The sequence below is a fragment of the Notolepis coatsorum genome, assembly GCF_963971535.1.
Source record: "Notolepis coatsorum genome assembly, chromosome: 20".
Taxonomy (NCBI): domain Eukaryota; kingdom Metazoa; phylum Chordata; class Actinopteri; order Aulopiformes; family Paralepididae; genus Notolepis; species Notolepis coatsorum.
In genome coordinates this window covers 55,358,049-55,502,227 of record NC_140184.1, presented here as the reverse complement: position 1 = coordinate 55,502,227, position 144,179 = coordinate 55,358,049, and the positions used below count along the sequence as shown (strand labels likewise).

Sequence of the window (144,179 nt, the reverse complement as noted above, 5' to 3'; positions counted from 1 at the left end):
TTATTGATAAAACCCTGTTAGACTCTGTCCGCTCAGTTGACTATTTAGCCATTGTAATTTCGGACCATGCGCCTATACAAATGGACATCTCCTTTACTCTGAATAGAAAAGATCGCCCGCCCTGGAGATTCGATACCTTGCTACTTTCCGACAAGGGGTTTTGCGACAAAATTTCAAAGTCAATTGATGACTTCTTACTCATCAATAGATCGGATTCAATATCTCACTCACTGTTGTGGGAGACTTTAAAAGTGGTTCTGCGTGGTGAAATTATTTCCCATGTAGCCCATGCGAACAAAACCCAGAGAAAGCGGTTGCAAGACCTTACAGATTCTATTCTCCAGCTTGATGGTGAGTACGCCGCAGACCCTTCACCTGAATTGTATAAAGAGAAGCTTGATTTGCAGTCTGAATTCGATCTATTATCCACAAAGAAAGCTGAAGGTCTGCTGCTCCACTCCCGCGGCCTGTCATATGAATATTGTAAGATCCTGATCAAACTGGCCAGTATCACGTCTTCGTCTGTTTGGCTCTCCATCCAATTCCTCTGCGTTGTGTCATTTTAATGGTCCTGACGTCTCTGACACTGGCTGATAAGATCCTTATCTCCCCCGTTAGTGCAATCCATAAACCATAATAATTCTCCACCTCCGTAAGAATTCGACACTCCGACAACGTGAAATACCTTACAAGGAAAAGCGTGGTTTTATTGCTATAAACAGAACCTCATAATCAGATGTTATCAGATGTTATCAAATTGTATCGTCCTTGAAGAGTCTATTCTAATGATCTTTTGGTGTGTTCGTCCATCGTCCTTTTGTTATTCAGTCCAATAGTGTTCAGGCCTGTTCGTTAGCCGAGACCATCCTCGTGGTAGCCGAAGCTAATGCTGATGTGGCATTCTTTCCCCCCCCCCCCCCCCCCCTCTCAATGAGAGGAGAGAGTGTCCTCTGTGTGATCTCAGTCCTACTCGCTCTTGGTCAGATTCTGGTCTGCCCTACACCCGGAAACACCGTTCTATTATAGATCTTCGCCGTAGCAACGACAGCCCACCCCCTGGTTGTCATGCGACGTGCTGTCATGACAACTGCATAACCTTTAACACCATTAAACTTTCATTAAGATGAATCTCTCTCCCTCCTGCTCTGGGCCTACAGTACACTCTAATCTCAGATGTTCTTACAAGGAATGTCAACAAACACCCTCGCTGGCAGTGTATTCAATCCACTGGTCACCGTTCTATCACCGTCTTCCATGCACATTTCTCACCGCTTTAGCTGTGGTCTAGTCTCCCCCCAATCTATACATCACATACATTGAAAAAGCACCCCAAATCTCTCATTCCCCCCTTTGATTCTTAATCAACCTTCAGAATCATAAGACTACTTGGTTTTTCAATTAATTATACACAAAAATAGACTCATAACAATTAGGGCCCCGCCGTCTGCTGTTTTTCCTTTTGTTTTCCATTACCCGCATCACACCCAAACCAGAAAGGATAAACAACGGTCATGGAGGAGAGAGAGAGAGAGAGACAGAGAAAAACACAGATTGCAACTTTTCAGACGACACACCTAAAACCCTTCGGCCCCCCTATTAGGTACCCCACGTCCAAATCAGAGCGCTCCCTTCCCTCTTACAGTACACCTCCCATCTTGGGCCGGTCCCGTCTTCTAGGGCAAGGGCCCCTTTCAGTGACGGCTCCTTTCCTGAGCTGGTCCCCCCTCCAGGGCGCGGTCCCCTAGGCAAAAATGTCTCCCCTGGTCTGCTACTGCTCAGTGCCTCTGGCTGTCCTCTCCACATCTGCTCCTCCACCGCCGCCGTCTCCTCTCTCTCGTCGTGGACGTGCCTGGCCCCTGCGGCTTCCTCCTCCTCCAGTCTGTCTCCTGGTCATCTCCATCGCTGTCGGTGTCATTCCCCCCTTGAAAGCAGAAACACAACACCGGCAGTCGTCTGTACATTCGACTTCCCTTGTTTTGCTATTAGTCTACCACCTTCTCCACACCTATTCTCTATCTTACAGGGCGGTTCCCCGTTTGTTGTCTTCCGGCGTGACACTTGCAGTTTCCGATACCCACTCCGCGCAACTCTTCATCCCAGTTTGACCCCCAGCGCGCGCCAGTTCTTCTGGTGACGTGTCTTCTGAAGACCCTGCCTATCTATTAGGTGTGAGAAGGCCCCACTGGAATTCAAACTCCCTCTTTATTCCATAATTGACCCATACAAATAACTGCACCTCCTCTGTCTGTGCAATTCTTATGTAATCCATTGTATGATTAAACTCTATTTAATCAACCTGTATATCAATATTATTATTATAATAGATCCACTCTCTGTGCTGCAGTAGATTGACTATTGAATCACTCCCCCACTCCGCCACTAGATGGTAGTACAGACTTATATCTAAATATTCCCCTATGGGTAATGAAAACTCCCCAGCACTACCCCTCTCCGCCACTAGGTGGCGACCTACTCCTCCTCCATGGTGTTTAGTTGACGTGTCATTTCCTGGTTCTTTATCTGTTGTTAACTCCTCGTGGCTCCTTTGCGGCCATCTTGACTCGGTGCAAATGGCTACTCTCTCAACAAACGAACGCTGCCCTTCCTTCCAAGGCCTAAAAACACCGCTGTTTTTCCTCTCTTTCCTATCCATTATCAGGGGACGCTTTCTCAGACTAATACTCTTGCCTGATCGGACATAATACACACTGGTACAATCTCCTTTCGACTTTCCTTCTGTTATGAAAACAGTCCCGCCATCAACAATTTTTCGATCTGGTTCAAGCGTCCCCCCCCCCCTTTCCTCATCTCGCATTTACCCTCCTTAAACCAAAACTGTGCAGCCTGCCTCGTTTGCTTTTCATTCTCTGTAGATAACACCCTCGATTTTCACCATGGCTCTCTGCTCATATTATTACAGCTGGCATTCTCTCTGTGTCGAACTAGAAATGTTTACGTTTACGGATGCACATCTGTTCGTTTTTATTTGGCTTAAAAGATCAAAACAACCATGTGTGCACAGTGAACTCACATCTTTCTCCGGAGCGATGTTTCTCCTACAGCGCTAGTCCGCCTCCTGACTGCTCGACTCGCCGCTCTCTCCCAGGGCTGGCCGGCCTTGCTCGATCATGATTCTCCCAAACACGATGACTGTTGTCCACTGTCGTCCCATTATTGAAAAAGTATTTTTCCGTTGTTCTTATCTCTCGGCAACCAACTGCTCCCGTTGTTTTAATCTCTTGCAAATCCGGCTGTCATCGGCACCAACTGTAAGATCCTGATCAAACTGGCCAGTATCACGTCTTCGTCTGTTTGGCTCTCCATCCAATTCCTCTGCGTTGTGTCATTTTAATGGTCCTGACGTCTCTGACACTGGCTGATAAGATCCTTATCTCCCCCGTTAGTGCAATCCATAAACCATAATAATTCTCCACCTCCGTAAGAATTCGACACTCCGACAACGTGAAATACCTTACAAGGAAAAGCGTGGTTTTATTGCTATAAACAGAACCTCATAATCAGATGTTATCAGATGTTATCAAATTGTATCGTCCTTGAAGAGTCTATTCTAATGATCTTTCGGTGTGTTGGTCCATCGTCCTTTTGTTATTCAGTCCAATAGTGTTCAGGCCTGTTCGTTAGCCGAGACCATCCTCGTGGTAGCCGAAGCTAATGCTGATGTGGCATTCTTCCCCCCCCCCCCCCTCTCAATGAGAGGAGAGAGTGTCCTCTGTGTGATCTCAGGCAGAGGTTACACCTTTCGTATCATCTTCGTATTGTTTTCTTATGCGTATCGCCGCGACGTCGTGCGCCTGAGTCACACTTTCGTTTTTTTTTCGTTTTTGTCAGCCAAGCACACTGATGTAGTACACTGCCAAAGCAGTAGGTGGCAGTAGGTGGCAAACATGAAGGCAATTTCAACCAATCAGAACGAATGTGCCAATACACTTCCTGGTGGAAGCTCCAGCAAAGAAATGTCAATAAGGCAGGCGCCTATGCCGCGCCACCATCTTGCTTGCTCACTCAATGCAGCAATTCTTTTTTCAGCAAAGCCTAATAAAAGTGCAATAAACAAAACGGATACATTCACTGTGTGTTCTGCCTGTCATTTGTTGATGAAACAAAACTAACATCAACACAAGTGACCACCAAGAGCAGATAGTTTAGTCTAAAAACGATCGGTAGCATTGTTAGCTGCATGCTAACGTCAATGGAGTATGCCATTATAACTATAGCATTGTGGCTAGAAGCTAACGTTAGCTCACGCTACTTAGCCAGCACGAAACTGATGATATCGCGAGCTATCAGTAGTTAGATAACATTAGAGACAACGCTGTGTGTATTAAACAAAGGTGAATAGATGACTGGGCCATTTTGTTTAATGCTTGTTAAGTTGAAAGAGGAACTCTGAGCTAACAGGGTCTGAATCCTGATAGCTCACGTTAGCCAGTTCATGCAATCGGTAATGCTAGCAGAATGAATGGATGTAAACTTTATTTAACATATTGCATATGGGTACAATACAATACGGCTCAATACAAACAATTGTTAAGGGAATGCAGACTGTTGTAGCTTGGACTGGGGTCCTTATAACAATAACTTGACAACACATGGTAGCTGAAGCTATTTGGGACACGGAGCTCTGTCCCAAACACACACACTGTACACAGGAAGGGCACGCAGATGGTATCTACTGCGCATGGGCGTTTTCGCAACAACTGCTCCGTGCTGACTACACGCTGTATTCCTGGCGTTTTTTTTGCGTATCTCCAAACGCAAACACAATTTTGCGTTTCAGCCGTATCCACAAAAAAACGCCAAAAAACGCGTTTCTGTGTAGATAGGACATGATACGTCGTCAAAAACGTATAAAAAAACGCCAGGAATACACTAGTCTAACCTCAGCCTCAGTCCTACTCGCTCTTGGTCAGATTCTGGTCTGCCCTACAACCGGAAACACCGTTCTATTCTAGATCTTCGCCGTAGCAACGACAGCCCACCCCCTGGTTGTCATGAGACGTGCTGTCATGACAACTGCATAACCTTTAACACCATTAAACTTTCATTAAGATGAATCTCTCTCCCTCCTGCTCTGGGCCTACAGTACACTCTAATCTCAGATGTTCTTACAAGGAATGTCAACAAACACCCTCGCTGGCAGTGTATTCAATCCACTGGTCACCGTTCTATCACCGTCTTCCATGCACATTTCTCACCGTTTTAGCTGTGGTCTAGTCTCCCCCCAATCTATACATCACATACATTGAAAAAGCACCCCAAATCTCTCAATATGGAGACAAGAACAGTCGGCTGCTTGCACATCAGCTCAAGCGCAGAGCAGCCTCCAGGCTGATCCCACAGATAAGGGATCGCTCCAATAACATGGTCTCGAAACCCCAAGACATTAACAAGGCCTTTGAAGTGTTTTACTCCACTCTCTACACATCCGAATCCCCTCCCGACAGAATATTTATGGATACTTTTTTAAATTACCTAGAATTCCCGTCTATAGACCCGGAGCTGGCTAAGGATTTAGACAGACCATTGAACATTGAGGAGATCAAGGAGGCTATCAATGCTATGCAGAGTGGCAAGGCACCGGGTCCAGATGGCTATGAGGCAGGTTTTTATAAAAAGTGTTGTGACGGGGGAGCTCCAGTAGCTCACCGCGTACCTCGAGCGCTATTTCGGCGCCGGGGACAACCGTGCTCGTCACGGATCTGGGGTTAGCGAGTTCGATTCCCGGACTGCAGCCGTATCTTTCTCAGAGTGTCTTCCCCCCATCTGTACCCATTCAAACCTGTTTCTGTCGGTCATTCTTGACCAAAAAAAAAAGAGCCAGCGGAATGGCCAAAGTTAAAAAAAAAAAAAAAAAAAGTGTTGTGACAAACTCGCCCCGCTTCTGATGGAAATGTTTAACGAGTCCCTGAAAAATGGGACACTGCCACATACACTCACCCAAGCAACCATTTCCCTCCTACTTAAAAAGGACAAAGACCCCACAGATTGTGGATCGTATCGCCCAATTTCGCTGATTAACAACGATGGAAAGGTCATTGCCAAGGTGATGGCTAGGCGTCTGGAGAACATCTTACCTCTGATTATTTCTGAGGACCAGACTGGCTTCATTAAGGGTCGCCACTCCTTTTCTAACATTCGCAGACTCTTGAATATTATACACACTTCAGGTCCTTCTCTCCCTCCTGAGGTAATTATATCTCTGGACGCGGAGAAGGCCTTTGACCGCGTGGAGTGGGAATACTTGTTCACGACTCTGCAGAAATTTGGGTTCGGGGACACATTTATTTCATGGGTCCGGCTACTCTACTCCACCCCCTTGGCCTGTGTTACTACCAACTCTATAAACTCCCCTTATTTCCCACTCTCCAGAGGGACACGCCAGGGTTGCCCTTTGTCTCCGTTATTGTTTGCCGTCGCCGCTGAACCTCTATCCATTGCACTCAAGTCCTCGCCCCACTTCCGTGGTATCACCCGTCACGGAGCCGAACACAGGGTCTCCCTTTACGCTGACGACCTTCTGCTCTATTTGACGCATCCTATTACCTCCATCCCTCACATAAAATCTATGTTGAGACAGTTTGGCTCTTTCTCAGGCTATAAGCTGAATTTTCATAAAAGTGAATGTTTCCCCATTAACAACTCAGCCTTACAAATGACACAATCTTCAATTCCCTTTCGTCTGTCACAATCAGGCTTTAAATATCTGGGCATAAAGATCACCCACACCTTAAACTCTATTTTTGAAGCTAACTTCCCCCCATTAATCACTAACATGAAAGCTGACTTTCAACGTTGGAGCAGCCTGCCCCTCTCACTCTCCGGTAAAGTACAATGTGTTAAAATGAATATCCTGCCCAAATTCCTGTATGTCTTTCAATGTCTCCCTCTATTTCTACCCAAATCCTTTTTTCTCACAATAGACCAAGCAATATCTGCCTTTATCTGGGGGGGAAAGATCCCTAGAATAGGCAAAGCCATCCTACAAGGACCTAGGGGGTCAGGTGGACTTGCGCTCCCTAATTTCATGCACTATTACTGGTCTGCCAACATCCATAAAATTATTCTTTGGTTGAAAGCCCCAGAAACTGACTGGTGTAGCTTAGAAGCGCAATCGTGCCGTTCATCCTCCCTGGCAGCTCTGGTCTACTCTTCTTTCCCTCTCTCTCCTTCCCGGCACTCCTCAAACCCTGTTGTTCTGTCCACTTTAAAGATTTGGATACAGTTTCGTCGCCACTTTAAACTCTGTTCAGCATCAGTCTTGGGGCCTATTAGTAATAACCACCTGTTTGTTCCCTCCACTCTGGACTCGTCTTTTACACGCTGGAACAGACTCGGAATAAATAGTTTCAAGGATCTATATGACGGTGACACTTTCTCCAGTTTTAGCTCCTTGTGTCTCCAATTTGGTCTTCCACGCTCCGATCTATTTCGTTATCTTCAGATACGTCATTTTGTACGTTCACAATTTGACTCATTTCCTAGCCCCCCTCAACGATCAGATTGGGAGAGACTCTTGGGTCTATCACCAAACCAAAAAGGGCTTATATCTGAAATGTATCAAAATACTATGTGCTTGACCAAAGACAAAAGCGCTAAGACGAGGTCCAGGTGGGAGGAGGAGCTGGGGGTGGAGCTGACGGAGGGGTGGTGGGGGGGAGCACTGGATAGGGTGAATTCCTCCTCCACTTGTGCCAGACTCAGCCTAATACAACTAAAGGTGGTACACAGAGTACACTACAGCAAAGCAAGACTAGCTGAAATCTACCCAGACTCCAATCCCAATTGTGACCGCTGTAATAGTCCACAAGCTGATCTCTCTCACATGTTTTGGTCCTGCCCGGGGCTTAGACCATTATGGTCCTCGATATTCAATGTGCTCTCGATAGTACTAGATACCACAATACAGCCCTGTCCACTGTTGGCCATTTTCGGAGTACCGGCTGAGCCTCTCCCTATTAAGCCAAACGATACTGACATGTTGGCGTTTGCCACGCTCTTGGCCAGACGGAGAATACTCCTAGCCTGGAAACTGTCTACACCTCCCCCCTTCTCCGCCTGGCTAAAATATATGGTCTCGTTTCTAAAACTAGAGAAGATTAAGTATGCACTTAGAGGAGTTAACGAAAGATTCTTTAAAAAGTGGCAGCCGTTCATTTCTTACTTTAACAGCCTATCTGTTCTCCCTCCTGACTGAGTGGCTTCCTTCTTTGAGTGATCCTCCCATCTAACCAGGCCCAACAGTACTATGTAATACCACCAGATAACTATGTAGATACTCTATAATTGATTAATGTACCATATCTGACTCAGACTATTTTCCTTTTGTTTATTATTTTTTTATTATATTATTAAATTTTTCTTTGTTATATTTGTATTTTGTATTATTTAATTTAATGTAATTGTATTATTGTCAGTAGCAATTGTTATTATTGTCTGTATTTTAACCTTTTCTCTTGTTGCATGTTATGTATGTAACCCTACCTGTTGATCCGTGGGGTGGGTGGGTGGGTGGGTGGGTTTGGGGGTGGGATGGGTGGGGTAGATTATAAAAAAAAAAGGGAAAAAGGGTGAATGAATAATTCTGACTTTGTGATTGTACAAACTTGCTTCACCAATAAAAACGTTTGTTTAAAAAAAAAAAAAAAAAAAACAGTTGCTATCGCTATCAGCTCTATCTTTAATTTTTCAAAATGTTCAGTTGCTATTGCATGCACTCATCTGTGTTTCACTACACACGAGTGCATCCTTACCAACTGTTAGTCTGCAACACTACTATCACCGACATCTAAGAAGGGAGATCCCCCCTTGAATGGCCCTTCTAAGGTTTCTCTCCTCCACACTGCCTGTGGAGCATTTTTTCCCTATTGTTAGGTTTTAGTGAGTTTTTCCTTACCTTCGCGTGGGGTATGTCTGGGAGTGCTTGCATTCTATTATTTATTTGCATTTATTTAAAATTTGTTGGACCTTATGGTGTTCTTGTTTTGTTCTTGACTTATTGTTATGTTTCTTCTTGACTTGTTTAAAGAAGACGTGTCTGGCCCATGGGGACATTAACGTGTGTTGTCGGGCCTTACAAATAAATTTGATTCGATTTAGAAAGAAAGAAATTTAGTGTATTTCTGTGAGAATGCGCGTGGCGCACGCCTCCCGCGCCGCCTCGAATCCAACCAAAGCGGAAAAGATAGCTTGCCGCCCGCGAGGCGCGCGCCCGCTTGCGGCCAGTGTGCACAGCTCCGCCCGTTAACATGGGAGCGGAAGTGAGGCGGCAGTCGCCCGTCCGTCCGTCCGTGTTGAATCGCGTCAGACGTTGCCATTTCTTGCCTGTACTATTATTCTGAAATCAAATCTATATCATAGGTATTATGTTCCATCATGAATGCATGAAAGGGGGGGAAGGGTCGTTTCTGATTATGTGATTGTCAGTAACAGCATTCGTATTGAACACTAAAACGCTTATCAGCCCGATCGGTATAAAGGCATTGCAGGATCAAGCTAAAATTTACGTCAGATCGGCCTTACCTGTGATCGGGAGTATTCCAAAAATAATATTCCAATTGTTTGATCGCCATCTGGTACATCCAATGTCCATTTGGTCCACGGCATAATCCACCACAACATATGGATCTGGGATATTTGACGCGCTTCAATGGAACCGGGAGAACCGCTCGCCTCGCCCGACAAGGAAAAGTGAAACCGGAGACATTTGGCCATTCCACAGGCCAAGATACAAGGTTACAAAGGGTGCTCGATACCGCCGTCTAGCTGGAAGCGGCCGGTATTGCACTTTGGCGACCTCAGACTTATTCCCTATGGTAACAAAAAGGTCCCTGGATGAATAATGAATAAAAATATTGAATAAAAGGAAAAACGATCAAATAACGAGTATACTTGTTGTTGGCGTTCAAGTGTCGGCTCCCAATAACAAGTGAACGACCACATCAAACAAGAGGTGGACGCGGGAAAATACTGCGGCATGGTCATGCTGGACCTCCAAAAGGCTTTCGACACTGTCAATCACTCCATTCTGATTGACAAGCTAAACGCAATTGGTTTTATCAGTGAGCTGGATGCAATCCTACCTGGAGGGGAGAGAACAGATGGTAGAGGTAAACGGTACCCTATCCCCCCCCCCCTCCCAGTGAACTGTGGTGTTCTACAAGGAAGCATACTAGGACCGTTACTGTTCCTAATTTATGCAAATTACATGTCATCATCTTGTGACTGCAACTTGTTCCTGTTCGCTGACGACTCAGCCCTGCTGGTCTCTGACAAGAACAAGTTACAGGTTGAAAAAACCCTCAGCTCAGAACTCTGCAGAATCTGCACCTGGCTCGCTGATAACAAACTAGTATTATTACACCTGGGTAAAACAGAGTCCATTCTCTTTGGATCAAAAACAAACTCAGCAAGACCAACGGCTGTTACAGTGGGAGACAATATTGTCACAAGGAAAGGAAATTACATACCTGGGTTCCATCCTAGAGGCAAATCTTTCCTGTGACAAGATGGCATCCAATGTAATCAAAAAAGTCAACCAACGAACAAGATTCTTGTACCGGATCTCCTCTCTGGTAAACAATAATACCCTGAAGACTCTAACAGGAGCACTCATTCAAGGGTACTACGACTATGCTTGCACCTCATGGTACCAAAGCACCTCAAGGCACTAAAAACAAGATTACAAACATCACAAAACAAACTGGTCAGACTACTGCTTGACCTTACTCCTAGAACCCACCTCACCCCTGCCCATTTTGACAGCCTTGGATGGCTTAGAGTAGACGGCAGAGTACAGCAACTTGCAATGGGCCTGGTCTACAAGATACACGACTACACCAGTAAGGTACCCATGTACATGTCAAAATACTTCCCAAAGGTCAGTGAATACCACGACCACAACACCCGAGGGAGTTCCACAAATCATGTCCAACCCAGATTCAGCTCAAACAAGGGACTAAACACATTCCGCAATTATGCCACATCAATGTGGAACGCCCTACCCACAGCTGTAAAAAAATTTGAATCACTACCCACCTTCAAAACCGCTCTCAAAGAGCACCTACGGGAGGCTGCAATTCGAAACTGGCCACCGTAATGTCTGAACCCCTCTCCCACCCACCCACCCCCTCCTAATGTACAGTTCCCTCCCCCTCGTATGTATATATTTACTGTTAGGATCTGTTTAACAGTACTGTATATTTGCATATCTTGTATGTCACAAATGTAACAGTACTGTATATCTGTATGTTGTGTATGTCATAAATGTCATTATGAATTGAAAATGGGGGACCCTGATGTAAACAAGACGAAAGTCCTTCTCTGGTCTGCATCCCCTTAACAATTGTGTGTATTGAGCCGTACTGTACTGTACCCATTCTGCAATCTGTTTATTCAAGTTTTCATTCATTCAATCAATCAATCAATCAATCGCCCTCAGCAGAATCAACAACCCCACACTCACCATTGATCGCACTACTTTGATCCCAGGCACGCCAACCTTGGCGTGATCCTTGACCCCACCCTCTCCCTTGAGCCTCATATCCACCAAATCATCAAAACATCTTTCTACCACCGTCGCAATATTGCAAAGATCAGGCCCTCTCTCGCTCGCACGCTCTGCTGTTGAAACACTGATCCACGCCTTCATCTCCTCCTGTTTTGACTACTGCAACTCACTCCATCAATAGACTCCAACTGGTCCAGAACGCATCTGCCTGACTTGTAACTCACACCACATCCTGGCACCACATCACCTCGGTCCTAAAAGACCTCCACTGGCTACCTGTCTTTCACCGGATCAACTCCAAAATCCTGGTCTTCACCTACAAAGCCCTTCACTAACTGCACCCCCCCCCCCCCCCCCCTATATAAATCCTATTTAAAGGTATATAAATATTATTATTATTATTGTCGTTATTACAAACCGCTCTTGCTGCTGGTGACGTAAAACACATAATTTTCTGATTTTCATGGAATGTGTTTAGAACAAATTAAGTGGGTTTAGGTGGAACCACCATTAAATAAATCAATTGGTGGTTACTAAGTGCCTTTGGATCCTGCATTTGACTTGATGAAGTTGGACCTATCATATTAAATGGCAAAGTAAAAAAAAAAATTGTCTGTGGCATTCTTGACAGTCACAGAACAACCCAGAAATAGCATCTATGTGAACATAGAAAGGACATCTAATGGGTTTAGGCGAGAATATGTAAAACGCGGCAAGGGAATGGGGACAGGGTCAATTCCAGTAGTTCCAGTCACCTCTGTGTCAATTGGACTGATTGAAATGTGGCCTAATCAGCTCAAATGAAGGTTATGGTTACATAATCTTTCCAACAATACCAAAACAAAATGCATAGAGGTTCATAGTGATCCTAAAAATGCAGATTATAACATGTCATGTTGGCCCCTATTACTTCAAGTCTGGTGGGACTTTCTTTTTCCATCCATGACCAAGTCCAACAGTCCAATAACCCACTTTTGGGTCGTGATCTACTGCTTTAGAACCAGCCTTTTCCAGACTACATGTGGTTGTGGTGAGTGTTCTGTTGACATGTTTACATGTTTGCTATGCATCTTTCTCCAGTCTGACAGACAAGCGCACCCAGCGGCCAGCCAGTCTGGGTCTGCTGTCTCCTCTGATCCAGTGGCTCGTTTGATCTGGTACCGCCTGTCAGGGTCCAGCCCCAAATGAACTGACTGTTTCTGTCAAAGCAGGGTCTACCGCAACCCGAGCTGGCTGTACCAGAGCTCTGGACACAGTATGAGGGGTTGGGGAGGAGGTGGGGGGGGGGTGAGAGGTGGCCCGCCTGTGCCAGAGCATTCATTAATCATCGTTACGCTGAGGGATGAAAAAGAAAAGGGCTGGGCACAGAACGGCTCAGTACTGGCTCAGGCACGAGCTCTGTGTTCCTCCATACGGTATCCTCCTAGACCTACTGTAGTGAGCTCCAGATGTGAGGACTGACGAGGGAGTGCACATGCACACACACGCAAACACATATATGGGCGGGCACGCACACACACATGGGCGGGCACGCACACACACATGGGCGGGCACGCACATGTGGTTGGGGTGTCTCTCACATAGTGCTCACTCACACACACACACACACACGCACGCACACACGAGGGACCTACAAACGTCCTAATCAAAAGCAGGATCTGGCCCTCAAAAGAAGCCCAGAGAGGACAAGTGTATTTGTTTTTGACTTGATACAAAGTAGGGCATTGTTGTAATGAACCACAGGATTTGTGGATAAGGGAGCTTGGTTGTCAGGTTCCCCTGACAGAGGTGGCTCTGGTCAGTCTGCCTATTTTGGATTCGATGGCTAGACCCTGCAGTCTGACCAGTGCTGATACCGATCCACAGCGTCTCTTAGGTTGATGTGTTTGTAGATTAGAGCTGAGCAGGGGCTCAGGGGAGGAGGAGTCACCAGAGCCCAGTATTACCTCTTGTCAGCAGAGCAGGAGAGCCCATGGATTCACTGTTGGAGTCATTCCACTCACACACCAACGCAGCTCTCACGCACGCCAGCTGAGGTCTGCTCCCCCACTCAAATTGAATTTAACTCTGTCTGAAGACTAAATAGGATGTGAACTGGCTCTGACCTCCGGGAGGTCAAGGTGTCTCAACAACAAATTCACCATTTACAGTAACAATGAGTTATGAGACAAGCCGGCAGGCGCTTTAACTCATGGAAACCACAAGAGGGCGTCGGTCAAGTATTTTCAATGAATCATGGTTCAACAGTTCCCACAGCCAGACTGAGGAAATGACATCCCAATGACATGGTGAGATAACGAGATGTGTAAAGTATGTTTTAGGTTTGTGAAAATATCTAAAGGGAGCCATATTTACCTGCAATAGCTCTTGTTTTTATGTCTTAACCCTTGTTCATTGCATTCAAGACAATAGGTGCTGATGTGCAATAAAACGGTCTACCGGTCACTTTTCATACCGTATGTATGACATCATAGATACATGTGTTTTTTGCCATTCTTTTCACAATATATTCTTTTCAGGTGTGATTATACAACTCTATGGGTGTGGTTGTTACATTCCTTCTCATAGTGAGATTGCACTGCTGAGAGGGTTACTGCAGCATTAGTGTGCTACATACGTACACTCTGCTTTTTTCTCCTACTATCCATAGCAACACCACCAATCGTGCCCCAGTCAAGCCTGTTTTCTAAAGTGGCCATTAGGCAGTGTACACATGATACATACACCCAGACACACGACAGGAGCTGGACCTGCCCCAGACTCGGCATGTGTGTCTGGACTCTAATTCTATGATGACATTCCCAAAATAGAACCCATTCATGCCGTGTCACACCGACCCTTTTGTCTATATCTGATTCACTCCTTCTCTCAAGTGTCTCCCTCTCTTCAGCTTTTATGGAAGAATATTAGGGCTATAATAATGAATAAATTAAAGAATATATATATATATATATCAACATTATGATTTTTTATTCTAAACGTTTACATTTTATTCTCAACATTTTGACTTTATTCTCAAATTGCATTATAAACATAATGTTCTTTCTCTATGTTTTATTTCTTTAATACTCTTTCTTTAAAGTTTTTTTTCCTTCTGTTTTTAGCCTGATGTGTAGCATGGTGGTGAGGGCCTACAGGCTACAAGCCTGGCTTGAGGGATTTCACACTGTGTCGGAGCCACCGAGGTGAGGACAGGACGGATCAGTGGTCTCCCTCAGCGTGAGAAGACCCAGGCACACTCACCTAGATGATGACACAGCTTGGCAAGGAGCCACAGCTTCTGCCTGTTGAATTACACAGCGGGGTGAGGTGAGATGCCAACCGGCTGCGCCCGCCGCCCCCTGGTGTTTGCCAGATGAACACTCACTTTAATCTGGGTGATGGGCAGAAGGGGAGTGCAGGGAAATCAATATTCATGGTCCTGGGCAGGGCTAAAGCACAGGGAGAAGTGACTCAGCCTGGGGGGGATAAGGTGTCAGGGCATTAAAGAGAACTGTTCATCTTGTAACTTAAATAGAAAAAGACCACCAGACTCATGGTGTGAAGTCAGGTAGATAGTGACAAGCAGTAAATGTCAGAGCGAGTGAGTCATGGCGGATCCCTGCAGTGCAGTGTGGAAGATGTTTAGGACCCTAATATGCTGTTTGACTTTTATTGCATCCCCCATATAAACGTTTCATTTTCGAATTCTTTCGTTTGCATGTCCAAGTTAAAGGGCAACGCCGTTTTGGCAGGAAAACGCGTTTTCCTAGCGGAAACGCTCAAAGGGTGTTTTTGTTTTGAGAACTCCCCGACAACAGTGCCATGTAATTTGCGCAATCCAGATACGGAGCCGTTCATGCTCAACGCCCATGCGCAGTAGACACCGACACCAAATTCTCCCCTGGCTGGACCTCGACTCCGTCCATTAGTCCAAACATCAGAACTATTTCTGGGAGTCACTTGCAATATTGCGCTATAATTAATATAATTTGCTGTCTCCCGACACCAACCGGCCATATGGGGAGGCTATACAGGATATCAGCTGCGTCCTCCTCAGATTGCTTATTCATGTGCTTTATAACGGAGCAGATGGATAACCATTTGACTCCATCCTCCCAGACACCGTCAGAGATTGATTTTGTACTTGCTTTTAATTTCGCCATAATTAATTAGATCATTACAACTGTTTTCCATTGATCTTCCCTGTTTAAACCCAAAACCAAGAGGTGAATTATATCCACAGTGGTAGGGCTAACTCTAATGTAAGGGTGTGATGCTGTCCACACGCATGGTTATTTCATGTGTTGTCAAGTTATTGTTATAAGGAGCCCAGTCCAAACTACAACAGTCTGCATCCCCTTAAAAATGGTTTGTATTGAGCCGTATTGTATTGCACATCAGAGATAACAGATCAGTAAGGAGGAAGTGAGGGCAGCTTTGAAGAGGATGAAGAGTGGGAAGGCGGTAGGCCCAGATGACATACCAGCGGAGGCCTGGAGATGCCTAGGCGAGATGGCAGTGGTTTTTCTAACAAGATTGTTCAACAACATCTTGGAAAACGAGAAAATGCCAGAGGAGTGGAGGAAAAGTGTGCTAGTGCCGATTTTTAAGAATAAGGGAGACGCACAGAGTTGCAGCAACTACAGGGGAATAAAGCTGATCAGCCACAGCATGAATCTATGGGAAAGGATAGTGTGTGTGTGTGAACGGGAAGGAAGACGGAGGGGTGGTGATGATGCAAGGAGTAGAGGTACCAAAAGTGGACGAGTTTAAGTACTTGGGGTCAACAGTCCAAAGTAATGGGGACTGTGGTAGGGAGGTGAAGAAGAGAGTGCAGGCCGGGTGGTGTGGGTGGAGAAGGATGACAGGGGTGATCTCTGATAGAAAGGTACCAGCAAGAGTAAAGGGAAAGGTATACAGCACGGTAGTGAGACCAGCTATGCTGTATGGACTAGAGACTGTGGCACTGACCAATAAGCAGGTGGCGGAGCTGGAGGTGGCAGAGATGAAGATGTTAAGGTTCTCTCTGGGAGTAACAAGGTTGGACAAAATCGAAAATGTCTACATCAGAGGAACGGCCCATGTTGAGCAGTTCGGGCAGAAAGTGAGAGAAGCAAGACTGAGATGGTTTGGACATGTGCGGAGGAGGGAGGTGGGTTATATCGGGAGGAGGATGCTGAAGATGGAGCTGCCAGGAAAGAGGAGGAGGGGAAGGCCCAAGAGGAGGTTTAGGGACACAGTGAAGGAGGACATGCAGGCAGTGGGAGTGACGGAGGACGACGCAGATGACAGAAACAGATGGAAACGGATGATCCGCTATGGCGACCCCTGACGGGAAAAGCCGAAAGAAAAAGAAGAAGTATTGTACCCATTCTGCAATCTGTTAAATAACGTTTTCATCCATTTCTACTAGCGTTAACGTTACTATGTTAATGTACGATAGCCTCGATGCTAACTATATACATGGAAAACGCCAATCACATTAGCATGTAGCTAACAACATCAGAGATAATTTTGTGAGACTAAACTCTCCGCTCTTGGTGGTAAATTGTGTTGATGTTGGCTTTGTTTCATCAACAAATGAGGCAGAACACAGTGAATGTATCCGTTTTTGTTTATTGCACTTTGTTTCTTGCTGAAAAATAAATGCTATGTTGCTAAATGACTCACGCGAGGTATTTAAAGATGGTGGCTTTCTGATTTTGAGCAGGAAGTGTAGTGACACGTTCAACCTTTCTGATTGGTTGAAAATGGCCTTCATGTTTGAACTACATCGCCACCTACTGCTTTGGCATTGTACTACATGTATATACATCACTCGGTGCTCACGAGACAAACAACGTCTAACTTACCTGCCAATACACAGCGTTCTGAAAAGCTAAATTAAACGAAATCGTTTTGGCTATAATGTAACCGCAGCCTGAGAACTGTGGGGGGGGGGGGGCAGCAGTGTTGCTGTGCCTTCTTGCCCCTCTCTGTATTTGCCCGGGCAACAATAGCCCGTACCTGTGCACATCCCTGCCACCAACTGTGGTATATATATAAGCTAAACCATGATGAACAGTCCCAGCCTGCTTTGGCCAGGTTGTGGTGTCTGTCTCAGCCATAATATACTCTGGTTACTCTGATTCACCTATCAGTCAATCCCACAATGTCTGATTGGCCCATCAGTCCCATCTAGCTGAGAGGACACAATGCTTAACACCACCCAGGCCCAGTCAGAAAATTCCTGAACTTGAATTTACACCGGTTTCTGATAGATTATTAGTTACTGGATATTTCAAAGTACCTCATATTTGGTACAATTTTGAAGCTAACAACTAGGGCTTTCCAATGATAGAAGATATGTGTATGATTATCATCATTATTTTAATTATTATTATTCATATTGTGGCAGATATCATCCCCTGTCACTTGGTTACATGGAGGAAGGGAGATACTATTGTCACAGGCAGAGGAGAGTTAAGTGAGTTGATTAGGACTGATGGAATACACCTGTGCACCACGTGATCACCCACATCCCACGCACACACACACACACAAGACACAGATAAGTTAACATAAAGCCTTAGGAGAGAGAGAGAAGAGTTGAGTGGAGGTGAGGAAGGAGCAGAGATCGTGGAGAGAGTGTGAGATACTGAGTTTGTGAGGTGAGAGGTAGCTTGAAGGAGAGGTTAGAGCGAGAAGGTGTTCGTGTTACTGGACCCTGGACTGACTGAGATACCCCCTTGTGAAACGGACCCTGGACCGGACGACAAACGACAAACCCAAACCCTGACACTGGTAACGTCGAACCGTCCGACTACATGCCAGCTGGACCAGCTACCCTCCCCACTCCTCCAGACCATAGCACCAGACATCCTCCCGTTCCTAACTGCAACCATCAACTCCTCACTCAACTCTGTAACGTGTTGGTCTTTTACTCTCTCCTAGGAGTAAAAGCTCCTAGCGCCACCCTGGAGTATTTCACCCTCTCTATTCTTCCAGGTTGTCCTGATTGCTGATTGACGCCTGCTGTGTGTTTGACTCTCTTTATAATGGCCTTGTGTTTATTCTCTTATTTGTCAGTTCTTCATCTAACGTTACCGTGAGTAGCTGTCTACGGCGAGTCGTGTCGCTCCAGGCCTGGAGGATGCGGCTGCCGTGTTTTTGATTATTGCTTAATTATTATTTAGTTTGTTTTTTCTTTTGTATAATACCAGTATCGCTCTTGATGTTTCAAAAATAAAAGGAAACACTGTTTTTGGTGAGAAGAGCAACTACCGTCTCCGCGCCTTTCTTCTTTACTGCATTTGGGTTCAACACACCTACCTGAGTCGTAACAAACTCGGGGGTGGTCCCCACCTCCCTGAAACAAGCCAGGGTCACGCCGCTCATAAAAAAACCCAACCCTGAACCCCACCGTCATAGGCAACTATCGTCCTGTCTCTCTTCTCTCCTTCCTTTCTAAAACACTTGAACGTGCTGTATCCAACCAACTTACTGCTTATCTCTTACAGAATGACCTCCTAGACCTTAATCAGTCTGGCTTCCGGACTGGCCACTCCACAGAAACGGCCCTCATTGTGGTCACAGAGGCACTTCACTTAGCAAAAGCGAAAGGCCTCTCCTCTGTCCTGATTCTCCTAGATCAGTGGTCACCAACCTTTTTAAGCCCAAGATCACTTTTTTTCTTTTTTTGGTGAAGGCAAGATCTACCTATTGAAGCGTTGAGAGAAAAAGACAGCCAAGATTGTACTTTAAACTAAATTACTTTTATTTGCCTGTATTCTAATTACATGCAATGCTTTGGTCCAACATTAAAACGTCAAAGTAGAACTGTAATATGTACTTTCTCAGTCAGTGCTAAGTGCAGTCATCTTATGCAGCATCACTTTTCACATCAAAACAAAAGTAGAACTGTAATGTGGACTTTCTCATATTATTAACATTGACAAACATATTTACAATTAGCATTTTATAAAAAAGAACTGTAATGTGTACTTTCTCAGTCAGTGCTAAGTGCAGTCATCTTATGCAGCATCACTTTTCACATCAAAATAAAAGTAGAACTGTAATGTGGACTTTCTCATATTATTAACATTGACAAACATATTTACAATTAGCATTTTATAAAGTAGAACTGTAATGTGTACTTTCTCAGTCAGTACTAAGTGCAGTCATCTTATGCAGCATCACTTTTCACATCAAAACAAAAGTAGAACTGTAATGTGGACCTTCTCCTATTAATTAACATCAGATATCCACGTCTCTGAGCGGATCTCGGCCTGTCTGTCTGACATCTCCGCCTAGATGACGACCAACCACCTCAAACTGAACCTAAGCAAAACAGAATTGCTCCACCTGCTGGCCAAATCCTCCACCCTGACCGACCCTTCCATCACCGTCGAGAATGCAGCTGTGACCGCGTCCCCGACTGCCAAGAACCTTGGTGTTGTCCTCGACGACCAGTTGAACTTCTCTGCTCACATCGCAGCAACAACCAGAACCTGCAGATTCCTCCTGAGCAACGTCAGAAGGATCCACCCCTTCCTGACAAAAGAAGCCACCCAACTCCTCGTCCAATCAACAGTCATCTACCGCCTCGACTACTGCAACGCACTGCTTGCTGGCCTCTCGGACACTGCCACTGGAGAATTATCCGACGTTTTCCCCAATATGTTTATCATTATTATTATCATAAGTAACATTTATTGTATACATTTATTGCATGAGTTAGTTATTATCTGGTGCCGCCTAGTGGACGCACTTTGGAGCATGTATTGCGACTCTGGGCAGGTAAGCTGTCTCTGCGCCGGCGTGTCGCACTATTTAAGTGACACTCTTAGCCCTAGGCTGTAAGGTGAAAAGCCCTGTGGGCGAACTCTGACTGGCCAACGGTACGTTGCATTGGATGCGCCGTTAATATCCGCATTTATCTCTTGTTTCATATATCTAGTTACTAATTAATGCTGTTTGTTTCCTTTCCTTTGTATAGGTAAATAATCGGACTGAATGTACATTGCTGACTATAGACTCTGTATCGTCTACTGACGTTTGAATGAACACTGCTGACTAAACGCTGATTGCCTACTGACTAACGTCTGACTAACTGTTACCTGGCTACTGCTGGCTAAACGTCTGGCTACACTATCAAGTACCGGCGGTTGCTAAATTGCAACCTAACTGTAACTGAGGGGTACAATTCCCTGACTGTATTGATAAGTATGGTATCATTAAACCACTACCGCTTTATGTACTTTAATTACTGGCCATACAGTACATGATATATAAATATGATGAACACTTCCCACAATGAACCGGTTCCACACAAAGGTATAATCAAGTATTTATTGCAGCAAAAGGTACATAATATACTTTTCTATTATACTTTGGATGCGCTTATAAGGCAAAGGAATGTGCGTAGGCAAATCAATAATGAATGTCCATTATCTGGTTATGCAGGAGGTAATTATACAACCTGAATCTTAGGGAATTATATCTATGGTACACTAGTAATATATAGCGGGAGATACTGGAAGGGTCCCCCCGGTTGTAAGCCAGCAGGGGTAGAGGATCTGTCGGTAGTAGAGAGTCTGGTCAACGATGACTAAGGAGACTCCAAGTACAGGAGACGGTGCAATAGTCTCTTGATCCACAGACGAATACAGCTGTTCTCCGTAGACTGTAGCTCCACAGTGAAGAAAGCTAGCCGGCCTCAGGCTCTCTGAGGCGCAGACTCGACTTGGCTCCTCACAGGGTAAATCCCACACGTGTAGGCGTCGGCGATTCTCCGCTCCATAAATCACAGGACCAAAACAAATATAATCCAGCCGCAAAGGGCTATGTAGTCGTCGGGTAGATTAATCCAGTGTACATGTCCACACGGTTCTCGTCTAGGTCTCCTCGGGTGAAAGCGCCATGAAAGCAGCCCAGCCTGGATAAGCACTCTAGCTGGTACGAGGAAGCGTTGGTGATGCTGGTCACTGTAGAACTTTAGCCGCACGATACACTATACACAAATAGACTATTACTGACTTAATAGAAATATGTCGCACTCGACGGTATAGTGCCAAACTCTGACAATTCAGTTATTAATTCGCACGCGGTCTCAATGCTCTATTTGGGGCCAAACAGGCCATACTTCACCGCACGGAGTATCGTGGGTGAGGCTTCAACTTATTGGGTAACTCTACTTCTGTATTCACCTGCGCCATATTTATATGCACAGCGAACAATCTAGTGCCAACCTCATTTCTGTCTCGTATCCCTGGGCAAGGCCGGGCATGTACAGACATGTCTTGTCGGTGGCCTTGAACCTGACTCTGGAGGCATGGCTCTGGCGCCTGTGGACCGCTGTCCAATAGGAGAATGAAATATTATGGTCTGGTCTAGGCTAAAGGGATATTCCGTGTATATGTACAAGGAATATACAAGGGATATAAAACGATATACAAATACTATGCAATATATATCAATCAATAAATATATATATTCGGTTTAATCTGATCCTTTGTAACAGCCGCCTCCTAATTAGTCCCACCTAATTAGCTAAGCAGAGACAGATTAACCGCACTGTCCACTACTCAATGTCTGTTGTGAGGGGTCGGGCAGTTCACAAAGTCATGGGGTCATGGTCGTCATCGATAGTATCGGGGAGCCTTGGCAGTTCTATTAGCCTCGCCACGGGTCGGGTGTAGATCCGTCCTTGGACGAGCACTTCGGCTGCTCGGACCTTTCCGTCGGCACCGGTGATCACTTTGCTTACGCGGCCAGCCGGCCACATAGCTCGGGGTAGTGACTGGTCGATAATCATGACGACTGTTCCTTCTGTCAAATTGTCTCTCTCTTTCACCCATTTCTGGCGGGTCTGTAGAGACGGTAGATAGTGGAGTAGGAAGCTGTTCCAAAACTTGTCAGCCAATACTTGACTGTACCTCCACATTCTTCGGCCGTTCGCTTCTTCAGGCCTGTACATTGTCTGTGGTAGCGCGGGGTCCAGCCGCTCCATCAAGAGTGTGTTGGGGGTGACTGGGTCGACATCTGCTACATCACTTGAGACGTAACCGAGGGGCTTTGAGTTCAATACTCCCTCGATCTCCGTGAGGACTGTCATTAGGACTTCTTCCGCCACGGTCTGGGCCCCAAGCACGGCCCTGTCTTTATTGAACGTACTTCTCGTTCCCAAGTTCCACCGAAGTGAGGTGCGTTCGGGGGATTAAACTGGAAGTCAATCTGGGATGGAGCGAGGTGGGTCTTAAGTTCTGGGCCCATAGCTTGGAAGCTCTCTCTCAGCTCTCTTTCTCCGCCTTTGAAGTTTGTCCCGTGATCAGACAATAATATAGACGGTTTGCCTTTCCGCGATGTGAATCTTCGGAAGGCCATAAGGAATGAGTCTGTGCTCATGGTTGGAAGGAGTTCTATATGCATCGCTCGGGTGGTCATGCATTTGAATACAATACCCCACCGCTTCTCGGTTCCTCTTCCTTTCTTTATATACAGCGGGCCGAAACAGTCCATACCGGTGGAGTGAAAAGGCTTGTCGCCGAGTCGGAGGCGACAGGGAGGTAGGTCAGCCATCCGGGGTATACTGGGCTGCGCTCGCCACTTACGACAGTCTAGACAGGTTCGCTGGAAGCGCCGCACTGCTTCTCTCCCTTGCAGTATCCAATAACGACGTCTGATCTCCGCGAAGACTCTCTCTGCCCCGGCGTGATGCACATCCTCGTCGTATTTCTTTATGATCAGCTTTGTGACCTTGTGTCGGCTGTTTAAGACTATCGGGTACTTGACGTCATCCGGTAAGTCTGGAGCTCTCCGCAGATGACCACCCACTCTGATGAGACCATGGGCGTCGCTCTCGGGGGCTAGGTGGAGCAGTCTGCTGTCTGATGGGACGGGCTTTGCTCCCTGTAGACAGTCTAGCTCATCGGGGAACGAGTCTCTCAGCTGCTGTAATGTCAGTAGTGAGCTGAACCTCTGGGTGGTGCCACAGGAATGTCTTTAGCTGCGCACTCTCTAGGGTGAGGCAATCGTCTATGTCGGGGTCTGTGGAGACGAGTGTGTTCAATCCACAGAACATAGATTTCTTGTTTTCGGCCTCCTCTTTACTCGCTTCCCGTGGGGTGGGTGTAGGCCACTCTTCTTCCGGGAGCTTGAGGAACTCTGGCCCGTCACTGTATAGGTTGTGACGGGTGAGGTCATCCAGGGACATTCCCCGGGTGATGACGTCAGCTGGGTTGTGTTTTGTGTCCACATACCTCCAGCTTGCTACTTCTGTTAAATCTTGAATCTCTGTGACTCTGACTCCCACGAAGACCTTGTATCTGCACGAATCAGACCGGATCCATGTGAGTACTGTCGTGGAGTCTGACCACAAGATTGTTCTTTGCACCGGAATGGTGAGTTCACGTTGGATTAACGTGGCGAGTTGCGCTCCTGCTAGGGCTGCGCAGAGCTCTAGACGCGGGATAGATTGTTGCTTTCGTGGGGCTATTCTTGAGCGAGCCAGGATTAAAGCAGTATGTATTTCTCCTCCCTCCTCTCGGGCACGCAAGTAGGCCACCGAACCGTAGGCTACTTCGGAGGCGTCGCTGAAGACGTGCAGGTCCATCTGGCACGTCTCCGACCTCACTGTGGGTGGGAAGTAGCTGCGGCGTATGTTGACACCTGGGAGTGAGCTGAGTTCCGTCTCCCACTCTCTCCATGTGGATGCAAGGTGTTCGGGTATGGGGTCGTCCCAGCCCTGGTCCTTGTCCCATAACGCTCTTACAATCATCTTTGCCCTGGTGGTGTAAGGTAGAATACATCCCAACGGGTCATATTGTCTGGCGAGTGTTCTGTATACACTCCGTCTGGTGGTCGGTAGTGCAGTCGACCTTCCCTGCTCCTTGGTCAGGGGTGTGTGTTTATAATGGAGCGAGTCTGTTTTGAAGCGCCAGACTAGTCCTAATGTCATTTCTTGGGCTTCTCCTGGGATGGTCGCCATCCAGGTCTCGCTGCTTGCTGCCTTGTCCTCGGGGGAGAGGCTGCGCAATACTTGCGGGTCGCTGCTGGCCCACTGCCTGAGATCAAAGCCGCCTTTGATCAGGGAGGCGCGGAGCTTGAGTAGAAGGGCCTCGGCTTCTTCTGGCGTCGAGATGCTTTGCAGACAGTTGTCCACGTAGAAACTATTTCCTACACTTTGTCGGACCTCTTCATCAGCTGCTGGGTCCTCTGCGACGTGCTTTTGCAGTGCAAACGTAGCACAGCATGGGCTGCATGTGGTTCCGAAAGGGAGGACTTCCCATTGATAGATGGCTGGTTGCTCATCCCCGATCCTCTCTCTCCATAGGAACCGCAGCAGGGGCTTGTCCTCCTCCACTAGTCTCACCTGCAGGAACATCCCTTTGATGGCCACCTTGTCTTGGCGGAAACGTAGTAACACGCCTAGTAGAGAGGGGCCGAGTGTTGGGCCGGGCAAGAGCTCTTTATTCAGATTTTGTGATCCGATCTGGTAGCTGCAGTTGAACACAATACGATCCTTGCCGTTGTGGTGGACTTTGTGGTGCGGCACGTACCATGATTCGGTCGTCTGATCGGCCTCTTTAATGTCAATTTTCTTTGTGTCCCGCTGTGATTAGCTTGTTAATCTCAGCGCGGTACACCGTCTCTTGAGCGGGGTCTCTGGCTAGGCGCCGCTCTGTGTTCAATAGATACCGCTCCGTCGCTTCTTTTGGGGCGTGGAAGGTAGACATACCCTCTCGCCTCAGGAGTGGAGTTGCGTATCTCATCACTCCGTTGACTTTGACTCTCTTTGTCCCCTGCTCGAGGAGGGCTATAGCGTAAATGTCTTCCTTGGAACGAATGTCTTTCTTTTCGTTCTTAAAGGGCATTGTCTCTAGTGTCCATAGCCTCTCGACATGCTGTAGGAGGGTGGTGTCTTCTTCTGTCACTCTGGAGTGGAGGCAGTTAGTGGCTGCTGTTCGGTTAAGAGACTTAGCGAGGGGGCCTTGTAATGTCCATCCTAGGCGGGTCTCGACTGCTGCAGGACAGCCTCTGGGCCCTGTGTGGACCCGGTCTATCGGGACGATGAGGTCTGCATGGTCGGAGCCTATCAGCAGGGTCGGGGTGGCACCGTCTATGAGCGGTATAGGTAGTTGACGCAGGTGCACATATTTATCCATCAGCTTGGCGATGGGGTAGGTGTACTGCGACAGGCCTATTTCTTGGCTGGTGAAAGCATTAGTAATCCTATACCGTCTCTCTGGCTGCCCGCTTGCTGCGATAGTGAAGGAGACATTCTCGCTCTTTATCGTCTTTAGATCTCTTCTTATTGTCCGAATCGTCATCTGGTTTTCGCTCCCCCGCAGCCCCAGCTGGGCCGCAGCGGACGCGAGGAGAAGGGTCTTCTCTGACCCGTCGTCAAGGACGGCGTAAGTGTCCATGACCTTGTCTTGGTAACTCAGTGTTACGCGGACCACCTTTAAGAGCACCCGGGCGCCCCCGCTGCTGGTGGGGTCAATGTACATAACACTTGCCTTTGTGCTGCTTGAGGGTGCAGGCTTTCTTCTGTTACTGTCGTGTAGGACATCTAGGTGGGCTCCGTCACACCGACTACACCTCTTCTTTAAGCGGCAATCGGCTGCCATGTGACTGCGCGCACATCGGTAACAGCGTCGGTTGGACTTTATCCATTGACTCACCTCGTCGGCGGTCATCTTCCTGAACGTGTCACATTGTGACAACCAGTGTTCCTTTTCGCAGTACGGGCACACCATCTTCCACTTCTCTTTCATCGAGGGGGTACTGTGGTTCTTGCTGCTCGGTACTGATTCTGATTGGTGCATGACGGTCACCAATCTTCGGCCATCGTTTGCTCTCCTAGGTCCCTCTCTGGAGCTTGGGGTGCTCCGCATGAACGTATCCAACCGTAGGCTGTTGACTTCTCTCGCCAGGAAGTCGGCTAGGTCTAGGAGGGATGGCTCGGGACCGTTAGGATCACGGTGGTCTCTTTGCCGCCTGAAGCGCTCTTGTCGGGCGGGCGGAAGCTTCTCTAAAATCCTCTCGACATTAGAGTTCGCGTACAGTTCGTGCATACCCTTTTCTCTTTGCGCCCCCAGCATCCCTACCAGGGATTGTACCTTGATAGACAGGTCATCTAGTGAGCGATTGTCTGTGGCTGGGGGTAGGCGGTCAATATGCCTTATCTCTTGTATTACGTAGTCCCATATGCGTCCATATCTTTGGTCGAGTGCTGCTAGAGCCGCTGTGTATGGGGTAGTAGAGGTGGCATAGGCCAGCGCTATATTGTGCGCTCGGGGCACCTTGAGGTGCTTCAGTAGGATAGCATACTTGTACGGTTCATCAGCTACATCGGACATCATTGTCTCTAAGCACATTCGTAGCTCCGTGTACTGTGCTCTGTTCTCGTGGGTGAAGTCCGGAAACGTCGGTGTGCCAATGTATGATGCCATGGATGGCTGGCACATCGGTGAGCGTTGGAAGAGAGGCCTCCTAGGCGAGTCTCCTCTTACGCCTCTTGGTGGGCTGGTACCTGCTGGGTACCATGGCCCGCGTATCCAGGTGCTGTTCCTCGGGGCTGGTCGTGCGTCAAGCTCACCCGTGAATTGAGTCGGGGGTCTGTAGCGCAGAGCCGCGGGGGTAGAGCCTGGGCTGTACTGGACCTCCTGGTCCTGTGGAGTACTGTGCTGCTGTCGGGCTTGACTCTCCTCCTCTCCCTCTTCTTCTTCCTCTGGCAGGTCCTCTAGATCCTGTAGTCGTCTATTTAGCCTCTCCGCGGTGTAGACCGTTTCTTCCTTGTAGCTGGGTCTCACTTGGACCGGTCGGGAAGGGGTTCGGAGGGGGGTATAGGCTCTCTCTGGTGGTCGGGCTCAGGGTCGCTTGATCGGGTAGGGGAGGGTGCCCTTGACCCTTGTCTTGACGAGGCCCTGGAACCCCGTGCGGAGGGAGGGGGTGTTGCCCTGGTGATCAGCTGCTCCATTATCTGCGCTTGTAATCGGTCGCGCTCGGCTTCGCGCTTGGTGAGAGCGAGGTCGCGCTCTGCTTCTCTTTGGGCACCGGCAGCGGCGCGCTGGGCTTCGGCGGCGGCGCGCTGGGCTTCGGCCCGGTCCCTTACCATATTCTCTTCCGTCTGAAGGCGTCTAATCTCTAGACGTATGCGATCTTCGTCGCTCCGTTGCTGCGCCTGAAGGCGTTCTCTTTCCATGGAAGAATGTTCGCGCTCACTAAGCGTCTGTGCTTGGAGTCGATCGCGCTCTGTTGAGGCTGCTAGGCTGGCGAGGAATGCCTGTGCCAGCATCTTGTCCGCCTCGCTGGGGGAAGACGCTGGTTGAGGTGATCCGCTCGTGGCAGTACTCGTTGGAGATCTGTTCTCCTGTGGCGAGTCCTGGAGATCCATCTCCGGGGTGCTCTCCTCTTCTTGTAGCGGGTAGAGTTCCATCCCTGGAGAGCTGTCTTTATCCTGGAGCTCTCCGGGGACTACTTCTTCGGTCTTGGCGGGGGGTAAAGTCATGTCGGGTCCCTCCTGGTCCCTACCGTGAGCTTGGTCAGTTACGTTTGAACCCACTAGGGCCTCTATTGGCGGGGTAGCCTGGTCGATAGGGTCGGACATAATTTTACTATCTACTTTTTCCGCGTTTACCGTCTGTAGAAAGCTAGGTAGTATATTGGCAACGTAATCCTCTAAGTACTGAGGTGTCTGCCGTCTACGCTGCGGGCGATCTACTTTAGGAGAACCGTTTTGTGGAGTGTTCATCATAGGCCATGTCAATATTAATACCACTATATTAATATTACACTAGTTACCCTCCGGCTCGAAGGACCAATTGTAACTGAGGGGTACAATTCCCTGACTGTATTGATAAGTATGGTATCATTAAACCACTACCGCTTTATGTACTTTAATTACTGGCCATACAGTACATGATATATAAATATGATGAACACTTCCCACAATGAACCGGTTCCACACAAAGGTATAATCAAGTATTTATTGCAGCAAAAGGTACATAATATACTTCTCTATTATACTTTGGATGCGCTTATAAGGCAAAGGAATGTGCGTAGGCAAATCAATAATGAATGTCCATTCTCTGGTTACGCAGGAGGTAATTATACAACCTGAATCTTGGGGAATTATATCTATGGTACACTAGTAATATATAGCGGGAGATACTGGAAGGGTCCCCCCGGTTGTAAGCCAGCAGGGGTAGAGGATCTGTCGGTAGTAGAGAGTCTGGTCAACGATGACTAAGGAGACTCCAAGTACAGGAGACGGTGCAATAGTCTCTTGATCCACAGACGAATACAGCTGTTCTCCGTAGACTGTAGCTCCACAGTGAAGAAAGCTAGCCGGCCTCAGGCTCTCTGAGGCGCAGACTCGACTTGGCTCCTCACAGGGTAAATCCCACACGTGTAGGCGTCGGCGATTCTCCGCTCCATAAATCACAGGACCAAAACAAATATAATCCAGCCGCAAAGGGCTATGTAGTCGTCGGGTAGATTAATCCAGTGTACATGTCCACATGGTTCTCGTCTAGGTCTCCTCGGGTGAAAGCGCCATGAAAGCAGCCCAGCCTGGATAAGCACTCTAGCTGGTACGAGGAAGCGTTGGTGATGCTGGTCACTGTAGAACTTTAGCCGCACGATACACTATACACAAATAGACTATTACTGACTTAATAGAAATATGTCGCACTCGACGGTATAGCGCCAAACTCTGACAATTCAGTTATTAATTCGCACGCGGTCTCAATGCTCTATTTGGGGCCAAACAGGCCATACTTCACCGCACGGAGTATCGTGGGTGAGGCTTCAACTTATTGGGTAACTCTACTTCTGTATTCACCTGTGCCATATTTATATGCACGGCGAACAATCTAGTGCCAACCTCATTTCTGTCTCGTATCCCTGGGCAAGGCCGGGCATGTACAGACATGTCTTGTCGGTGGCCTTGAACCTGACTCTGGAGGCATGGCTCTGGCGCCTGTGGACCGCTGTCCAATAGGAGAATGAAATATTATGGTCTGGTCTAGGCTAAAGGGATATTCCGTGTATATGTACAAGGAATATACAAGGGATATCAAACGATATACAAATACTATGCAATATATATCAATCAATAAATATTAAGGCTGTCAAAGTTAGCGCGATATTATCGCGTTAACTTTGACTTCCTTTAATGGCACTATTTTTTTTGTCGCGAGATTAACGAGCGGGCTGTGATTGGACCTCGGGCCCCCGTGGTTTGGGAAATCCGGAAGCAATGCACTAACGTTGAAGCCGCGGCAAATAATATTATCAACAAACCCCTGTTAGCACAATGCCTAGACAGGACACTATTTTGAATGGCAAGTTTAGCTTCAAAGCCATGCCAGATGGCTCTCTCGACTGGACAAAGGTAATTTGTATCTACTGTCGATGTGAGTTGAGTTACCACCGGAGTACGTCTAGTTTAAGATACCACTTGTATGCCAAACACAGTGCCATTGCAGATAGCCCCACCCCCGTTCCTCCTCGCTTGAGGCAAACAACGATGGGTGATAATATGCTGGGGAAACAGCTGGACAGCGCTACAAGCCGCAAGCTAACAACAGCGGTCGCTAAATGGGTGGCTACGGCTTGCAGGCCGATTAACATTGTGGAGGATGTCGGTCTGCGTGAAGTCATACGCATCGCATCCAACGACTGGACTTATGAATTGCCTTGTAGAGCCACTACTACCAAGAAGATTGGCGGCTTGTATGAAAACGAGAGAGCCAAATTGGCGGAGGCATTGGGGGTGACGAGCACAGTTGCGCTCACTGGAGATTATTGGACTTCACTCGCTAATCACAGTTACCTCGGGGTCACAGCGCATTATTTTGACGAGCAGTGGGGACTTCAGTCACATGCGTTGACTGTTATGAAGACAGAGGAGAGGCACTTTGCCAACACATGCGCGGAGCACTTCATGCAGGTAGCCCGAGAATGGAACCTTGAAGATAAAGTCAGCACACTGACCACCGACAGTGCACGCAACATGATCGCAGCGTCCAGCCGACTCCCGTTTGAACACATGCCTTGCGCAGCACACCTCCTCCAACGAGCCATCACAGTGTCTCTACAAAACAGCCCATTTGATAATGCATTGACAAAATGCAGAAAGGTAGTGGGCCATTTCAGACACAGCGCACCAAATGCAGCAGAGCTTGAGCAGCAGCAGGTTGCAAATGGAAAATCTAAAGAGGCACTCACACCAGACGTTTCAACTAGATGGAACAGCACCCTGGAGATGATCAGGCGGATTCTGAGGAATCAAGAACCACTGAGAGAGGTCCTGGCCCTACATGCAACCAAGGTCACAATGCCAACAGCAGCTGAGCTGGACAAATTGCAGAAGTTGGAGACAGTACTGGAACCCTGCAGGTGAATTATTGATACTCTCATTGATACTATGTTTCTGACTCAAAGTGTGTGTGTGTGTGTGAGAGAGAGCGCTGGGAGAGTGTGTGTGTGTGTGAGAGAGAGCGCTGGGAGAGTGTGTGTGTGTGAGAGAGAGCGCTGGGAGAGTGTGTGTGTGTGAGAGAGAGCGCTGGGAGAGAGTGTGTGTGAGAGATAAAGAAGGGGCAAGCTAGAAAGAGAGTGTGTGAGAGAGAGAGAAAGAGGGGGGTGTGAGAGAGATGAAGAAGGGGCAAGAGAGAGAGCTGGGAGACTGTGTCAAGTCAGCTTTATTTTTATAGCACATTTACAATTACTAAAAGCCAACCAAAGTGCTTTACACGTAGGACATGATAAACACATACAATGCAGTAACAAGTAAAATACACTAAACTTACAGAAAAGGGTATTGAACAAAGTGTGTGTGTGAGGGGGGGGGGGGGGGGGGGGGGTCCTCAGCCCTTGTGTGGGTGATGTAACAAGTTCCTAACTTTTTTCTTTCCACTATTATTGCAGGTACATAACAGAACTTCTCGGAGGAGAGAAGTTTGTATCCTGCTCAGTGGTGCTGCCAGCCTTGTGCCATCTGTCACAAGTCATGGATGTCTCTGAGGATGACCCAGCATATATGGTGAAATTCAAGGAGACCTTCACAGCAGACTTGAAGCAACGCAAGGCCAAAACAAACTTGACATGGCTGAGGGTTGCGACAGCTCTGGACCCTAGGTTTAAGGACCTCAAGTCTTTGAGCAAAGCTGAGAGGGCTGAGGTGTGGCGTTCGATCAGTGCCTTGCTCAGGGGGTGGCCTGCACAGCAGGAACAACCAACGACGTCTGAGCCACCTAAGGGGACAAAAAGATTAGCTCTGCTTGCTCCACCGTCTTCATCGGATGAAGAGGAAGAGGACTGCATTGAGAAATGTGTGGAGCGCTACAGGGCGGAGCCAACTATTGACACAGAGGACTGTCCACAGCAGTGGTGGTCCAACCATGAAGGGGCACACAGCATGATGGCCTGCCTTGCACGCAAGTACTTGGCAACACCTGCCACCTCCGTGCCATGCGAGAGGTTGTTTTCACTGTCTGGGCATATTGTTTCAAAGAAGAGAGCCTCCCTGTCTTCTGAAAATGTCAACAGGCTTGTCTGTTTGAGCAACTGGCTCAGTGCAAAGAAATAATTACACACACACACACACACACACACACACACACACACACACACACTTGAATACTTTATTTGGTTCCACAAATTATATTACATAAACAGGGAATCAAATGTATCGGGGCCAAGCAGCACTGAACACTTAAGGGTACACATAGCACCTCCTTCTCCACGCGGCTAAGCTGCCAATAATAGCTGAGACAGAGCAATATTTGGCAATTTGTTTGTCTTTTGTCTTTGATATTGCAGCAATTCTCAGTCGGGGCTTGTTTAGTGTGGTAACGAGGCACATGTTTACCAAAAGCGTCCAGTGCATCTTATATCCCCACTTCACACACACATACACTTAAACACACATACACTTAAACACACATACACACCCACTAACACACACCCACTAACACACACTCACTAACACACACACACACACACACACACACATACACTTAAACACACATACAAACACACATACACACCCACTAACACACACACACATACACACACACATACACATAAACACACACACACACATACACACACACACACACACACACACACACACACACACACACACACACACACACACACACACACACACACACACATAGTATAACTGATATTAATTGTATCTGTTAAAAGAGCAGAAGAAAGCTGAGCTGGTGTTTATTTGATCTGTTAAAAGAGCAGAAGAAAGCTGAGCTGGTGTTTATTTGATCTGTTAAAAGAGCAGAAGAAAGCTGAGCTGGTGTTTATTTGATCTGTTAAAAGAGCAGAAGAAAGCTGAGCTGGTGTTTATTTGATCTGTTAAAAGAGCAGAAGAAAGCTGAGCTGGTGTTTATTTGATCTGTTAAAAGAGCAGAAGGAAGCTGAGCTGGTGTTTATTTGATCTGTTAAAAGAGCAGAAGGAAGCTGAGCTGGTGTTTATTTGATCTGTTAAAAGAGCAGAAGGAAGCTGAGCTGGTGTTTATTTGATCTGTTAAAAGAGCAGAAGGAAGCTGAGCTGGTGTTTATTTGATCTGTTAAAAGAGCAGAAGAAAGCTGAGCTGGTGTTTATTTGATCTGTTAAAAGAACAGAAGAGAATGAGGCTGTGTTGTTCAGCCTGACTCTGCTGAATACAACAGAACAGCTGTTTATAGGCTATAGCCTAACTGCACTATATCATTTGAGTCCTGTATTACACTGTTTAATGCACACTTTATTCATTGTTTTATATTAAGTTATTTTGTGCATCACTCTGTTTTGACGTGTAAAGTTCAACATTACTGTGTTAGTAATCATTACTATGTAATGTTAGTTAGTAAATTGGTATGCCCATCTGTTATTTTTTTGTTGGGCTTTTTATTTATTCTTTTAGTTTATGATCTTGCATTTGTTTTACAATGCAGTTTGCACATAATAAGTTACTTGAAGATTCTGGACAGTATTTCTATTGTGGCAATAAATAAACAATGCATTTTTTGCATAAAGCAAGCATTTGTCGACTCATGTTGATATAAGAGTATTAAAACTTGAAAAATATCAGTTTATGGTAAAAAAAAAAACGCGATTAAATTGCGATTAATCGCGAGTTAACTTTGGACAATCATGCGATTAATCGAGTTAAATATTTTAATCGTTTGACAGCACTAATAAATATATATATATTCGGTTTAATCTGATCCTTTGTAACACTAACTATCAACGAACTATTATCAGCATCGACTTGGTTGAACATTACCAAATACCATATCGACCTTTACTGACATTATCCACTAATGCTTGAATGTAAGCTGCCACTAACTATCAGCTACAAGCTAACCGCTTGTGTGAGGATTCGCCTGTTCCCTGAGCTTTTCCCTGTCTACTCTCTTCACCAGCCCCCACCCTTGTGAGAACTTTTGCCTGCCTCCTACTCTTCACCAGCCCCCACCCTTGGACATTCTGTTCCTCTACCCTCACGCACCTGTTGGGAGTTTGCAATCTGCTGGAGAGTACTTAGGTTGCAGACTCCCCTCCAGTCCTTGTCGGGTCGTTCTGTGTTCTGGATTCTGTGTTCTGGATTCTGTGTTCTGGATTCTGTGTTCTGGATTCTGTGTTCTGGATTCTGTGTTCTGGATTCTGTGTTCTGGACTCTGTATCTGTATCTGTGTTCACTCTGTGTTCATGGAGTTCTGTACGTTACCATCCTGTACGTTACCATCACCTGCCGCGTCTCCGGCGTGAGACGACGTGCCAGCCATCTCCACCTGTCGCCGTTTGCCTGGAGTGGGACACCGTCTTCGCTCTCTAATTCTCTACGGGAGGTTTTCCAGTGTTCCCACTCCAGACGTCAAGCCGGCTCGTCATCGCTCCCGATTCCACGGGAGGAAGGCGTCTCTTCGTGATCCTCGTTCCTGGGGTGAGGCTCGTCGTCGCTCCCTAGTATTCCACGGGAGGACGGCGTGTGCCCATCCCGTTCCCCTTGGACCCAGGCTCGTCGTCGCTCCCTAGTATTCCACGGGAGGACGGCGTGTTCCCATCCCGGTCCCCTGGGACCCCTTTGTTCTGCGCTGCCCGTCTGCAGCATCCGAAGAGGAGGAGGAGGATCCCCGTGCCAGGCCTCCGCCGTCGGGACCCTGTCCCCGTGCCAGGCCTCCGCCGTCGGGCCCCTGTTCCCGTGCCAGGCCTCCGCCGTCGGAACCCTGTCCTCATCCCTGTAAGCAGCTCTGGCCCTCGCCCTGTCCAAGGCCTTAACCCTGTTCTCTGTCCCTGTCTCCAGCCCGCCTCTCCGGGCCTCTGTCCCTGTCCCCCTCTCCAGTGCCCCTGTTCCTGGCCCTGACACTTAGCCCTGGTCCTTAGCCTTAGTCCCTTAGCCTGTTTGCCTCTTAAAGGCACAGTGCCGCATTTTCCATATTTCCTTGACTCTAGTGTTTTTGTGTTTTCCCTTAAAGGGACTGTGCCGCTTTTTGTTCTATAATAAATATTTGCCCTGTTTTTGGCTTACTCTCATACCTGTCTTGTGTTGTGCGATTGGGGTCGGTTACAAACCATAACAGTACGACCCGACCAGTCGACGACCCCAGCCAGCACAGACAGTGTATGTGAGTTAGCCCCTGTTAGTTCCCTCTAGTTCCCTCTAACCCACTCTAGCTCCCTCTAGTTCCCTCTAGTTCCCCTGTTAGTTCCCCTGTTGACTCCCCTGTTGACTCCCCTGTTAGCCTCGTTAGCTCCCCTGTTAGCTACCCTGTTCCCCACAGCTAGGACTGTCCTTCCAGCTAGCTTGTTCTCCTTTGCTAGTCCAGCCCTGTCTGCTAGCCTAGCTCCGGCAGCTAGCGCAGCCTCTATGCTAATGTAGCAGTACAGCTAGCATAGGCCCTGTAGCTAGCAATGCTCTGGCAGCTACCCAGCCCCTCTGCTAGCCCCACTTTAGGTGTAGCTTCCCCTGCCAGCATGGCCAATTTTTTTTTGTTTGTTGCTTTGTCATGTCCCCTGCACCGCTGTCTGCCTTTTTCGGTCGCCCGGTGGCTCCCGTGGGGGGGGGGGGTACTGTGAGGATTCGCCTGTTCCCTGAGCTTTTCCCTGTCTACTCTCTTCACCAGCCCCCACCCTTGTGAGAACTTTTGCCTGCCTCCTACTCTTCACCAGCCCCCACCCTTGGACATTCTGTTCCTCTACCCTCACGCACCTGTTGGGAGTTTGCAATCTGCTGGAGAGTACTTAGGTTGCAGACTCCCCTCCAGTCCTTGTCGGGTCGTTCTGTGTTCTGGATTCTGTGTTCTGGATTCTGTGTTCTGGATTCTGTGTTCTGGATTCTGTGTTCTGGACTCTGTATCTGTATCTGTGTTCACTCTGTGTTCATGGAGTTCTGTACGTTACCATCCTGTACGTTACCATCACCTGCCGCGTCTCCGGCGTGAGACGACGTGCCAGCCATCTCCACCTGTCGCCGTTTGCCTGGAGTGGGACACCGTCTTCGCTCTCTAATTCTCTACGGGAGGTTTTCCAGTGTTCCCACTCCAGATGTCAAGCCGGCTCGTCATCGCTCCCGATTCCACGGGAGGAAGGCGTCTCTTCGTGATCCTTGTTCCTGGGGTGAGGCTCGTCGTCGCTCCCTAGTATTCCACGGGAGGACGGCGTGTGCCCATCCCGTTCCCCTTGGACCCAGGCTCGTCGTCGCTCCTTAGTATTCCACGGGAGGACGGCGTGTTCCCATCCCGGTCCCCTGGGACCCCCTTTGTTCTGCGCTGCCCGTCTGCAGCATCCGAAGAGGAGGAGGAGGATCCCCGTGCCAGGCCTCCGCCGTCGGGACCCTGTCCCCGTGCCAGGCCTCCGCCGTCGGGCCCCTGTTCCCGTGCCAGGCCTCCGCCGTCGGAACCCTGTCCTCATCCCTGTAAGCAGCTCTGGCCCTCGCCCTGTCCAAGGCCTTAACCCTGTTCTCTGTCCCTGTCTCCAGCCCGCCTCTCGGGGCCTCTGTCCCTGTCCCCCTCTCCAGTGCCCCTGTTCCTGGCCCTGACACTTAGCCCTGGTCCTTAGCCTTAGTCCCTTAGCCTGTTCGCCTCTTAAAGGCACAGTGCCGCATTTTCCATATTTCCTTGACTCTAGTGTTTTTGTGTTTTCCCTTAAAGGGACTGTGCCGCCTTTTGTTCTATAATAAATATTTGCCCTGTTTTGGCTTACTCTCATACCTGTCTTGTGTTGTGCGATTGGGGTCGGTTACAAACCATAACAGCTTGTTTAATTGGCCACCTGGTGATTATTGCAACGAGTAGTAATTGGATGCTGGACATTGAAGTCCAAATAAAGGAACATTCTTACAAAGTCCGAATTGTTTCACTGGTTTGATTATAAGTAATTCGCCCACACCCTTCCAAGGGGGACATCTAGTTGACTCATTGACTGAGATTGCTAGATAATTGGACAATTATTTACCGCACGCGCCCCGCTACGAGACGGGATGGACGGAACGCAGAAGAAGGTGCCCGTGTGAGATACCACCTCAACGTCAAGGTGGAACCAGGACGGAGTGGATACACGCGACGGGGCACATTGGAGAGGACGCAGTCAGCTCAAAGGAAGTGAAACGTTGATGTTGACTGCTTACTGGGTTGGAATCGCCGTATTCCGCCCACATGCTAACACCGCTAGCCTACCAATGCTCAATGCTAAACGCTGTTAGCCAACCAATGCTAACACCGCTAGCCAACCAATGCTAAACGCTAGCCATTAGCCAACCAATGTTAACACTGTTAGCCAACCAATGCTAACACTGCTAGCTGCCAATGCTAACACTGTTAGCCAAAGAAGGCTAACACTGCTAGCCGCCAATGTCAATGCTGTTAGCCAACCAATGCTAACACCGCTAGCCAACCAATGCTCAATGCTAAACGCTGTTAGCCAAAGAATGCGAACGCTGCTAGCCATCCAATGCTAGCTAAAGAACATTATCATTGACACGCCTATGCCTTCGCTGTGTTGAACCAAGCAATTACGTTGTTGCTCCAAACGCTGTGAACATTATCATTGACACACCTATGCCTTGGCTGTGTTGAACCTAGCAATTACATTGTTGCTCCGAACGCTGTGAACATTATCATTGACACACCTATGCCTTGGCTGTGTTGAACCAAGCAATTACGTTGTTGCTCCAAACGCTGTGAACATTATCATTGACACACCTAAGCCTTGGCTGTGTTAAACCAAGCAATTACGTTGTTGCTCCAAACGCTGTGAACATTATCATTGACACACCTATGCCTTGGCTGTGTTGAACAAAGCAATTACATTGTTGCTCTTGATTAGTTGCACCAGGTGTGCTTGAGACAGGGGATTGAATAATCTTGAGACAGTGGGTTAAATAATCTTGAGACAAGGGGTTAAATAATCTTGAGACAGGGGGTTGAATAATTTTGTGACTGCAGTAGTGAAAGGTAGCATTTTGTGTTGAATTTTGATTAAAAAAACCATTGTAATTTTCATTTAATTTAACTATTTAAACTGTTCTTGTCTACTTTGTTTATTGCAAACAGCTGACAATTTAAATTGTTTGCCAAAAAGCCCAATATGCAATGGGGGTTGAATAATTTTGATTGCAACTGTATTTGACAGTAAATGTGTATGTACAAGTAGTTCAATAATGTCCTTTTTCAGGCGGCTGGGTGGCATAGCGGAGATTGCGCTCGTCATCAATGCAAGAGACTCCGGTCTCGAATCCCGGTGTCAGCATTGCCTTCGGCTTGGGCCAGTCGTCATACTATCTCTATTGGCAGAGGTGGCGGGTGGAAGTCGATGGGTGGGGATTGGACGTTGTGGACAGCGACTCCTACAGGTCGGTTGGGTGACGCCTGCACAGCAGAGACAGGAAGTATCAGGGGCGCGTCTATTCTAAACCCAAACGGTTCATGCGTTTTGCTAATCTAATGTACAAAATAAACTGGAATACTATAGCTTTACTAGTTAATTTTCATATGGGAGGGAAGTCTTCCATTTTCAATGTTAGTCCCAAAAAATGTGATTTTGATTACCATGATTTGTTATGGCTAGTACGCCTGAACCTAAGCGCAGAGAAACAGAGACAACTTGAAGCTGTGTACTCCTGGGCAGGTGCACTTGGCAGGGAAAGGTTGGTGAAAAGAGGGAAAGTGGACCTATGAGGACGCTCACCTCCAACCCGGTGGAGTAGCCTCTGAAAGGGGGACAAGATTTCCGTTAGCACTTTGAACTGCCTCCCGATGGAGTGGCCTCCAGAAAGGGGAAAAGATCACATTGGCCCCTGACAGGAGGCCACAGTGGGGGAGTAGACTACGGCCCAATAGGGATATATGCTAAAGATAGTGGAACAGAGACCCCATTCCAGAGGGAAGCAAAATAAAACGGATATCCCAATAGCGAAAATTAGGTTTGAAGGAACATCTGATTATTATATGATATAACAGTGTATTGTAACTTGTGTATTGTAATCAGTGTATTGTATTTTAACTTACACATACTTACACACACACTCGCTCTCACTCACACACACACACACACACACACACACACACGTGCATATACACACACACACACACTCATACTTACTTTTTACTCTCACATACTCTAACAAGGTCCTTACATTAATCTTGTTTTCCAACTTGCTATATGTAATATAATTATGGTTGTTATTATTATAGGTGGAGGTTTCTTATAAGCATTCTGGGCTTTTCTGCACTGTATATATTTTTTTACTTTACAGTTGTCGTTATTGTGTTGTTGTTTTTATACTGTGCAAAAAACTAAACTAAACTGAGGTGATCAAGCAATCCTCCAGGAATGTGACATTACTAGCATAAGGGTGGGGAGGGGGGGGGGGGGATTGTTTCCAGCAAAGGACACAGACCAGATCTAGGAATGACAAGGAGAGTATAATTAGGCAGGGGAAACCTAGGTGGAAAATTCAGAGAATACTCAGAATGACATACAAGCATTACTTACTTGTACTTACCTGTAATTACATTCCGGATATGACCTGGGGGAAGAAAAGTTACGGCAAGCTTAAGAATAAAATTGTTAATAATATACAGAGAAATAGAAAGCACGGTAACGTGGGAGAATGGCCGGGGAGGAGCTGTGTGGTGAATTTGGTGGATTGGTTTGGTTCTGACTCATATGCGGAATCAAGGGTACAGAGAGAGGGGCCGGCCAGAGGGATAGGAAGACAGTGATGGTGCACGTGATGAAATGGGAAGAACTGGTTGAAGATTAGGCATGTACCCAGAACCGGCACTCAAAATGCCTTGGCGGAAAAGAGGTACAGTATCTAAAGACTAGGTAGGAGTGAAGGACATGCCAGACGGCTAGGCTGGAGTGCGGATCATGACAGTACCCCCCTCAATGGGCACCACCTGGCACAAACCTGGGAAGGTAGTTGAGAGGCGGGTGGCCTGGGGGGAAAAGACCAAAGACAGAACCAGGGATGTCCGGTGGTCAACCTGGGGGCAAAGCAGAGGCCGAACTGGGGATGTCTGGTGGCCATCCTGCATGCAAGGCGGATGGGCGCAACCCTTCAGGAGGTTGACCATGAAGGCAGGACCGCGCCCTAGAAGTTGGTGACTAGGGCAGGGTGCCCCTGGAAGATGGCGATGAGGGCTAGACCGCCCTGCAAAATGGTGATGAGACTGGAGGTCTGGCATGCAGGGGATGAAAGGAAGTTTTTTAGGCAGCTCAGGGAGGCTTGGGCACTTGGTTCTATGGTCCTTTTGCTTATATATACTGAGGCTGGCATCTACTGCTAGTGAATTCAGAAGTACTCCTCCAAACAGAGGTGTTTGGATTTGGGCTATAGGGCTGGAGGGACAGCAACCTTAGTGGGCTGGTGAGCCACAGCAGGCGAGACTTAATTTGGGGGAATTGTCCTCTGGGCTGTGATTAGGGCTATAAGAGCTGAGGGGCTGTCAGATGACAGGGTGAGAAAGCCTGGGAGGTTGCTTGAGGGGTAGGCACCAGGATTTCCTCAGAAGCAGGGGGTTCAGATGGTTTATTGGGAGTGGGAGGAGCAGGGATTACCGCCTCAGGGTTTTTTACGGGACCGGGGGCAGAAGCAGGGGGCTCTCTAGAAGCAAGGGCAATAACAGGGGACTCCTCATGATCAACAGGAGCAGGGTGCTCCTCAAGAACAACAGGAGCAGGGTGCTCCTCATGATCAACAGGAGCAGGGTGCTCCTCAAGAACAATAGGAGCAGGGTGCTCCTCATGAACAACAGGAGCAGGGTGCTCCTCATGAACAACAGGAGCAGGGTGCTCCTCATGAACAACAGGAGCAGGGTGCTCCTCATGATCAACAGGAGCAGGGTGCTCCTCAAGAACAATAGGAGCAGGCTCCTCTGGAACAGCAGAAGTGAGAGCTCCTTAGGAACAGCAGGCACAGGGTGCTCTACTGCAATAACAGGAGCTCGGCTCCAAACATCTTTTCCTCAAATAGCCAACTGGGGTCCAGACAGGGCATTGTCAGGGTAGTTGTGCTTGGCAGTAAATCTGTAGAGAATCAGTAGCACTGGGAAGCAGACTAGCCAGCTCAGGACAGGCAGACTCATAAGATAAGATGTCATATGTTATAGTCCGTGCAGGTTTTGGTGGTTAAGAGTCAGACACAGTTAGTGGTCAGACATTCCTAATAGTTCTCTCAAGTTCTCCAGCCATTAGTTATCCATGCCCACGGATGTGGAGCCTGATGGCCGCTGGTATGAAGGACTGGTCGAGGTGGTTAGTGGAGGCGGGGGGGGGGGGGGGGGTCTGCGGCTGGGCTCCTCATCTTGGCTAGCTCCTCATAGAGGGGGTGGGAGGGGTTCTCCAGAATAGTGGCCAGCTTCCTACCTCTTGTTTGACCAGCTTGACAGCTACTGCAGTAGAGGCCATCGAAGCAATACTGGCTTTAGATATGATACTAGTAGCAGTATTAGTAATTGAGGCTGTGATAGCAGTAGGGGCTGTGCTAGCAGTAGGGGCTGTGCTAGTAGTTGTGGGTGTGCTATCAGTAGAAGCCATGCTAGCTGTTGTGAAGGGCGGGGGCAGAGAGAGTCTTCGCTGAGATCCGACGACGCTTCTGGATACTCCAAGGGAGAGAAGCAGTACGTCGCTTCCAACGGACTTGCCTAACCTGTCGCAAGTGGCGAGCACAGCCCAGTATACCAATGATGGCCGATCTGCCTCCCTGCCGCCTCCGACTCGGCGAGAGGGCCTTCCACTCCACGGGCGTGGACTGCTTCGGCCCATTCAACGTCAAGAAAGGAAGAGGGACAGAGAAGAGGTGGGGCATTGTGTACAAGTGTATGACCACCCGAGCTGTTCATATAGAAATCCTTCAGACCATGAGTACGGACTCATTCCTCATGTCCTTCCGGAGATTTCAAGCCCGGAGAGGAACCCCGTCTGTGTTGTTGTCCGACCAAGGGACAAACTTCAAAGGAGGAGACAGAGAATTGAGAGAGAGCTTCCTGGCTATGGGTGAAGGACTTAAGACCCGCCTCGCTCCCGCTCAGATCACATTCCAGTTCAACCCCCCGAACGCCCCTCATTTCGGGGGAACCTGGGAAAGAGAAGTCCGTTCTATAAAGACTGCTATGTACACCGTGCTTGGGGCCCAGACCGTGGTGGAGGAAGTCCTGATGACAGTCCTCACGGAGATCGAGGGCGTCTTGAACTCTAAGCCCCTCGGTTACGTCTCAAGTGATGTAGCGGACGTCGACCCAGTCACCCCAAACTATCTCTTGATGGGGCGGCTGGACCCTGCCCTTCCACAGGCGGTGTACAGACATGATGAGATGAACGGCCGGAGAATGTGGAGATACAGCCAAGTATTGGCCGACCAGTTTTGGACCCGTTTCCTCCTCCACTATCTACCATCCCTCCAAGCCCGTCAGAAGTGGGTAAAGGACAGGGACAACCTGAAGGTGGACACAGTCATCATGATAATAGACCAGTCACTACCCCGAGCTACGTGGCCGGCCGGCTGCGTGAGCAGAGTGATTACTGGTGCCGATGGGAAGGTCAGAGCGGCAGAAGTCATAGTCCAAGGGCGGACTTACACCCGACCTGTGGCGAAGCTGATAGAGTTGCCGGAGCTCCCTGACTCCCCTGATGACGACCATGACCCACTGACTTTGTAGATTGCCCTACTCCTCACAACAAGTATGGAGCAGTCCATTAATCTGTCTCCCTTTACTAATTAGGTGCGGACTAATTAGGAGGCGGCTGTTGTGAAGGGCCAGATTAACACTGAGAATCTACGTTTTATTGTTTTATATAACTTGTATATTATTTATATATATAAGCTATTGTGGTGGACACTAGATGGAGGTGTCTCACTTCAGAATGGACACTGATTGAGTGACAGGAGGGAGTTGACTTAAGGGTGTGGCTGTACCTTGGTTCTGTTGGATTTGTTTGAAAGTAAAGTTCAGAGACTCGATACTCCGTCTGCTCGTCTCATTGATTCACTTCCACACTATATCCCTTTAAGCCTCCGTTTGAATCATAGTAATATTCGCTTTCCTCATTGGATAATGCCCTTGACGTTCGCGGCGCCAAGTACTGCGCCCCTGAGTCAGGTTCAAAGGCGAGTCTGGACATGTTGGGACATGCCTGGTGCCGGCGCATTGATTCCAGACGAGAGCTGAGGCTTGGCACTAGAAAGCCTTTTAAGTATATATATCGTGGAAGGCGCAGCAGCAGTAGTGTGAACCTAACGTGCGAAGTGAACAAGTGAAAGTGTCAGATCTAATGCAGTAACGTCAAGTTCGACCTAGCTTAATGTGAAGTAAAGAGTCGTCATTTAGTGTGAATCGTATTACAGCAGTTCGTTCGGTGTGCAGCATTCACAAGCAGTTCATTCGTTTAGTAGCTAGTGTAAACCTTAGCAAGTGTGTGTGGACTTAGTAATTAGTGCCAGCACACGAGGAGGGCCTAGTCGCAGAACTACTGGACATGTGCATATTGGAACCTACCGCGGCGATATTGTCGAACCAGTATTGGTTGGATTATAGTGATTGTGGAACGTACTACCGTGGAGAAGAGCATCGTTAATACCCACTGTCGTTTGGATTTAACTACCTTGAAGATCTTACCTCGGGCTAGCTTCGAGGACCGAAGCTGGCTGGCTATCATCATTGCTATCGAGCATTGGATTACAGCTATTACCTTGCTACTGAGCGCTTGGATTATAAGGACCGGATCCGTATGAGAACCCCTTTTCTTCAAGTGAACAGACTGAGTATCCAAACCAGAGCTTACAACTCTGGGAGGATATCCCCTGTCTCCAGCGGTACCATCGTTTGCCCCCCTATAGTGCCATCCCACGCCAGGCGGCGTTTGGTCTAGTATACCCAGCTTAGGAATTATTCATTCCAACTGACTTTGCTACTCACTGACTTTATCATATTCTCCGCCATAAAAGCGCGACTAAGTAATTCCCATTTTGTACATTGCTGCATAATAATAAATACTATAAATGATATTTCCTTGTCACCGTGCCGTCTATTCTGAGTGTCTGCCATATAATAACTGTACTGTCTGGCAAGTAATAATAATAATAATTAGCAGTGGTTTAATCTATCACAATCTTTAATACAGTCAGGGTTTTGTAACCCCTCAGTTAGAGGCTATGCTAGCAGTAGAGGTTATGTTAGCAGTTGAAGCTGTGCTAGCAGTTGAGGCAGTGCTAGCAGTAGAGGCCATGGTAGCAGCAGAGGCCCTGCTAGCAGTACAAGCAGTGCTAGCAATTTAGGCTAGAGTGGGGGGTTTCTCAGAAACAGGGGCAGAAGCAAGAGTCACTATGCATTGCCATGAGTAGTGTTTTCTGGGGCAGTTGTGTTGGCAGGAGCTGTAGTAGTAGCAACTTTAGCAAGGGTTGTAGAACTTCCACTAGATTCTCTCATAAACAGGTTTTACAGAAGCAGTTTCACTAGGAGGATTTTTGCTAATGGGTTTAGTAGGGCTAGTTTGGCTAATAGATCTAGCAGGAGTAGCTGAACTTAAAGAAGTAGCCATACCTGGAGCATCTTTGCTAGGAGTAGCCCGACATGAGAGGGCAGGGGAACCTTTAGCATTGTTGCTAGGATTAGTGGAAATTGAAGCATCCTTACTAGGCACAGTTGACTGGGGCCCAGACAAGGTGTCAGCAAGGGCGACAGACAGAGGCCCAGGCAGGGCATTGGCAGGAACGGCCAATGGAAGATCTGACTGAGTGTCAGAGGCGGCTGCCGGTTGAGGGTCTGACTGGAGATCAGCCATAGTGCTGGGATGCCGAGAGAGCCACTGTCATTGGGAGCCACAGGGACCATATCTCCACCTGGAGTGAAAATGGCAATGCCAGTCCTTTCATAGGGAGACCGCTGGGCCACAGATTTGGGCTCTTCAGTATTTCCATACAGGGCTCCTGGGATTCAGGGAGACGAAAACTAGGACAGGCGAGTAGGGAATTGTATGGCTCAGGACAGGCAGGAAGTGTTCTTGTTCTGGACAGGCAGGTAGCATATAGCAGGCTGGTGGATTAGCATGCTGCTGGTAGTAGTTGGTAGTTGACTAGTCACTTGGGGCTGCTGGTTGGACTGGTAGCTAGTATACTGCAGATTAACTGGCTGGGTAGCAGGCTGAAGACTAGGAGACTGGTGGTTAATATGTTGTGGGTTAGCTGGCTGGGAAGAAGGCTGCAAACAGTTGGAAAGGCAGCATGTGCTCCAGGAGATAATCTTACTTGAAGTCCAGTTGATTTGTGGGTTGTGAGTTTCGAGCCAGGGATGGCCCAGCACCACCGGAGTGAGAATACTGTAGATTATATGAAAACGGATCTCCTCCTGATGATTAGCAGGCAGTAGAAGAGGCACAGGAACAGTTTTGTATTCTACCCAGACTGGTGGCATACCATAGACTAGAGGACTTGGGCTTCCAGCGGTGGATTGAGGTGCTGGGTTTCAATTCCCATTTGCATGACCACATTATGATGTATGAAACTTTTCTCCACTCCAGAAATAATGCAGGCAGAGGTGCAGTGACTGGGTGTGCCACATAAGGGTGCACTGACTGGGTTCGCCACATGAGGGTGGCATCGAGTAGAGGCAGAAGAGAAGGGGAAGAAGAAGACATGGCTGCTTGGTTTGTAGATGCAGGTCTCCCTTCAACAAGCAAAGCAGGTAGGCAATACCTCTAGAGAGGATTGCGACTTGCGAGGTGGAGCGTCGACACACCACTTTCGGTCAGAATGTATTGTCAGTGCAGGGAAGTATGTTGTGGAACAGTTTACCTACCACCATTCGAGAATGTCCAACTTTTACTACTTTTAAACTCAAAGTAAAAAGTTTCCACTCACTCTACACACACGATTGTGTGGCCAAGTTCAGCTCCAACTCCATTGTGAAGTTCGCAGACGACACGGTGGTGGTGGGGCTGATCTCGGACAACGACGAGAAGGCCTACCGGGAGGAGGTTGAGGTACTGGAACGCTGGTGCCAGGACAACAGCCTGCTCCTGAACATTGGTAAAACCAAGGAGCTGATCGTGGATTATAGGAGAGGACAGCAGGAGACACACACACCGCTGATGATTAACGGGGCTACCGTGGACAGGGTGAGCAGCTTTAAGTACCTGGGGGTCCACATCTCAGAGGATCTGACATGGTCAACACACATAGACACAGTAGTAAAGAAAGCGAAGCAGCGCCTCTACCACCTGAGACAGTTAAGGAAGTTCAGAGTATCGGGAAGATACTCCAGTCCTTCTACTCAGGAGCTGTAGAGAGCATCTTGACCGGAAACATCACTGCCTGGTATGGAAACAGCACGGCACAGGACAAGAAGGCCGAGCGTACCACGGGTATTGCGCTACCTCCCCTGCAGGCTCTATACAACAAGAGGTGCAAATCCAGAGCCTGCAGGATAATGAAAGACCCCCACCACCCCAATAACAGCCTGTTCCAGCTGCTGAGGTCAGGCAGACGCCTGCGAACCCCAGCCACTAGGACGGAGAGGCTTAGGCTCAGCTTCTTCCCCCAGGCCATCAGAGCCTTGAACAATGAACATTGAGTGCCACAGAACACTGAACTACTGAACACAGAGCACTGAACTATCCACACACAAGCACACATAAGCACACACACGACACGCACGCTGTGCACGCTCACACACTAGCAGCCACTTTAACACTTTAACAAGAGCGGGCACACATTCATGCCGCACACACGCACACTTATGGCCAAGAGGAAAGGCCACTTTAAACTAGTATAACAACAGGAACAGTGTATTGCACTACTAAAGCTACCTAGCATGTCCTATATGCTCTGTAAATAACTATGTACAGATACCGAGATGTCACACCATGTTACCTGTTACCTGTTTATTGCACAATGTTGTTTTTTATTGGATTATATTATATGTTGTACCACTGTATTGCACATCGTCGCGGGCAAGACCACCCGCATTTCATTGTATACTTGTATGCCGTGACAAATAAAACTCTTGACTTGACTTCCAGAAAGAATAAAAATAAAACACCAAGTTTCAGAGCACCAAGCATGTGACCATATAGGACATTTATGGTATTGGTCCTTTTAGCTTTGTAGCCACGTAGGGTATTTGTAAATTATTGTTGTTTTGTTTTAACATGTTTTTATATTGCTCTGTTTTTGTATTTTATTTGTTTTATGTTTGGGGACTGAGGATGAAAATGAGCATCCCTTGCTAAATCCAGTGTATTTATATGTATTGTCCATTAATACATGTCCCTTCCAAATAAACGAATAAATTAAATGAATATGGGAACTCTTTTGAGGCCTTTCACACCGGCCAGGCTCCGTGCTGGAGCCGGTTCCCGAACGTAATCTCGCACCGGCCAGCGCGTTCACACCGGGATTAATTGGTTCAGAACGTGACATTTGTGACATATACGATATGCAAATATACAGTACTGTTACCCATAGATCCTAACAGAGAATATATACATATGATGGGGAGGAGACTGTACATTAGGGGGTGGGTGGGTGGGAACAAAATTGTAAAGTGCTTTGGATAAAAAAGCTATATAAATGCACCATTTATATATATATATATATATATATATTGTTTTTTTTATTATGTTTCGTGTTACGGGACTTGAGGGACCCGCTTGAAAATAAGATGTTCTGTCTCAAGGGGATTGTCCTGTGAATGGAATAAATACATTCACACAAATGGCTTCTTCTGAAAGGCAAGAAAACAACGCCCTTGGCATCTCCATGCTGACTGTGTGCAGAGTGACACCACCAGTATACCTGTAAAGGAGAGGGGCAACCTACTGTAGATTTAGAATAGTGCCGGTATCTTCCTGCAAGTCAGACAAAAGAGTGACGTTACCACTGTTATATAAAATGTTAAAAGCATAGTTTATCTTTTGAAGAAGCCTGGTTTACCATGAATTCAGAAACCATGAAATTCATTATATCTAATAAACTGTAGCATTAGTGTTTTAAATTACATATGGTTCTTAAAAACTGTCTAAAGGACTGAACTAGAAAGTGACTTCTGGAACCCTAGTGTCAGGAGGAGAGGAACAACGGAGCAGAGGAAAAGGACAAAATCTCTGTCAGAAGTAATGAATTGGATAATCAAGTGTGAAAAGTGGGCCATCAAAGTGGGCCTGAGAAAGGTAACACCAAGCTCTGGGGCAATTAATTACGAATTGATATAAATTGATGCAGCCTGAATGCAGGATCACATATGGACTTTGACATGTGCATTTGTTCTGTCTCTCTTTCATCCACCATTCAAAACCATACTAATCTGTGACAACACCTTTTGCCTTCTGTTGCGAAGAAATTCCATTGAATGCACACGTAGTTCGGCTCAAGATTAATCACTGTTCTAAAATCATCCGCTACCCAACCTTCACTTCATAATCCCTTCACTTATCCTGGCACACGCCGTCCGTGTCCTAACTATTCCCAAGCAAGTTTAACTCAAATCCCTGTCCCCATTGTTTTCATTGGCCAACTGTGGATCTCGCCGTCTCAAAAACATATTACACATATTTATGTGGATATGGAGGCAATTTATTCCCGTCATATCATGGCACATCCCATCCTCGCAATTCAACTCGCAACAATGACTGTACTGTACTGACCACACATATTTAATCTAAAAAAAAGGGGGATCAATTTGGGGATAATGAGATGTCCGGAAAGCGAGCCAGGCTTTTTGTCAAACATACTGTCAGATCATCTGTTTGTTAACCATAGGTAAAGTTATTGACAGAAAGGCTTACTAGCATAATGTTAGCTTTCAATCAAGTGGCAGGTGGTTGTCAAGCAGTTGCTAAGGTGGCGCAGAGGGACTATAATGAAAGTCAGCAGTGAGCAAAGCATGAATAACATATTTATTTATATTTTAATGTTGAAAATATGAATAAATGGCACATATCTTTTGTCTTTGGCAAATGGCCATGGTATAAGCCGAATAATCAATGAAAACCATTTAACGCACACTTACTCGTTGATTATCCCAATGACATGATACCAATTTTTACTATAATTAACATATCATTTATTTCAAAGTCACATGACACCCGTGGAAAACGTGGACAGTTACTCACCACCAGCAGCCATTTCATTTGCCAATAAATATGTTTAATAACAGAATACCAAAATGCACAGAAAAGTACCCTGACAAATAATAAGTTAAACTGGAGATAATTGGAGAAAATGTCTCTGATTGAGCTCTGGTTGACCAGACTAAGGTTACTAGAGTAGTACAGTAGGCATCATAGAAGTCCCCTATTATGTATTAATCCCAAAGTATGTCTAACTGTCTCTGTCTATCCTGCATCTATCCATTTATTACTCCGGTTATGACCTATTTAATGTTGTAAATATATATAAAATGCTGTGTTAACCCTTTCACTGCCACACTACCAAACGGATAACCCTTTCACTGCGACAATACAGAAGGTTAACCCTTTCACTGCCACACGACAGCAGGTTAACCCTTTCACTACCACACTACAGAAGGTTAACAGTACTATACTATACTATATAAAGGGTTAACCTTCTGTAGTGTGGTAGTGAAAGGGTTCAAGTGGAACACCACTTTGAAAAATGAGCTACTCTCTCCCAAAACCAGAAACCAGAGAAGTATGAATCAAACTTGTGATGCTTTCCATTCTGAAACAGAAAATGTACCTATGAACTTCCCCTGGGTGTCTCAGTGTTTATATATCTATGGTCCCAGTGTCATCTATAAAATCTTTCCCAATGTCTTTCATGACTTTATACTTGATGACATCACAAGTTTGAGTTTTAGCACGTATTTTTGGGATTTGGGAGTGAGTTGCAAATTTTCACTAATATTTGTGTCTTAGACCAGAGGATTGTATGTAACATGTATGCATGTATGTATATAACATGTATGCATTCTGACATTGGACATAGTTCCCCTTTAACTGTACTGTCCCGGGACCATAAAGAAAAACACCATTGAATGCATGCTGATCTAGCTCTATTTTTCCTCCCATGTCATAAAGTAGTACCACCACAGGACTACAGGGTTTATATGTGTGTCACTTGTTCAGTGGTCTTTGGTTAAGCGCTCCATTGTGACAGGTCTTTATGAATACAGGATCAGTAATGCATTGTGTATTCAGCGATAGAGTACAGTATCTAGGGAGCCACAGTGGATGGGTAGTGAGTGCATGATGGAATATACAGTAAACGTTTGGTATAGAAGATCACGGTCATGCGAGTTCCATGGACCACAGTTTCACAAGAAGAACACAAACACAGATGGCACACAGCCAGCATGATAGACATTAGTGCTCATAGATGTCGCTGTGGACCAAATGCTGGCACAGTACATCACAACCAACCACGCATGAGTAGAAGGGGCGCCAGACATCAGACATCAGAGCAAAACAATTTAGACTTTTATCTGCACGACACAAACAGCACCACAACATGATAACACGTGTTCATGCAACCAGTAGGATACAGTTTTATGGTCTCATCGTGGATCAGGATGTGAAAATCATTGAATAGACAATGCGGTGATGTACAGCAATATCGATTCCTCACGCGTTCCTCCGTGAATGATTAGTTCCAGTGGAAGGTATTATGTACTCTGTTCCTTCCTCTCTTTCAGCCCATTGCTGTGACCCCGCCCCTCAAACCTGTGACAGTAGGGGACAGCAAATCAGTCCCACCGGCTGTCAATCAGTCCTACAGGACATCCGGTTGGATGGTGTGCCAGCGCGCTGTCTCCACCTGCCCCCGACTGCACATGTCTCTCCAGTGTCCTTGTCCTGCCTCCAGGGCCTCGGTGCCAATCAGCACTCTGCCTAGCAAGCTGCTTTTGGTGTAGAGGCGCCCCTATTGGACAGATGGAGATGTCATTTATTCACCTGGGAGAATAGCTATTTCTTTTTTATCCACTTTTTCTCCTTACTTTTTCTATTTTTCTCCCATCCCAATTTCGTATTTCCAATTCTCCCCTCCCCTGTCTTGAACGTTGCTCAACTAAGCCTGCCACTGGTCGGTCGTAGGGAGGATAGAAGCCTTGCATCACGTGTCCCCTCCGGTACACGAGGAGGCAGCCTGTTGCATCTTTTCACCAGACAGCGCGGATTCTCAGTGGCGAGGTGTAACGCGTGGGAGGCTCACACTACCCCCGCTACTTCCTGTCTCTGCTGTGCAGGCGTCCCCCAACCGACCTGTAGTAGTCGCTGTCCACAACGTCCAATCCCCACCCATCGACTTCCACCCGCTACCTCTGCCAATTGAGATAGTATGACGACTGGCCCAAGCCGGAGGCAATGCTGACACCGGGATTCGAGACCGGAGTCTCTTGCATTGGTGACAAGCGCAATCTCCGCTGCGCCACCTAGCCGCCCGAGAATAGCTCTTTTTGAAGAGAATGATTTAATCACTCATTCAGTCAATTAGTTCACTCACTCATGATCATACACAACAAACCCATTTGTAGCATGGAATACTGACACAGGTTTTACTAATGTGGTAAATACATGGTATAATACATTGTGCAGTGAACACATGCTAAGATGGCGAGAGGCGAGAGGTCCGCCCGGAGGATGCTGGGTGAGTCTCCTCAGTCTACTGGTATTATGTATGACTGACTGGGGTGGGCCTACAGGTTTACATGTGTTTGTGTACAGTATGCTTGGTTCTTCTGTTCACAAACGTGAGATTAAAACATGTGCATATGAAAATTAACTATAGTAAAACTATAGTGTTCTTGTTTTGTTTTTAGTTTTTTTTGCACAAATTGCTAATTAATAAATTAACATAGCATTTATATGGTAAAACTATAGTGATCCATCATACATTTCTATAATAATCCACTACAGAAACGGTGAATCATGAAAGAAAACACAGGAATCTCTATTTCTGTGATAAATATATAGTGTGTAGCAGGTTCATGCCATTAGCCATCAGGGCATGGATTGACTGCTGCCAATAGTTGGAGAACTAACGGTTGGAGAACTTGAGAACTGTTAAGACTGTCTGTCTGACTCTTAACTACTAAACACTGCACGGACTCTGGCGGAATAATGTTGGAAACACTTGACACTTAACTTGATCCTTAAAACATATTTATTTATGAGTATTATCAACTTGAGCATGTATAGTCATGTACTTTTGAACTGCAAACAGAACTGTGAACATTCCAAAGACTCCAAACAATCCTCTCATGGCTTGATGTTATCTGAGTTTGTGTATGTACACATAGGTCCAAACGCAAACTGTGAAACTGCCCACGTCTGCCCACATCTGCTGCTTAACAACACAAGTTGCACATTCCTTTCACCAGATATGGAATTCCAAATGCATTTCAAACATAATTTGCCAAGTGGCTTATCTTCTCTGAGCCCATTGGTACCAAGTGGTGACTGGATGGTCCCTCAGCCACTTAGCTCTCTGTGAGCATTAGATTGTTTTGTTGTCAAAGAAGAAGCACATGTGGTTTTGAAATGTTGCCAAATGATCACTGGAAATCTGAATGAGCACCGTCTCAAATGTATCACTTCAGCCACAGTTGGTTGCAAAAATTGGAAATATTCAAATGATTTGGCTGCTGAATCAAGTCTCCTGTGGCAGAGTGATTGGGCAAATTAATTAACCAATTTCAATAGTGAATTAATTAATTCATTAATTTATTCATTCTGTCACTCATCAATGTATCCAGTCAAAGCTCCTACCTGCATGACAATGAACTCTAGGACCAATGGCAGCTGAGTGATGTCACCAGTGGGCAGGTCAAACAGGAAGGGGGCGTTCCACACAGGGTTGTTCCCACCCGCCCCTTTGGTCTCCTTGGTGCCAATCACCTTGCCACCTTGGCGCAGGTTGATGACAACATAGTGGTCTGTAGGAAAATAAAATGTTGCACTGAATGTCTGTTTGTTTGTAATATAATGTTTTTTCATAAAAGTAAACAAACAAACAAATAAATAAATATGCAACAGTTACATCCTCAATCCACAACCCCCCCCCCCCCCCCCCCCCCCCACTACCATATCAGTTTGAGGGGGGGGGGGGGGGGGTGCAAAAATATTGCGTGGAGGAATAATAGATTAGGTAAATGTAAAACAAACTTTTTATTACACCGTAGTAACTCAACATACAGGCCTATAGATTGGTTTGTTGTTTATCAACTTCATTGGTAGGTAATGAACAGTGTTGGTAAGCCATGGCTAATCCATAATTGTTATTACTGGGAGCAGTATCTGTCCATTTCTACAGACCAGGAAAAGTTTTGTGCAATTTAACAAATGTTTTTTATTTGTTTGTTTAATATCCACCATAGGTTTCTAGGTTGTGCACACTCTGTTATGACATTGCAGAGAAACCCATCTTTTGTATGCCAATATTCATAAACAATATGCTAACACACCTTTTAGAGCATCCAAACATACACAATTATTTTAGCTGCCACGTGATATTTTCTATTTTTTATTTATTTTACCTTTATTTTAGCAGGATAGTCTCTTGAGATAGAGATCTCAAAGAACACAAAGAACACAAAGAAACAGAACAGGGGAACAAGGAAAATAGGAGATATTGTCACTACAAAACCTAAAATGATGCATTTGAAATGTTGAGCCCAAATACACATGAGCTCTTTATAGAATAAAACATGCACTGTGATTTAAAAGTTGACCATATGCACGTACATATTCACATTATTGTGGGGTTAGGGTGATTTCCTATTTGATATTTGGAAGATGGGTTGAGCCTTCAGTATGAGTACAGCTGAAAACAGGACAAAGGGACCTTGAACTGGGGCATATCGTGACGTCTGTTTGAGAGATTGTGAATAGCGAGAGAAAATGGATTAGTTAGTATGCCGGGCCGGTGAAGATGAAGACTGTGGCTCCCCTCTGAGGAGTCGTGGTGCTGGACTTATACTCCTCCTTCATTCACCACACAAGAACTCCATGGCCACAAGGAAGCTACCACTATACTGTAGAACTTAATAGAGTATACTCACATTACCTGAAATAAACTACACACGCTGAGCTGTTGTGGCTCTTTCAAACATCCCCAGAACTGGCTTGAACCCCTCCTCTCTTTTGACCCTTTACATACTTGCTTGGGATTCTGCATGAATCCTTCTAAATAAAATGGGTAATTGGTTTTAAATATTCAAATAATAAAATAAAATAAAGTAAAAAAAAAAAAAAAAAAAAGCAATAAAGCAGGTGTTTGTCAGACTCCCTGGTTGCTGCCTCCTAGCCAGGGTGTGATCTTCAGAGATGTATTTCAGACGTGGTGATCATGTGTGAGAGGGGGGAAATGACAGGCTTGATCAGTTCCTAATCTGATTATACCATGCAAGACAATTGGGGAGCCAATGCTCTGAAGATGACCGGGACACTACTGGAGATGGTTCTGAGCCCAGTGTGTGTGATGTTATACAGTACTAGCAATGGAACATGTGTCTGCAGTCAGTGTACCGCACACAGTCTGACAGAGCCTGGACAAAGTTGCAAACGTGTGTGTGTGTGTGTGCGTATGTGTATGGAATCCATACACACAAAAATGTAAAGATGCATTGTGTAAGATGTTTGATTATTTGAGGTGTGGACCATGTTCAAGTTCAAGTTCTTTAATAGTTGTCATACAGAAGTACAGAATACTTTCATACAAAATGCTTCTTACTGTTACGCTCCAGAGACTGTGCTAGACAAGATAGTATCAAATAACATAATATAGCATGTAAATTAGAAGAAGAAAAATGAGGTCACAGTGTTCGGTATAGACATATGTACAATGTTCTGAGTTACCATATAATATACAATACTATGCAGTGTACTAATGTACAGTACTATCTAGTGCAAAGCAGAAATGGGATGAGGTACAATTTTAGGTACAATTTACAGTAAGGTGTACGAGTTGTAGTGCAATCCTTCATCAATAAATATAAAGTGTGGGGAGTGGGTGCTACAGTGTGTTTGTTTAAAGTGGGTGTGTGCTATAAAGTGTGTGGAGTGGGTGCTACAGTGTGTTTGTTTAAAGTGAGTGTGTGCGTGTGGATGTGTGTGCTATGTGCGTTTGGTGGTTGTTGTTGTGTAGTGTTCATTCATTGTTCGTTTAGCAGCCTGATGGCCTGGGGATAGAAGCTTCTTCTGAGTCTTGTTGACTCAACCAAGTACAATTACAGTATGTTGGTATAAGCATGTACATTAGTGGTTGATTCTATTAGGTCCTCATTGCCCAGCCATGTCGAATAAGGACATTGTAGACTCAACCACCAAATTGCGTGTTTATTCCAATGTAATTATGTCTGCGGTGGCGTAGCCCTGGAGGACATATTGTTTTCAGTTGTGCGCATGTGTGTGAGTCCTCGCACTATCTCGCAAACAATATAGGGCTGATCAGAAAGTTGCAGAAGTGCAAAGATGAGCGTGTGGGAATATGTTTCACATTAGGCAACAGGAAGAATTTTTGGGAGAATTAATTTCACATTTAATTGAACATTCTCCATTGACCTACATGTACATACAGTTCTGTAGAGAGTGTTGTGGGATTTTTATGGTTCACCGAGACTAGTTCAAGTTTCAAGTTTCTTTATTAGTTGTCATATAGAAATACAGGATTATTTTATATGAAATGCTTCTTTCCGTATTGCTCCTGAGAGTGTGCTATATAAAAGGATACGTATAAAAAGTATAATATAAGTAAAGAATAGAAAGTCAAGTACGTAAACAAGTGTAAACAAAACAAAAAATTTCAATATACATATATACAACAATATACAATATACAGTGCAGAGTAGAGAAGGTAGCTGAGTTCCCATACAGTAAAATACAGTACAATGTGATCAAGTCAAGTCAAGTCAAGAGTTTTATTTGTCACGGCATACGAGTATACAATGAAATGCGGGTGGTCTTGCCCGCAACGATGTGCAATACAGTGGTACAACATATAATAGAATCCAATACAAAAAACATTGTGCAATAACAGGTAACATGGTGTGACATCTCGGTATTTGTACATAGTTATTTACAGAGCATATAGGACATGCTAGGTAGCTTTGGTAGTGCAATACACTGTTACTGTTGCTAATACTAATTTAAAGTGGCCTTTCCTTTTGGCAATAAGTGTGGGTGTGTGCGGCATGAGTGTGTGCCCGCTCATGTTAAAGTGTTAAAGTGGCTGCTAGTGTGTGTGCTCATGTGTGCTTATATGTGGATAGTTCAGTGTTCTGTGGTACTCAATGTTCATTGTTCAGGACTCTGATGGCCTGGGGGAAGAAGCTAAGCCTAAGCCTCTCTGTCCTAGTAGCTGGGGTTCGCAGGCGTCTGCCTGACCTCAGCAGCTGAAACAGGCTGTTATTGGGGTGGTGGGGGTCTTTCATTATTCTGCAGGCTCTGGATTTGCACCTCTTGTTGTATAGAACCTGCAGGGGAGGTAGTGCAATACCCGTGGTACGCTCGGCTGAGCGCACCACTCTCTGTAGGGCCTTCTTGTCCTGTGCCGTGCTGTTTCCATACCAGGCAGTGATGTTTCCGGTCAAGATGCTCTCTACAGCTCCTGAGTAGATGAGGTGAGGTGCAATGAGGTAAAATATACAGATATACCAGTATACCAATAAATATAAAATGTGTAAATATAAAGTGTGTTAAGTGTCTAAAGTGGGTCAAGTGGGTGCTACAGTGAGTTGTTTATTAAAGTGAGTGTGTACGTGTGGATGTGTGTGCTGTGAGTGTATTTGATGGTTTGTTACAAGTGTGCTTTTCATTGATTGTCATTGAGCATCCTGATGGCCTGGGCCCAGGAGTTCAAAAGTGATCTGATCAGATTTTGACTATCGGATTGGATTAAATCCTGCAAATGGGTAGTTCAAAACCAAAAAACAGGATTGGGATCACTTTGGAATCCGATCAGATCAGGTAATCGAATCCTAGCTTTAATCTGGATCAAATCTTCAAAATGCGTAGTTCAAAACTTTAACATAGGATTGGGATCATTTTGATTAAAAAAAATCAGGATTACCTTGATCCCAGTAGAAGGGTGGATTTAGAGTGGATTACCAGAACAAAATATAGTATACAATTAATTTCAAAATACATTTCAATATAAAAAGCTGGTAGTTTGTAAATTAAAAGAATACATTGTTTGTAGGCTCAGTGGTTGCAACATTTTTATTAACTTTTTTCTGTCACATTTACAGTGGCCTCTAGCCTACCTCTCAGAACAGTGCATTCAACCAAATAATAAGTTTATCATCACAAAATTATCTCAACAAATATTATATCAATCATAAATAACATTTTGAATCATCAAACAATTATCTACAAATAATAGGTCATCATATATCAACTTCAAAAGTAGTTGTTGACAATGGCATCTCTCATTGTACGACCAGTGAGTCTCTCATTGTGAGGATTGAGGATTGGTCCGTTGCCGCCGCACGCTTCAAGGTCTTCAAGGTACCAATTACCGTTGCGCACCTGAAGTGAGTTCTAATCAGCTCGCTGGAGCCCTTCATATACTCTGGGTTTCCTAACGTTCATTGTCGGGTCGTTTTGGATTTCCACTGGTTGCTGCTTGTTCCCCCTGTGTTGTACCTCGTCTTTTTCTCTCCAGGACGTCTGTTGGAAGTCGCCGCTGTTGCTTGCTCTGCCATCCTTTGGATCTCTGCCTCGTAGACCGCTTTGTGCAATTGCGCCTTGGTGAGTTTTGGAACGTACCTTTTTTTGGATACTCTGTTTTTCTCGCAAATTCCGGGACTCGGGACCTTTCTGTTTTTTGTGTGTTTTGTTAACACTGAAGAGGAGCCGCTTGTTGTTGTTACTGACTCAGCTAATCAATACTGGACTGCCTGTTATCCCGTTCGCTCGTCTCTTGACATTATCTCTCTCTCTGTTTTCCCGAGTGGATCGACAAGTAGCTGCAGAGCAGCAGAGGCAGAGGCGCAACGCCACGGTGCCATCTCTGCTCAGAAGACGAGCTGCAGAGCCGCAGACAACTCTGCCAAGAACATTTCTCCCCTTGTGCTTTTGTTGTCTTTCGCTCATTGCTATTTTGTAAATAAATACGCCCTGGTTTTTGGCTAACTCTGAACTACCTGTCTGTGCCGTGCTGTTGGGGTCGGTTTCAAACCATAACACTCATTTAGAGAAACATCCGCAGGTGGGCCTGGATCATCAACAGGGGCAAGGGGCTCTGGAGGATCATCAGTGTCATCACAAAGAGGGACACTGCGGCAGACTTCAGATTCAGCTCCTCAAAGCACGCCTTGAAGATGCTGCTCTACAGCTGCCTTTCAATGAATGAATGAAGAGGATCTGTGAAATTGTTGTTGTTGTTGCCCTATTAGATTTATTGTTTTTGATTAAAATGTGGCTTTTTATTATAATTTAAATCAAGTGCTGTTATATACTTTATTATATTCTTCTTAATGAATGGCTCTAAATTGTTATACTGTCTGTCTTCCTTATGTTGATCTTTATATCCAATAGGTGGCGATATGTAGGCTTAAACGTGCAATATGCAACTTTTCTTGAGTATCAATTTAGGTTATATAGTCCTATATTCTTGAAGAGTATGACTTCTAGATGGATAATGTGCTCTTTTAATTGTTCATACATTTGTAGGGCCATAAAAATGGACACTCAAAAAGTTACATATTGCAACCTTTAAAGCCCCCCAAATATTATATATAATTTGAAGGTTAGAAAATCTTAATCTTTCTCAGTAATGTTCCAGTGCTTTAAAGCACTGATAATCAGGATCTGGTCATCTTGAAAAGTCTGAATCTGGATCAGGGTGATCCTATCCTGAATTGCTTTGAAATGCCGGGACAAAATCTGGCTGAGTTGTCTGATCCTGGATCACAAAATATGGAATTTCTAAATCTGATCGGATCTGATTGTGATAAAAGGTTTTGAACTCTTGGGCCCTGGGGATAGAAGCTCCTTCTGAGTCTCTCTGTACTGGCCATGAGACTCCGGTATCGCTTGCCTGACTGCAGCAGTTCAAAGAGGCAGTTGTTTGGGTGGCTAGAGTCTTTGATTATTCTCTTAGCCTTACCCAACGCTTGTTGTAAATGTCTTGGAGAGTGGGAAGCCCACCTCCAATTGTGCGTTCGGCTGAGCGGGCCACTCTCTGTAGTCTGCTGCTGTCTTGTGCGGTGCTATTCCCAAACCAGGAGGTGATATTGCCTGTCAGGATGCTCTCTATTGTGCATGAGTAGAAGTTCTTAAGGATCTTCTGACTCACGTTGAACCTCCTTAGGAAGTAAGTAGGGGCGTTGTTGTGCTTTCTTCACTACACTGTCAATGTGTGTGGTCCATGTCAAGTCCTCGGATATGTGGGCTCCGAGGTACTTAAAACGGTTCACTCTCTCGACCGGTGCCCCGTCAATGCTGAGGGGGCTGTAGTCCCTGACCCCCGACCTCCTAAAGTCCACAATCATCTCTTTTGTTTTGCTGACGTTCAGGGAGAGGCTGTTCTCCTGGCACCATCCCGCCAGAACCTCTATCTCTTCCAGGTTGGCCCTCTCGTCGTTTGCAGAGATCAGGCCCACCACTACTGTGTCGTTAGCAAATTTGATGATTGTGTTGTTGTTCCGCTGTGCCACACAGTCGTGTGTGTACAGCGAGTAGAGGAGGGGACTCAGAACACAGCCCTGGGGGGCCCCTATGTTGAGAGTGATGGATGAGGAGGTGCAGTTGCCTGCTCTCACCACCTGGGGTCTGCCCGTCAGACTACTTCAGCCCTTCTGTTGTTTTTAATTTAGATATTTAGTAAATATTCCTCCCTAGATTTTTATGACGATTGTGGCTTGTTATTCAGTCAAGTTAATATTACATCATGGTAAAGGGGTCTTGGTAGCCAGCTAAGCTAACTGTAGGGTGTTCAGCTTGTCTTAGGTTAGCGCATTTAAGACTATTTTCAGTAATTTCTCAGCAACTTGAGCATTTTGAGAAATCATAACATGATGTGCAGACTTCTTGTTTGAGAAATGGCTAAAATATGTGACATGCAGACTTCCAATTGTAAACACAACATTCATTTTGTACATTTTGTGTATTATCTTTGTCTACATAACATATTATCAATATAACCTTTCAGCTCTTCTCTTGTTGGCATTTTAGATTAGATTAGATTAGATTGTATTGTCATTGCACAGCACTAACTAAGTACAATAACGTATGTACAGGATTATTATATACAGTGCTACAAGTATGGTAGTAAACCATACTAGCCAGTGGTATACCTAATAAGAGTACTGTAGGTATGGAAAATTTGGACTAGAAAACAAGGACCACTTCAGATATCTACAGATTAGAGATTACTATAATAAAGAAATAAGAGGGGACAAGGAAGGAGAACAGAATGGAATAATTAGGATGATAGTAAGGGCATACGAAGGAGGGAAAGGAAGGGTAATATCAGCACTGTACCGGGCTATAATGACCAGCAAGGGGCACACGACCGATTATATAAGGGAGAAATGGGAGAGAGAACTAGAGATAGGAATAACAGGGAAGGAATGGGGGAACATATGCGAGGTGCAACATTCAACAACAGGATCGAGGATATGGAAAGAGTTTGGATGGAAAAACATAACCAGATTCTTTATAACCCCAGAGCTGAAGGGAAAATATGCACCAACACAAAGAGCATGCTGGAGGATGTGTGGGAAGGAGGGGGAAAATCACACGCACATATTCTGGGGATGTCAGAAGCTGAAGGGGTATTGGGAGGAGATAGGGGAGGCAATGATCAGAATATTAGGATACGGGTTACCACAAACAGGACTGGTGCTTTACTTAGGAGACCTGACACACGAGGGAAAACAAGGGGGGGACAAATATTTAATAAAGATAATGTTGATAGCGGCCAGAAAAGCAATAACAAGACTGTGGTACAAAGAAGACACACCGACAATAGCACAATGGGTAGGAATAGTGGATAGATAATAGAGGAGATACAGGATATGGAGAGGATAACACACATGCTGAGGTTACAGGAAGAGAAATTTGGAGAAAGATGGGGAAAGTGGGAGGATTACAAGGGGAACGAAAACGACATCACAGAGGAAGAACCAAATGCATCACAAGAGGGTGAAGGGTAAAGGAGGAAAGAGGTTCAAGGAGGGTCTCTGAACCCATGTCACACACTTTTGACTTAGTTAGTATTTTCTGATTTTTTTTTTCTTTTTTTTGGGGCATTACAATTGTATTACATTTTTTGTACTTTATTATTTATGTCTGTTTAACAATGTTGTATTAATAATCAAGGAAGATGTGGTTTGTAAATGGGTGAATCAAAAGGCAAAGAGAAATTTAGTATAAAAGAAATAGAAAGGGCGAAGGATAAGAGAAGAAGGAAATTCAAGGAGGGTCACTGGACCCATACCATACATATTTGCCTTAGTCAGTATCTAATCCTTTTGAGTAGGTATTAAATTTGTCTATACCTGTTCAAGGGCGGTATACAATCAGTCTTTGTATTAAGTGCCTGGAAAAACAACTGTAGTGGAAACATATAACCAACAATGCTATTCATGTAACCATGTATGTTCACTGCATTCTTTCATATTGTGTTATGGGATCCATTTTTGTGTAAGTGTTGTTTGTCTATAAATGTTAATAAAAATGTAAGTTAAAAAAAAAAAAAAAAAAAAAGAGTAGGTATGGAATACATACAGATATAGATACAAGTATAGTTATATGGATAGACTATAGATTGAGGTAGGTAAAGTAAGTACAGAGAGGTAGGTAGTTATGAGTACAATGTTAGGCAGTGTAGGCAGTAGATTGAGTAAAGGCAAGTTCAGAGTTTATACAGTATGGAGAGAGAGTGAGAGAGTGAGAGAGAGAGAGAGAGAGAGAGAGAGAGAGAGAGAGAGAGAGAGAGAGAGAAGAAAGAGAGGGGGAAAGAGCAAGAGAGAGAGAGAAAGAGAGAGAGAGAGAAAGAGAGAGAGAGAAAAAGAGAGAGAGAGAGAGAGATTGTGGCTTGTTATTCAGTCAAACTAACGTTTTGAAAGCGGCGGTGATTGACACATCCTGGAGACACAGCAACGGAAGACATACAATATGTGTAGATGCAACACCCTCTTCATGCATTCGGGGAACTCTTTTAGAACAAATAACACTATTTTCCATTTGCACTTGACGACGGTTGAAAAAACATATTTGCTGTGTAATATACACATGCCCAAAACATGAACTTGGTGTTAGACTCCTACTAGCTGGACCTAGAAATTATATGTATCTGTGTTTCTCTATCTTTAGTAATCTGTTGTCTATGTCTATGGCCAGGACTGGGTTCTGAGAGTGTCTAGGAGACTGTAGGTGGAAGGGCTTGTTATGACTGAGTCTCTGTCTGAAGTTGTGCCCACAGCTCTATCAGTTTGAGCTCCAGGGGCTATGGAGGCGACCTCTGACCTTTCTGATGAAACACATATGTAGGGGACTGTGTATGTGTAACTAGGAGGGATATGCACAACTGCATTGTAAGAATTGACAATAAAGTTTGTTGCAATAGCGACTCCTACTGGTCGGTGGGGTGCCTGTTCAGCAGGGCGGGGATCTGGGGGAGATAGTGTAAACCTCTGTGTGCGTTACGCTCTCCCAGTGAAACTCCTAGCTGTCAGGTGAAAAGAAGCAGCTGGCGACTCCACATGTTTCGGAGGAGGCATGTACTGTAGTAGTCTACATGCTCCCCAGACCCAAACAGTAGGGCTGAGCAACGACCTGGAGGGAATTGGCATACCGACTAAATTGGGGGATGGGAGAAATAGTAGAAAGGTGAAAACAAAACAAAAAGGATTGTGAAAATGAATTGAAGATGTGGCAAACAGTTTCAGACTGTCCCTTTGTTTAAGAGAGTAAGGTAGGAATTAAAGGGATATTTCACTTAGTAGAACTAGTCAAGTTTCATCAGTCTTACTTCTATTCTAAGTGCATCTACAAGGAAGCTAGTGGCCGCTACTGTCCCCTCAACACTACCAGCCCAGTTGTCCAGTTCCTCATTCACTTCCATACATTTTGGGAACATTGTCTAAATATTGTACTTCTGAAGTATAAACAAACTGCTGCTGTGCAGACTTCAATAAAACAGACAATTCTGAATCAACGGTACATGTTTGTTTTGGCATTTGATGTGTGTTCTGTAACACAGAATAATATTTATGTATAGTTTGCTTATACTTCAGAAGTATGACATAATAATATTATAGACATACATAGTCCTCAAAACGAATACTGTCACCTGGGAGGACTGGTGGTGTTGACAGCAGACAACAGGGAGAGCAGTGGTCGCTAGCTTACTTGTGGAGGACTTTAGATAGAGGTAAGACTGCTGAAGTTCTATTAAAGCGAAATATCCCTTTAACACTTTCTATGCCACTCACGAGTTTTCTCGGAATTATTAATATCTCATTGAAAGCCACTCACGAGATTTCTCGGATTTTTTTTTTTTTTTTTTTTTTTAGCGATCTGAAATCATATTGCATCACGCGAGCCTACCCTAGTCTACCCGAGCGCCGCTGGCGATCAGATGTGGAAAAAAGCGCCCCCTATCGTCTCCCAGATGACATAAGGGATTTTGGAATGGACTCAATGAAAATGGATGGGGAAAAAAATCCTGTACTCCACATTTTCCAGTCCACCCATGCAGCCGGAGTACCAGGGTTCATTCAGGGGGCTCTGAGCCCCGCGGAATCATGTGTACTACTGTATCACGTTGGATCTATACACTTATCGATTTTTTCGAATGGTGATCAGGAATTGGAATACACCAGTTGGATACCATCTGATGTCAGGTATGGAATCTATGTTATCAGTGTTAGGATAATCAGACTTATTTTGATGAAGATATAAGCTGTTTTGTGAAATGGGCTCTTTCGGTTTTACTGAAAAAATCTAAGAGGAAATGAACACGGCGATTATCCGTGCGCGGCTCGAATGGGCGTGCGTGTACGTATAATATTGATCATCTAGCGTTTATTTGAAAACGATTCATAAATAGGCCGACAAATATCAACTTCTGGAATATTCCAGTAAAAGGCGATTATCATAGAATGCCCCAGAATGGACTGTTTTTTACCTCAAAACGGGTGCTTTTCAAAATGCTCTCAAACGGAAATGAAGCGATAAAAAACCAATCTGCCTTGACAGCACTGACTGGAAAAGGATTCTTTGATAAGCGACGGGCAGATTAGACACATAGCCATAATTTAAAACATAGATTAGGCGATATTAACGATAACATTGGCGCCGATGGTGGCATTCAAGCGCTAACTCTGGCGTCACCTCGTGGCATAGAAAGTGTTAAGAGCTAAAAGAGGAAGGAATTGTTCCACAGCCGTTACAGTAGAAATGGTTTTGAAAGCTGTAGTGAAGATAAGATAAGTGTGGCTCTACGTAGACGTGTGAGGCGTGCGTGTGAGCTTGGCCAGGTTCTCTTACCTGGGGCCCTTGGCATGCGTGTGAGCTTGGCCAGGTTCTCTTACCTGGGGCCCTTGGCATGCATGTGAGCTTGGCCAGGTTCTCTTACCTGGGGCCCCTGGCATGCGTGTGAGCTTGGCCAGGTTCTCTTACCTGGGGCCCTTGGCATGCATGTGAGTTTGGCCAGGTTCTCTTACCTGGGGCCCCTGGCATGCGTGTGAGCTTGGCCAGGTTCTCAGCTTTGCGGACCATCACTTTGATGCGCTGCGCCAGTGTCTGGTACTGGAGCAGAATGAACAGCTGGCCCAGGGCCCGTGGAGAAGACACTGAGCTCTTCCTGTGGCCCAGTGTCTCTTGGGAACTCATGCTCTGAGAGAAAGAAGCAAGAAAGAAATAAGAAAATAAGAAAAAGGGGGGGGGTTCAAGTTAAAGAGGAACCAAAGTGTTCTTTCACCAAACAGATGTCCGCTGTCTCCTGGGGGGACTGAAAACCAAGTGCAACCGAGGGTAGAATAGGGTGAAAATCATTTAGCAACATGCTGCTCAACACTGGAAAGGTCCACGCAAATCTTTCATTGAAATGTCATCTTCCCTGAAATTTCCATGAGATTCATGCGATGAAAGGCATAATGAATCTCATTAGCTGTTTGCTTAGGACCCAGAGAGTCATGAGACCTGCTGGATGCATGCTGTGTGCAGCTGCAGGGCTGGCAGTGCATGTTGGAGGTCAGTGGAGTGTGAGAGGCATTTCATCTAAGCCTCAGTTCACTGCCTCTGTCTGTCGCTAGCACTTGGCCTGAGGGACCATCACTCAACCTGGTGGAAATGTTACTTTGTAAGCATCTCAAAACACTTTATTTGTATTAGATTAGATTAGATTATTTAATGACCACCCAGCCAGGCTGGTGGAATTTGTTTTCAGTGCAGCATTGTTACAGCATTGTTCCAACATAGAACATAGAACATATAACATCACTTACAATACGTACATACTACATGCAGTTAAATACATAAATACATAATTACAAGACCACAATATCAAAGTGTATGTCCATGTCCATAGCAACAGAGGTAGGGGGGGTTGCAGGGGGGTTGCTACAGGGAGTTCAGTGTCCGTATGGCAGTGGGGAAGAAGCTGTTTTTAAAGCGGGATGTTTTGGTGGTCAGGGATCTGTAGCGCCTCCCGGAGGGCAGCAGCTGGAAGATGTGGTGTGCTGGGTGAGTGGGGTCAGCGATAATTTTTCTAGCTCTTCTTATTGTGCTTTGGCCGTGGAGTGATTCGAGAGATGGGAGGGGGGTGCGGATTATTTTGGAGGATTTATTGATTATTTATTTGGAGTTTGTTTTTGGAGTGTGTGTCCAGACTGCTGTACCAAACTGTTATGGAGAAGGTGAGGATGCTTTGAATGATGGCCTCTATCTTCTTGTGAAATAGATTTTTCAGACAATTGGAAATGAGACGATCCTATTGAGGGTACAATAATGAGTAAAATGTTTTGTTGGAGATTAGATTCAAGTTTCAAGTTCAAATTTCTTTATTAGTTGTCATACAGAAATACAGAATACTTTTGCATGAAATGCTTCTTTCTGTTTTGCTCCTGAGAGTGTGCTAGATAAAATAACAAGATAGTGTAAAATAGTATAATATAAGTATAAAATAGAAAGTCAAGTATGTAAACAAGTGTAAACAAAACTAAGAAATTCAATATACATATATACAGTATATGTACAGTCTATACTTCTGTACAGTCTATACAGTCAGCTACTATACAGTACAGTGTAGAATGGTGAGGTATAGCTTAGCTTGTGGTGCCACCTTGTGGTGGTGAGGTGCAATGAGGTGCATGGGATTGATGCCAATAAATATAAAGTGTGTGTTAGTGTCTAAAGTGGGTAAAGTGGGTGCTACAGTGTGTTGTTTATTTAAAGTGAGTGTGTGCATGTGGATGTGTGTGTTGTGGGTGTATTTGATGTTCTGTTATTGTTCATTGAGCATCCTGATTCATTGTATTAACTAAATGTTTTATTACCGGAACATTATCCAGTGCAGTTATAAAAAAAAATATATATATATTGTGGCAGATCTCCCTCTCTCCGTGTGTATCCCCTGACCGTCTGATAACCTGGCTACGAACTTTATTGAGCATCTCTGAGTATGTGTGACTCAAACGGTCCTCCCTGCCTGGACCACTCACGTGATAGAGTAGGTGTCTGGGGGGGCGGGGGGAAGTCAGTGGAAAGAAACACATTGAAATATTTTTCCTCATTGATGTTGTGTCAATACGTCATTTTTATATTTTTTATTTAGTTTAAGGCTATTAATAAACAACAACATACCAATGTTCTTGTTCTTGTTCAAAAAGATGTTTTGGAAAATTAAACCAAAATTGTCCTTGTTGTTTTTGTTTGAAAATCTGAAAGGTCTTGAATTTGTGATTTGTGGCTTTCTGCTAATAAGAATAAGGGAATCCTTACTGTACTAATAGTCATAGATTTTTTTTTAATCCTCTTTTTCTCCGCCTGATTTTCTATTTTCCTCCCATCCCAATTTAGTCGTTATGCCAATTTCCCCCTCCCCTACCTGGTCGTTGTGCGCATGTGCCCCCTACTGGTCGGTCAAAGGAGCCCTGAGGTCTACCACATGCTTCCTCCGACACATGCGGAGACAGCTAGCGGCTCTCTTTTCACCTGACAGCGCGGACTCTCATTGGTGAAGTGTAACGCGTGGGAGGTCACACTGCCTTCACCACTTCCTGTCTTTTGCTGTGCAGGCGCCCTGACCTGACCTGTAGGAGTCGCTGTCCACAACGCCAGATTACCACCCCATCGATTTCCCTCCCGCTAACTCAGCCAAACGAGTTAGTATGATGGCTGGCCCAAGCCGGAGGCAATGCTGACACCCGGATTCGAGACCGTTAATAGTCATAGTCATAAAAATTATGTTAAAGGAATATGGGACATATTAAATAGTATTATTAGAAATAAACCAACCAACCTAGCTTACCCTGACTATTTTACAGAAAAGGACATAAAGATTACTCTTATAAATGAGGTAGTGGATGGGTTTAACAACTTTTTTGTTGATGTGGGACCAAAACTAGCCAATGAAATAGTCAACACTGGGAAGAGTTTTGCGGTGGACGATTGTGGAGAAAGAAACCCTGCTTCAATATCTCTGGGATCTGTGGAGAAAGAGGACATTATTGAGATGGTAAACAAATACATGAATAAAACCTCCACAGATGGGGATGACATTGATATCTCTGGTAAAAAATATTATTCAAGGAATTGTGGAGCCACTATCTCATATATTCAAATTGTCGTTCAAAATGGGAGCATTCCCTCAAAAAATTACCATTTATAAATTACCAGTTATACCATTATTTAAAGCTGGAGACAAGCATTTGTTTACCAATTATAGACCGGTATCCCTGCTATCACAGTTCTCAAAGATACTCGAAAAACTATATGTTGCAAGATTAGACACTTTCATTGAAAAACATAATCTCCTAATGGACAGCCAGTATGGTTTTAGAACAGCTAGATCTACCTCCATGGCATTAATGGAGCTTGTAGAGGAAATAACGGATGGTATAGAGCAGGGGTGGGCAATTATTTTTCCCAGGGGGCCGAATGAGCAACTGAAAATATGTTGGGGGGCCGGGCCAAAATTCCAAACTCAATTATGAATAATATACATTTTATTTCTATATAAAAAGCAGTAAATGGCATTGTTTTGACCCCTGGTAAGAGTGTATGTTATTATTTGGCAATTAAAAGGTGAGGTTAGCTTTCAAAAATATCATTTATTCAAATAGAATTTATTTCCAAAATGATAAACAAAATGTGAAACATTAATAACAAATGGCATTTTGAGTTTCATATACTATTGAAACAAGGATTTTCTTAGCTTTCTAAAGACATCACATCATCTTATAGCAAAAATAAACAAGACATGTCACTGAACTGTGTAAAGAAAAGTGTCCCAGTTTTGTAGCCTTTTTTACTTTACATGCCTATATTAAACATTTAATGTTTTCAGAACTGTGCAAAAAAAAGAAAAAAAAATATCAAGTGTCCCATTTCACTTGTTATATTTCCACATTTTAGTGTTCTTCAGTTCTTTTTTTTCCATTCAGTGTGAGAAATCCAGTCTCTGTTGAGCTTTAACAAGTCCATCAAAGTCAGGTTGCATGTCTGAGGTGGAGATGTGAAGCACAGCTGACAGATCATCAGTGAGAAAGGATCTGTACCCTGGACTTGGTAAACGTCATGACTGAGAATGTCTGTTCACATAATGTAGGTGGATCCAAAGAGAACCAACATCTTCTGAGCATGTCTCCTAAGCGTATATTGTGCGTGTGAACATTGACATGAAAAGAAAAAAGTAAAAAAAAAAGAAAAGAAATGATCATGTAATCTTTCACGGGCCGGTCAGAATCATCCCGCGGGCCGTATCCGGCCCGTGGGCCGTACAATGCCCAGGTCTGGTATAGAGAGAAAGAAATATGTATTATGAATATTCATTGACCTAAAAAAAGCTTTTGATACAGTTGATCATGAGATTTTACTGAAAAAGTTGGACAGGTTTGGTGTCAGAGGGGTTGCTCTAGACTGGCTGAAAAGCTATATTAGTAACAGGCAGCAATTTGTTCTGATGGGTCAGCACAAGTCACAATGCTTAAACATTACCTGTGGTGTTCCACAGCAGTCAATATTGGGACCCAAATTGTTCATTTTATACATAAATGATATATGTAAAGTATCTGACATACTGAAACTTGTTGTCTTTGCGGATGACACAAACATTTTATGTTCGGGGGATGACCTTCAGCAGCTTTTAGAAGTGGCAAACATAGAAATGGACAAATTAAAAGGTTGGTTCAAAACAAATAAGTTATCACTCAATTTGAAAAAACCAACTTCATGATATTTGGAAATTGTAAAATAAACACTGATCCTCAAGTAATATTTTTATATAGGCCTATACTTTTTTTTTTTTTTTTTTTTTTTTACCACATGGTGTTGCTGGCACATTATCACTGTGGCGCTGTGCCCCTATACCATTGTTTAGGGTCACCCTTGCCTTATTGCTGCTACTTCCAGCTGGACACATGATATGTCGCCCACCTTTTTCCCAGTCTGTTTACGGAGGAGATACAGGTAGGTTACATTTTTTTGTTTCTGACAAGTTGTGAATGAATACAAGATAAGATAGATTTTCGTGTTTCTTCACTGTATTGCAGATTATTGTGAGTAGCGCTGTATTTTGTGAGTTTATTCATCTACATTTTTACAGATGCTATGCTTATTTATTAGCTCAGCTAGCTACTGTAGCTAGCTATCAACGTTTAGACTTTGTTCCTATTCCTTTTCCTTTGTGAAATTAAGTAGTTGTAGAAGTAGAGTATTAATACTATTAGAAGTATTAACTTACTATACTGTAGAAAGAAGTCTTAATTGTGTCATGCAGCACACTCAACACACACATTAGGATGAAGGAACACACTGAATAGGTGTTTTAGGCTAATCATTAACCTTTTAAGTCTTAGCCATATTTTCAGAAAATTCACCTAAAAGTACATACCCAAGTAAATGCAAGATTGCTCCACTTCTACAAGGTCCATTTACATGTTCTTGGTATCTAGGGACATCTATGGATCTCAGGGAATGTATTCCCAGTGGCAGATATATTGTGTCTGTTACTATGTTTGAGTAAATTGTAATGAATCAAAGGAGAATATAAAAAATATTATATATTTTCTTTTTTTCATCTTTGACGGTGAATAACACCATGCTAACATTGACCAGATGTGAATAATTGCCACTGAACTCATTCAGCACCTTTTTTAGATCAAGTGTACAAAAGATCCAAGCAAATTAATAAAGGGCAGATGATTTACAGGGTTTCTGTAGATACAGTACTGAATTTTGCCATCCGGACACATTTTAAATATGAATATAGAATATTAGGCCTATAAATTACCTTATTATGGCCAAGTCATACATCTACTGTATGTATCGGGCCAAATCTCCTCTTTCCAATGGAGTTAAATCTGAGGGCAGCAAATACTGTGAATGAAATCTACTGTAAAATCATTGGTAAACAAACGTAGTGCTGAAAATATACAATTTGACTGCTGTTTTGCTAGGGTTAGGGTCTTTACTCTTGGCTACATTTGAAGAAAAAAAAATGCTACATTAATTAATACGGACTGTATTGATCTATTTATGATGTGAAATAAATCTTGGCCTGGTACAGGGCCCCATCGGGCTTAAGGGTTTAAGAGGTTAATAGTAATAGAGTATTAGTACTATAGTACTAGTTCTACAATTTATTAGTTCTAAAATATAAGATGTTCTTTTTGACTAATGTTGTACTGAATCTGTGATGTTTGTATTATTGCAGGTCACATAATAATCAAGATAGTGGTGATGGTGGTGACTAATTGACCATGTCAAAAAGGTTTCTGCTAAAAGACACAGGGTGTCCAACACCCTCAACATCTTCTAATTCACAGCCTGCAAACAAGATCAACTGGTTGGTCTGTTGCAAGCCAGCTGGCACTGAGGGTTTACATGAGGCAGCAACGTTTCAGATAGACAACCGAGTTCGGACATGTGCAGAGCTCTTACAGGACAGAGAACTGCTGGCTCGACTTAGTCCAGGAGATATGGTTGCACTTGATTCAAAATATCACTGCAAATGCTTGGTGGGCCTCTACAACCGTGCCAGAAAACACAAAACTCAAGAAATGCAGGGAACCAACAATGAAAAAGTGCTATCAGGAATCGCTTTTGCTGAAGTCGTCATGTACATCGAGGAAGCATGCCTTGATGACAGCACTGCACCAGTCTTCAAGCTGGCTGATCTGGCTCACCTATACAAGTTGAGGATGGAGCAGCTTGGCATTAAGCTTGATGCTAGAGTGAACACTACAGGATTGAAGGAAAGACTCTTGGCTCAGATTCCAGATCTGCAAGCTCAGACCCCCTTCTCACATTCTCTGATAACATTGGTGCAGCCCTGACAAAGGCATGTGAATGGGACAGTGACAGTGATGCTGGGCACCTGACTCAGGCTGCAAGAATTGTGCGTAGACACATGTTTGATGAGCAGAAACCCTTCACAGGGTTCCAAGAAGGCTGCCAAAGAAACTCTGTGCCAAACTGCTGGCTCTGGTAAACATGGTCCTTGAAGGTCCAAGCATCAGAGACCAGAGTGAGTATCCAGCTACTTCAGCAGCCCTAACCCTCGCACAGCTGCTAAAGTTTAACAGCGTCAAGCACAGACGGCTTGAAGTACCCACAACATTTGCCAGCGTCAGACACAGCATTGCTCAGGAAACACCTTTACCGATGTATATAGGCCTGATGGTCCATGCCCAAACCAGGAAAAGGGAACTTGTAGACCGGCTTTCACATGTGGGGGTCAGTATCACGTATGACCGCGTGCTTCGTCTGTCAGCCCAGCTAGGAGAAACTGCCATCCAGCAGTTCCATAAGGAACAGGTAGTCTGCCCTGCTAAGATGTGTGGTGACGTCTTCACAACTGCTGCAGTTGATAATATTGACCATAACCCTAGCTCAACTACCTCAAAGGAGTCCTTTCATGGCACAGGTATTTCACTCCTTCAACACCCTACATTTGCAGGTCAAGGAGTTGACCGCAGCATTGTGATTGTTGGAGGGTGTGGAAGCCAAAAGACAGTAGGCCATTTGCCAAGCTACTACACAGAAGTCCCACCAGTTGTCCGTAGCACCACAAAGGCACATGTACCACCTAGCACTGTGGCATCTCTGAGCAGGGAAAACTCTGACCATAACATCAAGGAATAGTACTGCTGGCTAGAAATTGTGCGGAAGAGTCTTGCAAGTGATGAAGAGAACTCTGTGAATCAGAGTGTGGACAACATGTCCTGGGCTGCATACCATGCAAGTCAACAGCTTGCTGAAAGAAAAGTAATCTGCCCAAGTGTCCTACTACCCCTGTTCCACGAGAGTGCCCACACAGTGGCAATGATCAAACACTCCATGGATGTAGTCAGAAATGCAGTTCAACATCTGAATTCTGGGCAGACACCAGTAGTAACATTTGATCAACCCCTGTATGCTATTGCCAAGCAGATTCAGTGGAAGTGGCCAGAGATATATGGGGAAGACAAATTTGTTGTGATGTTTGGCGGCCTGCATATAGAGATGGCAGCTCTGAAGACCCTGGGTGATTGGTTGAAAGGCAGTGGCTGGGTTGAGGCACTGGTACAAGCAGAGATCACAACAGCAGGCACTGCTGACTCCTTCTTGCGTGCAGCACATGTTGCTCGCACCAGACGTGCAGTGGCTGCACTATATGTCCTGCAGTATCGGGCCTACAATAACCGTAATACAGATACAGAAGATGTACCTTTGGGGTTTGATGAATGGTGCTCAAGGAGGGAGGAGAGCTGCCCTCAATTCCAGTACTGGGCAACAGTCATGGCATTGGAGTTGTGTGTATTGGTCTATGTGAGATCCCTGCGGCAGTCCTCCTTCAGCATGTACCTCGATGCTCTGACAGAACTCGTCCCCTGGTTCTTCGCTCTGGACCATACAAAGTATGCCCGCTGGATCCCAGTTCATCTTCGTGACATGACTGAACTACCAACAAGACATCCAGATGTTGCCAGAGAATTTAATGTTGGCAATTTCACCATTCAGAAGACCAATCGGGTCTTCTCGGCAATCCCCATTGATCAAGCACATGAGCAAAATAATGCTTGCATCAAGAGTGATGGAGGGGCGGTAGGTCTTACAGACAACCCTAGTGCCCTCCGACGGTGGATGGTAGCTGGCCCTGAGGTTGCAGCGCTGATTGAGGACTTTGAAGATGCTCACCAGCTCATGGGAAGACAAGATGGGGTGCTCCACCATGATCAGACAGCAAGTGTGCAGAAAGCATTTCGAAAAGATGTCTGCTCACTCGTCAATGTAATAGAAGAACTGGGCAACCCATTCTAAGAGGAGAGTGAAGACCTGCTTGTCCTTTACAGCAAAGAGATTGCAGATCCATCTGCAGTGGAGACTGTTAAGAACGCACAGAAGATTGGCCAACACCAGTTCCAAGCATTCACAAAGGAATGTCTTGTGGAGAGAACAAAACCCAATGATGACACAATCCACCGCAACCGGTTGAAACTGTTTGTTGGCTCAACGCCAAAGACAACAAGTAAGGAGAAGCAGCAGCTGACATCAATGAAAAGTGATGTTGAGTTGTTTTCACGACTCTACATTAGCTGTCAAACAAGAGATGGAAACCTGGAAGACTTCTTCCAGCATGAGAACCAAGCATGGCCACCAGCACTCTCTGATGGAGGAAGATTACGACTTGGGACCAAGAGTGACCTTCTGAAATGCCTGGAGGACCTATCTCCAGCTCAGACTAAAGCCCCTGATGCTACCTGTGTAGTTCTTGATGGAGCTGCCATGATTCAGATGATGAAGCCAGCAGGTGCCAAGACATTTGATGAATATGCCCAGCAGGTTTTCATTCCAGAGCAGAGAGAACTGATAAAAAGTAGACTGGGTAACCTGAACGTAGAAAATAACACTGCAGTAAAGAACCTGGGGGTTATTATTGATTCTGAATTGAATTTTAATACACACATTAATCATGTCACGAAGATTGCCTTCTTTCATCTTAGAAATATTGCACGAATTAGAGCCTATGTGTCCCTGGATGATGCAAAAACGCTAATCCACGCTTTTGTTTTCTCTCGGCTTGATTATTGTAATGCACTTTATTCTGGCCTTCCAAAGAAAACAACTGACAGATTACAACTTGTCCAAAATTCAGCAGCCAGAATTTTTTAACTAGAACTAAGATGAGGGAACATATTACTCCAGTTTTAGCTTCACTGCATTGGCTCCCAGTTGTCTTTAGGATTGATTTTAAAATTCTCCTGCTTGTTTTTAAAGCTCCTAATGGTCTGGCACCATCTTATCTCTGCGACTGCTTACATAGATATGTTCCAAACCGCCCCCTCAGGTCCTCTAGTGCGGACCTGCTCGAAGTGCCTACAATGAAATATAAAAAATATGGCGAAGCAGCCTTTTGTTTCTATGGGCCGACAGCGTGGAATAATCTCCCACTACATATAAAACAGGCAGCCTCTGTGGATAGCTTTAAAGCACAACTCAAGACATATTTTTATACTCTTGCTTTTAGCTGATTTTAAAATGCCTGTTGTCATTTATGCTTTTTAGCTATTTTCTTAATCATGTTTTGCTGGTCTTAAAATCCTGCTTTTCCTTACTTTTTTTTTTGCTTTATTGTAAAATGTTGTGTTTTTATTTCTTTGCTCTGTTAAGCACTTTGAGCTGCACTCCGTGTATGAAAGGTGCTATATAAATAAAGATTATTATTATTATTATTATTATTATTATTATTATTATTATTATTATTATTATTATTATTATTATTATTATTATTATTATTATTATTATTATTATATCTATTCCCAGCTGTGCAGTGTGTCACGTGTGGACCTTGTCTGGGATACTTACAAGGATGACTCCTTGAAAGGCACAGCAAGAGCCAAGCGTGGAAAGGGTGTAAGGAGACGTGTGGTTGGGAAGGCTGCCATACCAGGAAACTGCGGGTTGACAGTAACAAGACAGAACTATTCAGCTTCCTATCCAAGGTCCTCCTTCAGGTATTCAGTGAGGAAGACAAGGAGGTTGTCCTCACTGATGGGATGGGGGTGCTCAGCACACAGCCACTGCAGCATCTCCACACCCTGGCCCCATGCAGCCATGAAGAAGCAGATAGTCGAATGCTACTGCATGTATCACACGCTGCACTGCATGGCCACCACCAATTGCTTATTCGCACTGTTGACACTGATGTTGTGGTCTTGGCTGTGTTTGCCATAACACAACTACCAGCTGGATGTGAACTGTGGCTAGCATTCGGAACTGGCAAGAGCTTTCGCTACTTGGCAGCCCACCAAATAGCTGCGTGCCTCGGACCAGAGATGTCATGTGCCCTTCCAATGTTCCATGCTTTGACGGGCTGTGACACTGTATCCAGTTTTGCTGGACACGAAAAGAAGGCAGCATGGTCAACATAGAAGTCACTGCCGGACCTGACAGATGCACTACTGATGCTGGCAAATGGACCAAAGGAGATCCAAGATGATGCAATGAACATTATTGAGAGGTTTGTCATACTTCTATTTGACAGAACCTGCACCTGCACCAAGGTGGACCAGGCAAGAAGGAAACTCTTTCCACGTAAAAGCTTGGCACAGAAAATCCCGCCTACCTGAGCTGCTCTGGTGGAGCACGTCAAGAGAGCAGTCTACCAGGGTGGTTACATCTGGGGGAAGACACTGCTTCCAGACCCTGTGCTGCCATCACCAATTGACTGGGGGTGGGTGAAGACAGAAGGAATGTATGAGCCCCACTGGACGACATTGCCACAAGCATCACAATCCTGCCACGAGCTGATCTCTTGTGGCTGCAAGAGTGGTTGCAAAAAGCGCTGCAGGTACTTTTGAAACAGCACTGTGCAATACTACACATACTGTAGATCTCAGTATATTTTTACTGTATTTATTTACTTTATATTTTATTCCATTTTTATTCTATTTTATTCTACTCTTATCTTAGGCAATTTGATTTGTTTTGTTATTCTTATTCGTGACCTGTTCTGTCTAAATGTTTAATGTTGAGCGATTTGCAGTGTCAAATTTCACTCAGGATAATAAAAGTATTTCTATTCTATTCTATTTTATAGGTGCAAGAAGGCTGCACTTCAGTGCACAGGCCTCTGCTTCTGTGATGGAGAATGTGCCAGTTGAACCCTGTGGAACCATTCTTCGCTACAGTTTAATCAGGCAATAGGCCCATCACCTTTTTTGGGGGGGGGGGGGGGGGGGGTAAAAAGGAAAATGTTTGATACTGTTTTGTAATTTTTTTTTGTAAATAGTTGTATATTTGTTGGATTTTTTTTTAATATATATATATATATATATATAACGGTTATAAAAACAAAATTAATAAAACATGTTCTTCACTTTAGGTTGTGTGTAAATACTATTTGTGGTGTTAAAAATGTGGAAACAATAGCTTTGGTGGCCAAAGTGTTCTATGCCAGTAATCCCTGGCAGCCATTTTTGGAAATGGTTACCATGGTTACCATGGTCACCTGTTACAAAGGGTCAGATTAAACCGAATATATATATTTATTGCTTGAGATCCCCTGTATAATACTTGTATATCGTTTGATATCCCTTGTATATTCTTTGTACATATACACGGAATATCCCTTTACCTAGGTACAGGCCAGACCATAATATTCGTTCTCCTATTGGACAGCGACCCCCTAGGCGCCAACGGCCATACCCCCAATGTCTAGTTCAAAGCCACCGCTAAGACATGTCTCAACATGCCCAGGTTTGCGCAGTAATACGAGACAGAACTGAGGTTGGCTCTAGATAATTCACCTTACGTATAAATATACGTCGCAGGTGGATACAGCAGTTAGTTAACCCAACAAGTTGAAGCCTTCACCACGAGTCAACGACCAAGTGAAGTGAGCAACCTTGCGTCTAAATAGAGCACTTAGAACCGCGTGCGAATAGGATAGTAAAAGTGTCAGAGCTTAGTGAAATAACGTCAAGTTCGACCTAGTTAAATGTGAAGTACCGTGCACAGGAGAATCTACACCGGCAAATGCAGAGCCTTTTCCGGCTGGATTATATTGCTTTTGGTACTGTGGCTGCTGGAGCAGAGAACCGTCTACCCCACTACTGTGTGGGATCAACCCGTGAGGAGCATCACTCGAGCCCGTCTCTAGGAAGAGGCTGGCTGGCTTTATCCATGCTGTCGCGCATACCGGATTATAGCTGCTGCTTTTGTCTGCCGATCGAGGGGAGTATATGTACCGACTCCCGTAGCTGGAGCTTATTGATTCCTCGTTGATCCAGACTTTTGCTCCCGAACATTCCTCTCCCCTGCTGGCTTACAACCGGAGGGAACCCCCTTAGTATCTCCAGCTGACCTACGAGTGTGCCTTATATAATTCTTATGCTACAGGTGGTATTAATTATCCCCATCGTAATATGCTCATGGACTTACGCTCTTGACCTATTCATGCACATTCTTCGCCATACAAGCGCGACCCTAATTCTCAATACTGTAATCTAATATTGCTGCTCTTCTAATAAATATTCCAAACAGGACTTTCTTTGTTAAGCCGTGTTATTGTGTGGGTGTTCATCATATATACCGTGTACTGTATGGCCAGTAATTAAAGTACATAACTCAGTAGTGGTTTAATAATACCATACTCTCAATACAGTCAGGGAATTGTACCCCTCAGTTACAGTCACCAGAATGCCAATCTGCAATGCCCCAATATCCATATCTTTTCTAAATATACTAAGCTAAATATGTACCAAATTTGGTGCTTTTATCACAAATTGAACGATAGGTTAGCTATGCCGCCCCACTAGAAGGGCCTCATTAAATATAGATTTTATAGAACACCAAAGTAAATTTGTGAATGTTGTCATGATGACAGATGCTGTATTATGATTGTGATTTTCCAGTAATAACTAATCTACCATCATTTCCAGCACACAAAAGGAAGAATAGAAAGAATCAACATAGAATATTGTAGCCAACTAAGACCCTAACACCAGATTACTCAGCAAAGGGGGGGGTTTAAGTATCGCCGGGAGCTGTGACGCCTGTCCCCACTTTGCGAAACACCTCCTCGGAGAGGCCACGGCGGTGGCGGTGGTACGTGATGGAGTTGTCTGTTCAAACATCACGCCTGGCGCCTGCTCTGCCGAGGAGCCCCCCCCCTGCCCTCTCCACGCCAGCCTGTCAGCGTGATGCCCTCTGGCACGGCCTCCACAGCGCGGCAGAGGACACGGCGTGGGCGTGCTGCCAGCACACTGCACTCTGCATGTTTGCTCTGTAAGTCACTAACTACAATGTCACCATGTCCAACGGCAGTGGAAAAACCGGCTAATGGGGGGCGCTGATTAGACCCAACATTCCTTTATGGGCAAAACATGATATAGGCTATTTGTAGGCCTGACTTTCACAAGCCATTAATAAATCAACTGGAAGAGGATGTGAGAGATGGGTTTGCAATTAAGTTTTGTTGTTGTTGTTGTTGTTGTTGTTGTTGTTGTTGTTGTTGTTGTTGTTGGGATTGCTCCTGTAAGTAAAACATCATTATCTCCACCACATGGAAGCCTGGGGAGAGATCATGTAATCGGTTGCGTGCATCTGTCTGTCTTTCTGTTTATCCAAGCTCATCTCTAGCTAATCTTCCAATTTGGATGAAACGTTGCACATACTGCAGACACCTTTTGAACACAAGAGGGTGATACTTCACAGGTTCACTGCTCGGAGCCTCTGAGAATCAGCTTTCTGGTCCCTATTTACAACATAGACATGCCATAGTGAACCTACTGCCATTGATATACCTACTGTACAGTATGCATTAAAAACATTTAATTTCCATCATTGTCCATTGAACCCTAGCACGATTTCGTACTCACCAAGGATGATGTTGATTGGTAGAGTCCTTTCTCAGCACAATCCATGCTGTTGCTCATACTAGCTCCGGATAGTTGCAATGCAAAGTCAATGGGGTCACGTTCCTGTCTGTACAATCTGACTGAGGCTCAGTCTGACTGAGGCTGAGGAGTAAATTCATAAAATCAGCAAGCCTCAGGCAGCTTGTACAGACAGGAGCTTGACCCCATTGACTTTGTATTGGTTTGTGGCTAACTATCTGAAGCTAGTATGAGGAGCAGCATGGATTGTGATGAGAAATTACTAGTAAGAAAGTAAGTAATAAGTAGGGCTTGGGTTCCAAAAGTCTGAACTATCCCTTTAACATCAGATATATGCAAATCTCCCCTCCGGAATAATAAAGTTCTATCTTGACACAACAACTAGAAGAATATGGTAGGAGTAAGGTAAAGCCATTACTTTCAAATGCACCCTAGCTTGTAGAAAAATAAAACAGGCATGTGTCTACCTTCTTCAGCCTGGCCTTGGACGGGCTGAGCTCCCTGGTGTAGGTGGAGGTGCTGTCGGGCTCCCAGTCCATCTCTCCACAGGGCATCTCCACCTGTCCCAGAGCCGCCTCTCTCAGCCCAGAGAAGTCCCTGCTGTAGACAGCCAGCCGCAGGGTGCAGGCACGCAGCTCCTCCACAGAGCCCACCTGCAGCACGAAACTCTGGCCGTGAAGCTCCGGGCTGAGGCTGCGCCGGCGCGAGACTACCTGCTGAGGGGCGGGGCAGAGCGGGGGGAGACTAGCCCGGACGAACACCCCGCTGCGTCTCCTACTGGCCCCCGAGAGCCCCAGGATGGTGACAGACAGCGTGCCGCAGGCGGGGGAGAAGACCAAGGAGAAGTGCAGGAGCGGAGCGGACTTGGATGGGATGGACAGAGCGCTGGAGAGGGAACTAGAACTGGAGCCGTACTGTGGCAGGGAGGGCTCCCCCCCCTGGCCCGGATGTCTCGCGGTAACACTGGTCAGGTGGCTGTTCTCGCTGTACAGGAAGCTGTCGCCGCTCACTGTGCTGCGGCGGTCAAGCGCCCGTCGGGTCTTGGAGACCAGCCCGAGTTTAGGGATAGAGGGCAGAGAGGCGCGCCCGTGGTTCAAGGGCTTGGTCGCCGGGGGGCACGGTACGGCTGGTGTGCTGAGACAGAGCATGGAGAAACCGGGCTGGGGAATCTCCCTTGACTCTGCGGCCTTCGGCGAACCAGTGTCGAAGGGCAGGGCGCTGAGGTCGTCCTCGGACAGACAGGAGCTGCTCTTCAGGGAGGGGTACTCCAGCACGTCCCCCTCCAGCTCCTCATACTGCTGCTTGACAGGCAGGGTGCACGGGCACGGGGTCAGAGTGACGGTCACCCGTTCACTGGGGCAGCTGTGGGCAGAGAGCAGCACGGCATCCTTATCCCATGGAGGACGACTCTTCCCTCTGCACCAACACAGGATGCAGCCCAGCACCAGGCAGAAGCAGAACACCGCCAGGCCCACAGCCAGCAGGACCTGCAGATGGACTAGAGGCAGACGTTAAACACAACACAAGATGTGTGGTCAGTAGCTATAAACACCCTCGTCATTTACATAAATGATTGAGAGAGTGACAGAGGGAGAGAGGGAGTGTGTGATAGAGATATGTACTCTAGAGTCTAGATGGAGAAAGAGTGTGTAATAGTGAAAGTGAGAGAGAGAGAGAGAGAGAGAGAGAGAGAGAGAGAGAGAGAGAGAGAGAGAGAGAGAGAGAGAGAGAGAGCGAGAGAGATTGATTGATTGATTGATTGAAAACTTTATTAACAGATTGCAGAATGGGTACAATACAGTACAGCTCAATACACACAATTGTTAAGGGGATGCAGACCAGAGAAAGACTTTCGTCTTGTTTACATCAGGGTCCCCCATTTTCAATTCATCAGGACATATATGACATACATGACATACAGATAGTCAGTACTGCTACATCTATACATTTATGACATACCAGATTTGCAAATACAGTACTGTTTGTGATACAGAAGGAGTCAGGAAAAGGGAGTATATACATTTGACGTAGAAACTGTACATTGGAGGAGGTTGGGTGGGGGGGGTTGGGTACACTGGGATATTGACAACCATACTGGGTAATCTACATTGGAGGTGGTTGGGGGGGGGGGGGGGGGCACACTGTATAAACAAGCAAAACTGTACATTGAGGGGGGGGGGGGGGAGACACTGTACAAACAAACAAAATTGTACATTGGACTATTGACAAAACCATACTAGATAAATGACTGTACATTGGAGGGGGTTGGGTTAGGATATTTACAGGGGCCAGTGTTGAATTGCAGTCTCCCGTAGGTGTCCCTTGAGAGAGGTTTTGAAAGTGGGTAGTGATCCACATTCCTTTACAGCTTTGGGTAGGGCGTTCCACATTGATGTGGCATAATTGCGAAACGTGTTTAGTCCCTTATTTGAGCCGAATCTGGGTTTAACATGATTTGTGGAGCTCCCTCTGGTGTTGTGATCGTGGTATTCACTGACCTTTGGGAAGTATTTTGACATGTACATGGGTACCTTGGTCGTGTAGTGTATCTTGTAGACCAGGCCCATTGCAAGTTGCTGTACTCTGTCGTCTACTCTAAGCCATCCTAGGTTGTCAAAGTGGGCAGGGGTGAGGTGGGCATCAGTAAGCCCGATTCATTATGATAGATGAAATGCCATTAGTCTGAAAACAATTATCTTGTGTCTGGGCTCTTCATCCTTTAGTTTAGATTAGTCAGGAAACTTCTGATGGTTCTAATCGTAATTCTTTCTTTGTATGAATGGTGATGAGCACGGCTGCTGCCTTGATGTGACACAGAGGAGCAGCACGCTCAGTTTGTTGGCATCAAATAGATGTAGGGAGAACGGGGATGGCTGTCACACGTTCTACTCTAGTGTGAATTGCTCATCATCAAAACATCTTTCAATAGTCATTCCTACATTAAATTGAAGTTTAAGATGTTGGCTTGAAATATGGGCTGGGCTGGGGTGCATTGGGCTCTGCTCGGTCTGTCCTCGGCTCATCCATAACCTCCTCCAAGTTGGTGAAGAAACGGCCCACGTTGTGGGGGTGGACGGTATAAACAGTATGAATTTGCGCTACGGTATAGATTTTGACTATACCTTGTGACCGGTAGAGCAACTCTAAAGTAGCAATGATGTAACCACAGTGTTGAGGGAGGGGGCTGCTAGGAGTGGAGCTAATGTTAGCTTGCTGAGGCAGGGCTCTACAGTGCGACTATTTCACTTGCATTTGCCCCTAAAAATAGATATGTGCGAACTGGACAAATTATTTAGGAGCACAGAGGCTTTGCGTAGTGGGCGTGTCAATGCGCAAATGTCATTTCATAATAGACACGGAACAGAGCGGACATTCAATTCTAGAAGCAAACTGAGCTCAGCCCTGCGTTGCACACAATTGTGTGTGAATGAATGAATGAATGAATGAATGAATGAATGAATGAATGAATGAAAATGTTATTTAACAGATTGCAGAATGGGTACAATACAGTACGGCTCAATACACACAATTGTTAAGGGGATGCAGACCAGAGAAAGACGTTTGTCTTGTTTACATCAGGGTCCCCCATTTTCAATTCATAGTGACATTTATGACATACACAACATATATGACATCATGACATTTATGGCATAGGGACATACATGACATACAGGTATATAGTACTGTTACATTTGTGACATATATGATACGCAAATATAAAATATATAGTACTGTTACCCATAGATCCTGACAGAGAGTATATACATATGATGGGGATGAGACTTAGGAGGGGGTGGGTGGGTGGGACTCGTGGGAGAGAAATATACACACAGTGGGGAGAGAATATATACAGTACATACGGTGGGGAGGAGACTGTACATTAGGAGGGGGTGGGTGGGTGGGAGAGAAATATACATACGGTGGGTAGAGAATATATACATACGGTGGGGAGGGGGGGGGTGGGGGGGTTTGGACATTTACGGTGGCCAGTTTCGAATTGCAGCCTCCCGTAGGTGCTCTTTAAGAGCGGTTTTGAATGTGGGTAGGGATTCACATTCCTTTACAGCTTTGGGTAGGGCGTTCCACATTGTTGTCGCATAATTGCGAAACGTGTTTAGTCCCTTGTTTGAGCCGAATCTGGGTTTAACATGATTTGTTGAGCTTCCTCTGGTGTTGTGGTCGTGGTATTCACTGACCTTTGGGAAGTATTTTGACATGTACATGGGTACCTTAGTAGTGTATCTTGTAGACCAGGCCCATTGCAAATTGATGTACTCTGTCATCTACTCTAAGCCATCCTAGGTAGTCAAAGTGGGCAGGGGTGAGGTGGGTTCTAGGAGTAAGGTCAAGTAGTAGTCTGACCAGTTTGTTTTGTGATGTTTGTAATCTTGTTTTTAGCGCCTTTGAGGTGCTTTGGTACCATGAGGTGCAAGCATAGTCGTAGTACCCTTGAATGAGTGCTCCTCATTCAACGTTCAATGATTTAAAGTGGCCAAACGTTACAATATAAATACTAACTGGATAGTTGATGATAAACATTTAATTTCATTATCTGAAATATTATAAAATCATTAAGTCTGCTATAAGCCATTATCCCTTTGTGTGTGATTAATATTGTCTCACAGTAGTGTGTATATGTGTGTGTGTTTGGATAAAGTGGATAGAAAACACAGTACTGTGCAAAAGTCTTAGGCACCCAAGAGTTTTTATATAAATTGTCTTACAGTAGATTATTTAATTTTTAATAAAAATAAAGATTATTAGTGTGTCAGTAGACTACTCTTAGTACATTTTTAGAAACTTTTCATTTAATAATTTATTTAAGCATCTTCATGGTTTAATGCAAACAGGGACTATTATAATCATCATATTGGCGTGACTGTATGCATCAAAGGGTTAAATCAAGCAAGTGAGGTGTGTGTCAAGAGTTACTCCAAAGTATTTACTACTAGTGCCTGTTGTCTTTAACTGTAGTGTCTGTCTGCCGTCTTCATAACCACACTGTGTCTGTACTTCTTTATAAAAAAAAATGTATCTCTCCCGTCCTCCCCAATTTTTTAACTGACCAGCCACTACTGACACACACATTGGGGGATGTTTTAAAAATACAATATAATATATTCGTGCTGCCGCCACTGCTATAGACCCCTCACTATAGACCTCTCACTATAGACCCCTCACTATAGACTCCTCACTATAGACCTCTCACTATAGACCTTGCCAATTATTTTTACCATATTTTTTATTTTACCTCCATATAGAGAGTGTGATCTGCAATCTGCTTGGGTTGGGGTGCAATTCCTAACAGTATGATGTCATACATAGTCGACTATGAAAAGAAATAATATAAAAAAAATATATATATATAATTTTTTATTTATTTTTTATCATTCCATTTGGGCTGTGGGGAGTGCTTAATGTCTGAAGAAGTCGACGGAAGGCTTCTTGTTCTCTGCGAAAGCATGCAATTGGTCCACTGCTGGATACATCTTGATATTTGTCTATAGTCTAGTCACTCTAGTGTGTTCATTAGATGGGTGAAACCCTCTTTATATATTATAATTTAGCTCCCATTTGAATAATATAGATATTATGTCTAAAAACATGACATTATTTAGAAGTCTTAAAATATATTTTTTTAATTTAAATTTAAATGAAAATAAATGTAAAATAATAATAACGTTATTTATAGGGATGCAGTGCAGATACCAACATCAATACTGTGCTAAAGTTTGACCAAAGTAGAATTCCCATACGTCACAGTCAAATCTATTTTGATAACGTGGGGTTTATTATTTGTATGACATTGTAACAGCAACCTCTTATCTATTGGTTTCATTCGGTTGTCTCCGGGTAAAATGTCCAAGGTTTATAATTAAAAATATATATATATATTTAAATAAAAAAACACCTAAGGAAATGTATATTATTGCACAGAAGATTATAGCTTGAGACATTTAAATCAAAGTACCGTACTATATTAATAACGATGGCAACTTTCTCAATTAATCCACGCTATCAAAACTTAATTTGACAATGATACAGTGTATGCAGGTCAGGAAGCTACTAAAAGAAATACTCACGTCATTAATCTGGTATATTCTGCACAAGGTCACCTCCTCAACAATGTAAAACCACGGGCGGCTAGGTGGTGCAGTGGGCAAGGCGCTCACCACCAATGCAGGAGACGCTGGGTTTGAGCCCAGCTCTCCGCATTGCTATCAGCTTGGCTGGTCGTTCATACTAATACAATTGGCAGTATTAGGGGGGCGTCTATATTAATCCCAGCCGAAGAGTGCAAGAGCGCTTCCGCATTCTTCGCCATACGCCAGTACGGTAATGCGCATTTCCTTTTCCTTCACCCAGGTGCTCGCCGCGCATGCGCATGAGGTCGCCGCTTGGTTCGACACGAGACCCCCATTCAACACTAATCACAGATGCCAGAACGCGCCATATTAAACGCTGGTCAATCACATTAATACTATATGCTATTGCTATTACTATATATTGCTATTGCTATATGCTATTAATACTAATACGGTATATATATACACGCGATGGACGCAGCAGGCGATCACTGCTACTGTTATTCAGCCACGCCAGCCGCCGCGCCGCAGCCGTGCAAGAGGTACATGATTGATTGATTGATTGTGTAGTGACTGTACATAATTCACACGTATAACTGTTGTTGGGAATAGTAGTTCCCCCGGACGATATTGTGTGTAGCACTTCCTGCCTCGAGCATTCATTCTACCTATCGATTCGACTACGTTGACATTGTTGTTATGCTGCTGTTGAATAAAGGAATTAGGTTCAACTTCGATACATCATTCTACCTATCGATTCGACTACGTTGACATTGTTGTTATGCTGCTGTTGAATAAAGGAATTAGGTTCAACTTCGATACACCGCCTCCGACTCCTTTATCCCAACTACTGAGCTAACATGAAGCTAACTACTGAGCTAACATGAAGCTAACTACTGAGCTAACATGGAGCTAACTACTGAGCTAACTGCTGAGCTAACATGGAGCTAACATGAAGCTAACTACTGAGCTAACATGAAGCTAACTACTGAGCTAACATGGAGCTAACTACTGAGCTAACTGCTGAGCTAACATGGAGCTAACATGAAGCTAACTACTGAGCTAACATGAGCTAACTACTGAGCTAACATGAGCTAACTGCTGAGCTAACTGAGCTAACATGGAGCTAACATGCAGCTAACTGAGCTAACTAAGAGGTACGCGATTGATTGATTCAAGTTTCAAGTTTCTTTAATAGTTGTCATACAGAAGTACAGAATACTTTTATACAAAATGCTTCTTACTGTTGCGCTCCAGAGACTGTGCAAGACAAGATAAGTATGAAATAAAATAACATAGTATAGCATGTAAATTAGAAGTAAAAAAAATGAGGTCACAGTGTTCAGTATAGACATATGTACAATGTTCGATGCAGAATAGACGTAACTGAGTTACCATATAATATACAATACTGTGCAGTGTACTAATATACAATACTATATAGTGCAAGGCAGAAATGGGATGAGGTGCAATTTAGGTACAATTTACAGTAGGTGTACGAGTTGTAGTGCAAATCCTTTATCAATAAATATAAAGTGTGTTTGTGTGATCTAAAGTGTGGAGAGTGGGTGCTGCAGTGTGTTGTTTGTTTAAGTGAGTGTGTACGTGTGGGTGTGTGTGCTGTGTGCATTTGATGGTTGTTGCATAGTGTTTATTGTTCGTTTAGCAGCCTGATGGCCTGGGGATAGAAGCTTCTTCTGAGTCTTTCTGTGCTCGCCTTAAGACTACGGTATCGCTTGCCTGACCGCAGCAGTTCAAAGAGGCAGTTGTTCGGGTGGCTCGAGTCCTTAATAATTCTCTTAGCCTTCCCCTTGCACCGCTTGTTGTAAATGTTCTGGAGGGTGGGAAGCCCCCCTCCAATTGTGCGTTTGGCTGAACGTGTCACTCTTTGTAGTCTGCTACTGTCTTGTGCAGTGCTATTCCCAAACCAGGAGGTGATGTTGCTTGACATGTATTCCATAATATGTAAAGTACATGTGGTCCTCGTTTGGATAATATGTAAAGTACAGTTGACAGCTGCGTTGTGTTAACGTTGCAATGTACAGGGAAAACGTTATGGCGTTGCGAGTGAATCGCGTCGCGATAATATACATGTATTCCATTTCGGCGTCTGAGCGGGGGAAAAGAAAATGCGCATTTGGAGGGCGTTACCGGGACCAATCAGGGCAAAATGCGGAAGCGCTCTTGCACTCTTCAGCTGGGATTAATATAGACGCATTAGGGGGTGGGAAGCTGATGGGTGGGGATCGGACGTTGTGGACAGCGACTCCTACAGGTCGGTTGGTGCGCCTGCGCAACAGAATCAGGAAGCGACAGGGGCGGCGTGCCCTCCAAACGCAGACCCCCGACGCTGAGAGATCGCGCTGTGCAGGTGAAAAGATGCGACTGCTGCTTCCTCAAGTACCAGAGGGGACACGTGATGTAAGGCTTAGTCCACATTGCAGCCGGCTTGTGGGAGGCATGGCCTAACAGCGTTTGAGACAGGGGAGGGTAGAATTGGACGATACGAAATTGGGATGGGAGAAAAATAGAAAATGGGAGAAAAGGTAGATAAAAAAAACAATGTAAAACCACGGGTAGAGGGGTTCAGTGAACGTGGCGTTGGATGTGTGAAGGTGAGTCATTGTGTCATCAGCGGAGACCTGGTAGAATGACAGGATGCCAGCGGGCCAGTCCAGATACACTCCGAGTCTGCGGGAGCGGCCGAGGGGACCCGGGACGCGTCAACATTTTAGGCAACCAACTTGTGTTCAGCGTTTCTCTGATTGGCCACAACGCCCATGTGACCGCAGCAGCGCGAGAGAGCGGCAGTGCGGAAATAGGCTGCATTCTATTGCCTGCCATGCTCTGCGACAAACTCTAACCTTAACCAACTCCGAAACAATGCCTAAACTTAACCCTTCTAACCTTAACCAACTCCGAAACAATGCCTAAACTTAACCCTTCTAACCTTAACCAACTCCGAAACAATGCCTAAACTTAACCCTAACCTTAACCAACTCCGAAAGAATGCCTAAACTTAACCGGCGAAAGAATGCACGTTAAAAAAAAATTGAAGTGATTCGAACTTGTCACCAGCTAACCGTTGATGTTAAAAGAGGGGGGATTACGGCTGCATAATGCCGCGGCAGAGCTCTGCGTCGCCGCGGGGGCGTGGCTAGGCGCAAGCTGGTTGCCTAAAATGATTAAGCACCCGGCGTAAACACGGTGTCGTCTCCACAGTTGTGTTTGAAAGTAAAGCGAGAACCATCCCCGACAGGATGAATCTCACAGCAGTGGATTGGTCAAAACTAGGGATGCTCGATATTGGCTTTTTTACCGATACCGATATACCGATATTGTCCAACTCTTAATTTCCGATACCGATATCAACCGATACCGATATATGCAGGGTTTCCCCCCCCAAAAAATGGAATCATTTCAGGTAATTAACATTACATATATCTTGTTGTGGAATTAACACAACATTATGCATACTTTTGACAATAAATAAAATCAGAATTTGTTCTTTCTTGCTTGCCTGGGTAAATAAAGGTTATAGAAATGTAAAAAATTTTAATTTAAAAATTTTGAAATTTTGAAAACCGATACCGATATTTTACGATATCACATTTGAATGCCGATATCGGCCGATAATATCGGTAGGCTGATAATATCAGACATCCCTAGTCAAAACACGATCCAAGATATGCATTACCTACCAGCAGACACTTGAGAAAAGGTTTAGCATTTTTCTATTGCAGTTTTGCACAATAAATGTTCTTAAAATACCTCTGTACTATGTGAAATATGTCCTAGTAATACAATAGTACAGTAATAGCTCCCATACCAGTGTTTTACCCCTTCAGAAGCATTTATATAGACCTTTTAAGATAAATGAATATACTGTGATATATACCGTTACCGTCTATACTTCAAATTATACCGTGATATATACATTTTAGACCATACCGTCCAGCCCTACGTTGTGCTCATTAAAAGCACTGTCATGTGCTTGTCACATGACAACCAAACCCAAAGACAATGTGACGACCAACCCCAACTGGAATGACTTGCTAGTATCAAGGCTAACAACCATCTAAAGACGAGTTAGTTAGCCAACAACAATCTAAACTATAGCTTTCCCTTCACACTTTTTATTAAGGGTAACAATTGTTTCATTATGTAAAAGCCTAGAAGAAAAATACAGAGGAGCTGAATATTTACAATTTCACATGAAAAACACAAAAAGTCAAACGCGAGGCGCGGGAAGAGGAGCGCGCCTGTCGCTTCTCCAGCATAGAAATGAATGACAGAAAGGAGCTGACAACTCATAAAACTGTCCGCTATGGACACAAGCCCTTACTCCAAAGAAGACTATGTATGTAGGTGAGCTCTGATCCTAATTCTGGAAATTCCCATACCAAAATATGGGAGACAGCGCCTTTTGGTAGTGAAATATAATGAATGTGACAACCAACCCGTGTGACAACAACCAACCCCGTTCTCCCCTACTGTTGAGAAAGGAGTGCATGATGTGCAGCTGTGCGAGGCTCTCATTGATTACACATTTACCCATGCAAGCAGGCAACTTCTCGACCCCAACACCCCCCAGCCCACTCAGTGTAAATTGGTGTCTCTGTAACAGTATGACTCATACCGCAGGACACATATCTTTGAACCACGCATGAATCACCACCCCCACAGGTCTCTTAAAGAAAGGTTGATCTGGGTGGACATGCAACGGTACCTTTGCTTGAGTGTAATGTTTGTAAGGGACCAGCAAGAATGTGATCATTATCAAAACAGATGGCTGCCTATGGGTGCAATTACAGAACTAGCAAATATCAATTTCACCCTATTTTGAAAGCCAATAAGGTAATAGGCAACTTGTTAAACAGCTTCCATTAGGAGATGAAAGTAGGCTATGGTTCTTAAAAGCTGCACCTATTAGAAATGAAAGGGCTGATCAGAGCAGTACTCGAAATGTGAAAAGCAATGACTCAGACTATAGTGTTTGGGTACTGTGGATATGTTCTGTGGCTATTTTCTGTGGGTGTGTTTGTGTCAATGAATGACGCTGATCAACCTATGTATGGCAGTAATAACAGTGTATTACTACATTTATTTTGTTTTCCCTTCTTTGAGATTAATACTTTTAATTTTTATTGTAGAAGTTATAATGAAGGAATAATATAAAATGGAAAGAATAATGTTTTTTGTCTGCAACCTGTTGGTTCACATTCAGACTACAATACTCCATTATATTACGATCACAATGCATAACGATCTACTTTACTAGGTTAAGTAATCTTGGGTACACTTTCAAATGCTTGAAGTACCAAAACAACTGAGTTATAGTTTCTTACCTCCAAGAGTATATTGCGACATTATTTTCCTATGCGCTTTGATATCCTTCTTGAATCAATGCGAACGCAGTTTATAAGAGAAATAAAACGAGGTCTTCCCCCACTCTCTGGGTTTCCTCCTTGGCGTCGCAGTGGTGTCACAGACCTGCAGCCCTTTAGCCAATCACAACTTTCGCTTTTACTGCAACTGCACTAATTGTGCGTGGGAGGTAAAACCCATTCAGCCATCTATCTAGCTGCCCCGTCGGTTATGGTTGTATATTGATCCTCTGCTCTGATGTATGGGCTTGGTTATTGGTTAAGAAGTTATAATCAATGAGGTACGTATGGCCTACTCTAAACATGATGCAGCCATCCATTTGATGAATTCGCCGAAACATAATTTCCCTCAATATGTCAAGCAAACATCCTCATCATTTCCCCCTTCACTGAAATGCGCCTGTGCCTGATTCTGTAAATCTGTATAGGCTGCCCCATAGAACCTGTTCCTTGAGACTGTCATATTCCATTATGCCCCCCCCCCCCCCCCCTCGTTTACAGTAAATATATGGCTGCACGCAATCATGCAAGCACGTGCGCATAATGCACGCATACGCAATATTTTATGGCTATCGGATACCGGGACACACAGCCTAAGGTGATTTTATTTTCTTACGTAGCACACATGCAGTCCCGATCTTCCAAAACGCCCCCCCCCCCCCCCGCCTCTCTACACAAACGGCGTGTTTATAATCTGAGTTGATGAGTCATCATATGGAGGGCTGCAGTGTATGATCCTACCTATACCTACGTACGTGTAGCAGGGTGTAGCCATATGAATTACTGGGAATGTAGCCTATAGATAGACTAACCAACTGAGTTTGTGTGTGTGTGTGTGTGTGTGTGTGTGTGTGTGTGTGTGTGTGTGAGTGTGAGTGTGTGTGTGTGTGTGTGTGTGCGTGCGTGCAGTGTCGTGCATACATAATTCAATTACATCACCATGTCCCAACCTTGTATAGATTTGCACTTTTTTGTATTTCATTAGAAGATATCTGCTAATTAAAAGCTCACTGGTGCACTTTGACCTTCCTCCGATAGATCCTCTTGATCCCGAATAAAGTGTATTCGCCTGATGGAATATTTCTCCATGCTACTCCACAGTAAGGTAGGCTGTAATATTTCTCCATGCTAGACTCCACAGTAAGGTATAGGCCTACTGAATGAATGAAATTGCAGACAAGATAAAGACTTTCGTCTTGTTTACATCAGGGCGGATTTAGGATTGTAGGAGATCCGGGGCTTAGCCCAGATAGGTCCCCTTTATTTTATAATTTTTTTTTTTTTTTTTTTTTTTTTTGGCAGGCAATGGGTGGTTTGGAGGGGGTCCAGCACGACCCCCTCCACGGCATTTTTTTTTGAATTTAATGAACCTGTACGTGCAATTTCCTGCAATATAGAGCCTTCAATCTTGACCAATAAAGCTGCTCTTTTCACTATAAAACTCAGTTAAAGGGGAACTATCTTATAAATGGCCTTTTTGAGTGTTTAGCATTGTTTCCTAGCTATGTGAACTTATATTAATATGATCTATGTCTCAAAATTCTCATATTGGCGCATTCTTCCAATTCTCCTCTCACAATATTCACCCTCACTGAACTGAGTCATTTGAAAATGTGCACGATATGTGATGTCATAAAGACACCGCTGCATGTTAATGTTCAGGCGACGACGCCGCTGCGCAGTGGTTTAGGAGCCCAGGCTCAAAACGGCTCGAGATCTTGAGGTAGAAAAATGCTGTTTGAGGACTTGATTAGAAATACAAAACAATGAATAAAAAAATATATATATATTACAGAGGTGTTCCATAGACTCACAGGAATTGTGTAAAAGTGCCCAAATAGTGAAAGAAATAGTAAAATAGTTCCCCTTTAACCATAACGAGATTTATATATTGGGGGGGGGGGGATATATCATATTTTTCATATAATCAAAAAGTGGTGGAGCAAGATCATACCTTTGCTCCCCCAAGTTCAATAGTGGGAGAGCAGAGATGCTCCGAATGCTCTTATGGCCAGGCGTCTATGATTCACTGATACAAAGTAAAATAGTGCAGTGCAATAAAATAGTTAGTAAAATAGAATAAAATAATGCAATAGTGCATTGCAATAAAATAGTTATCATCGTATTTTTTCGGGAGGCCGGTAAGGAGTGCATTACAGTAGTCGAGTTGGCTTGAGATAAAGGCATGGATCTGGTTTTCAGCGTCCTTTTGATTTATAAATGGCCGTACTTTAGCTATGTTTCTAAGGTGGAAGAATTAAGTTTTTGTCAACTTGTTGATTGTGATTTAAAGCTTAGGTCTGAGTCTACCATAACACCAAGACTTAACTCACTCAAATACAGTTAGCAGCTGGATAGACCACAGATGGAAATTAGCCTCTGCTAAATCTGGTGCAAACATATTTTCATGTAACAATGATGAATTGTAAAAAAAAAAAAAAAAAAAAAAAAAAAATTATAAATAGATTCGGGGCTTTTCAGAATACATTCGGGGCTTGAGCCCAAGTAGCCACCCCCTAGCCCCGCCATCAGGGTCCCCCATTTTCAATTCATAATGACATTTATGACATACAACATACAGATATACAGATATCAGCAGTACTGTTACATTTATTGGAACGTGATTGTTCCAAGAGGCACGTGCTATAAATACCATCATTATAGCGGGAACATTGCATCACTCCAGATCAAAACACTATTTGCCCGGAAGGATATGTTGATGTATTTTCTTTCCTAAGTGTTCGAGTGGGAGGGGCTATGCACCTATCTGCTCATGCAAATCCAGATGAACTGGCTTTTCATTGAAGGGTACCCACTTTAGCATGTGAGTGAATGTGTTTATTATGAATGTGTCTACCACAGACAGTACTGGACGAATAATAGCATACAGTGTAGATATGCCCTTAACCAAATACTCTGTAATATAGAGAATGTGCCCTAATTAACCAAATACATGTAATATAGAGAATGTGCCCTTAACCATATACTCTGTAGTCTGTACTAGATGCCCTCAACCAAATATTCTGTACTATAGATAAGATGCCCTCAACCAAATACTCTGTACTATAGATAAGATGCCCTCAACCAAATACTCTGTACTATAGATAATATGCCCTCAACCAAATACTCTGTACTATAGATAATATGCCCTTAACCAAATACTCTGTACTATAGATAATATGCCCTCAACCAAATACTCTGTACTATAGATAAGATGCCCTCAACCAAATACTCTGCACTATAGATAAGATGCCCTCAACCAAATACTCTGTACTATAGATAAGATGCCCTCAACCAAATACTCTGTACTATAGAGAATATGCCCTCAACCAAATACTCTGTACTATAGATAATATGCCCTCAACCAAATACTCTGTACTATAGATAATATGCCCTCAACCAAATACTCTGTACTATAGATAATATGCCCTTAACCAAATACTCTGTACTATAGATAATATGCCCTCAACCAAATACTCTGTACTATAGAGAATATGCCCTCAACCATATACTCTGTACTATAGATAATATGCCCTCAACCAAATACTCTGTACTATAGATAAGATGCCCTCAACCAAATACTCTGTACTATAGAGAATATGCCCTCAACCAAATACTCTGTACTATAGATAATATGCCCTCAACCAAATACTCTGTACTATAGATAATATGCCCTCAACCAAATACTCTGTACTGTTACTCATCTTGACAATCTATACTTTGTACTATAGAGAACATGCCCTAAGTTTGGAAGAAAAGCTGATATCACTACAGTATGTTAAGTTGTTTAGTATAATAATGGATTGTTATATACAGGCTTATTTAATAATGATAACGCATCACATTTCTGCCCGCTGTTCACACCTGAAGCAGCCTATTGTAGCACCTCCCATACACGTTTCTAAAATAAACTACTAAAAGTAACTACCTGTAAGTATCTTGGTGCATATAGCTGCAGGGAAACCGGGGCCAAATGCTTTTAATTTGATGTGAAACAATCAGGAACAATCAGGCAGATTTAGGACATTAATTTATACTGTACACTAGTCTGTGAGAATTAAATACTGTGCCACACAATAAGAACACGTTCAAAAAAAATCAAATATACTCATCATTAATGTGCAGAACACATGAAATGTAAGCAGATATTGACATTTACGTGAAAACATGATTCATACTGTGTGTATGTGTGTATATTAAAGGAATGCAGCAATACTGTATGTAGACAAAGACTAAAGACAATATACCTACTACCAGTGTTGTAGTGCCACACACACACACACACACACACACACACACACACACACACACACACACACACACACACACACACACACACACACACACACACACACACACACACACACACACACACACACACATGAACTCACTCCCCAGTGATTCATATATAGGCTATACAAGGTTGGTAGGATCATACTGCATGTCAGGTGTATGGGCCACTCAACAGTGAGTGAGACATCAGAGAGAGAGAGAGAGAGAGAGAGAGAGAGAGAGAGAGAGAGAGAGAGAGAGAGAGAGAGAGAGAGAGAGAGAGAGAGAGAGAGAGACTTGCTCAGTATACCTTCCAGATTTTTGGTGAACAGGACCTGTATGAGCAGCCATAAGAAGAGCAGCAGCATGACCCCCTCGATCATGCCCTTGCAGCAGAAGAAGATGACCGACTGCCATACTGGTTGGTTAGGGTCCTCCTCCTCCTCCTGCAGGTGATGAGGCATAGTGACGCCGCGTGGGAACCAACCAAACGGACTCCAAGTCAGTGATAATCTATGGAGATGGAGAGTTGTTGCTGCTGCTGCTGCTGCTACTGTCGCCTCTGTCCGTAGCCCCCTGCCTCCTCATGCCACTTCCCCCGGACCTCCATGTCTGTCAGGCGACAACTAACCCCTCCAGTCATCTCTCACGCCTGTGTGATTGACAGGTCTGTTGGCCAGTAAAGGAGATACAGTAAAGGTCCCCTGGGTGTGTTATAAGATGCTCTTTTGAAACTGAAAAGTGGCCCTTGAGAAGAAAAGAAAATGCAAAGTATTACCTGAGTGATGATCAAAGACTTTCAGACGATCAAGAATTTCAGAGATGCTGGATAAAGAAAACATCCAAATCCAATGGTCCTTTCAGCATATTGTTGAGAGACGTGTGGCAGAAACACGACAGGGTCTCCAGAGCTTAATGAGCCGTGCACATGCTGACTTGCTTTTGACTCCACTGAGATGGCATTCCCGGCGAGAAGTTGGCAGGTGTCCCGGGCCATTATTATTGCAGTGGATAACACTGATCTCTTCTCGCACTAAATCTCTACTCTATGTCATTCCTCCCAAGACTCTCGTCCCCCCTAGTCCTCTGTCTGTGGTTCCAGTGAGGGAGGGGCGTGGAATGTGTCAGCCGACCACCTGCGCGAAGTGAGGTTACACCAGCATGTCCTGCAAATGTTTTTATTTATTTATTTATTTTTACTGTAGGTTGTAGGGGAGAACGGGGGACGTTGTCACACTTTTTACTCTAGTGTGAATTGCTCATCATCAAAACATCTTTCAATAGTAATTCCTACATTAAATTGAAGCTTAAGATGTTGGCTTGAAATGTGTATCCCTCTCATTTTCCAACGTATTGTAACAAAGAGTTATCAGCTTATCACCTATCAAAGACACTCTGACACATTGTGACAACCAACCCCATCATGGGGATGGTTGTCACACACTATGGGTTGGTTGTCGCCATGTGTTTTAATGGGAAAAAAATCTTAAAAAGAAGACAAGAAGGCAGAACTAAATTTGAAAGTTTAATTGCATTGACAAGTTGACAAATACATAACTTAATGCACCTTAACATGAACATAAACAGGAACAAATCTTTAGGCCATCCTATATAAAAAATAAGAACACGCATTCACTTGTTACAGTGATGGCAAATGTAGAGTCTGGGCACTCCATGTGACAACCAACCCCAAAGAAAATGTGACGACCAACCCCAACTGGAATGTCTTGATAGCATCAAGGCTAACAGCCATCTAACAACTAGTTAGCTAGCTAACAACAATCTAAACTATAGCTATCCCTTCACACTTTTTAAGGGTAATAATTGTTTCATTATAAACCAATTGTGTAAAAGCCTAGAAGAAAAATACTGAGGAGCGGAATATTTACAAATGGACATGAAAAACACAAAAAGTCCTCTCACCTCAAGTTCAGCTGTTACACTCCAAAGATGACAATGTAGGTGAACTCTGACCCCAATTCTCGACATTTAAATACCAAAATATGGGAGACAGGACCCTCTGGTGGTGAAATATAATGAATGTGACAACGTCCACCGTTCTCCCCTACTGTAGCTGACTCCCCCCCTCATAACTGCAGTCTCATCCTGGAGCCCAGCCACATACACACGCACGCACACACACACATGCATGCATGCATGCACGCACGCACGCACGCACACACACACATGCATATGCACACACACACATATGGGTGGACAATCTTGTTTCTTCATCAGCACAATTCCCTCCTCCCCTCGCTGTGCCTCAACCTGCAAGCTGTCACTTTCATCAGCATGTTTCTGTACAATCTGCAGGTATACTCACTCATTCACTCACTCAATCACTCACTCACACACACTCGCTCGCTCGACAACTCACTCACACAATCACACTCACTCTCATTCGCTTACTCACTCACTCGCTCAACTGAAAAAGGGCCTGCATTATATTCAGGGGTGTAAAGTACTTAAGTATTATTGTAACAAAGTACAATTACTCAAGTACTGTGTGACAGACTTTGGGGTGTTACGAGCTGTCACCAGATTGGAATTAACAAAATACACACGGCACAAGGTAGAAGCACGTTTAACAGCAGTTTTATTACTGTTTAGGGGAAAAGGAGAGGTTAGGGAAATCGTCAGCCAGTCCATTATACAAGAGAATCTAATGAATGAATGAAACCCACAACACACAGTCAGGGAAAAAGGAAGGGGAGAACAAACAGGAAAATACAGCAAGACAACCACTAGTACCACAATGTCCACAGACACCAGCCAACCAGCCAGAGGTTGGCACTGGGAACCACCCAGCAACCATACACAAAGTACAAGTTCCCCACAAAGTGGCAATAAGGCCAACACAGTATATAATTGCCCACACACAGTGGTAAATGGCATAACAGGGCCAACACAATAATATTACAGTGCACACAAAGTGGTAAATGGCATAAAGAGTACACAATACAGCATCCACACAATAGTGGCAAAAATAGGCAACCTCCACACTCCACTCTGGTCAGTGGCAATGACACAGTAAGGCGCCCGGATGTGTGTCACATGCCAGGCTTTATCCACCGTCTCTTTAGTCTTGAGGCTAATTGCCGTCAGCTGCCACTCATCAGGCAATCAGCACTCTCTAGAGGAGAGACGGGCGGCACCTGGGAAGGATAAACAAAAAGAGATCAATACAAAGGTGACACACACCAAATACAAATAACAAATATTACCTATACTAACCTGATGTTCACATGGTGTCACAAATACAGTAATAATGATAATGACCAACCCTGACCTACGTCACACAGCGCATTGGTCACACAGACAATAATCTTCTCCTCTTCTCTTCTCTTACTCACGTCCTCTCTTTCCGTATGGTTTCGCCTCAGCTACTCCAATGCTTCTGTATCTCTGTCTCCATTTTGTATGCTACTTGCTTGAGCGGTGATTGCGCTCACCTGGCTCGGGCGCGTCTGGCACAGGTGCGCTTCATCTGTGCTGATGCGCTCTGCACTGGCGGGAGTCTCTCCGGAACTCCTAATATGGGCATATGCCCCAGTACCTTGGCCGACACATAGCTGCCGTCTATTACCACGCCAGCCGGTCTGCCACAACTGTTTTGGGGGATTTGTACTTTACTCGAGTATTATTAGGTTTGTATACCTGTACTTTTACTCAATTACATTTCAGAGAAAAAAACGTACTTTTTACTCCTTACATTTAAAATGCAGAGCTACAAAGTACAAAGTACAAATCTCGCAGGTCCAACCATTTTAATTAGTATATTTGTTTCTTTGGCCGAACTAACAATAATCCTGCGGCCTCACTTTATTTAAAAACAGCCAATCAAATCCCCATCAATGGAAAATTAACCCGCCCATACCCATGCTGATTAGTCCTTGTGCAGGACTAGAAAGCGTGGATCTTTGATTAAACACCTGCTATCAAAAGAATAGACAGTCAGAAAAAAAGTTTTTACTTTGACTTTTTAGTACTTAAGTACATTTAAAAGTAGAAACCTTTTTTAGGAGCGGCCGGGTAGCACAGCGGACTAAGCGTCTGTCTACCACCGCAGAGACACTGGTATCGAATCCGGCTGTCAGCGGTGCCTCGTCATACTGACACAATTGGCAGTGTCAGTGGGTGGGAAGCCGGTGGGTCGTATCCTGGTCGTTGTAAACAGCGACTCCTACAGGAGGGCGGCTGCGGTCAGGGCGCCTGCACAGCGAGGGAGTGAATTGGGGAAGGTAGTGTGAGCCTCCCATGAGTTACACTTCCCCAGTGAGAGTCCTCGCTGTCAGGTGAAAAGAGGCTGCTGGCTGTCTCCACATGTATCGGAGGACGCATGTGATAGACTTCAGGGCTCCCTAGACCTGCAAGTGGGGGGGCAAATGCGCGCAACGACCAGGAAGGGGAGGGGGGAATTGGCATAACGACTAAATTGGGATGGGAGAAAAATACAGAAAAAATGGAGGAGAAAAAGTAGATAAAAAAAAAAGTTGAAACTTTTTTACTTTTACTCAAGTGTGTTTTTAGCCAGATACTCTGACTTTTACTTGAGTACGATTTTGAGACGGTACCCATACTTTCACTTAAGTATAATTTCTGGGTACTTTTTACACCCCTGATTATATTCTCCATGCATTCTGAGGAACCTTACAGTTTTTCTCAATTGGATGTATTTCCTGAAACTCTAACCTCATTCCCAAGATGTACATTCAGGGCCATTGGGATCCGTCTAATCCCACTCTATACGGCCAGCATATCAAAACAAACTTTCATTGTGCGTGAGGCTGTTTGTAGAGCTAAATCTATACTTTATATTATTGCTATCTGTCTATTCTCATTGTCAATTGACACTATAAACCGTCCCTTCCATATGCCTTAAATAAATATTTTTTTCATCAATACGTTCCCATTTTATAGCGTCGTGAATATGAACGTTATAGCAGAATGTTCTGGGGTATTTCCTGGAACGCAAGTTATAGGGCGCTAAGCTAATAATGTTAAATCGAATGGCGTTTTGGCTATAGACAAGCTAGAGCTAAAACTCAAAATGCATATTGTCGGTATCATGGTCCACCATGAATGCATGAAGGGGGGGTGGGGGACATCATTTCTGATTATTGATTACCAATAACGGCATTAGCCTCAGTAGCCTTATTCGCTGACCGGGTGGATGGCTATGAGAGCAAGGCCCGATCAGGCTGTAATTGACGTCAAATCGCTCTTACCTGTGGCCGGTTGGATCCCAAAAAGGATTTCCCAGTTATCGATCGCCATCTGGTAGATCCATTGGCTGATGATATATTCCTTTACTGCATACTGAATTTAGCGTCCCAAAAACTATTCCAGGCCATCGGCTACACGCATAGCTTTTAGGCTAACAGAAAAGCCCATTCATAATAAAAAATAAAAAAAACACCGGTCTGTAACAGGGAACACTGCATTATCGAGACAGCGCCCCTATGAGGATCTGGCCGGTAATGCACTTTTCCGAATTCCAAGAGTATGGTAAATTCTGCAGTGCCGCAGGGTGACATTGAGTAGGATATTACAATGGAATAAATGTCAAAACAACCTTGCCACGTATATATACGTGGTTGGCCGTCAAGCATTGGATCCGAAACGTTAGGTTATGACTATAACCAAGTTCTGTTAGTTAGGGGCGATGCTTGGCATCACTACTGCACTATCTCGCGTACGTGCACGCGTACTGAATAAACCACAAATGTACCTCTAATACCAGTATTAGTCTGACCACACCCCTCATCAGCTTACCTTCATAAGCAGGTGTGTGGTCACCTGCTCTCCTCCTTCCCAAGCTTTCACCACAAGGTGAGGACAAGGGCTGCAGCGGCCGTCTGATGCCAAGCATCGCCCCTAACTAACAGAACTTGGTTATAGTCATAACCTAACGTTCTGTATCGTTAGTGGCTTAGCTTGGCATCACTACTGCACAAGGGAGGCCAAGCGGAGCCACTTGGCTGACAAATACACCCCGCTGACAGCCCCCCAAAACCATCAGAACAGGGAGGGCCGAGCCCCCCCGACCCCCCCTAATGGAGGGTAGCCCCCCTATTAGGGACGTCACGGGAGGGCGACGGACCCGACCGTGCGAAGAGGCACTCAAGCAACTCAACGCACAGGGTGAGCAGACCGTGGCTTGACCCCACGACTACACACACGCACAACCCGCATGCCACCCGGGAACGAACGGAGGAACAACCTCGTTACTGCCCCCAGAATCACGGGGTCAAGGGCAAACCCAACCCCGTGGCAAGGCCGTAGCAGCGGAGCACGAAGGAAGACCCAGACCCACCAAAAGGACTGGACTCCCTAGAATGGGGGCCCGGAGAAGTCCATGATGCCAGCATGGGCACGTAGTGCCCCGCCCCCCACATCGCCAGCGTATTCGGACAAAGGCCCCTCAGTTACTGCACCTGGTATTCCCAGGCGGAACCAACCAGGCCAGAACCTGCCCAGCTTCCGAGATCGGACGAGATCGGGCGTGTTCAGGTCGGTATGGCCGTAAGCTGAGCGGGCCCCGTCCCCCCAATAGTACACCGCCTGGCACACTGACCCTGCAGAACAGGCAGTCAGCATGGCCGTAAGCACACAAAAAAGGTTAACCAACGGAAGCAGGCAGCGCACCGGGGAAAAACCAGGCAACAGGCTGTTAACCCTAGCCTGGAGACTGCGGACGAGACAGGCGCCAGAGGGGACAGCTGAACACAGCCGCCCCGGCGGAAGGAGCGTAAGCTGGCGGTGTTGCATGACCAAGCCTCCATTTAACAACCCCCACCCAGAGGGGTCGAGGCAGAGAAGGCTGACACGATTGGCAGACGTCATGAACGTGCAGGGGCACCCTCAAACGGTGAACCCGGGAGTTGACACTGCTCCAACACACCAGGGAATCAACCACCTCGGTGTTACCCAATGCGGTGGTTGTTCCTATAACCCCTCAAGAAAAAACTCCAAAACACACCTGCGGGTATACACCGGCTATACCGCAGTACAAGTGTTTCAGTTTCCAAAAAGGGTTAACCCAGGCCTACGGGTCGCAAACATCACTTCGGACCGGGCCTGGCGGTACGGGAAGCACAGGGTCACCAGAGGAGGTCAAAAAACCACCCCCACAGGCCCCTCTTCGCCATGCGTGAGAGAGGAGCGAAAAATAATGGAGAACCAGCCCCTAAGCACACCGTACCTGGTATTCCCCGGCGGTCTCCCAACCAAGTACTAACCAGGACCAACCTGTGTAGCGGCCGAGATCCGACGAGATCGAGCGCGTACAGAATGGCATGGCTGTAAGCCATGACGACAGTGCTGAGTAAAAACATACCCAACCAGGGTCTCCATAGCGCTTAACCCTGTGACACCCAGACCGACCTGGCATTTTTCCCCCTGAAAAAAGCCCAAGTCCCTCAGGGTACCAGAACAGCAGATCTGCATCCCCGGCGGACAACGGGTTCAACTGATCTGGACCAGCGTGACCAGAACCAGTCCCGTGCCCTAACCACGCCGACATGCCTACTCCAGGAGAAGGGCAGATATGCGTGTTGATCTTAACATGAAAAGAAGGCGCCACCCAGACGTTCGGACGAACCGCGCCTGGTGGCCCACCCCAAGGGCGTGAGACCCCACTACATATGTTCAGATCCATCCCGTCATCATCCCCCAGACATGAACGAGAATCCGTCGACAACCCACCCAGGTCATGGGATGTGGTCGTCGGAAGAGGAAAAACCCCCATCTCAGTTGCTTTATAAAAACGCTGTTTCAACCACAAGCAACCAAGGCGTGCCAGTCAATCGCCTGTTTACAGCGAGCTAGCACTATACGTGCGTCGGGACACACCCCCATCAATGAACAGGCTATTTAGACCTGTCATTGAATCCCCAAGGCGCCCAGGGGAACGACAAGAGGGGTGTGACACTCCCTAACTCCAACACTTCTGGAATAGAAAGAAGGAAGCATCAACAGTATGTATCCCAGTCTACACAGCCGGGGTAAAAAAATTTCACATTTTTACATCCCACCACCCTCCCATAGGAAAGAGACGGGGATCCCCAGAGAGACTTCCCACGCGAGCTGTACAGATTGAAAAGAATATATTGCACCTTGAGCCATGTAAAAAACTGGTTTTAGGGCCTCCGGGGAAGAGGCACTGAACCCATACACACTCAATAAACGAATTGAATCGAATATACATACAATAGAAAAGGACCCTTCTAGAGGGTCCACTCACTTTGACAATCTGAGGAGGAAGGCTCTGTACTCTGATGGAGGCTTCCTCACATGGAAGAAGGAGTCCGAACTCACAGAAGGCCTGAATAGGCGCTTGGTGAGGAGGAGCCCTGACCACCCCCCCTGAAAACAGATCCATCACATGGACCTGAACAGCACACGGAAGTCCTACCAACAGAGACGCGCACGGTGACGTACTCTATGGCGGGGGAATTCCTGCGGTGCACACGCCCAATATACCAGGCCGTGGGACCAGGAACTCCCTCCCCCCCCCCCCCCCCCCCCCCCGTAACGTGCCGAACCGCCACGTGACGGGAACCTTGAAGGACAGGGGGTGTACCCCTGACCGACAGAACAATGGGGAGAGGAAAGGTTACCAGTTCACCCCTTTACGACCCCACACCCATGATACGACGTAACGACAAAAAGAGAATATGACACAGTCATAGTCAGCTCTATGAAGCGTTTCACAGCTCCACACAGCGCATGAGCTAACCTGCTATCTGATTTTTACTAAGGAAAAACACAGAATAGAGAGGGCTCTAAGAACCCCGGTCCAACATACACATGTGCTTCTGTGGCCAGTACAACCCAGTTGTAGGTCACATGACACACACAACCCATCATCACCTACAAAAAATGGCAAAAACACTCAACAGAGGAACGCCGTTTTTTTCACAATGAGAGAATACATCATTCTTGATTAGTATCGACCACAGGCCTTGCTAAGCACACGACAGCAACCAAACCAATTTCCCTTTAGGAAATAAGTTTCTCCAGCAGATTTAGCACAACCTCAGCAATCAAGCTAAGAGTTACATCGTATCCCTACCACACAAAAGACACAATTAATGCACAACATGTCTGATAGGAGGTGATAAAGTCCCCAGGGAACCGGGGGGGAAAACACAATCCTCCTATTTTACCCTCAATACGGCCAGTTAAAACAGGAAAACCTGTTAATGTGTGAACTCACTGTTCATTGTCATTACAGTCTGAGAAAGAACATTCTTTTACTCACTTGTCACCAAGCATAGCTTCATAGGTTAGTTGCCTTAGTAGTGAGTACACGGTACACATAAACACCATGATGTTTCTCACACAACAACCAGATCAATACATCACGATCTGCACGGAGAAGCTAACTGCCAGTGACAAAAACAGCTCACACATAACCCGCAACGTATCCCAAATGCATTGCAACAACACACGTTTTGGGAAAAAACACTGTTATTCACAATACATTTAGCAAAGTAAAACCAGAAGACGTGTTATGAGGTCTGGCCAACCCCGTACCTACCCGGAACGCAGATCAGCGAAGTGCAGTCACAAGACACCGTAGAACACAGCCGTCCTGTGTTGTTCGATCCGGGCAGCGTCGCCGCTCCAACCAGTCGCTACAGTCCTCTTTGTTGACGCAATCCCCGTCCAGGCTCAGGGCAGGGTCGACGAACATCCCCTGTCAAGGATGACGTCGTGGTCAAGAGTGTAAAACATGTTAAAATCAAAGCACGTTCAACAGAATAGCATCAAGCTAACGGCTGCTCCAACCGTTCGGGTGCTATTGCTTCCGCTCGCGAGACGCCGATCTAACGACGCACGCGATCAGAAGCGAGCTCCCGGCGGCGCGCGAGAAGCTAAGCTACCCCGCGCCAGGCCACTGACCGGCTAACCGTAAGCTATGAACATGTAAACAATGACATAACACTCACCCAGACAGGCCGCCGTTCTGAACCTCTCCTCACTTTTTAAGAGAAAAGAGAAAACAAGACGTCAACACCGCTTCACAACGGTGACATTACCACGTCCGGCGGAATCAGCACAGTACCAACTGGCCTGTATAGCTGACTTTGAACATGAATCTGCCGCTATCGCACATTACATGCACATATCCCCTCGTGAAGGAATACTCTCATTTGGATATGAAAGATGGGGTCTTAACACGGTGACAGAGAGAATCCACTCGTCCAGAACACACAGGGATCACCAGTGTCAATGGTCGCGGCCCACTAGTTAAAACTATAATGGTCTCCAGACCAAGGCCTCCTGTCGCCTAGGCGGCTAAACAAAGGACCCTAGCCTGGGGCCGGTTTCCATAAACTTTGTCAAGTAGCCCCCATAGCACTAACAGACAAGTGGAGCCCGCCAGCAAACACTACTCACCCAACCTGGAACGCACCGCTCCTCACAACAGCGGCATGTCCGACAGTTCAGCTGTGGCCTGACAGGTTTCACCCCAACAAACACAGCAAGGAACTGCAGTTGAGAAGCATGCAGCGGCGTGCTCCCAATACGAAAACCGGTGGAGGGTTTTTAGAATGATCATCATCTTCTAGACACTCCAGTACGAAGACAATATCGCCGTATTTTCTCGAAAATAGTGAGAGAGAAAATAAAGATATGATGTCAACGTATCCTTGTTTCCCAAGCTGTTCCTAATCCAATTTCTTCCATCATGGTGTCAAGTGTGGGGATCTACCGAGGCACTTCTTCCTTGTGGTGAAAGCGAGAAGGAGGAGAGCAGGTGACCACACACCTGCTTATGAAGGTAAGCTGATGAGGGGTGTGGTCAGACTAATACTGGTATTAGAGGTACATTTGTGGTTTATTCAGTACGCGTGCACGTACGCGAGATAGTGCAGTAGTGATGCCAAGCTAAGCCACTAACGATACAGAACACATATATACGTGGTTGGCCCAGAATGTGTTAAGTGTAATCCTCAAAACAGTGAGGTGATTTCTCATAACACTATACCACCCTGCAAAATAAACTAGAACAATCACAACAGCCAGATCATTTATCATAACACTATACCACCCTGCAAAAGAAACTAGAACAATCACAACAGTCAGATAATTTCTCATAACACTATACCACCCTGCAAAAGAAACTAGAACAATCAGGACACGATAATTTCTTATAACACTATACCACCCTGCAAAAGAAACTAGAAAGATCACAACAGTCAGATAATTTCTCATAAAACTATACCACCCTGCAAAAGAAACTAGAACAATCAAAATGATAACCACATGTGTCAAAAGACACTAAGTTAGTCAATTGCTACAACCACATCACTAAGGCTGCGGTTACACTATTGCCAAAAGCGAAGCGTTTCATTTCACTTTTCAGAACGCTGCGTAATGGCAGGCAAGTTAGACGTCGTTTTGTCTCGTGAGCACTGAGTGATGTATATACATGTAGTACAATGCCAAAGCAGTAGGTGGCGATGTAGTTCAAACATGAAGGCCATTTTCAACCAATCAGAAAGGTTGAACGAGTCACTCCACATCCTGCTCAAAATCTCAGAAAGCTTTAAATACCTCGCATGAGCCATTTAGCAACATAGCATTTATTTTTCAGCAAGAAACAAAGTGCAATAAACAAAAGCGGATACATTCACTGTGTGTTCTGCCTCATTTGTTGATGATTTGTTGATGAAACAAAACTAACATCAACACAATTGACCACCAAGAGCGGAGTTTAGTCTCACAAAAAGGTCGCCGATTTTGTTAGCTTACGTGCTAACGTGATTGGGATATGCCATTATAACAGTATAGCATTGTGGCTATCGTACATTAACCTAGTAACGTTAATGCTAGCAGAATGAATGGATGAACACATTATTTAACAGATTGCAGAATGGGTACAATACAATACGGCTCAATACAAACAATTGTTAAGGGGATGCAGACTGTTGTAGTTTGGACTGGGTTCCTTATAACAATAACTTGACAACACATGAGCTTAGTTTAGCCACAGCTACAGGCAATCTGAGGTGGACGCAGCTGATATCCTGTATAGGTCCGCCAGGGGAGAATTTGGCATCGGTGTCTACTACTGCGCATGGGCGTTGGGCAAGAACGGCTCCGTATCTGGCTCGCACAAATTACATGGCACTGTTTTCGGCGAGTTTCCAAAACGAAAACACCCTTTCAGCATTGCCGCTAGGAAAACGTGTTTTCCTGCCGAAACGGCGTTTCCTTTTAACTTGGACATGCAAACGTAATCATTCGAAACTGTTTTCCCCCAGTGTAACCATGGCCTAAATGTAAGTATTTGCATCTGTGACGTACGTGGGTTGGTCATTATCATTATTACTGTATTTTGGAAGACCATGTGAACATCAGATTAGTATCATGAGTATGGGTTATGTTGTTCTTGGTTGTGTGATGTGTCATCTTTTAATTCTGTTTCTTCTCTCTTTTTCCCAGAGACCACTCATCCTCCTGATTGAGCTGATTGCACCTGCTTGATTACACCTGTGGGCAGTTAGTTGGATGAGTGGATATAAACTGGAAGATGACACACACACAGGGCCCTCATTTATGGAAGTCACTGCCACGCTTCAGAGTGGAGTGAGGAGGCTGCCGTCTCGCCTATCTGTTGCATGAAGCAACACTGTGTGGCATTTTGCCATTTATCACATTGAGTGTGGATTACATCCCATAGCTGTGGTGTCCTATGATGGGCACGTGGTTGTATTGACTATTAAGTGTTTGTTTGTTTATATGTATGTATTGTTTGTCCTCCCCTACCCTTTCCCCTTTTTGCATTATGGTGGAGGTTTAAATCCCTATCACCATAAATATATAATTTACTATTTGGAAAACGTCTTGTGTTGTGTCTTCTTTTACCTATACCTGGGACCTTGATTTGAACGCATTTACTGAGAGAGGCTGCTTTTGCTCATGTGCCGCCCTCCAGTTGTTATTCTGTGTGATCCTTAGACCTTCGTACATGACATGGGGGCTCGTTAGTTTGCGCAATTGTATGGTTCCTTGTTGGTAAAATAACAGGGTGACTTTTGAAGCATGTCAGGTAAGATAAGATAGCGTTTTCTAATTGGTAAGTTAGTGTGGTTCCATTGTCCGTGCTACACAGTTTGATTGATGTAAACCATTGTTGTATGTGACACTCTTGAACTAATCTGTTTTTTCTGCCACATAGGTAACAGGGGGATCGCCTACTTGGTTAGCGGGTGGGGGGCACGCGTCGTAATTCCGGTGGAGCGCGCAATGAAATCGGTAAGCGACTGAAGATATGTGTAGCCTCATCCCGGCAGGGGAGTAGTTTAGCTGGGGTTTGCTAGAGTGACGTAGGTGATCCTAGTTAGATGGTTAGACCAACATTTATTGTTTTCATAAATGGTAGATGTGGGCATTAAATCAGAGTGGTTGAATTGTATACTGCGGAATGTAATGATTAAATGTGTTACGCACAGATATTGTGGAGTAGGTGAGGGGCTATTTTCTTGGCACCTGTGATTCGTTTATTATTATTGTATTATATGTGCGTAGGTTATTTGTGGTGTAGTCATATTCTGTAGGGACTATGGCTGGGACGGCTTTTACTTTGGATTTTTTTGTGGCGGATCCTACGAGGGATCAGATTGATGTCTGCACGAAAGCTGAATTGTGTGGGGTCGCCAAGCATTATGGCATTACGGTCCAAAGTTCAAAGAGTAAAGAGGAGGTAAAAGCAATTGTACTCGCTGGGTTAGTAGATAAGGAGATATTTAGTTCGCCCATAGCCGAGGGAAATGACTCGGAGGACGTCACGCATGGCGAGGCGTCTGGTGAGCCCAGTGAGGGAACCGGTGGTGCTATACAGGAACGGAGGGGTAGCAGTGCCAAGGCTGAGGAGATTGACAGTGATAATTCTGTACACTCAGGACGTGCCTCTGTTTCAGAGGAGAGAGCTGCTATGCGTGACAGGGAAGAGAGAAGGGAGGAGAGAGACAGATTGGAGAGAAAAGAGGAGAGGGACAGAGAGGAGAGAAAAGAGGAGAGAGAGAGTCTGGAAAGAGAGAGAAGGGAGGAGAGAGTGCTCCAGGGGGAGAAAGAGGAGAAGGATAGAGAGAGTCTGGAGAGAGAGAGAAGAGAGGAGAGTGCTCCAGGGGGAGAAAGAGGAGAAGGATAGAGAGAGTCTGGAAAGAGAGAGAAGGGAGGAGAGAGTGCTCCAGGGGGAGAAAGAGGAGAAGGATAGAGAGCTCCAGATTACAATAAGGAGGATGGAATTGGAGAGTGGTGGCTCTTCTTCTCCCTCATCTGAAGGTTACCAGGGCAGTTTTAATATTGGGCAGCATATTTCTATGGTTCCCCTTTTTCGGGAGTCTGAGGTGGAAGCATATTTTTCTGATTTTGAGCAGGTAGCGTGGGCTTCGCAGTGGCCGAAGGACCAGTGGGCACTATTATTGCGATATAAGCTCACAGGTAGGGCTAAGGGGGCATGCCAGTTATTATCAAGGGAGGACAGCATATATGAGAAAGTGAAGGGTGCTGTCTTGCACGTATATGAACTGGTGCCGGAAGCGTATAGGCAACGGTTTAGGGCACTAAGTAAAGCTCCCTCGCAAACACATGTGGCATTTTCCCATGAACAACGGACGATGTTCACTCGTTGGTGTGAAGCATGTAAAGTGGATGGGGTCGAGGTTTTGAGCGAGTTAATCCTCATGGAACAATTTAAGAAATTTGTGCCCGAACGCATGATAGTGCATTTAGAGGAGCGAAAGGTTTCTACCCTCCAGGAAGCTGCAGTTTTGTGTGACGAGTTAGCAATGATCCACAAAAATATTTCTGTACGAAATGATGTGTATGTAGGAGGGGGCGCGTTTTCTCCGTCGGGGTCGCCGTTTCGGGGAGGTGACGAGCGACCATTCCGACCTCGCTCACCGCCGTCTCGAAATGCCTTGGGTGACGAGCGAGCATTCCGACCACGCTCACCGCCGTCTGAAAAGGTGTGTCATTATTGTAAAAAAGAAGGGCATTTTGTGAAGGACTGTCATGCGCTAAGGGATCGACAGGAGACCAGGGAGTCAGCCCAGGACCCGAAAGGGGTGGGGTTGATTGGTACGGTGTCATGTCCTGACCAGCATAGCTCTTTTGAACCCTTTTTGTTTGATGGTTATGTGTCCCTGTCGGGTAAAGTTGGGGACTACCAACAGGTGAGAATACTCTGTGATACAGGAGCCGCTCAATCGTTCATCCTGGCTGATGTATTACCATTGGATGTGGACTCCTGTCAGTCGAGTGAATTGGTGAGAGGTATTGACATGGGGTGTGTGCGCGTGCCGTTGCATAAGGTGCATGTACAGTCTGTACTGATCACAGGTTGCTTTCCGGTCGCGGTTCGGCCATGTTTTCCCGTAAAGGGCGTGGATTTCGTCATGGGGAATGATATCGCTGGGGGTAAGGTCGTCCCTGTGTTGGAGGTTGGAGACGCTCCATTTACTAACTCATTGATTGATAATCACCCCAATGTTCCTTCTATTTGTGCTGTCCCTAGGGTACAGGAGCGGAAGCGAGACCAAGGTCTAGCGTTGGGTGACTCTGTCTGTGGTGAGTTTTGCAAATTGGCGGTGGCGCAGCATTTTGAGGCGGGGGATGAGGTGTTTATTGTGCTGCCCACGCCTAGTACTGTGCTCGCTGCCCGGTTCTCAGGACCTTATGTGGTAAAAGGAAGGGTGTCTGCCACTAAGTATATGTTGCATACGCCCGGGCGGCGGAGGAGGACACGCTGGTGTCATGTGAATAGGCTAATGAAAGGTTCTGCCCGCGTCTCGTCGGAGTTGGGATGTGACAGGGTGGGTGGTTCACATGCTGGGTTGTGTTCTATTGTGCCTTGCAGGACGCATAGTGCTGATGTTGGGAGTGCGAACCCCGGTAAGCGGTTCGCGTGTCGGTGTCCGGTGGCGATGAGGGAGGTCGTGGGGAGAGTGGCTATGTACCCTGACAAGAGAAAGAGGGGGCTGGCTTCACCTGGCCATGGTCCCTGGGACTCTCCTTGCCTTCTAACTCCCATGGCTAATGTGTCTCTCCGGTCTTTTTGTACTACAGGAGGGTGAACGTAATGACGGTGCCTGTCTTGTTCCCGTTATGGCATGTGGTATTGGGAAGGGTGTTGTTTATTTATTTCTGTTCTGTTGGTGCTAATCGGATGTTGGTTAATAATAAGTGATAATGTTTTGCTAACCCTGCGGGTTCGCTCTTATGGGGGGAGGTGTGACGTACGTGGGTTGGTCATTATCATTATTACTGTATTTTGGAAGACCATGTGAACATCAGATTAGTATCATGAGTATGGGTTATGTTGTTCTTGGTTGTGTGATGTGTCATCTTTTAATTCTGTTTCTTCTCTCTTTTTCCCAGAGACCACTCATCCTCCTGATTGAGCTGATTGCACCTGCTTGATTACACCTGTGGGCAGTTAGTTGGATGAGTGGATATAAACTGGAAGATGACACACACACGGGGCCCTCATTTATGGAAGTCACTGCCACGCTTCAGAGTGGAGTGAGGAGGCTGCCGTCTCGCCTATCTGTTGCATGAAGCAACACTGTGTGGCATTTTGCCATTTATCACATTGAGTGTGGATTACATCCCATAGCTGTGGTGTCCTATGATGGGCATGTGGTTGTATTGACTATTAAGTGTTTGTTTGTTTATATGTATGTATTGTTTGTCCTCCCCTACCCTTTCCTCTTTTTGCATTATGGTGGAGGTTTAAATCCCTATATCCCCATAAATATATAATTTACTATTTGGAAAACGTCTTGTAGTGGAGCGGCATAGCTCAACATATCAAACCAATTGTTCATTTTGTGATAAAAGCACCAAATTTGGCAGATGTGTTGATAGATATATTTGAAACAAAACTGGATATTGGGGCATTACAAACTAACACCCTGGTGGCCGTGGCAGGCATTTTTCAAAATGGCCACCAGCGCTGACACCAGTAGTAACATTTGATCAACCCCTGTATGCTATTGCCAAGCAGATTCAGTGGAAGTGGCCAGAGATGTATGGGGAAGACAAATTTGTTGTGATGTTTGGCGGCCTGCATATAGAGATGGCAGCTCTGAAGACCCTGGGTGATTGGTTGAAAGGCAGTGGCTGGGTTGAGGCACTGGTACAAGCAGAGATCACAACAGCAGGCACTGCTGACTCCTTCTTGCGTGCAGCACATGTTGCTCACACCAGACGTGCAGTGGCTGCACTATATGTCCTGCAGTATCGGGCCTACAATAACCGTAATACAGATACAGAAGATGTACCTTTGGGGTTTGATGAATGGTGCTCAAGGAGGGAGGAGAGCTGCCCTCAGTTCCAGTACTGGGCAACAGTCATGTCATTGGAGCTGTGTTTACTGGTCTATGTGAGATCCCTGCGGCAGTCCTCCTTCAGCATGTACCTCGATGCTCTGACAGAACTCATCCCCTGGTTCTTCGCTCTACCATACCAACTATGCCCGCTGGATCCCAGTTCTGCCACGAGCTGATCTCTTGTGGCTGCAAGAGTGGTTGCAAAAAGCGCTGCAGGTACTTTTGAAACAGCACTGTGCAATACTACACATACTGTAGACCTCAGTATATTTTTACTGTATTTATTTACTGTATATTTTATTCCATTTTTATTCTATTTTATTCTACTCTTATCTTAGGCAATTTGATTTGTTTTGTTATTCTTATTCGTGACCTGTTCTGTCTAAATGTTTAATGTTGAGCGATTTGCAGTGTCAAATTTCCCTCAGGATAATAAAAGTATTTCTATTCTATTCTATTCTATTTTATTTTATAGGTGCAAGAAGGCTGCACTTCAGTGCACAGGCCTCTGCTTCTGTGATGGAGAATGTGCCAGTTGAACCCTGTGGAACCATTCTTCGCTACAGTTTAATCAGGCAATAGGCCCATCACCATTTTGTGTGTGTGGGGGGGGGGGGGGGGTTAAAAAGGAAAATGTTTGATACTGTTTTGTAATTTTTTTGTAAATAGTTGTATATTTGTTGGAAATCTTTTTATATATATATAACGGTTATAAAAACAAAATTAATAAAACATGTTCTTCACTTTAAGTTGTATGTAAATACTATTTGTGGTGTTAAAAATGTGGAAACAATAGCTTTGGTGGCCAAAGTATTCTATGCCAGTAATCTCTGGCAGCCATTTTTGGAAATGGTTACCATGGTCACCAGAATGCCAATCTGCAATGCCCCAATATCCATATCCTTTCTAAATATATTAAGCTAAATATGTACCAAATTTGGTGCTTTTATCACAAATTGAACGATAGGTTAGCTATGCCGCCCCACTATTGTGTTGTGTCTTCTTTTACCTATACCTGGGACCTTGATTTGAACGCATTTACTGAGAGAGGCTGCTTTTGCTCATGTGCCGCCCTCCAGTTGTTATTCTGTGTGATCCTTAGACCTTCGTACATGACAGCATCAAACCTGGACAAATTGTGTACATAGTGTTGCAACTTGCTGTCAATGTACTGTAAACGTGTTCACTACTGCACAACCAATCGCCCAATCGTCAAGTTCTACTTGACTCTCATTGGGCATCAATTCTCTCCTCCATTCTCTCCTCCCTGTTTGGCCACCCACAGCGCTTCATCACATCACACCCGATGTCTTGCTTTTGAAGACACAGGGGGAAACCTTTGGGGACAACAGATGAAAATTAACAATACTTAGGCCATGATTCACTACATGGTCAACGATGGTGGCCCGTATCTCATTTGGAACATTCCTGTCTCTTCCCATGCCTACCTGTCCTCTGTGTTCCCCTCTCCCTCCCACCCCTGACCCCACCACCACCACGCACTCAGACACCTCTTGCACGGCCCCTGACATCTGCTTCTTGCGCCATTTTTACATAGGAACAGTACACTGGGACCCTTACGGCCCTAGCACCCTGAACGCGCACGGATTTCGCGCACGGGTTCCGCGCGGGATCGTGCGCCTGGCCAGGCACACCTGGACCGACGACTTGAGCGTGCGGAAGCGCACCGAGGAAGGCACATTTACATTGGGACAGCTGTAAATGCCTAGTCTATATGCGAAGTCAGTCCCCGTTTGAAGATTTTTTTAAGATTTCCAGTTCCAGTGTTCTATTGTCCATTTTGTATGTATAACCCGTTATTATATAATTAATTAGTATGTTAGAATTCATTTTAGAATGATGATCAGTGTGACTGTACTCCTGAAAGAGCAGCGTGGAGCCCCAGCAGCAGCAAGAGCTCTATCTCTCTCTCTCTCTCTCTCTCCCTCTCTCTCTCTCCCTCTCTCGCTCTCTCTCTCTCTCTCCCTCTCTCTCTCTCCCTCTCACGCTCTCTCTCTATCCCCCCCCCTCTTTCCCCCCCCCCCCCCTCTCTCTCTCTGTCTCTGTCGGGACAGACAGGCAACCAGATATAGACAGATAGACAAACAAACAAACAAACAAACAAACAAACAAACAGACAGACAGACAGACAGACAGACAGACAGACAGACAGACAGACAGACAGACAGACAGACAGACAGACAGACAGACAGACAGACAGGCAACCAGATATGACAGATAGACAAACAAACAGACAGACAGACAGGGCGGGGTACTAACTATAGTAATATGGGTTATTTGCATTGGGAAAGATACAGACACATTAGCTGGTTGAACAACATCTATTGAAAGATAGAGAGAAAACGAGAGAGAAAGAAAGAGAGAAAGAAAGGCAGGGAGAATAAAGAGAGAGAGAAAAAGAGAGAGCTGTACTGTATTGTATACCCATTCTGCAATCTGTTAATAAAATATACACTGATATCAATAATTAGCTGTCAGGAAACAAATAAAACGTTTCTCATTATAGGTGACAAGGTGGATTGACTTAATGACTGCTATATCCTGCTATTATTATTATTATTATTATTATTATTATTATATTATTATTATTATTATTATTATTATTATTATTATTATTATTATTATTATGCAACATTGTAGGTTATAGTTATAGGTATAAACAAACATACAGACAGGGGGGGTTGGGCGTTTATTTGCATTGGGAAAGATACAGACACAGCTGGTTGAACAACATCTATATCTGTGGTAATAATGCAGATATTCAATTGTATTTCTGTGACAATACGCGTGGCGCACGCCTCCCGCGCCTCCCGCGCCGCCTCGAATCTGATTGAAGCGGAAAAGATAGCTTGCCGTCCGCGAGCCGCCCTCCCGCTTGCGGCCAGTGTGCCAGTGTGCGTCCGTTAACATGGGAGCGGAAGTGAAGCGGCAGCCGCCCGTCCGTCCGTCCGTCCGTCCGTCCGTGTTCATTCGTTAGCAGTGTGCTAGGGCCGTCAGAATGTATGTTTGTGAGTATAGTGTTCACAGTTTGCACCTGTGGGATGGAATTGATGTGTTCTCTGTTCTCTTATCTTCTGTACAAACACAATACTCACTGTACATAGTATTTTGTATGTAATGATTTACCCAATGAACAACTGTGTCAATGCAAATGGGAAATGTATCAAGCCAATTGAGAAATGTTTTGTATCTGTTTTGACTGAAATTATTTTGATTTGATTTGATTTGAAATCTTTATTTCGAACATGCAATGAATACAAACAAACAATAACAAAAGCAAAACACAACTCAATCTACATGTTCGAAAAGGAGTAGGAAGAAGTATACACTTATTTAATCCTACCCCTTTTCCATTACTCAAATGAGTGTACTATTTTAAAAATGTCAAAATGGAATGAGAATTGCATCTAAACTATGACAACTGCGTTTAGTGTTTTTCATTCTGTGTGAACACAATGAGAAGTGAAATAGTGTCTTGGTCAGTTGCCTTAAAGGGGCTATGCACTGCTATTCCTAGCACTATTTGGGCAACTTTACACAATTCCTGTTAGTCTATTGAAGACATTTGTAATTTTTTTTTCAAAAAAATTCATTGTTTTATATTTCTAATCAAGTACTCGAAACCATCATTTTTCAGCCTCGAGAAATCAGGCTGTTATGGCCTGGCTCCGCCCATAAGCACTTTGAGTGACAGTCAGACCACAGTCTGCACTGGTAGAGGGAGGGAGGGAGGGGGGGGAAGAGAGAGAGAGTTCAGTTCAGTTCAGAGTTTTTATTTGCCACATGGAATAATACAATCATAGTTTCTTCATTAAAAAATCATAAATAGTCATTCCATGGACAAAAGGAGCAGGAAGAAGAATAAATCTTATAGTTATATAGTTACCTGCCCCTTATTCCTAAACTAACATGTATTTTCTTAATGGTCGGCGTATAACCTTATTTACACAAATAATCATTTATACCATGAGAGAGAGAGAGAGAGAGAGAGAGAGAGAGAGAGAGAGAGAGAGAGAGAGAGAGAGAGAGAGAGAGAGAGAGAAGCCCCTCCCTCTCTCTTCCTTTTTTTCTTTCTATCACTCTCCCGTTCGGAGGTGTGTGTCGCGCGGACCTCCGTGCGGCAGGTCCCCCCCCCCCCCAAGTGCCCCCTCTCTCTCCCTCCCTCCCTCTCTCTTCCTTTTTTTCTTTCTATCACTCTCCCGTTCGGAGGTGTGTGTCGCGCGGACCTCCGTGCGGCAGGTCCCCCCCCCCCCAAGTGCCCCCTCTCTCTCCCTCCCTCCCTCTCTCTTCCTTTCTCTCGGCTCCCTCTCGGCTCTCTCTTCCTCTCAGCCCCACTCGCTGTCTAGTCTAGGTAGAATGGGGGCGGGCATTAGCTCCAACCACAGAGCCAATCGCATCACTGTGTCTATCCACAGCGCCCAGTGACGTGCTCAGGGACTTCAAATCAAAATGACCCGATTTACTAGAGGCACAGAGGGGGTGGGCTGAAACGGAGCAATTCACCAATATGGTATTTAGACCCTAAAACACATTGATACGAACTCCTATTACTATAATACAATGCTAGAGACTGAAAAATGACATTTATAATGCATGGGACCTTTAATGGTGCTTCCTACAGGCGATATAGGCGGTTGCCTAGAGCGCCACCCAGAGGGGGGCGCCAAGAATAAAAAATTAAATTAAAAAAAAAGATTATAATCTTTTTTTTTTTTTTTTGCTTGGCGCCCCCCTCTATATCTGCAACAATTATTCTTACAGCCAAGCCAACTTTAGCTAGCCAGTGTTTGTTATTGCCATTCAGTCGAAACTGTCATAAGGCTATTTTCGTTGTGTCATGAAATAGAAATATTAGTAATAATAACAATGTTAGTTTTGGTGTAGCGAGCTAGCCAGTGTGGTGAATGTTAGTCACATTAGCTAACATTAAGTTTACCTCAGAAAGCACATTGACTATCCGAGTCAAACATTTGCCAAATTCAACCCTGTCATAATGTGCGCTAACGTTAGCTAACTAGCTCAGTGGTTCTCAACTCCAGTCCTGTTGAATGTTTTCGTTCCAACCCAGAACTAACGTCAGGCTGTCCAAATGCTTACTAACTAAATAATAGCTACATTTAACAAATGGAAATTATTCAATGTTGATAATACACATTTTGTTATATCATTTTTAATTCACTTTTAAAATATCTGGGACCACCTGCTGCATCAGTTGACAAGGAACAGCCATGCACCTCAGCTGTGCTGGCTTCCTCAGGTGAGTGCAATGTGTCAATAGATGTTCCTGATGATAAATAATTTAATGTGAAATCCAGTCAATATATTTGCTCTTGTGTGTTCTTTCTATATTTATAGACCTAGAACCACATGAAGGAACGTCAGAACAGCAAGCTGCTCATCCTGATGAGATGACCACTGATTCCACCCTGCCACTGACCACTGTGCCTGTTTGTTCTGGTAAGTACAATATGTCAATAGATGTTCCTGATGTGATGATAAATAATTGAATGTAAAAATGACTGTCGTGCCATTTCTAATCCAGCCAATATATTTACTCTTGTGTGTTCTCTATATATGTATAGGCCCAGAACCACTGCAAGGAACGTCGGAACAGCCTGCTGCATCTCATCCTGATTCCACCACAGATTCCACCCATACACTCTTCTCAGGTGTGTGCCTGATGAATAAATGAAGATGTTTAGCTATAAACCTAATTGTCCTCATGCTTTCAAATAATTGCTTTCTGTTTATACATTTTACACACTGTCCCAACTTTTTTAGAATTGGGGTTGTGTGTGTGAAGATATTGTGAATATGAGGTGAGAAAATGTGCTTCACATGCCCTCCAGATGCAGCAAAGACAGATGATCCACTACCAACCGATCCTGCTGACTGCCCTTCACATCTCACAGACACAATGAGGACAGAGTTTGTTCGGAGAGGACCATATCAGATAACACCTGATTTCATTTTCCCAAGGAGAGATGAGGGGAGAAGTTGCCACCACCAGTACTTCAGCAGGACCTTAGTAAATGGAGGAAGGATCAAAAGAAGTTGGGTGACATATTCAAAAAAGAACAGTCTTTTTTGTTTTTGTTGTCAAGTTTTCTCTCCAAAACAAATTCATTTAACAAATGAATGACTGTCGGATTGGAAAAATGCAAGTGCTGCTTTGACTAGCCATGAAAATAGTCCGGAACACCTGACCAATTTGGTGTCATGGTAAGAATTGGCAGTTCGGTTAAAACGGTACAACAATATACAAACAAGAGCAGGCCCTCCTTGAGGCAGAGAAGAGTCGGTGGAGAGCAGTGCTGACACGACTGGTTGCTATTGTACAGTCTCTGCAGGGCGAAATATGGCATTGAGAGGAAAGACAGAAATACTCCACTCTCCTTCTAATGGAAACTTTTTGAAAGAGGTTAAGCTTTTGGCGCAGTTTGACCCAGTGATGAAAGACCACATCCACAAGATTAAAAGTCAAACATCCCACCACAGCTACTTGGGCAAAACCATTTGGAATGAGTTGATTGAATGCATCAGTGGAAAGATTCTATCAACAATAGTGCAAGAAATAAAGAAATGCAAGTACTTTTCCCTCATTTTAGATTGCACCCCGGATGTTAGCCACACTGAACAGCTGTCAGTAGTCATCAGAATTTTTACACTGGAAGAAGACCCCCAGATTAAAGAGCACTTCATGGGATTCCTAGTAGCAGAGGAGTCCACTGGTGAAAGTTTGTCCGCCCTAATTTTGAAGAGGCTGGAGGAGTTGCAGATTGCCTTTGATGACTGCAGAGGACAGTCATATGACAACGGTGCAAATATGAGAGGGAAGAACAAGGGAGTACAGGCCAGGCTACTGCAGTTGAACCCAAGAGCTTTGTTTGTGCCTTGTGGGGCACATGCACTCAATTTGGTCATTGCTGATGCTGCCAAAAGCTCCAAAGATGCCATAGAATTTTTTGGCATTGTGCAGAAGCTATACTGCCTGTTTTCTGCCTCTACACAGAGATTGGCCATCCTCAAAAAAACACATCAACCTTTCACTCAAAATGTGGTCAGATACCAGATGGGAGAGCAGAGTGAAAGCTGTGGAGCCTCTGCGATATGAAGCCGCAGCTGTGAGAGAGGCACTGCTTGAGGTGAGAAACCAGGCCAAAGACCCAATCATCAGGATTGAAGCCCAGTCTCTGGCAGAAGAAGTGGGGTCATTCCGCTTTTCACTGTGCACAGTGGTCTGGTATGACATGTTAAGTCAAGTTCAGCAGGTGAGCAAACTCCTGCAGTCCCAAACTATGCAAGTGGATGTAGCAGTAAGTCTACTGAAAAAGACTGAAAAAGCTCCCGAGTCCTACAGAGCCACAGGCTTTGTGGCTGCACAAACATCAGCCAAGGACATGTGTGAAGACATGAATGTGGACGCAGTCCTTGTGCAAAAGCGGCTGAAGTCAACAAAGAGGCACTTCTCATATGAGTCTCCTGATGAGCCATTGAGGGATGCCTTGCAAAATCTGGAGATAACCTTCTTTAACATGGTGGAGATTTACCACTCTTGAACATGTGCAAGACAAGTTTGGCATTCTATACAACTTCCCAGACCTGCCACACCAAGAGCTGATTAAGCAAGCAGAGGCACTTGCACACACCTTAAGCCATGGAGGGCAATCTGATTTGGATGGGAAGGAGCTGGCTCAGGAGTTGGAAAATGTACCTGACTTGCCATCAAAGAGCATGACAACTCTTGAGTTGTTGAAATTCATGCACACAAAGCAGCTCACCGAAATATATCCAAACGTGTGTATTGCTCTGCGGATCAGTGCAACGCTACCTGTAACAGTAGCTTCAGCCGAGAGGAGTTTTTCCAAATTAAAACTCTTGAAAACCTACCTGAGGTCAACCATGGCTCAAGAACGCCTCAGTGGTCTGGCTGTAATCAGTATTAACCATGAGGTTGGGGGTCAGATTTCATATGATGATGTGATTGATGACTTTGCAGCGAGGAAGGCCAGAAGGATTGCACTGTAAATGGAAACCAGTAGGATCTAATATGTAGGCTAACCTTGTGTGATGATAGGGAGTAGAATTTAAATAGTTCTTGAGACAAAGTGAATTTGTCATTTTTATTTATTTGTTTGTTTATTTAGCATATTATATTTTGATTATTTGACATGTGTAACATATTTTACAATACATAATTTTCTTTTAAAGCAAATTTGCACTTTCTTTGACTGGCAAGTAGCAACACACTTTTCCATGCTGACTCAAGGGAAGGAATAACACTCGCAAATCAACTGCATTCTTTGTATATAGTAAAAAAAAGAAAAGCTTATATGCGGTTTCTGGAACAGAGCTATGTTTTCCAATTACTGCTTTTGTGAAAAGTCTTACTGTAACATGGGTGGTCTGACGCTCCCTGTCAATACTGCAACAATACTGCCATCAACTGGCCAGACAGAGAGAGAGAGAGAGAGAGAGAGAGAGAGAGAGAGAGAGAGAGAGAGAGAGAGAGAGAGAGAGAGAGAGAGAGAGAGAGAGAGAGAGAGAGAGAGAGAGAGAGAGAGAGAGAGAGAGTGTGCGTGTGTGAGTATGAATTTGTGAAAGATAATCTAAAATAAATTTGAAACTGAATAATTTAAAGTAAGTCTTGGGGGGAATGGGTCACTTGGTAGTAGAGGCCACCAGGCTGGTGCTCAGGACATGTGATGTGCCTGTGGGGGGATGTGGTTACCATGTGACTCCCCATAACAAGGTGTTCTCTGTGTTTGCACTGTAAACAGCAAGCTAGCTAAGTAGGCTAAGCTCACTGTTTTTTCTTTTAAGACTAAAAGCATACCCTGTATCTCCCTAGTGAGGATGATAAACCAAAAATATTCTGATTCAGATTATTTTATTTGGTCACATCTTCATATACAGAGGGACATTCTTGGGGGACCAAAGTTCCAAAAAATAAAACATTTGAAAATAATTGGTGCCAATCCACGTGCCCACTGCCCAGGAAGATTTCGATGTCCCAAACAACTTCCGGTCAAATATATCTGTGTTTATTGAGCTTATTGCAATAATGTTATAACTGATGCTTAATGCTCAATCGTCAAACAGTCACAGTTACTATTTGTAATAAATGTTACATTACCTCCACTCTGTCTGCCACTTTGTCCACTCATGGAATGGCAGCTTTCTTGATAGAAAAGTGTTTTGGTAAAGCCAGAAGTGTTTGGATCCATGTAGCACAACTCAGTTAGCCACAACATCCATATCAATAGCTTATGAATGTTATGCAAAGTGTGTGAAATGTTATTGGCACAATTTGGAAATTCACAAACACTAACCATTGTTTTTATCTTTTAAAATGATGCTAAAGTAGCTGTATTTAAAAAAAAAAAGGGAAACAATCAAACAAGTCCAGGCACACACTCCAGGTTTTTCAAATTTATTGGCAGCCTGAAATCATGACGTTTCGGTGAACACACCTTCTTCAGAAAAAGGCTTGCATTTTTTTTTTTTTTTTGTATTCCAATGCAACACACTTTTTGTGGTAACATTAGCATTCTATCCATATAATCCTCCTATGCTCGAATGCTCCAGCTTCTACTGTTGTGTTTTTCTGCTGTTCGCACGCACGCACGCACGCACGCACACACACACACACACGCACACACGCACGCACACACGCACGCACACACACACGCACACACACACACACACACACACACACACCTCACAGGATTTCAGAGACTTCTGTTTCGGTGGCATGAACAAGCAGTTTTACTTGGACATACGTTACCAAATTCCAATTAAAGGGAATTATTTTCACAGGACATTAATTACCAGATAACGGAAACCCTGGATGTAAGTGATATTGGCATGTATATCAGCTGATGGTTATTTTTCTGTCTGGCTGCACAGGTTTCTCTCCTTTTTTTACATGCAGAAACAGAAATAAAGACATATTTTTTTTTTCCTGTCACTTTCAGTAGCCTATAAAATATTATTGGTATTGGGAAGCAGGGGAGACTGGGGACAATTGTAACAACGGTGCGATTGTAAAACCTGCAATTACACCAAACAACATAAAAATGTGGAACTATATGCACATGCTCATTGAAGGTCCATCTCTGCAACCAAAAGGACAAACTGATTTTTATAATTTTTTTATCACCATCAGTCCGATGAGCAGCACTCTGCAGAAATGAACAATTGATGGTTATTTTTCTGTCTGGCTGCACAGGTTTCTCTCCTCTTTTTTTACATGCAGAAACAGAAATAAAGACATATTTTTTATTTTTCCTGTCACTTTCAGTAGCCTATAAAATATTATTGGTATTGGGAAGCAGGGGAGACTGGGGACAATTGTAACAATGGTGCGATTGTAAAACCTGCAATTACACCAAACAACATACAAATGTGGAACTATATGCACATGCTCATTGAAGGTCCATCTCTGCAACCAAAAGGACAAACTGATGTCTTCTCTTTAGTATCTGTTTGTAGATGTGAAAGTCTTTTTTTCCCTGTTGATTTTATTTTTCCCATGTCGTCTTAATATATCATGAATATGAATCAGGAATGGTTTGATCTAAATCAACAAGCTGCTGTCCAAACATTGATATCTTGGTCAAGGGTCAGTGATGTTGTTATTTCCTTGTAAGCTAGCTAGTTGCATGGCACATGCGATTGAGGGAGATTGTAACATGTGTGTTCTTAACACAGTGTAACTTCTACATGCTGCAAGGAAGGAGTCGGAATTGAACAGGGAATCGTCTGATTACCAGACAATTGCTCTACCTCCTGAGTCTGTTGCCCCATGAGGTATGAATATTATGCCACGAGGTATGAATTAATATGAATATAATGCCATGAGGTATTAAATATGGTATAGTCACTGGCAGTGCAATTGTCCTCAACATAAGAATGAATGAATGAATGATTTTATTTCTGTCTTTTTCTTTACAAAGCATAGTAGTAGAACTTCCAAAAAAAATTAAAAAAAAAAAAAATTACCAAAAAGGTGTAGGCTGAAGCCGAGGCTTATAATTGCCTACCCTTTTTACATTACACTATTTACACAAAAAAAAAAAAAAAAAAAAATATATATATATATATATATACAAAAAAGAAACATAATTCAGTATATCATTTAGCAAAGGTTACAAACGTTTCATAGTTTTATGTACAAAACGTATACACTTTTATTTATGTTTATTTTTTTTTAATACTTTTTATTTTTTATATATATATATATATATATATATATATATATATATATATATATATATATTTCTTTTTCTTTTTCCCTTTGTCACTATTTGAACACAGCTATGTTATAGATAAAATATAACTAGGATAATAATGAGGTTTTATATTTATGTATCACGTTATATTTGAGTAATTTCTTAAAAGTATGTAGCAAACTACACATTTTTACTTCTTTGTCAAAGCTATTCCATAATTTTGCCCCTTTCACAGATATACATCGACTTTTTATATTTGTCCTTGCCTTTGCAATATTGAATACACAAGTTCCCGTAAGTCTATATCGGCTCTCTCTATAGTCTGGAACAACTCTTGAATGCAACTTGGAAGTGAGTGCTTATGTGCTTTGTACATTATTATTGCAGTGCTAAGATCGACAAGATCTTCCAATTTTAAGGCATTTGATTTAATAAAGAGTGCGTTTGTCGGTTCATAGTAATCTGCTTGATTCACAATTATTATGGCTTTCTTCTGCATTATGAAAATTAAGAGACATTGTATTTCAGAAAATATATGACTCAGAATTGCTTACTGAATGCTTGAGTCGAGTGCAAGAATCTTCATTTGATTAGAAATCCTTTTCAATTACCAATTTATGTTGTTTTAGTGTGTTTTAATGAGTTCAGAATGATACTAGTGGTGGACTCAGGCTGTTTGAAGGGCAGGGGCGAAAAGAAAAAAAGGGCACCTACTGCACAACATGGGACCCCATCAGTGAGCAAAAAGCTATGATGCGTAATTTATGGTGAAATAGTCTTCATCCTTGATTAAGATTAACAATAGAATAACATAGACAGGGCGACTGGGTGGCGTAGCGGAGATTGCGCTCGTCACCAATGCAAGAGACTCCGGTCAGCGTTGCCTGCGGCTTGGGCCAGTCGTCATACTATTTCAATTGGCAGAGGTAGTGGGTGGAAAGTCGATGGGTGGGGATTGGACGTTGTGGACAGCGACTCCTACAGGTCGGTTGGGTGGCGCCTGTACAGCAGAGACAGGAAGTATCGGGGGCAGCGTGAGCCTCCCACGCGTTACTCCTCACCACTGAGAGTCCGCGCTGTCTGGTGAAAAGATGCGACAGGCTGCCTCCTCGTGTACCGGAGGGGACACGCAAGGCTTCTATCCTCACTACAGCCGACCAGTGGGAGGCATAGTCTAGCAGCGTTCAAGACAGGGGAGGGGATAATTGAAGGGGAGAATTGAAGGGGAGAATATTGGGATGGGAGAAAAATAGGAAAATAAGGAGAGAAAGTGGATAAAAAAAAAAGAATAACATAGATTATTATTAATAGTATAACCACACCGATTAAAAACACAGGGAACAATACACTTTTAAAATGTTTATTTCACCTCATTGTCATGGTGTTTGAAAAGTAGATTTATCATGGTGTTTGAAAAGTAAATTATCATGGTGTTTGAAAAGTAAATTATCATGGTGTTTGAAAAGTAAATTATCATAATGTTTGAAAAGTGGATTTATCATAGTGTTTGAAACTTGTATTTATCATGGTGTTTGAAAAGTAAATTATCATGGTGTTTGAAACTTGTATTTATCATGGTGTTTGAAAAGTAAATTATCATGGTGTTTGAAACTTGTATTTATCATGGTGTTTGAAAAGTAGATTATCATGGTGTTTGAAGGCCTAAACCATTGCTGCAGTGGTACATTTCTCAATGCTAAAGATATCAGTGAGGCATATAAATATTTGGGAAACAGCATTTTAATATGGTCTGGGTTGGAAAATAGTGAACCTATTCTTTAAAAGCTATTTACAGGGGAGCTCCAGTAGCTCACCACGTACCTCGAGCGCTATTTCGGCGCCGGGGACAACCGTGCTTGTCACGGATCTGGGGTTTAGCGAGTTCGAATCCCGGACTGCAGCCGTGCCTTTCCCAGAGTGTCTTCCCCCCCATCTGAACCCCTTCAGCCTGTTTCTGTCGGTCATCCTTGACCAGAATAAATGCGATAAACGCAAAAAAGAGCCAGGGGAATGGCCAAAGTAAAAAAAAAAAAAAAAAAAAAAAAGCTATTTACAACATATATCTTTACAGGATATAAAACAGTTTAACAGTTAATTCGAGTGCCGTTGAGCTTCTTCCTTTCTCTCTCCTAACTCCTTCTCTCCTCATGTCCTCTCCTTATCTCCTCCTGCCCTCTCATTCTCTCCTCCTATACTCCCCTCTCTCCTCCTGTCCTCTCCTTCTCTCCTCATGTACTCTCCTCTCATCCTGTCCTCTCCTTCTCTCCTCTATATCTCCCTCTCTCTCTCCCTCCCCCCTCTCTATCTTCCCCATTCTCTCAATTAAACATAATATATTGTACCTGAATACTGGCTGGATCAGGGGGATATTTTAATGGCAACAGGAGAGCATTCAATTATTTGTTGTTGTGTCGTTTGAATAATTTCTCTCCCTATCATCATTTTCACCCTCGCTTTCTTTAGCATCTCCATGACCGTCTTCATCATAATTTCTCTCCATAGCATCATCTGCATTTTCTCTTTCCTCAACTTCTTCATCATTTATCTCCATAGAATCATCTGCATTTTCTATTTCCTCCACTTCTTCATCATTTATCTCCATAGAATCATCTGTATTTTCTCTTTCCTCCACTTCTTCACCATCTCTCTTCCTGATATCATCATTTCCCTCTAAGGTGGAGCAAATAATATTTGTTTTATAATAGTAATATAATTGTACTGTATATAATAGTCATACTGTAGCCAATAATGTTATAATTGTATTATAAAATAATATGTCATCTAGCAATACCACTAGCCCTCTTTTCTGTCCAAACTAAGCATTATTGACCATGTTAGCACCAGAATCTCCGTTATTCAAACTATGACTCTGTGATACTAGGACCGCTACTGTTCCTAATTTATGCAAATGACATGTCGTCAGCTTGTGACTGCAACTTGTTCCTGTTTGCGGACGACTCAGCCCTGCTGGTCTCTGACAAGAACAAGTTACAGGTTGAAAAAACCCTCAGCTCTGAACTAGGCAGAATCTGCATATGGCTCGCTGATAACAAACTATCATTACACATGGGCAAAACAGAGTCCATTCTCTTCGGTTCAAATAACAAACTCAGCAAGACCGACGGCTTCTCAGTTACAGTGGGTGACAATATTGTCACAAGGAAAGATGAAATTACCTACCTGGGTTCCATCCTAGAGGCTAATCTCTCCTGTGACAAAATGGCATCCAATGTAATAAAAAAAGTCAACCAACGAACTCGATTCTTGTACCGGATCTCCTCTCTGGTAAACAAGAATACCCTGAAGACTCTGGCAGGAGCACTCATTCAGGGGTACTACGACTATGCTTGCACCTCATGGTACCAAAGCACCTCAAAGGCGCTAAAAACAAAATTACAAACATCTCAAAACAAACTGGTCAGACTACTGCTTGACCTTACTCCTAGAACCCACCTCACCCCTGCCCACTTTGACAACCTAGGATGGCTTAGAGTAGATGACAGAGTACAGCAACTTGCAATGGGCCTGGTCTACAAGATACACTACACGACCAAGGTACCCATGTACATGGCAAAATACTTCCCAAAGGTCAGTGAATACCACGATCACAACACCAGAGGGAGCTCCACAAATCATGTTAAACCCAGATTCGGCTCAAATAAGGGACTAAACACGTTTCGCAATTATGCCACATCAATGTGGAACGCCCTACCCAAAGCTGTAAAGGAATGTGGATCACTACCCACTTTCAAAACCTCTCTCAAGAGACACCTACGGGAGACTGCAATGCAACACTGGCCCCTGTAAATATCCTAACCCAACCCCCTCCAATGTACAGTCATTTACCTAGTATGGTCTTGTCAATAGTCCAATGTACAATTTTGTTTGTTTGTACAGAGTCCCCCCCCCCCCCTCAATGTACAGTTTTGCTTGTTTATACAATGTGCCCCCCCCCCCCCCCCCACACCCACCTCCAATGTAAATTACCCAGTATGGTTGTCAATATCCCAGTGTACCCAACCCCCCCCACCCAACCTCCTCCAATGTACAGTTTCTACGTCAAATGTATATACTCCCTTTTCTTGACTCCTTCTGTATCACAAACAGTACTGTATTTGCAAATCTGGTATGTCATAAATGTATAGATGTAGCAGTACTGACTATCTGTATGTCATGTATGTCATATATGTCCTGATGAATTGAAAATGGGGGATGAATGAATGAATGAATGAAAACTTTATTTAACAGATTGCAGAATGGGTACAATACAGTACGGCTCAATACATACAATTGTTAAGGGGATGCAGACCTGAGAAAGACGTTTGTCTTGTTTCCATCAGGGTCCCCCATTTTCAATTCATATAGACATTTATGACATACATAACATACATGACATTTATGGCATAGGGACATATAGGTATTTAGTACTGATACATTTGTGACATAGGCGGTATTCAAATATACAGTACTGTTACCCCTAGATCCTGACAGAGTATATACATATGATGGGGAGGGGACTGTACATTAGGAGGGGGTGGGTGGGTGGGAGGGGAATATACATACGGCGGGGAGGGAATATATACATGCGGTGGGGAGGAGACTGTCTATTAGGAGGTGGTGGGGGTTTTGGGCATTTACGGTGGCCAGTTTCGAATTGCAGCCTCCCGTAGGTGCTCTTTAAGGGCGGTTTTGAATGTGGGCAGGGATTCACATTCCTTTACAGCTTTGGGTAGGGCGTTCCACATTGTTGTGGCATAATTGCGAAACGTGTTTAGTCCCTTGTTTGAGCCGAATCTGGGTTTAACATGATTTGTTGAGCTTCCTCTGGTGTAGTGGTTGTGGTATTCACTGACCTTTGGGAAGTATTTTGACATGTACATGGGCACCCCGGTCGTATAGTGTATCTTGTAGACCAGGCCCATTGCAAGTTGCTGTACTCTGTCGTCTACCTGGGACCCTGGTGTAAACAAGACGAAAGTCTTTCTCTGGTCTGCATCCCCTTAACAATTGTGTGTATTGAGCTGTACTGTATTGTACCCATTCTGCAATCTGTTAATAAAGTTTTCAATCAATCAATCAATCAGACAAGCTTGTACACGTAGCTAGTAGTGAGGACTTACAAATACATATATCCTTATCTCCTCCCTTACCATTGTTGCTTTAGACCCAATTTTTCAAAGAGAAGCTGCATCTCGCAGCATTTTTCAGCTGCTTTTTAATATTCTTCCGATTTCTTTCTCTTTCTTGAGTATTGTACCCATTCTGCAATCTGTACAGTTTTCTTTTTTTGATCCACTTTTTCTCCCCATTTCTATTTTTCTCCCATCCCAATTTCATACTTCCCTCCCCTGTCTTGAACGTTGCTAGACTATGCCTCCCACTGGTCGGCGGTAGTGAGGATAGAAGCCTTGCATCACGTGTCCCCTCCGGTACACGAGGAGGCAGCCTGTAGCATCTTTTCACCGCAGCAGCTCGAACTCTCACGCCCCGAGCTCACTGCTAACGAATGAATTTCACGCGTGGCTCCCTCGTGAGATCGCGCGCCTGGTCAGGCACACTGGACCTACGACTTGAGCACGCGGAAGCGCACCGAGGAAGGCACATTTACATTGGGACAGCTGTAAATGCCTAGTCTATATGCGAAGTCAGTCATTTTAGAATGATGATCAGTGTGACTGTACTCCTGAAAGAGCAGCGTGTAGCCCCAGCAGCAGCAAGAGATTATTATTATTATTATTATTATTATTATTATTATTATTATTATTATTATTATTATTATTATTATTATTATTATTATTATTATTATTATTATTATTATTATGCAACATTGTAATAGTTATAGGTATAAACAAACATACAGACAAACATTCGAGGCGTTTATTTGCAGATACAGACACAGCTGGTTGAACAACATCTATGACTGTGGTAATCAGGCATGCGTTGTTCATGGGACGGGGTAGCACGGTGTGCCACCCCATGATAAGTACTCGCTATTTGCATATCAATAGCGCCGGTCGTCAGGTGTGTTAAATACGTTCTCAGACACATTCACACCTAACTTGTTGTGAAGACGTGTTACATTCCATTCGATCACAGTCAGTCAAATGCAACCACGTTTCCAATAGCCCAACACAAACACGCACAGCTCTCTCTCTCTCTCTCTCTCTCTCGCTCTCTCTCTCTCTCTCTCTCTCTCTCCCCCTCTCTCCCTCTCTCTCTCTCTCCCTCTCTCTCTCTCTCTCTCTCTCTCTCTCTCTCTCTCAGATCGATTCAATAAGAAACACATATGTATATATTGTCATTTTAAACAAGTTACCATTCATTGTCTGAGTGGTTATGCTCTACCCGCGGCGAAATTAGAGAGAGAGAGAGAGAGAGAGAGAGAGAGAGAGAGAGAGAGAGAGAGAGAGAGAGAGAGCGAGAGAGAGAGCGAGAGAGAGAGAGAGAGAGAGGAGAGAGAGAGAGAGAGAGAGAGAGCGAGAGAGAGGGGAGAGAGAGAGAGAGAGCGAGAGAGAGAGAGCGAGAGAGAGACCGAATTAACTCACTGTTTACGTGGTCCACCACTCACTGTTGTCCCGACTCCCCAGACTGTTCTTGATAAAGTGTATAATCCGCTGTTGATGATGTATATCCAGTCCACTGTCCAGACTGCCATATAGCTTGTTAGCTGTTAGCAGTTAGCACCACACAACAAGTAGTTTGATTTCTTTGTCCATTTCCGCGTCGAACAGACTGCAAACTACCTGGCGTTCTATCGCCATGCTCTAAGACAAACTCTAACCTTAACCAACTTTGAAAGAGTGCCTAAGCTTAACCGTCGAAAGAACTTGCAGTCACGCTCTAAGACAAATAGCTCGCATCTCAGTCACAACAACACAACTATGATCTCTACCACCAAGCTAGAATTGGAACATAGAAATTGGATTCGGCCAATCAGAGATCGTCTCTGCGAAATGCTGCTACGGAAAAAAAAACTGTCGTCGGCCAATCAGAGAGCGTCTCCGCGAAATGCGGCTACAGAAATTCTTGAGGCTGCTGCCTAGACCGCTTCAAATCGCGCCCGGATTCCAACATAATAGTCATATTTCAACGCACAACGCGTTACGCACTGATTGGCTGCGAGGGATACAGCGATCAAACTGTGACGCGCACTCAGAGCGCTATTGAGTCTAGCCCGGGCCGAGAAATACAAAAAAATTAAAAAAAGTTAGTCACTTCCTGTTCAGGAAAACGAGTATTTTTTATTTATATATTAAAGTTATATTGTGCATTGGAAACACAAACATACTTAAAATGAGTAAATATTATTCATTTTAAACATGTTTATATTATTTATAGGGCTATAAAACAAAAAACAAAAACTTTTTTTTTCTTATTCTCTGATTTAACAGGAGGGGGGCGGCGCCCTAGCGCCCCCCAGTGGCGGCCGCCACTGACCTGTCCACAACGTCCAATCCCCACCCACCGGCTTTCCCACCCTCTAACACTGCCAATTGAGTATGACGGCCGGTAGCAACGCCGAGAGCTGGGTGTCTAGGTGAAAGACAGTTGCACAGTTTCTATGTCAAATGTGTCAAATGTATATACACTCTTTTTCTGAATTTTTTTAGTATCACAAACAGTACTGTATTTGAAAATCTGGTATGTCATAAATGTATAGATGTAGCAGTACTGTCTATCTGTATGTCGTGTGTGTCATATGATGAATTGAAAATGGGGGACCCTGATGTAAACAAGACAAAAGTCTTTCTCTGGTCTGCATCCCCTTAACAATTGTGTGTATTGAGCCGTACTGTATTGTACCCATTCTGCAATCTGTTAATAAAATGTTCATTCAATCAATCAATCTGCACGGTGATTGATTGAATGAAAATTGTATTAACAGATTGCAGAATGGGTACACTACAGTACGGCTCAATACCTGTTACCTGTTACCTATCCACTTCGTGCCTAGTGGCACATAAGGCCTTCACAGAGCTTTTCCACTTCTCTCGGTCAGCTGCCATTGTTCTTGCTTCAGGCCATGAGCTCCACCCTGCCTCTTTTCTTTCTTTCTCTACTGTGCGTCGTACGTTCCAATTCCCAATTTTCATGGTTTCCTTCGGATGCACTAGTGGCCTATTCGGCCCAAAGGCGTCCTCGCGGCTTTGGCCCTTGGGTGTCATGGTGTCTCTCCTGTTACAAGAAGGACTGGCTATGGCGTCTCGAAGATTGTGTGAATTTGCTCTGTTTCTGGTTTCTGTAATAACGTTTTTTTTCCGGGAGCGGGTTATCGGCCCTCAGCCCAACCCCCAACCTGGAGGACCAGTTGGATCACTCTTCGTCTGGTCTCTCTCCTTCGACCTGTTCGGCTTGGGTGACCCTGCTAGGAGTACAAGACTCCTGCCGACATAGCTCTAGGGGTCATTGAGACGCACAAACTGCCCCACCGCGCGTTAAGGTGGTGATCCGTTGTTACAGGCTCAATACACACAATTGTTAAGGGGATGCAGACCAGAGAAAGACTTTCGTCTTGTTTACATCAGGGTCCCCCATTTTCAATTCATAATGAATTTTAAGTAAGGGTGAAACTTGCTCCGTGCAATTCATTCTTTGTGTATCTAGCCAGGTGCGAATTGCGAACAACGAGGGGAGCCGACGTTTGTCACTCTATTATTGATTTAGGGGAGGGGGCGGGGCCGACCTGCGGGGGAGCCCCGAAATATTGCGCAACGCCACTGCTTCATCGTGCATGCAGACCTGTGTCAGCTGTGTGGCGTGGACTGTGGTTCTCCCGCGTGCTTACGAAACCAAGCCGCATTTCTCGGAGACGCTCTCTGATTGGCCACTGACGCATTTGCCCAATCCGTGACGAATGAATGAATGAATGAAAACTTTATTTAACAGATTGCAGCAGAATGGGTACAATACAGTACGGCTCAATACATACAATTGTTAAGGGGATGCAGACCTGAGAAAGACGTTTGTCTTGTTTCCATCAGGGTCCCCCATTTTCAATTCATATAGCGCTGTGTCTTTGCCCATTTCCACGTCAAACAGACTGCAAACTACCTGGCGTTCTATCGCCATGCTCTAAGACAAACTCTAACCTTAACCAACTTCGAAAGAGTGCCTAAGCTTAACCAGTGTAGAAACAGGCGTCGGCCAATCAGAGAGCGTCTCCGAGAAATGCGGCTTGGTTTCATAATCACGCGGTTCCGCGCAGCGCGCGCTGACCCCCCCCCCCCCAAAAGAGCTCACCGAAGACTAGTAGACACTGCACGCCACACTCACACACACTGCACACACACAGGGAAAGCAGAAGCAGTGAATAGTTTAGAGAATGAAGCTGTCCATTCTTATAATTTTATGCCTCGCTTATTTGCTAATGATGGGGAGCTCAACGCATGAGCCAAGAATGACATTTACAAGCAAAGGTAGGCTATATTTACTTGTACTCAATCACTCTATTTTTTATTTTATTTGAATTAATATGAGTATATATGTTTATAGCCCCTTTCGTGACTGTGATGCATCGAGTGAATACACAGTCCCGTATTCCTCTATATAAGAAGATCCCACAATTAACTCTGAAGAACTGGTCCTCCGCGAAACGCTCGTTGTACAAGTATCGCAGAGAAATGTCAAAGGTACTCACAGTTGCACGAGGGTTTCGGACAGAGAAACGTAATGGTTTGAAAGCTCGGCGTTGCTAATAAACATTTAAAATATTTTTTATAAACTGGTCAACACAGCTTTATTTCCGGCATCAGGCAGCTAAAGTATGTTGGATGAGAAATTGACATGGAAGCCACATATAATGTACATAAAAAATAAGGTAGCCAAGAGTGTTTTTGTTTTGAACAAGGCAAAGAATGTGCTTGATTATAATTCTATGCGAATATTATATTGTTCACTCATCCTACCATATTTGAGTTACTGTGTGGAAGTGTGGGGTAACACGTATGAAAGCAACATAAAGCCATTATTTATATTACAGAAGAGAGCAGTAAGAATAGTTCACAATGTAGATTCAAGAGAACATACCAACGAATTATTTATTAAATCCAGACTATTGAAACTTAAAGAGTTAGCTGAAATACAGACTTTATTAGTTTTGTTTAGAGCAAAATGCAGAGTATTACCAGCAAATATACAGAGGTTGTTCGTTCCCTGTCCAGATGACAGCAGAAGGAAATTAAATTTTAAACACCAATTTGCACGAACAACCTTAAAACAAAGGTGCACCTCCGTTATAGGTATCAAACTATGGAACTCTTTGCAGAACGATGAAAAGAGTTCCACTAATATATTTCACTTCAAAAGGTTGTGCAGGGAAAAGATACATAGACAGTATAGCACAGTTTAATATAATATTGCAGTTTAGCGTGTCAGGATGACGTAGCATAGAGTTGTAGTGTAGGCCAGTATGAGTATAGTAATATAGTATATAGCAGCGTAACATAGAATAATAATATATTAAAATATTGTATAATACTGTACCAATATGGTGTAGAATAAATAGTATGGTTTAGTTATACTTATATTATAATAAAATAGAAATTAGATAGTATATAGAAGTATAATACATTATATAAGTGTGTGTGTGTGTGGGTGTGTGTGTGTGTGGGTGTGTGTGTGTGTGTGTGTGTGTGTGTGTGTGTGTGTGTGTGTGTGTGTGTGTGTGTGTGTGTGTAAATGAATGAACCTAAATATGTAGTTTGACTGATAGATAGACAAAATGGGTTTATTTATGTTGATTTAATTTGGTTGTGTTGATGTTTAAATTTTTTTGCAAAATGGGTATATTCTGTTTGGTTTTACACAATATGTCTATCGGTGTGTTGTGTGTAGGGCTGGGCGATATGGCCTCTAAATGATATCACGATATTTTTTGGCTCTATCACGATACACAATATATATCGCAATATTTTGACATTTCCTCTAAAGCACTTAAAAAGGCTTGATTTAACCCTTTGATGGATACATTCACGCAAATATGATGATTATAATAGTCCCTGCAACATATATGTCTGTGTAGGAGCCAAAGCTATATATTTAGGTTATTGTATTATATGAATGTTTATTGATTGGTGTAGGAGCCATTTCATTTGATTTAATAGTTTTGACTAAATAGCGCCGCCACTGGTCGCCTCGTAAAATGGCACCATGGTTCTCCTATTAATTACGGCACAGCTGTGTGTAAACGCACGCCAGACGAGAAACAGTTTTTCAACCGCTCGCTTGCTACACACACACACAGCGCAGATTGAATGAATGAAAGACTGAAAAGAAAGACTTTGTTTAGAATCATTATGAGTTTATTTGAAACCCTTTTGCTGCGCCTGTTTGTTTTGAAACCTCTTTAGTACAAGTCTGGAGCCTGTTTTGTTTCATTTGTTTGCTCCGTTATTGTTTGAAACTTTACGCAACTCCTTCCATAAAACTCAACCGGTTCGAACCCATCGGATGCAACTATCAACAACATCAAACAGTGAGTAACAAGACAGCCCAAGTCAATGTGGTGTGAGCGCGTTGAAGACGTATCCTGGCTTAGATAGGCAAATTGAGCCTACAATCAAGTTAAAAAACTCTCTGATACGGACACAATGAATGGAATTTGATGGATCAAAAGGATCTAATGGATGTGTCACGCTATTGAGAACAATGGAATGTGCAATAAATATGATTGGATAAATGAACGCGAAAGACGCGCATTTAAAATGGTATCAAACGGATCTAATGGATGTGTCACGCTATTGAAAACAATGGACTGTGCAATATGATTGAATAAATGAACGCGAAAGACGCGCATTTCAAAATGGAATTGGAAGATCAAAGTATCTAATGGATGTGTGATGCTATTAAAGACAATACAATGTGCGATATCATATGGATAAATGAACGCCAAAGACGCGCATTTAAAGTGGATCTGAAGGAATATATGTCGTCATCAAATAAACCTGTGCACCGTTATAAATAGATAAATAGATGCTGCTTAACGATGTCTGAGCAAGATAAAGAGGAATTGGGCCATTCTGATGCAGCTGCTTTGATTGTGACCGAAGGTGCTGATGCAGCTCCTGTGATTGAAGTTACCACCGTTCACACTTCTGACACAAATGTTAACTTGCCTGTGGTTGAGGGAAAGAGACAAGTGAAACCCACGCAACGGGCACTTGAGGCTAATTATACAAAACAATGTAATCGAAGAAAAGCTAAACTTGGACAACTCACAAGCAAAAGAAATGTGTTACAAGCACTTATGGTTGATTACAGAAATGTTGAATTGGTTAAACAAGAATACAATGAATTTAATTCTAAAACAAATTACTTCAAATCACTTCACAAAACAGTACAGCAGCTGTTATCAGAAGAAGAAGCGGCAGAAGAACAAGATCAGTGGTACATGCCGAAGTTCGAAATCATATGTGAATTTCATGATAAGGTTATAGAATGGATAAATAATGCCCCTGCAGCTATGGCACAAAGGCCACCAGAAGTGACACCAGCAGTGACACCAGCACAAAGTGAGAAATCATTTGGCAATAAATCAGTTGGCATGAAATCCACTTCAAGCACCGCAGCATTAAGACAGGTAGAGGCCGAAAGAGCCGATCTAGCCACACGTTCTGCTTATCTCAAGCAAAGACAAGCATTTGAATTTCAGGAGGCACAGCTCAAAGCAAGAAAGGAAGCATTTGAATTGGAAGTGGAAATTGCAGCTGCTGATGCCAGGTTAAAAGTTCTGGATGTAACTAAACATGTAGACACCAGGCTTGATGTTAACCCCTTAATCCACATCAATGAATATTTTGACTCAATGCAATCCTTACCAGTGGACAGCCATAAGGTTAATTATAGATTGGATGATGAAGAGGAAGATGATGACTATGAAGAGAATAATGATGATGATGATGATGATGATGATGATGATGATGATGATGATGATGATGATGATGATGAATTTGAAGGAGCAGCTTCCCATCCACCACTGAGACTAAGGTCTCAACATGCCCCTAGTGGCCAATTACGGCAGCCACAGAAACAAATGGCTCAGCAGCCTACAAGGTCACGAATGCCTGTTGCTCACCAACAACCCCAACAGCCTAACCCAAACCTTGGCTTGCAAGATGGTGCTCAGGTTAATGTTCAACCAGGCGGAGCCATGATGGACATTTTGAGAAAACAAAATGAAATCACAGAAATGTTAATTCAAGAACAGAGGTTCTCACTCTTGCCTTCTAGAGAGATTCCTGTTTTTAAAGGTGATCCATTAAGTTATGTCTCTTTCATTAGTACATTTGAACATTGTATAGAAAGCAAGACAAGTAACAACAGAGATCGACTGCTCTTTCTTGAACAGTTTACAGATGGAGAACCAAAGGCAATTGTGAGAAGCTGCCTTCACATGGATTCCCAAAAAGGCTATGTGAAAGCAAAACGGCTGCTACGCAAACATTTTGGAAATGAGGTTCTCATTGCTGCTGCCTATCAGGAACAAATTCTGAATTGGGATGCAATCCGATCAGAAGATGGTAAAGCCTTACACAAATACTCACTCTTCTTGAGAACATGCTGCAATGCTATGAGCAATAATGAAATTCTGCAAGACATGAACAATCCTACACACTTGAAATCTGTCTTGTCAAAACTGCCATTCAAGCACAGAGAGAGGTGGAGGACAGTAGCATATGGTTACTATGAGCGTACACACAGAAGAGCTAAGTTCCCACAACTTGTAAATTTCATTGAAAGGCAAGCAAACATTGCCATTGATCCCCTCTTTGGAGAAATACAAGACACAAAACCGAAAGAAAAGAGGACAATCCCTTCTCCCCGAAATAGTAATTTGAAATACATACCAGTTTCATCATACACTAAGAGCAGTTTTGGGACAGTAACAGAATCCTCAGAACCACCAAGCACAAGCAGCTCTGCAGCCGTGCAACAGAAAACATGTTTCTTTTGCAAAGAAAACCACAGCACAGACCTGTGCAAGACATTGGATAAGAAAATACACAAAGACAAAGTTGAGTTCTTTAAAGTAAATGGTTTATGTTTTGGTTGTGTGACTCAGGGTCACATGAGTAAGGACTGTGAAAGACGTGTGACTTGTAAAATATGTACAAAGAAGCATCCTACTGTGTTGCACATTGAATTTAAAAAAGATACAAGTCAAACTAGTCCAAGCACCGATAGCATGTCAGTGGGCAGTGCATTAGTCACCATGAAAAGGCCTATCCATACTGGGGCCGGTGACCAACAGAAACTGTCAATTGTTCCTGTGCAAGTCAAGTTGTTGAATTCTAACCAGGTACTTCAAACGTACGCTTTCCTTGATCCAGGAAGCACTGGAACCTTCTGTACTGAAGCTTTAAGGAAGCAACTGAATGCTAAGGCGACACCAACTCGAATCCTACTTCGTACTCTAGGACAAGAAAGGGTCATAAGTATTAACCGAATCAATGGGCTGGAAGTGTCAAGTCTTGAAGGAGATGATTTCCTAAAACTGCCACCACTCTATACTCAAACAGAAATTCCTGTAACCAAGCAACAAATTCCCACTCAGGATGATGTGCAAGAATGGAACTACCTAAAAGAGGTTAAGTTGCCATATATTGATGCAGATATTGGACTCCTGATTGGTAATGATGCAGCTAAGTTTATGGAACCGTGGGCAGTAATTAATAGCAAGGGTAATGGGCCCTATGCTGTAAAGACAAGACTTGGATGGGTGGTTAGTGGGCTTCTACACAAACCCACAATAAGCCATAAGCAGCCAACCCATATTTCCGGCAATCGCATATCAATAATACATTTGAATGACCTCATGATCCAAAAAGGGAAATTCAAGAAAGATGTGGAGTTTCACAAAAGAAGGACTCACCATGGAGTACGCCACCCAAAGAAACGCAGACTGCGTGTAATCATGGCAAAGGCAAGAGACGCCCCCTTGAAACGGGTTACAACACCCAGAATGGAACTTACTGCTGCAGTACTAGCAGTGAAAGTGAACAGGAATGTGGATGAAGATACATTCAGAACCCAAGTGAACACCAAGATCAACCCTGCAGACCTTGTGTCCCGAGGTCTTACAGCTGATGCATTTTTAAAGTGTGAAAACTGGAAGAAGGGACCGGATTTCCTACAGGAAAAGGAAGAGACATGGCCTAACTTACCTGCTGATCTCACCCCCATACCAGCCGACGATCCGGAAGTCAAAAGAGAGAAGGTTACAGTCAATACCATTCAGATGACAGATCAAGATCCTACTAGCACTCTCATACACCACTACTCAAGTCTCTACAAATTGAAAAGAGCTGTAGCATGGATGCTGTATTTGAGAACTCACCTTTTGCAGTTGAGTAGAAAAAGGAAAGATCTGATGCAAATTCAAGAACCAGACACAGACAAACAAAGACAGACAATTGAAGTAGAGATGAAAAAATTCAAAAACGCTGTAAAGGCACACAACCTCTCTCTGGATGAACTGGACACTTCAGAGATAGCCGTTGTTCAATTCTGTCAAAACCAAGGATTTCAAGAGGAAATCAAAACATTGCAGAAAGGAAGTTTGAACGTGCAGAAACACAGTTCAATCTACAAGCTTGATCCCAAACTTGAAAACGAAATATTAAGAGTGGGTGGGAGATTAAGCAGAGCAGCCATGCCAGAAGATGCAAAGCACCCTGCCATCCTCCCAAAGGACCATCATGTGTCAAAGCTCGTTCTTAGAAAGATCCATAAGGAAGTAGGACACAGTGGGAGAAACCACATGCTCTCCTCACTGAGACAAAAGTATTGGATTCCTTGTGCCAACTCATTGGCAAGAAAGATTATTTCTGAATGTGTGACATGTCGACGTCTCAATGGATCTGTCGGAGAACAGAAGATGGCAGACCTGCCAAGAGATAGAATAACACCTGACCTACCTCTTATGAATGTACATCAAAAATGGAACCGCATCCGCAGGAACTTTGAAAAGGAAGACATTGTGATCATAGCTGACACGAATGCACCAAGAGGATCCTGGATGTTGGCTAGAGTCCTGGAAACAATGCCAGACTCAAGAGGACTTGTGAGAAGTGTGCGTCTTCAGACAAAAACCAGTGTACTTGAAAGGCCCATCAGCAAGATTTGCCTGCTGGTGCCAAACTCAAATTAGGTACTGAAGATTCAAACAGGCCTATACATCATGCCTGTTTCCCACCTCACAAGTATTTATTTTGTTTTGAACATTTTGTATGGCTCCAGCAGTTTTTTGATTTTGTATTGTTATTAGAGCCTGCCCATAACAATAGGGGCCGGTTATGTAGGAGCCATTTCATTTGATTTAATAGTTTTGACTAAATAGCGCCGCCACTGGTCGCCTCGTAAAATGGCACCATGGTTCTCCTATTAATTACGGCACAGCTGTGTGTAAACGCACGCCAGACGAGAAACAGTTTTTCAACCGCTCGCTTGCTACACACACACACAGCGCAGATTGAATGAATGAAAGACTGAAAAGAAAGACTTTGTTTAGAATCATTATGAGTTTATTTGAAACCCTTTTGCTGCGCCTGTTTGTTTTGAAACCTCTTTAGTACAAGTCTGGAGCCTGTTTTGTTTCATTTGTTTGCTCCGTTATTGTTTGAAACTTTACGCAACTCCTTCCATAAAACTCAACCGGTTCGAACCCATCGGATGCAACTATCAACAACATCAAACAGTGAGTAACAAGACAGCCCAAGTCAATGTGGTGTGAGCGCGTTGAAGACGTATCCTGGCTTAGATAGGCAAATTGAGCCTACATTCAAATTTAGATAAAGTCATTTAACCTTCGTATTTGTCATAATAGAACATTCTAGAACATTTGTGATGTCACAGTATGATGTCATGGTCGAACATTCTAGAACATTTGTGATGCTCACATAGCCGAACATTCTAGAACATCGAACATTCTAGAACATTTGTGATGCTGACATAGCCGAACATTCTAGAACATCGAACATTCTAGAACATTTGTGGTGATGTCATAGCCGAACATTCTAGAACATAGAACATTCTAGAACATTGGTGATGTCACAGTATGACAGCATGATAGAACGTTCTGGAACATTCGTGATGTCGCCATATGATGTCATAACCGAACATTCTAGAACATTTGTGTGTCTATATATAGTCCACAATTCTCTCAGAGCAGGGTGTAGCCAAGGACTGAACAGGACTGAGCAACAACCAAGACTGAAGCCTGCATTTCTCAACCAAGGTGCCAAGCCTTCCGGTTTGCTGTGGAAAGAGCCAGCAAGTGGATTTACGGCTTTCCAGGAAAGGAATTTTCATGTGTCGAGTCGGCGGTGATTTTGGAGACTGGGAAAATACAGTTTTCTTACCTTGTAGTAGTGACGTGAATATTTAGGAAAGTAGATTTAGGACCACTTCTGTAAAGAAAGACTTCGCTGTGGAAGAGAAATAAACCATTTGGATATCTTTGTTTTACACTGGAGCGGCTGTGGACATTATTTTTCTTTATCAACGAACGTACTACTCACGAGTAAGCAACTTTAACCAGTAGAGTGGAACGTCGGCCCTCATAGTCTGTCCCATAGTCTTAAATGAAAGGTTTTTTTTTTATTAATAACATCTAAGACAATTTATATAAAAACTCTTGGGTGCCTAAGACTTTTGCACAGTACTGTGTTTTCTATCCACTTTAGCCAAAAATACACACATATATACTGTATGGATGAGGGTTTGTGCAAAACATCACGATGTCCACGATACGTTTAAAAAGTGTATCGTTAATGAACTGTACCCGATATTTATTTAATATCGTCATATTGCCCACCCCTAGTTGTGTGTGTGTAGGGGCAGGTATATATAAGATTTTTTCTTCTTCCTGTAACCAGGAGGCTTAGGGCATATACTGTAACAGACAGACACAGCAATTATATTTAATATAATTATCTTTATTGAATGGCTGAATGCTATGTTAAAAGAAAGAGTAAGTTGAATTTCATACAAAACTATTACCATGTATAAATACGCACAGAGAGACAGACTGAATTCACATACACCCTAACCTGAAGTAGCCAAAACAGTGACCACCTATTGACAAGGACCACCACCTGTCATGACACAGAAATTACACAATGAATATATTAACATCTCATATATCACAACAATGAACATTGAAGCAGGACAGTAGTTCAAGAACCTTAGTATATTAAATACTGGCTGTTGCACACTACAAGACAAACATTTAATAACACACCGGTACTATAAACGAACGAGAGAGAGAGCTAGACTTACAGTTTAACCGAATGAGTGAAACACCCGGCGCCGCACACACACCGCGTGTGTAATATGCATGTGTGCAACTCATAAAAGTGAGCGATACCTTTGTATCGCCAGGCGTAAGCACAACGCCTCGCCTCTTCACCGTTCACTGTCTGTCGTTCCCTAAGGGAGACCATACACAGTATAAATACCTAAACAGTGCACATCAACCTAGCGACATGATAATGCAAGCTCCGCTCTATAATATAGTTAAGTTACTCACCAGGACTCTCTCTCGTCCCGTCACAGGGGAATCAGGTGTGGGGAAATGTTTGCTGTTATCGCCACCCGCACACAACTAGGAAGTGTTAGTTCCAGCCGCCATCCGGTCAGGCTGAAATACACGCTGACGCCAGAGCCACACCCACAATACCCCCAGCTGGCCACACTCACCCCCCTAGAAAACTAATCAGGGTCCCACTGATCTCCAAGTCAGTCTTTGGCCCCGAAGGACCCCTCCTCCGTACGACAACGCCCAAGTGGCGACGCCCCAACCCCTAGCACCGCACTCTTCCCCCCTGGATGTCGAACGGCCGAACGCGGCAGATTAAAGGGATTCGAACTCACACCCGCATTGCTATGGTGTGACTGACGCACCTGCACCGGGAGCATGGTTCTCTCCTCCGGTGCCCTCCGTTCTCTGTGGGGCCATGGTTTCACCCGTTCAGACCGTGCCCCACCGTCACGATGATGGGACTGCTCCCCAGAGTCATCCGGACCACCCTGCTTGCTCCGTTCCGGACCCCCCTCCCCGGGATCCGCCCCCAAGCCCCCCTCTGACCCAATACCAATCCAAATTACACCATCATCCTCACTCTCCTCTCCTTGCACCCCATGCTGCTCCCTAATCATAACCTGCACTTCCTGTGGACCCTCCCCGGCCACTACCTCCACCAGATGTCGCGATGCGAGGTATATCTGTGGCTTCACTAACATCTGAGGAACCCACATTAATGACCGGCTCAGCCAGATGTCCACCGTTAGCTTCTACAGAGGTACTAGAGACCACCAACCCCCCAGGCAAATTCCCCTCTTCCAACCCCAACGGCTCTACAAGTACAGATGCCCTAGACAGGCATAGACTGTCAGGTCCGGCCGCTGGAACAAAGCACACCGATCCTGCAGGGATCGTGAACGGGGAGACGGCAGCAGCAAACATGTTCCTTTTCAATATGACCGTTTGTTCATTTAGACAGGCTGCAACAGCAGTCTGCCAACCTGGGGCCTTCAGGAGGGGCGGCGGTGGGCTAGGACCCTGCGCAGGGCATAACAGCTGATAACATTCCTTAATGACATTCATCCCAAGCAAGCCTGGCACTGCTTGTTTACGCTCTTTTTCGGCTTGTCCAATTGAGTCTTTCACCACCAATATACTAGGGGTGGGACGATACATCGATCCAGATCGATACATCGATGTAATTATCAACAATCGAATCGGATCGATGCGATGTAATAAGATCGATTCATATCGATACTCTTATTTTGAAAATCCTGTGGCGAGTCTCATATCCGCCCAAGAACAACAGCAGTAGCTCCGTGTGTGTAGATGTTACAGCATAGCATTCTCCCTTTCTGTGTGTGTGTGTGTGCGCGCGTCTTTGGAAAGACCAGATGAGGTCAGAGGAGTTTGATGTTTAAATGTTATTTAAACATAAACAATATAATACATAATAAATGTAGGCCTATACATGATCATGCAACATCAACAAATTGTTGTAGGAACGGTTTGGGAGAGGGAGGTTGTGAGTTTTGAGTTCCAAAAAATTTAGCTTAAAGTTTAAAGCTCAATATATAAAAACGTGGCACTTTACAGTGAACAGGAGGTCTATTTGTATTAAAAACAATAGATTGATTTTCCTTTAAATGTCTGGAAGAGCTCAAAAATACAAATGTCAAATGATATTTTCATTACCTTTTTTTTGTTGATCTAAATGTTACTGATTGTGTTAAATGGGCATATGATATCATCTCATATCGATCGCAGGCACCTGAATCTAATCGTATCGTATTGTATCGTGAGAGACTTTGTGATATCGGCAAATATCGTATCGTTGTCCAAAGAATCGATATCGTATCGTATCATGATGAAACTGGTGATTCCCACCCCTACAATATACCCCTCTGCGGTATAGTCCTGCCCAACGCCACCGCCTCCACATCAATTGTGAAGTAACCCAGGTATGGGATATTCAACCCCCGGACCCCACTCAATGTCAGCCACCCACAGTCAGCCAAATTCCCACCCCATCTTGGCAGTAGATGTTTAAAGAAAAACCCTTCAGTAACCGTTGAAACATTTGACCCAGAATCTATTAAACATTGAAACTTCACCCCCCCCCCATAGAAACTTCCACAGTGTCACACTCCCCTAATAAACACTCATACACCTGTGGATCAATATCGGGTACCGTTACTGAGCCTGGCTGTACTCCACCCGTGGTTTGGCTCTTCACCACAGAGGGAGACAGTTTCCCTGCATGCTGCTCCGATATCTGGGCTGCCCCCTCCCT

At 44.5% G+C, this 144,179-nt stretch overlaps 1 protein-coding gene across 1 annotated transcript; it reads right to left on the bottom strand.

Moving 5' to 3' along the window:
- Positions 1–50,068: 50,068 nt before the first annotated feature.
- LOC311246957 (uncharacterized protein) lies at positions 50,069–95,301 on the bottom strand. Its single transcript, XM_084337221.1, has 5 exons — positions 95,068–95,301; positions 79,480–80,510; positions 64,634–64,805; positions 52,728–52,894; positions 50,069–50,880 (listed from the first exon to the last, which is right to left on the bottom strand). The coding sequence occupies exons 1-5, from the start codon at positions 95,219–95,221 to the stop codon at positions 50,731–50,733; spliced, it is 1,674 nt and encodes a 557-aa protein (XP_084193347.1). The 5' UTR covers positions 95,222–95,301; the 3' UTR covers positions 50,069–50,730.
- Between the last annotated feature and the right edge of the window lie 48,878 nt (positions 95,302–144,179).

Bases quoted from the DNA above. Each gene is read 5' to 3' on its own strand.
- LOC311246957 (XM_084337221.1), bottom strand. From the start codon at position 95,221: ATGCCTCATCACCTGCAGGAGGAGGAGGAGGACCCTAACCAACCAGTA. The intron at 80,511-95,067 runs GTATACTGAGCA...GTCTGCCTCTAG, and splicing joins GTTCACCAAAAATCTGGAAG to TCCATCTGCAGGTCCTGCTG. The intron at 50,881-52,727 runs GTAGGAGCTTTG...TCTGTCCAATAG, and splicing joins TAGAGTTCATTGTCATGCAG to GGGCGCCTCTACACCAAAAG.